Source organism: Gavia stellata, chromosome 1 (genome assembly GCF_030936135.1).
Source record: "Gavia stellata isolate bGavSte3 chromosome 1, bGavSte3.hap2, whole genome shotgun sequence".
NCBI lineage: Eukaryota > Metazoa > Chordata > Aves > Gaviiformes > Gaviidae > Gavia > Gavia stellata.
In genome coordinates this window covers 105,148,549-105,292,727 of record NC_082594.1, presented here as the reverse complement: position 1 = coordinate 105,292,727, position 144,179 = coordinate 105,148,549, and the positions used below count along the sequence as shown (strand labels likewise).

The 144,179-nt window shown below is 42.5% G+C and overlaps 1 protein-coding gene across 2 annotated transcripts; it reads right to left on the bottom strand.

Annotated features, from left to right (window-relative positions):
* Positions 1–42,819: 42,819 nt before the first annotated feature.
* On the bottom strand, positions 42,820–102,193 carry CYYR1 (cysteine and tyrosine rich 1). Of its 2 annotated transcripts, XR_009484053.1 has the most exons (5): positions 102,103–102,193; positions 99,836–99,941; positions 48,487–48,644; positions 44,371–45,437; positions 42,820–43,658 (listed from the first exon to the last, which is right to left on the bottom strand). XR_009484053.1 is itself a non-coding variant. In XM_059819362.1 (4 exons), exons 1-4 carry the CDS (start codon positions 102,191–102,193, stop codon positions 45,304–45,306), a joined length of 489 nt encoding a protein of 162 aa, XP_059675345.1. In that variant the 3' UTR covers positions 42,820–45,303. The 2 variants fall into 2 exon arrangements, 1 of the variants encoding a protein (XP_059675345.1); XM_059819362.1 differs by having other exon boundaries at positions 42,820–45,437.
* Positions 102,194–144,179: the final 41,986 nt, after the last annotated feature.

The following is a 144,179-nucleotide window of genomic DNA, read 5'->3' as shown; positions in this document are numbered from 1 at the left end:
TAAAGCCTTTCTAGCAACATATCTCTCTTCTGTTTGGTCCATAACATAGACGTGCAAAAGCTAGGTTTATTTTCAGTTGGACAGTGAGAGAAGCAGAAAGTTGCACGCACATATGATTTGGAAAAAATTTAAGATCTTTAGATCTTTGCTTTTACAGGAATGAAAATCTTCCGCAGTACATTTAATTTCATACAAAACATGACTGTTTGAATCCCCAGACGGCCAGGGAAGGTACCACTGACTCCGTATTACCCAGAAGCACAGGGTTAGAGCATTCAGAGGGAAATTTGATGCACTGGAGGGAAAGGAAACACTACTATTCCCCTCAGGCCTGTGAATTTAGTTCCTCAGTTCCTGCCTCCTCCTGCCTGCCCCAAGCAAAATATTTTCATGTGGCCGTAATGCACAGCTCATTTGGGATGACAAAACCCAGGTATTTCACCAGATTTATTCTTCACTGGAAGATACTCAGCATCTCCTGGAGAGCAGTGTGCCAGGAGGGGCCTCCTTGTCAAACCTGGCACGGTTTGCTCGGATACAGAAGTAAAAATACTAAATGCATTGGTTTTATGGCTACAGATCAGCTTAAGGATCAGGAGACAGCAGATGCAGCATATGCCTCAGTTTATGTTCCCAACACTGGCTAAAAAAAATAACGGGCATGGCAGCTGTGTGGCAGCCAGCCTGCCAGCCAGCGCAGAGGGGCTGACTGATCCAGGCCGAGACTCTCGCTGGGGGAAAGAAACAGCACAAATTCATGCACTTGGGAAGAACGGCAATTCCCTGCTGGGGGTGGGGTGGGGGGAGAGTAAGGGCTCAGGTAGCAAGACTTGTCCTAACAATAACCGTACTTTTTAAGGAGGTTTGTGACATTTTTGCTGTGGGACTCCGATTCAGGCAGGAGTTTCCCCCAGGAGCTCAGCACAGGCTTTCTGGAAACAGTCTGCATAGGGTATGGGAACGCTGCCTGCAGGGCTGTTGGGTGGCTCCACCAGCGCCATTCCCGAACATGCCTCTCTGGGCCACTCCTGCCTGTGCCACCTGGTTCCTACTGGCCATCTGGGCCCAGTGGAGGGCAGATGTGGCAGCTCTAGGCTTCTCTCTGGCAGCCTGGGTGTCCTTTCCACCCCACAGCATGGCACTGGCAGAGGTGGCCGTCCTGCTTGGATGGAGATATGGGACCTCAACACTCTCACGGGCAGCGTGGCCCAGTGACCCCAGGGCTGTGCCACGCCGGAGCGGGGACCACACTTACTTCAGGCATAGCCTCAGGAGAGGTTTTCCTGGTCCTGCCTGGTATCCTTTCTGACACCCATCCTGGTGGGATAGGAGGCTTTAAGTGGTCCATGAGCTGGCACTTGGGGACCACATCCTGGGCAAAGGCAGGAGCAGGCTGTCCTCAGGCCCCGTGTCTCTGCCCGGAGGCCAGAGTGCCTCAGCTTTGAAGGACTGAGTATCTGCTTTTTTGTGGGGATCCGAGCCATGTAGGACAGGTGGCCACCAGCACAGGTGACATACCACAGCATGGTCCTGGGCACCCCCAGGACCCCGCCTTCCACTGCTCAGAGGTGAGGAGGGAGGGCAGGAAAGGTTTGCAGTGGGGTACGGTCCGGTCCCAGGGGGGCCCTCACTGTGGGGCTGCAAGGCTGGCAGGGAAAGGAAAACCCAAGAGCAGTAGCTCAAGGCAGGGGGAGCCTCCCTGAAGGTAACTGTGGGGGCTTTGAGGTAGGGGTGGTGGCCTGAGAGCACTTTGCTGGGGTGCACCTGGTGCTTCCCAGAGGCTATGCGATAGACAGCCAGAGTGCTGAAGCCGAGGCAGCCCTTAGTAATTTAATAGAACAGCAAAGATGTTATCAAAACTATCTTTCTAAAGTCATCATTCACTGCTTGCCGCTCTTTGGGTGTGTATCTAAGCATACATCACGCTACCAGTAATTGCAAAGCGATTAGTATCTGCCCATCAATATTAGCAACACACCTGTATGTAACAGTACTTATCTCTTGTTTATGAGACATCTGACACGATTACCTGCCTAGAATGCTTTGCTGAGTATGTCTATGAAATAAATGTCCTGGCTAAGGTTTTCTAAGCAAAAGAGACTAATCTTCCATTATTTTTCATGGAAAATGTATGGCATACCTAGTCTGAAAACCCAAACCACTGTGTCTATGCTACAAGGCAGCAGTTTTGAACTTTGGTGGGGTACTGACAGTAAATAGAAAGTTACTTACAAGACCTGTGCAGCAGCCACAACATTGTAAAGGAAGGAGGAAGGCTTCAATTCATTAAAACAAAATTTTAAGTAGGAAGGTAAATTTTGCAGCTACTAACTATCCCAGAATTTTCCAAAAGTTTTTCTTAGGTTAAGAATTAAAAAGTACATAAGAACAAAAGTCAACAGTCACATTTTCCTTAATTTCATGTATCAGTGCATTTATATAAATGACTGAGTCATTCCTTTCTCTTGTAGGCAGTATGAAATTCAGTCATTTACTCTTTTCACAGAATCTTAGAATGGTTTGGGTTGGAAAGGACCTTTAAAGGTCATCTAGTCCAATCCCCCTGCCACGGGCAGAGACATCTTCCACTAGATCAGCTTGCTCAAAGCCCCATCTAACCTGACCTTGAACACTTCCAGGAATGGGGCATCCATAACTTGGGACAACCTGTTCCAGTGTCTCACCACCCTCATAGTAAAGAATTTCTTCCTTCTGTCTCATCTGAAACTATCGTCTACAGGCCCTGGTACAAAGTCTCTCTCCATCTTTCTTACAAGTCCCCTTTGTGACAGGCCACAATAAGGTCTCCCTGGAGCCTTCTCTTCACCAGGCTGAACAACCCCAAACCTCTCAGCCTTTCTTCACAGGAGAGGTGCTCCAGTCCTCTGATCATTTTCAGGGCCCTCCTCTGGAACCCTCCAACAGGTCCATATCTTTCCTGTGCTGGGGACCCCAGAGCCATAGTACTGCAGGTGGGAGTCTCACAAGACCAGAGTAGAGAGGGACAATCAACTCCCTCAACCTACTGTCCATGCTTCTTTTTATGCAGCTTTTTTCAGCTCCTCACTGTTATGACAACAGCCCAAGAATGTCACTTTTCGCTTTATCATCTCACATGGTGCTGACCAATTGTCCACAGCAAAATAAGAACAAGAAAATTTTCAAGGCTTTTTTTCTTTTGCTAGCAAGCTAGAATCCTCCATTGTCTCTTTTAAGTAGATTTCTAAGTTTTAGAAAAACAAAAATAAGGATATTAAAACTTTACCAGACTACCTCTGGAAAAATACCAGTTATTTTTGTAGCATTCTTGACATAAATACTTGGGGCATCTCATCACACAGGTGCTTCTGCTGCAAGCACTCGCCTGCTTTCACTGAGAATATAAAAATGGGGACTATCAAATCCAAACTCTTATTTGGGCCCCTGGAAAGTATTTTCACAAAAGATGTTAAGGCAGTTTTGGGCTTTAATGGTTAAAACAGATTTAATCATGTCATATAAATCCCTAGAGACAAACTATACTGGACACAGAGCAGGGACAATGACTACTAACAAGACAACACACAAAAGAAAGTAACATTTACTTTTTTTCTGAATAATATTGTGAAATTTAAGAAAATCCTTACTCAGAAGACTGAAGATAATGTACTGCCTATGGGTTATAATCAGGGCCTCATGATAATCAGGCTATTTATTAGGATGTGGTAAATAAACTGTCCTCAAGCCCATGAAGACAAATACCCATGTATTTATCATACAAAATAGGAATGTTACCACCAGTTGTAAGGAAAAAAAATAAAGAAACAAGTGAAACAAGAGAAAATAAGAAAAGTCTACCGCTTTAAAACTCACTGGATCAAATACATCACTGATATAACTTTATGAAGATCAGTTGAGTCATATCATGAATGGAGTGGTTAATTGAACAGAAATTACGAGGGAAAACTAGGTCTCTGGTTTTTTAACAAAAGGAAAAAGCAGACCATAAAGAATGACCAGAATAAAAATGTTAAGAATGGGAAAAGCTTTTTCCTTCTTTCTTATTGAATGAATAGGAAAACAGATTAATTCTGGGATCTGGTCATGGTACAATCTGCTTGCTTATGCTTCACAAAACCCTGCGTCCACGGGACCCTTGATGAGGTCTCATTAGGCGGCTTCTCCACTCCAGTGTATTCCATGTGCAAAGCAAAACAGAGGTGGTTGCTTGGAGTCTAGCTGCACTGAAGCTACTCAGCTAGAAAGCCACCATCCTATTGTCAAAGGTTATAATCCATAATGAATCATTTCAGTAATGTGATCATGAGTTACTGATGAGCTACATCATAATAATTCTATGCACAACACCTGAAGATTTGGGTCGTGAGAAAATTAAGTAAAAGTAAAGTAGAAGAGGCAGGAGCTGAGCAGCTACTCGGACTCTTCCCTTTCTTAAAGCAAAACCAAAGAGCTTCATGAATGTTGGAAAAATCTAGCATAAAAAAAGCTATTGTATGACTCATCATTGTAAGATGCTCATCACAAGTGTGAATAATTTCTTAATAAGCAGTGAGAAATCACAGCAATACCAGTAAGAATCCAACAGCTGCACTAACCATAAAATTTCTGTACCGTGTGCGCTATACAGTTCAGCAGAAGAAAGAGATTCTGACGTATACAGTCCTTAAATCCATTATGTCTCAACCCATCTGCTAGTGCAAGATGGGACATGAGGTATTTTTTTCTTCTTCCTTCAGTACACTGTTTACTCACATAGATGGTAGGACACACACTAGGTAGGAGGATCTTCTGAACTGTTTCATCCCTGTCCTGCACAGAGAGACTACACACAAGTCAGAGATTATCATGAGCCCTGTGCTGATCCAAATCTTGAGCAATGAGAGGGTAAGGGCAAGCTGGGAAAATCATGTTGCACAGGTGGTAGCATCATTCCAACAGACCTCCACTCTTCAATTTCTAAACTATTAATATTAAACATTTACAAGTGTGTAACAAATGGAATTGTTATTTGCAAAGTCTTTTTTCTAGTTAAGCAATTTAATAAATCAATGAAATAGCAAACAGAAGGAAACAGAAAATAAATTAGAACATCATACTTGTGTTTACATTAAATGGTCACTTGTATTAATGTTTATAGCTGGTTTATCTAAGGGCAACATCCTATGGTTCATTGTTCATCAATATTAATGAACATTTTGTCCTTTAATTTCTATAAAGAGTTTTGCCCACAATGTAACTTGAGCACAGTTTTTGAAGGATGTTTTGAGAACATCAAGGAGCTGAAGCAGGAGAAGACCATTGACAAGAAAGGAAGAGGATGTTATAGAGATGTGTCCCTATGTTTGTAAATAAAAAATACACAGCTAAATATCAATAGAAGTTATTTTATCTACTGCCATTAAATCAACCATAAAGTCAATCCTTACTTGCACCTCCTGAAACCCCTACTCCAGTAGACACTCTCAGAAGGCACCTGACAACCACTGGCAGATCTGGATGTGTTACGAGACCACAGTAGTGGCTGCAGGCTTAGTAGAAAAGGTGATGCTGCTATCACCCTTTGTTATATAAATATCAAACCTCCAATTCTGTTAGGACCTGTTCAGCCTGTTTACTTCAAGAGAATGGTCTGATCACCGGGATAACGGCCATCATCCATGGGAGAAGAAAGGAAAAGAAACCTCCTTCTATGGGGATTCTCAAGACTTGCCTGGAGAAAGCCTGGCCTGATCTGAGAGCTGGTCCTGCTTTGGGCAAGAGTTTGAATCAGAGACCTCCTGAAGGCCCTTCCCACCCAAGGGATTGCATGAAAAAGGAAGCATAGGAATAAGGAGCCATAATCCCTATCCCTTTTTTCCTGGAACTGTGAAAAATCTGAGAAAGTAAATAATACAAATAACTGTATGTCTAAAATACTCATCATGCAGAAAATGAGGACCACCCATGTTCATTGAATATACATTACCAAACACTTCTCATACTCAGCAGTTAAAACTTGCAAAAAAATACACAAAAACAGTCTTGAGCAATGTTTTTAAGGAGAAAACAACCCTTGATCTATTCTTGCAAGGAAACAAAGAAAACTACTAGTAAACACAGGTATTGGACTTGGGGTCATAACTGGAGGAAGACATGGAGCCACGAGTAAACTCACAGAATCACAGAATCACTACGGTTGGAAAAGACCTGTAAGATCATCAAGTCCAACCTGAAAAAAAACCCAAACAAACAACAACAAAAAAAAAAAAAAAAAAAAAAAAAAAAACAAAAAAAACCAAACCAACCCACTCAAGCCAACCACCACACAACAACAACAAGGCACAACACACCAAAAACCAACCCACCCAACACCACACAGCACCATGTCCATCAAGCTACATCCCACAATGCCACATCCACACGCATTCCATATTATTTCCTTTAAGATTACATTTAGACAGAATACAGACTGAGGAGTATAGTTTTTTGGACCCCTCCCGTGGTTCCCAGCTGTTCCTATTGCAGCATGTGAGACGCCAGCACATACCACTGCTCCACTGAGGCCAAGTGCCTAGAAATTCACTGGGGCAGTATCCAAGCTGTGGGGACACTGCAGTCTCAGTGCTTGACAACAAAACAAAGATCAATAAAAAAAGCTGTGTTCCTTCCTCTCACTTGCAAAACTCAGGTTTTGATGCAAAACAGCATTCATTTCTAGTCTGCACAGGTAAGTAGGAACAGGAGCTTTATAATCCTCATTTTAGATTGCATAGAATAGCTTTTAGGTAGCTAAATGACATTCTGAAGTGCTAAAAATCTCTATGTTTTCTTATACAGAGGCTGTTTAATTGGATTCCCTGTACTACAGTAGCCTAGCTCTGGAGTCAGAGGTGACTGCTGTTAGAACATCAGAAGGTAAAGCAGTTTTTCTATACAATATATAGTACCTCAGTGATCTTTTTGGTGGAATGAGATGTAAAAAGACCTATTTAACTGACTGATAGCTGAAGCTAGAGAAATTCAGGCAAAAAAGTGTATCTCACTAGATGAAGCGTATTTATTCTCCATCCAAGCAAATCTGTAAATCAACATTAAATGCTTAGAAGATGTGTTCAGGCAGAAAGTAAGGGTTTGATGCAAAAAACATTTGGTAAAGTTATGGACTGAGCTCTGCAAGATATAAAATTATTCCAGTAATGCCTTCCAGGGCATTAGTCATTTTGCTAGCAGCAGTGTTACCACCACCAGGCCACTACCATTAAAACCTGCATGAAACAGAACTTCAACTAGAAACCAATAATCAGCCCTTTTCTTCACAGGCTGATCTCTTTTTCAGAACCTAATCCGTGAAACAAATAGATCAAATCCCCTCTTGTTTGATCCTTTCTAAAGCCTCTTTTCCTCGTAAGGGGTCCATTGCCATTCACTCCATGAACATCTCCAAATAGATCTCCTAGCCAAGGAGTACAAATATCCCTCTGCTACTCTTTTTCTCTTTTTTTTTATGGGGCTGTGCGCTGGCTTTTTAATTGAGATCCAGGCTCCCTGCAGACTGCCACCTTGTTCCATAAACATTTGTCTGGGCAGCCTCTCATTCACAGCTTCAGGTAAATCCATCTCCCTTAGTGGACATTAAGCCACATACAGGAACTTTAACAACTGTTGTATGGATTCTGTGTCTCTAAAACAGTCTTTAAGCATATTTTCACACTTTTTTTGGTGCTCTGTGTGCTAAGATTAAATTCTGACTTTGAGACAGAATGCTGTTCTTGCCTGCCCTATTGCAGAGAATTTTGATTGTGTGTTGATATTTTTGTAAAATAATCACTGTGTAAGTACTGAAGATATTAAACCTATCAATCAGTCCTGTTTTGACTCAGGGTAAGACCATTGCTCTCTGCAAGCTCTTCTATGGTAGGACAAGACATTATGACAGTAAGAAGAATTCTTTAAAATTATCACAACATTGGGCCTCATCGATGTCATTCATTTGTACTTAATTCGGAAGAACTTAGTCTGTTTCCCTCTGTTTCCCAATATAAAAATTGGAGATACTTGATACAGACTTTCATATTCTGCTACAAAACGCAGTCTGCAATGTTTTATTTCATTCTTATGTTCCTGCTTTCTTCAAGAGTAGTTCTTGCTGCCCCATTTCTTTTGAATATAGAAGAGCTGTAATTCCAACTCAGTGGCTATGCTTTCCTAGTTTATATAGCATAAGGTAAAAGTTAGAGACCTCGTGGATGTGCTTTGGTTAAAACTCTTAACATCATAGGTCCTAGACGATATGCAATTTTAGGACAGAAGACCACAGTAAAGATTTCTCAGGATGTAGACATACACATACATTTTCTTCAGTAGTGTAGTGGACTGAGGTGGCCCCAAGTCTTCCCAACTCCGCTGTCAGTTCCTGTTCATGCATCATGGTTTATCACCATCTCAGATATACCTATGCAGTATGAGATCATGTTGTAATCCTGATAAGCACAGCAATCCACTTTTTTTGGCAAAAAAGCCCTCTCTGGTGCTGGTCTGCAACCAGTTGCAATGGCATACCTGAAAGGGCAGTCAACTACAAGAGGGCACACAGGGCAAGGAAAGGCTTAAGCCTCTTAAAACTGCTTTGTCTCTAGAGAAAACATAGTTTTAAAAGATATGTTTCAATCTGAATACCTCACATAAGGTGTCTCCAGTATTGTGATTCAGCTGGAAACATTTAAAGTAGGAAGGTAAAATTAGAGTTTAGAAATGTCCAGTTCAATAACAGTGGTTACAGTAGATGCAAGCCACCTCCTTTATCCCCATTTCTGTATACCAGTATAGCTGCTGATTTAGCAAAGTAATCAAACCCTGCCTAATTTTAAGCATGTGAGGAGTCCCATCGGGTTCAAAAAGATTATTCATACGCTTAAGTACATTGCTGAATCAGTGCTGAAATGAAAATAGTTACATAATTACAGGATTATATGAACATAGAGTTGCAAATGTGATGTTTAAAAGAGAAACGCTAATTTACAGCATCATAGGAACATTTAATTGCAGTTTAGAGATGGAAGGAAATCCACAAACATAAATGACGATACAAAACACAGCATGTCTTTTACAATCACTGTGACATCTTTAACTTGGAAAGCTTAAACTGAGAACCCAAGCAGGTGTACGAACAGCACAGTGCTGCAAACAAATTTTCACATACAGCCTTTGTATATTCCATTCTGTACCTGCACACTTCTATATAAGAATATCTCCTTTTCAACATTCTTGGGTTTTTACTCTAACCCAACACCAGTTTCACTGCACTGTAATAGTCAGGTTGTAACTCTGAATTATTTCACAAGCCATTCCATTATCCCAGCTGCAGGAGCAGAAATCTCTAATAGACTACTGGGCTATATTGCCTTTTTTAAAATTTTTTTTAAAAATCATCTATCACTGATTAAACCCAGCATCTATGTCCATACCCCCAGATTTTAGGGACTTACTATCCAGAGTAGGATCCAGAGCTAAGCACCAAACCTACCAATGGTAGAAGGCAGCCCTGCCTTGCAAGTAGGGACTATCTCATGTTGCAGTGGTGGGTGACATGGGTGCCCCCCACTGCCCACAACACCATTCCACTTTTTCTTCCTACAGGGAAGGGCAAGTTGCTGATGAGGCCTCTGAGCTTTCTCTACTGCAGATGGTAACATGATGTGTTCAAACAAAACCTTGCCAGGAACTGCTTAGGGCCGGTGCAGCCTCCATGCAGTGAGGGTAGATGCATCACCTGCTGACCCAATATAAGTTGCCCTGTTTGCAATTCAGAACCTTCAAAGGAGGTGCAAAGATCAGAACAGAAAAACTTTGCGTGCCCGAGTCCTGTCCCCCTCTGGATTTCACATCCCTGAATTGTGACTATAGAAAGGTTTCTCTCTCTCCTCTGTTTATAACTCGCAATCAGCTTCTGAAAGGAGAGGTCTACAATTACCCATTGAAAGAATGTGCCTGGCCTGTCTTCTGAGTCATCTAGCAGGCCACATGCTGTTCTCAGTCATACCCACTTAAGTCAGTGAGGTTGCAAGGATGTAAGCCTACAATTTAACCTCAGCTGTGCTGTTGTGCACGCCCAGCTTCCTCAGCTGAATAGCTGGTGACTACAGAGGAGGTCAGCAATGTCTACTAATATTAATGAAACTGGAAGTTATACCTATATATAACAAGTTTATAAGGCTTTGTTTGCATGGCTGTTTCCTTCCTCTTTAAATTTCTCACCACTGCATAATACTGATGCCATTCTACCAGATACAGCAATTTTTCAAGGAGTCACGGTTCAAATGTGGACAGGCCACTGCTCTGCTTCGCAAATCAATACAGCTTGGAATAAATCTGGGTAAACCATGTCTGTGTGAGGGTAGAATAAGACAGGCAAAGCCCACAGGAAAATCTACTGCATTAAGAGGAAGTAATTGAGACACTCCTTAGTTTGTTTGGTTAGCAGGCAGAACAAGTTTGGGGTGGTTTTATGAGAAAGCCTATGTGTGATACTTACTTTTATTTGCCTTTAATACCATTCAGTGCTTGTTCTAAAAGAACACAGGGCTATCGAGCGGCCCAAAACAGTAAACCAGTAACAACTTCACAATAAAGACTTAAACCCCACATCAACGTGAAATATACTTGCAGAAAATCTTGGTAGTGTTAAGCTATATTATGCCTCACAAAAATGGTTTCCCAAACATATAAACTTGCAGAAATACTACCAAAGATCACAAAAATCAACAAAAGTTGAGACAACTGTTCTCTGTGGTAAAATAGAAATAGTCAAAGCTTGCTGACAGTTGCAATATATTGTGCTTTACCTGTTAGAAGATCATATTGTCAATTTTCCACTTTTTTGAATCAAAGTTTTTGAAGGACAAAAGCGTATTTTTAGAAGACAGAAACAAGTTACTGAGTTTCAGAGCACAAATCTCTCACTGAAGGTTGCGCTTTTATAGTCCTTGCTATACTATTGTGACTTCAGTACTTGGTATCCTCGGTTCCTGAGGCGATGAAGGATCACATTCATGTCTGGGAGTTTCTGGAGTTCCAGACTCATGACTGCTGAAAGAGTAAGTGTCCTGTGCTTGACACTCTGTCTTCACCTCACTGCATTGTGTAAGGTAGATGATTAGGGGTGCATTTAGTCTAGTCCATGCAATCCCAGTATCAGGAATAGTTGTGGGCACTTTCCAGCATAAACTCTGCTGAAGAGTATTTTTGCTGAGGTGTGTGAGAAAAGGTTTGCCAGCTTTTCCTGGTAGACTTTAGCTCCTGAGAAATTAGGGAAGTCTGAGAATCTGTACATAGGTGACTTTTTGCTCTTTCTCTCCTGATTTACCTCCTCTAAACAGTGAAAAACGGTCAGTTTTGTTGTGAATAAATTGCCTATTATGCTTGCAAAAAAAATCAAAGCCAGACTCTAGCAGCAGGGTTTCTCAGCAGGGGAGGGCCATGGCTGGGGGGGGACACTCAGCCCAGGCCTCCTGCCAGCAGCCCACAGCAGCTCCCTGAAACAGCCAGGGATTTCTCCAGGCACCCATACCAAGATCTTTATCTGAATGTGATGAGACCCCTGCTTACATTTTAAACTTGCACCTGAACCAAGAAGTCTTAAAGCAGCCTAACCTGCACAGAAACAAGACCTGGGAGAGTTCAAAGGAAGTGATTTTTCAATTTTAAAGTAATTCCTCATCTTCTGATACTCTCCCCAACAGAAACTGAGCAGCAGCACCCTCATCGTGATTACAGGAATTACTACTGAAGCAGCTGGCAAAAGAAACAAAATGGCATTGTCTGGTCAGTCAGGAAACAAGGGGAAGTTTTGAGATCAGTTGCAGCTAACCTCCACAGCTCAAGTTTAAAGACCGAATAACAATCCCCTGCAGCCCAACGTCTCCAAGCACTGAATAGAATTAAAAAATGAAAAATAGTTCACTTGAATTCATTCAAGCAAGCGGTTTCTTTTGGAATATATATTGCTTTTCTTTCACAAAAAAGAGGAAAACCAGTTTAATTCACTTATGAAGTATCTGTGATTTTCACATCATGAAGCCAAGTGTCCTATGTCTTCATAGGTGGGCTTGGATGTCAAATATTCCCTTAGGCCAGTGTCACTTTTCTGCTGCCCCAGAAACATTTATCCCAATGAGAAGCTTAGCACCTTTGTGTTTTAAAGGTGAGTTGCAAAGGTTCGGGCTTTTTTTTTTTCCCTAATTATTGTCTAAAAGTTAAGAACATATGCTAGGTCTTTATGCAGTAGGAAAACATACTCTTTTAATCTTTCCATTTTTTTCTAGTGCTACTTTTTTTTTATTTGAAAATGATTAAAGCAGTGATTTTAATAAAAATTTGCAAATTACAAAATTTGCAAATTCCTCAAAGCTACATATGTTAAGCCAAGAATATGTACAAACATCATAACCTTGCAATTCTTTGGTTTATTTCAGTAAACTCTGACTAAAAGCTTCTCACATGGTTTAAATAATTGGCTAAAATAGTTATGGATCAGTCCTAGTTCCTTTCTGCAGTCAGATATACTGGAAGTCATTTCTATGACCAAAATGTTAGCTGAAGGAAGAAAAGGAAATTCACCACCTGAAACTTTCTTGCTCTAACTTGGAAACACCCTTGGTACATAATCCCGTCATCAAATATCAATGATCTGATTACTGAACATCAAAGGTTCAACATAAATTACCTTCCTTCTGCATAAGGGTTAGGTTTTCTACTCTGGGATTAGGATACATTGTTTTTAAAAACAAGATTAAGTTTTGCAAAAGTCTGGTATTTCCATTTTTAGTGAGCTTTCCTCAAGCGCATGAGAATGAGTCTGCAGAAGGCCAACTGACTGCAAAAGCATTTAACTCATTATCAGTGAAACCCTTCTAACTTTGCAATTACCTTTGATTAGCAAAGGACACTTAAGGAAACACAATCACCAACTTTGCCTAGAAATTTTGCTCTAGATTTTAACATGAGAAAGGTGAGCAGTGCACCAGGAGCTGAAGGGTAGCAAGGGAAAGGACTAACAAAAATTTTGGTCCTTTTAAAATTGTAGGCTGTGGACAGGCTGTTGTTCTCCATTGTTATGTATCTATTTTAAGAGAAGATTAAAATCTTCGTGAAATAAGACCTGATGAGACGTAAATAAAGCCCTTTATCATCTCTGGCTACATCCTGTCTGCTTAATCATACTTCCATTTCCAGTACACATCTGTCAAAGATCAGCTAGAATCTCAGCAGACAGAAAAAGAAACAGGCTCCCAAAGCCAACAGAGAGGCTGATCATGCAGGTTCTCTGTATTTGTGGGCTCCAGTAACTTCTCCTCCCCAGCTTCAAGCTATGGATTAACCACGGTTGCTGCAGGGCAGTGGCAGACCAGGCATCAACAGCCAGCAACACCCCAGAGTGATATCCCAGTGCAAGTGCAACCTGAGCATTTCCCAGGAATAACAGATGAAGCTTGTGACAAAGTTCCCCTCAGCAAGATGCATCTCAGCAGCCAGGAGCTCTCCCTCCAGCAATTCACATAGTCTGTCTTCCCCTGTTTTTGACAAGCTATCAGCATTCTTCTGGCCTCGTATTATATTTGGCTGCATGGCAACATCTTTGGGAGTTACAGTGAAGCTCTGAGCACATCTAGTCAGGAAATAAATGGTGCATAAAATGCCATAAAATCTCCCATGAACACACTGACAGACCATGCAGCAGGTCCCTTTGAGCAGGAGGTCCCTTTGAGCAGCAGGTGAGAGTTGTGAAGGGTTTTGGCAGTTTAGCTGGAGACTGACCAAAGTTATTCCCTTCAGTCTCCAGACAATGGGGTGTCAGAGGAAGCCAAGGCTCTGCAGGGGCAAGGAAAAGGCTGGAGTGTCTTCTAGCTGTCCCTGACTGCACTTCAGGGACACTGTTCACATCCCTGTCTTTCAGGACAAGTGATATAATTGATAGGTAAAAGAAGATAGTATATCAGCAGAGTAGAGATGACACACTGCTACAATACACTTCTGTTCCAGGTCAGCTCTATGATGTGCTTTGGGCTCTCCTCCCCAGCCCCAACCCCAAAGCCCAAACTAAAATTCCTTCTCTGAAGCTTTCAGGATTCTCTCCTCATTTCTTAATCCTATCAGGCCACATGCTGAAGCAGCTTTGCTTGCCAGCAGAAAGTAGCATTCCTCAATAATCTATTTTACCTTGTATTTCATTTAGGTAAGTCTTCCAACAGCTCCAAAGAACTCACTCTTGCAAGAGACAGCTCTGTCTCTCAAAATTTGAGTGAGGTCTGCTACTCCGTCAAGTTTTCTCACAAAATTGTAGAATGATTTGTAGTTAAGTTTTTTAATGACTACCCTTCCTTGGGCATGGGAGAAATTACAGAATTAGAGAGATGTAAGCAATGTTTCCTTGGCTATAAGGGTGACAGAAAAACTATGTAGGCTGAGAATTTATATATCACAGATATACCACAGAATATTGTGGATTCCATACTGATTTACAATATAGTAAATCAAGATTATCTAATCATTATTACTACTTAGAACACCTATGGATTTTGGAAGCCTTATGACCCTTGCACGATACACTGTTAATCTAGCTGTAGGGGAACTAGAGAATTTCTGTGTGAAACACCTGACTCCAGCAAAGTCAGTGGAATTTTTGGGAGGGAGCGGGAGGTTTTTTTGGACACCCAGGGTTTCACCCCACTTTGTACTCCCATTAGTATAGACTAGGACAGCATCAGAGCCAGCCTAACTCCATAGTCATATTAATACAGAGCTGTCCTATGAAAGCCGCACACAAATAGGAACATCCTGCAGAACTGGCCAGAAAGAAAAAAATATTTTACTGAAGTGCCACAAAGTCACTGAAGTAACATGCACAGAAGTTCAGTCAGGTTTCTCTTAAGGTACAGGATTACAAGTCTGGGGGTCTTCCTTTTGATGGCTGACTAGTACAGATCCCAGGAACATTAAGTAACATACCCTCCTGGTGCTTCAGCTTTCCTCAATACAAGCTGTCAAGAGTCCCCACCTCACAAGAGCACTGAGAAACTAAACTGATTTTTTCAGGCACACGCTGGTCATGGAACAGAAGGTATGCATGCGTGGGGAGTTAGTTCATGCAAGTTAAAAATGGGTAGCATGACTTTTTCCTCCCTCAAAAGTACCCAGCAACAGTACTCAGCTTGTGTCAACCCTAATTCCACACAGATCAGATTTTTCTTTGCTGCAGCTTGTCAAGAGTTAATAGTTAAGCCAAGGCAAACAAACACTAAGAAAGAATAACACTATTATGGCTACATTACATCCTTTAACATACTCTAAGAGGCTGAGTATACATATCTGAAGGAATAATTTTCAGACCATTAAGTACAATGCCTTCCTGAAGAAAACATTCTTGCCTGATCACTTCTAGAAATAGCTGATATCTGAGGCTATGAGAGCAAATTGCCATGGATCAAGTTAAAGTAGGATTTGAAACCAGTCCAGCTAGACTAGTGAAAAGACTATATATTCACCCTCCTTCTGAATTAAAGTGGATTTTTTTTAACAACATAATGGCTTGAGAAGTCTTTGCTCCTTAGCAAGGAGGTATCAACAAACCAGAAAGACTAAATGCAAAACAATTCCTTGAATTTATAAAGTAGGTTTTCTGTGCAACACATCAGGTATAAAGTGGTATATAAAATCACATCAACTTGTGCAAGACTGTTTAGCATTCTGAGCCCTTTTTACATTATAGTATTTGGGGAAAAAATCCAATAGATTAATTTTAAAAATGTGTAAGAAGGGTTAACACAGTAATTAAATACTTCTTTAAGGTGTTGTTTCATAGGCTTCCTCCTCTCTTCAGTTTTATGAGCACTGCTGGAAAAGCTGGATTATGATTTTGTTATTTTCCAGCCCCTCAGTGTTTCCCCTTTCCCCAGGATCATTTTATTTGCAACGAGATTTCATGAGAGAAAGCCCTCAGTAAAACTGACATTTTCAAAACATGCAGTTTTGGATCCTACAAAGCCTTCAGCAGGCATCCCACTTTCCTGCTGAGCTCAGGAGGAAAGCTGCCGACATGGTCAGTGGGAAGATTAATGTTCCAAGAGACTTTTTTTAAAAAGGCGGCAAGATATTGGCACACATTCTGTATCTGTTTGGTTTAACAATTAAGATAAACCAAATAAAAGTGTATTGCACCATATGCTTAAAATAAAGAATTTAGTGTTAAGAAAACTTGATATTATTTCAACTGAGAAAGCGTATCAATCTCTGTCACTGCATTCTATGAATGCACATGCAGGACACAAGTCTAATCAGTGGCTGAAGTTTTGCTGTCTCAAAAAGACTAAAATATTACATTTATTAGATTTCATGGATGTAGCAAAGCTTCGTTTTTCTGGGGAGCTATTTATAACATCTTATAATGAAGGTAAGAGGTTCCCTTCACTGCAATCATACAAGTATTCCTTCAGAAGAATTAAATCCTCTGAATTATAACTCAGAAACACTGAGCTCTGCTGTGAGTTAGATGGCAAGCGTGGCTCTGAATACAGTGTTTTTCTATCTCAATGGAATAGCTACATCAGTCACATTTGTAACTCCGGCTGCCTTCAGGGTTTCACAAAGTTGGCTTTGTGCTTCCATTAAACAGAAGCTGTGGGTCTCCAAGTGTCTGACAGCCACTTGAAAGTCAATTTGTAGTTGTTTATGCCTATTTCACTAGAGCTGCTCCTCATGGTGCTAGCCAAAGGGACAGCAGCAAACATGTAGGACAACATTTCAAGTGGCCCACGAAAGGGAGACAATTGGGAGCTTTACAGGCTGTTACCAGCAATCCTGCATTTCCACTTGGCAGGACTTGGACACACACAGAGGAATTCATTTGTATGTGGGGCAAAGATCACTAAGAGCTGGACTGGCTTAGGATTCCCCAGAAGATCCTAAAAATAAATTGGTGTCCTGGATTTGTTCCTAAGATTCAGTCTGTTTCCCCCCAATACTTACTGCATTTCAACACTTACGCATTATTCTCCTTACAGTTGTCTAGCCACCCCCATTTTACATTTACTACATTTTATCTTTTAGGGAGGAATTAAAACCAGCAGCTCAGCCTCTTCCTCTGCCTGTAAAATAGAACCCCAGACATAGTTATAACTACTTTTATCTTCTAAGTTTTACCTATCATATCCTTTTCATTCTCCAAGATGACACTCCTGTTGCCAAGTCTGGGGTCACGCTATATTCTGTTCCTGTTATCATGCGACTCATGTTTGTAAAATTCACCACAAAATCCATTTTGCTTCTTGCCAAAGGAAAACACTCTAGTACACAAGCTGGCTTTAGTTTTAAGTTATATTTCTTGTCTATATGACATGAAGTAAACTTAAAACGGAATAATATAAACAGATGTAATGATTCCTCTGAGCTTGTAGAATCCAAAAAACACGTAGGCTAAGAAGCAAGGAATGACCAATTCACTTTATAAAGTCAAACTGACAATTATGAACAAGTTATTCTAGCTGGAAGTTATCACTCAGTCTTTTTCCAGGCCATGTTTGGCTATTCGGTGTTTCTGACTTTCACAGAACACCGAGTGCATTATCTGCATTTTGTGCCTTTTAACGTCACCCACACAGTCTATGCGGAACACCATGTAACACCGACACAACAGTGGGGAGGAGATAATTCTGCATCTCGAGAGAATGTCTCAAAACAGTATTAAATACATTTACATGCACATGGACCCCCCAAACCCACCAGTCTACAGGCCCTACCAGCTGGAACTACGTCCAAATTGGAGGGACCAGGAGCATCTGCTGAGCTCTAGGTTTGGATGCACACCCCACCTGTGACCCATGTTCATCATGTGTGTTAGACTTCAGCGTAGATCACCGAGAAGAGTCTAGTGTGTTCATGAGGACAAGGAGAACAACCCCTCTGTGCTCCCTCACCTCCCCCCAACACCCCACTTTTCTTGGGGAGTAAGGCTTGAGGATGAACTGCAGAGCACAGCTGTACCACCATATCAACATAGTTTTAATCTGCCTCTAGTTAAAGATATATTAACACATCAAAGTCACAGAACCTCCTTCTACCATCAACTCCCAGAAAAAAAGGTTGATCAAAATAAGAAAAGGTCATAGTGGTGGAGAGACAGAAGCAAATTTTTTGCATACAATAAGAATATCCCAAGTGGATTAACATGAAATAGAAGTACATTCAATGTAGCACTGTGGTGCACATAATGAAAGACAGGCAAATCAGCCATTCATTAGCCATCTTTTATCATTCCTGAAGACAGCATCTAGCATCAAAGCCTGGGATAATGGCTCAACAGTATACCAAAATAAGCATCATATGCCATGCTCGATTTCTGCCCTGTTTGCTGAACGCTGTAACTCAGAATCCAGATGTTACAACAGCAAACCTCATCTCCTTTCCAGCAGCTGGAAGCTGGGCAGCAAATAAAACAGTAGCATTCATTCCCAAGTGAAGTTATACCAAGGTTAAGGGATACTATCACAATGTTGCCAAACCTTAATCTTGGGAGTATTCAAAGGCAAACTTTTATCTCTAGAAATAGATCTGTCCTCCAAGATGGACTCAGAATGTCTAAATTAAACTCCTGCTTTTAATGTGCTTCTAGAAGATCCAGCCTCTAAGATTATTTTGAGTAATTTCTTATCTTGGATGTAATGTGTAATTTTCTTTAATGACTACCCTACTAAAGGGTTGGTCTTTCCTCCAGGCACTTACAATTCAAAGTTTTCCTCCATGTTTAATGTTCCTTTCAGCTTAATCCAATATTTCCTTTTCCCAAAGCCTCATTTGCACTGGGTGCATAAACTTCAAGTTCAGATTCAAAATCTTCATGGTTGGAGGGAAAAAAATTAGGGAAACCTTTCACAGTGCCAGGTCAACATCTAAGCATGTACTTTGAGTAGATGCTTAAGTCTCATTAAGGTCTGTTTCTCTGTATACAGATAATGGCTCAGAATATTTCCTAGTTAAGTCTCTCAAACCAGCATACCAGCTGCTTCTCTTCTGCTTCCAAGACAACATGTGAGGAAATACATGCGATCAATATATCATACCAGCTTTACACCTAGAAAGTCTTCTTGAAACCACCCTTTGCATGCACTGTGAGAACTAAAGTCATATGACAAAACTTCTTTAACCAGTGTCTGGGAAAAGAACCACTCACACACTCACAAAATAAAAAAGTAATAAAAAATCCTGATGCTATACACTTATTCAACACAAAGATGTAAATTAGAAAAGAACAGATTTTTCCTCCAGCTATGCAGAAGAACCCTTAGTTTTTATTGTAGGATAGAACCGAAACTCGCAATACACATCTTTTTAAACCTAGCCATGATTATCAGCACTGTGTATAGGCAGTATTTGAAGAGTTTATTCCAATTTATTGAAGTACTCCATGGTTATTTGCATTGCACTAGTTTCTTTGCGCCACATAATATTTAGAAGTACAATTGTTAATTGTAACTGTAAAAAGTGACGTCTCTGACTTACATATTTTACTCTTATCTACAAGAAACAACCCACAGCAAGTAAGGGGCTACACCGGGCCTCATGGGATTAAAGCTGGTTAATGGTCCATGCACCAGATCCCACTTCAAGATGATTTCCAATTAGAAAGAAATACATTTGGACTAATCCAGTCTTTCACCGCCACTTTAGTACCCAGGCAAGTCATTATCAAGGACTGAAACACAGTGAAATGGTAAACATAGGAGGAACTGAAGTAAAGGCCACCTTTAACCAGAAAGCATCCCAAAATGTTGACCAGAAAGGAGCAGAGGCACCTCAGAGGGCATCCCCCAGCAGTTCAAGACAGCCAGGTAAGTGATCATTCACTTTGCTGGTCTCCTGCAGTCCTGGGGAGCGGCAGGCAGCCGGGGCTGGTGCCAGAGACCAGCAGCAGCCCTGACAGAGAGGCAGAGGAGGCACCCAAAGGAAAAACGCTGCACGACCCGAGTCACATTTCTTGCTGCTTCTCCAGCAAGCAGCAGGGATGACTTGTAACAGGGCTCCAGGGGGTCAGGGTGCCTCTGTACAGGCTGCTGCTACCTCCTTCTCCGTGGTCCGCAGGACTGTGACCCTGCACCTCCACACTTCATGGGGCTGGCAGCACTTTGACAGTAGTAAGATGGATCCTCTTGGCTGCTCTCACATTTTCCTGAATAGCCACTCATTCCTGACCAGTACAGAAAACTCTGTAAGTATGAACTTCATGTCTCTGGAAGATTTACTTTCTACCTTGTATTACTACAAGCTATATCCCAAACTCACGTATTCCAGTAGCCATTTAGAAGAACTCTCTGGACAAGCAGCTGTTTGTCAAGAATAAGAGGAAAAATACGGTCGTAAAGTACACTGTAGCAAGCACAGTCTGGTACTTTTGAGGTATTTTAGCAGTAAGAGGTTTGACTAGTTATAAGACACCTTATATTGAGAACATTTGGCATCTCTAATGAAATACTTGGTATTTCTCCTAACTGATCTTATAATTAGATCCCATTCTCACGTGAAATAAAATGGAAAACACTAACCAGTAAGCATTAATGAAATTGGCACTGCTGAATGCCAGTTAACACAAGGATACATCCTATTTGCCTTCCAGGCAATGCCCCAAAATACACTGACAGTTATTGTATTACCCTTTTCTTTGTTATTCATGGGTAAGCCTCACTGTGGAACAGCTGGGTTTCCTCCACTGAGCAGGTGAATAAAATTATCATCCACACTTTTTCTACTCAAATTAACATGCTATTGCCTCCAAAATTATAAGGTTGAAGGATTAAACCCAAGAAGTGGTTGTTCTGCTTAGTCTAATACATACCAGAAACACCAAAACAGCAGTCATCACTCAATAACTAGCTTCCAGAAACACGGCAGATCTGAAATCTTTACAACAGCTCCTGGCTGATCAAAAGAATAAATAGAAGATGTAAGGGTTCCCTCATTGCTACTGTTAATAAACATAATATTTAAAAATATATGTACCTTTGGAGACCCATTCATGTTTCATCCTTGAAACCTGAACAACAATTCTATTTACTAGGGGGAGAAATGTGAAATGCCAGGAAATGAATCCAGATTTTATTTTAATAGATTCATTGTTACCAGCAGACACAGACTAAGCAAACATTTCCTTCAGCAATAAAATCAACAGCAGCCTTTCCAGCTGCTGTAATGACTGCCTTTTTTGACATCTCAGTTGATAGTCATCTGCTCCATATTAGTTTGTTGAACTGACACCCACACAATAACAGAGAAAACTGAGACAGTTTTAATTTTCATCTCCACGCTTCAAACACATGAGCAGTTTCCCCACCTATTCATGGTATGATTAAGTTATATCAAAAAAGATTTGATTATCAGACAGGCAGCTGAATTACGCAGCACTTCAGAGATCCATACAGCAGAAGCTGGCAATGGCTGAGGACTACTCACCCTTATTTAGGCACACAGCTCCCTGCTGCAGCCCATGAGGCTGACTGAAACAGCACAGCACTGAAGCTCAGAAATTTGCCACAGGGTAGATATTTACTTGCAAACATGAACTGTATTAAGGGCATTCAGGGGCAATACTAGGCAGTTGAGGAATTAGGAAGGAGGAGGAGGAAGACTTTTCACAGCATACACCTTCCTGCCTTTTGTTTTGCGAGATACTTCTGGATTTGTTCCAGTTACCCCTCCCTCTGATTTTGTTGCTCTCTTTTTATCACTAGCATTGTTTACATCAGAAATGCAGAAGCATGAAAAAAGTTATAGAAAATGGTACTGACAACAAAAAGCTTCTATTCCTTGAACTTTTTCTTCCCCATGCATGCTGGGAAGAAAGTAGACTTCATATTACCTTCTGGGTCTTACAGGCTGAGGAGTGTGCTGGCAAGTGATTCACCTCCCAGATGTAGAGATTTTTCCTGTCCATTTAAATTAACGTGCTGCTGTGATGGGGAATCATCTATTCTCCTCCTTCCCCCCATTCTCCCTATAGGATTTTTACACACTCATACACAAAGGTACATACTTGCTTACATGCACATGTGTAAATACATGCTCACACACAAAGCAGGTCTTGTTTCTGTGGCACTACAGCAAAAAGATTCTGTTATATATCAGAAAACAAAATCTGGCAAGCAAGTATAGGTCTAAAGCTAGATGAATGCCTTCCTATACTAGTGCGTAAATAAGAACTATTAACGGATACAACAGCCAAAGTGTATATGGTCAAGGAACTCCAGCAACAAAAACATTGATCAGCAGGATACTACTAGTGTCACTGCTCCAGCAAAGGGTCAAATTTAAAAATCATTTCCTGCTTTCTTGAAACAGGAACTGGGAACTCAAGGACTTCACCAGTCTGGAGTTCTTGTAGTTACAGTGGTGCCAGAGAACCACCATAATTTACACACCCCCTGCCCCCCTCACCTTCAGCTGATTTCATTGCTGTCACAACACTACAGCACCATGGATGTTACCCAGAGCTACAGGGCACGCTAAGAATGATTCCTGAAGTTGCCATAGTTCTTTGTGGCTTAAAGCTTATTTTCTATTACATAGTTAGTGAAAGCCTTTTCTTTGCATTGAAACAGCCAAAAGAGATTTACATTGCTTTTCTTGTCTTTCACTTGAAATTTCAAGAGCTGCAGATCTCTTATGCCTTGATAAGATCTTGATAAGATATAGCTCCCAATAGCACACAGGGAGAAGCCAGGGGAATACTCCCCTCTGCTAACTGTGGCATTCTAGGTATAATTCAATAACAAAGCCACAAACATCCAATATCATTTAGGTACCCTCAGCCTAACCTACCTGCTACTTCAGAAGACGTATAGATCCACCAGCCCTAGGTCACCTCTGCTAGTCCCACACTGCCCTTCCAAGGAACCTGAAGAAGCTGAAACAACCTCAGGACTGATATTTAAGCAACTGAAGCCCACCGCAGGTGTTTAGACTGCACATTTTATCTAGGATCCATCTGCAGGCAATGAAGAAAACAAGGTGTCTTCAGCAGGTGATTCATCTAACTTAACAGCTGTTCTGTAATGGGTAGTTCTTTCCTCAGGAGCTCAGTCTCAGATAGCCTAAACAAGGCATATTTTAACAGAGATGTGTCAATACTTGATATTGCTATGAAGGTCAGTAAATTTCATATTTATCTACCTTAAAATAGTAGCAAGAAAAAAAAAGGGAAGAAAAAAGCCTAAAAGCCCAGATCCTCAAAAATCAGGGCATACTTCTGTTTCAGATAATCTTCTTTTTTATAGGCAGTATTGTCCTCTTTCTAGCAAAGTATTTAAGTCAGAGAACAATGACAGCATAGGCTGTCAGATATCTGATACACATAATCACTTCTATGGTCTGGTTTCCCTTCTCATCAATATGGTTTAGGCAACATGACAGATACAGCTTTTATTTGTTTTCTTGTTTACTTTAATGGCATCAGAGTGACTTGCTGCCTGCATGAAGGTCATTTCAATGGCCTTTTTAAAAAAACCAAGGTAGCAAATTGACGGTGGCCTGAAAAAAAGGCAGGAACCAATTATTCTGCTTCCAAGTATCAAATTATATTTTTGTTATTACACGTCCCTGGATACGTAAACCTCAAATCTTGTGGAGAATTTCAAACAAAGAAAAGAATCAAAAATGCCTGTTTGCTCAGTGTGCATATATATACCAGAGAAAGGATCTGCCACAGACCCAAAATCTATGGCAATTTTTGAAATCAAAACCAACATGCATAGTTTGGAGGCGTACTGGTAAATCACACCTATCCATGACTGTCCCCTGGCTCTGGGGCCAGCAGCCACGGGGCACCCTGAGCCCATGGGGCACCCTGAGCCCATGGAACACCCTGAGCCCCGGCTCCCCCACATAGCCTGGCTGTGGGCAGGCTGTCAATGGGCTCCCCGGTCCACGCTAACTCCCATAGTTGTACCCAGGAATTGTTTGGCAATGTACTAGTTCTCCCGGGCCAAAACTGTTAAAAACACCCTAGTATGCGACCGTGTCCCAGTGCCCAGGAGCCTTTAAACCAGTTGTGCAGATGCATCCTTCCTGACTGCAGCACTGGTGCCAGCCCTCTCTTTTCAGAGTGGCTTCAATAGCAGCCTCAGGGACAAAACCTTCGACCAGACATACTGTTCACTGGGGCTGGTGTGAAGCTCAGTGCCCCTCTGGCCACCACACTGAATGGAAGGCTGCGCAGGTGAAGAGGACCCAAACTGCCGGCATTGAGCCCTGCTGCTGGCAGAGCTGCTCCCCATGAGAGACAGGCATCTGCAGCAGGAGCAAGGGAGCTGTTTCAGGAGCATCTGGAAATAGAGCAGGGAGAATTTCCCGAGGAAGAGGAAGATCCAGTTGTGCAAATGGTAGAGAGCTGTATGCTGGGGAAACAGGAGGTTCTTCACACCCTGAGACTCAGCTGGGTGCTACCCAAAATCTGCATCAGTATTCAGACATTCAGCGTTGGCTATAACTGAAGCAAAAAGACCACAGATACTGCCTGTGCTCAGAGATGACAAATGAGATAAAGTAAATGAAGTTCTGAATGAAATCTGTGACTGGGTTGAAGAAAGACCCACGTTTCTCTTCAACATTTTCTAGAAGTGCTAGTATCTCAAGAACACCTTGGGTTGTTTTAAGCCTTTTCATGAGTCTTTCTATAGCTGCTTCTCCTGTTCAACATGAATAATCCCAAGGATGTTCAGCTCTTGCTATATGTGAACATGAGGATACTAACCAAAGCCCACAGAAGATTTTAGCATGTGTGAGCCGTACGGACCGATCTTTTTCTCACTGAGACTCAGATTTGGGGGCAAATGCTGACTACAGACTAAAGAAGTGCTGTAATTGTTTAGCACAGATGAAGTTTTATTTAACCAAGAAACAGCTAAGAAAGAGCCAATGTTATTTTACAATACTTCATCCTAGCATTCACAGAAACTGTCTTCTTTACTTCCAAAACATCAATGAATTCCACAGTGTCCCATGAAAAGGATGCCTTCTTCTGCTACAAATGTGAAATCTGATTCAGAAAAGAGGCACAGTTATTTATTTTAGAGAGACAACACGAAGTAAAGGCTCACCAGAAGAGCTCTTGGTTCCTTGGGCTGCTTATTTAAAACAAGGCTTAGAGTATAAAGCAAGAATATAAAAATACCTATGTTTGGACTACAACGTCAGGGAGGACAGAGAACAGCAGGATCATTTCTAATAGTGTTCTCTCTTTATATGTGCCTTTGAAAATGTAGTAAAGATATCCTGTGTACTCTCTGTTTCTGGAGCAGCTGAGGTAAACATTTTGGGTCACAGCTTCTCAGATTTTCAAAATCCCTTATTAAGCAAGTTGAGACGCGGAGAGATATTTACAACGATACCACTCTTTTAGGTTCCAAATGATTTGTTTATCACATAATCATTTATGGCTAAAAAAAAATTAGACGTTGAAATGAAATAATTTTGTATATAGCATTGTGAATATAAATAGACACTTTGATCGCTAGCTGACACAATGGATTGTCTCCCTGAGAATAATTTGGATATTAGACTTATGTGTGCTTGCCTGCCACCATGCCTGTAATAAGTTAAGCTACTTAATATGATTAGCTTCCAAAATGGAATTTACTGAATCAGAGAAGACGGGCTGAGTACTACAAATACTCTGTGTCATTTTGGCTATGGGAATCTGAGTTTTGTCTTGTTTTAATTTATGGCACAGAATAGAAGTCACACAAACACTGTCTTCTCTTCAGATGACAGTTTAAGTGATAGAGGATAAGAAGCTCAAGTTTAGATTTGGTTTATGAGAAAATAATTCACACAGTACATCAGTTCTACCAGAGGCATCGTACAGAGATCGAAGACTGTCATAGTCAAGGTTACTGAGTTGTTCTAACGAGGTCCATGAGTTCTGGATCCACAGAGATAAACCTGAGACCTGGCTTTTGTCTCTGGTTAGTGTGAACTAGGATCGCGTTGTCTGCCTTTCTTTCTGCAGAGAGGTCAAAAGCCATGGCTGTCCCTGTTTCCCCAACGAAGCAACCTTATCTTAATGAAAAGACGAACAAGTTATAGTGCAGGGGTCAGCTTGATGGAATTTCAGAGAGTCCAGACATGAAATTTCTGTAATGTAAAAACAAAATAAAAGACTTCCATGTTTGATAATCAGAAAAAACCAGGGGGAACATTATTAACTATAGCCACTTCTGTTGGCAGCAGTGGTATTAATTAATGTAAGAAATCAATCTTACAGTCATTAAAAAGTTGCAAAAGTAGCTTCAGTGTAAGCAATGTCCTGTTCAGCTGAGTTTTTAGTGGTATAACTTTCATGCAGCATATAGTAAACATACAAATAAGCCATTAAATGATGTTCAGGGTAGTGAGGATCTAAAAGAGGAGGAAGAAGTTGGCTTCTTCCCTAGTGTTACCTGGAAGGTAGCCTTTAGCATGAAAAGGATGGGACAGATCTGTACCGGGAAGGCATTTGGCTGTACAGATGCCAGCTGCGCTGTGCGTGGTTGTGCAGATCTGACTCCCGTTCCTGCAGTAAGGAACAAGGAAGCACGATTTTTTTCTTTTGAAGGAAACCAGATCTGAGAAAAGCCATAAAACTAGAAGGAATGTAAACTTTTTGAATCCCAGGGAAGAAAGTTTTATGCAAATATAAGTCATGTTTTACTTAGAATTAAGCTTCTGGAGTTATTCACTCCCTGATTAAGCTGTGTGAAGAATTAGGCCAATTAAATGGAATAGATCGTAGAGCGAACTTTCCTGTCACAGTGTTTTATCTGGGAGCTGCTTGTGGCGGGAGCATTTCAAATAGTTGCAAAGTTTTTAAAAAATTATGTTTACTTATTCATTTTTTCAGTCTCGGCAATCTTCAGTTGAAGGCAAAAGGGAGGTCAGGGATACATGGATGCGTAATAATCAAAAACTTCTAGGAAAGCACTGAGTTTAGCTCTTCTTCTGGGAGAGGCAGACAGCAACCCTTTATTTTTACCAAGACAGATATAATTCTTGCAGTTCTTTTTGTACAGTTTTATTGGAGATTCTTTTGAAAATCATAATAGGAGGGAGAAGAAAAGATGGCCTTTCACCAAAAGCTAGGAGAACCTGAAAAAACCTCTTACTTACCACCGCGTACTCTGTTCAAGCGATGTCTGCAAGCTGGCCTCCCACTGCTTTGAGCCCAATTTGGTTGGAGAGAAACAGAAAAATAGTGGCCCTTGAGAATTCAACATTGAATGCAAAAATCTGGTCTAATGTTAACACGGACCTTCAGCTGCCATTGCCACAGCCAGATGTTTTAGAAGTGTTGATTTTCTTGTACTGATGATAAAATGTTATGAGAGTATTTGTCCAGTGAGTGCTCAGTGGCTTTTTTTTTTCCAAGTTAAGTACATTATCTCATCTGTTTCAGAACATTCTTCTTTCAGAGAAACCGTATGACATTAGACTGCTGTGAGTATGACTGCCTGCCAAGTCTCCTTTGTCTCGTCAATATTTAATTACAAGTCCAAAGAATAACACAAATGTAGGAAACTATAGTCTGAAAAGCTGTGCCTGCTGCAACCCATTTTTCTCAACAAGGAGAACAACAAAGTCAGAGCAAGGTTTTTGGCCGAGTCGAACAATGAAAACATTTTTGCATGAATATTCATTCATATTTTCTAAGACTTCAGCTGGTTACAACAGTTCTGCCCGCCTTCCATGAATTTCAGATTTCTTGTTGAGAGTATTCATCTTGGAAACGAGACCCCATAGGAGTTAGGAGTTACGCCAACCTGCACAGCCAAGTGGTCCTGGTCTTCCCTACAAGAATCCATGTATGGTGTCGTATAACTCAAAGAATTGTTTTGAAAAGTAGGGTCGACCCATTTTGGTACACAAAAAGATTTGGGAACAAACCATCCCTATGAATTGGTCTCTCACTTTTAAAAACTCATCCCCAGGTGCTGCACCAGCCTGTTCCTTTAACTGATCACCTTCCTTGAGAGAAGATGAATTCTTAGCATGTCGGATCCCTCATATTCTTCCCTGCTTCTGTTCTCTGGACCATCAAGGAATGAGTTCCTGCAGGTTCAAAGGGAGCCTGAACCTGAATCTAGGGGCCTTTTTACACCCTTCCTGCCTGTCTCTTCAGACTCTTTGGGTGATTTAAGCCAACACAGTCATGTGGCAAACCATTTTACAGTGCTAATACACACTTACAGAGCAATCCCCAGCTCATTAGGGTGTGTGTCCCACAAAACAATTATTTGCCCTGACATCATTTATGTAGAATGCTTTGGTTCTGAAGGAAAATTAGGGACAATAGGAAAATCAAAACAATGACATAGAACTAAAGAAAGGAGGAAACTATTTGCCCCAGTAGAACTCTTAAGGTCAAGCAAAACAAGGATATCTCTGGCTACCCTCCAAGTGATTCGCCCAAGAGGCCCACAGAGCTGTACCATCTTTTGTTAAACCACCTGTGTTGGTCCTTTTTATGAACAGTAATTTATTCCTGGATTGACTGAAATACTAAGTCACTGGTGTTGCCACTACGATGCTTAGGCAGAACATACTGCAAATGTAGAAGGACAACTGCTTGCGTGTGTAGTTATGTGTGTCAGAAGTGTTGAGGAGAAGGGCATTTTGAGGAAGCACATGACCATATCGATCTGAAGTGAAGCAGGGGACAACTCACCATGACAGGGACTTACCTGGCCCAGGGAACTGACCCATGAATCAGCCTTGCTGGTGATGGGTTTTCTTAGGCTACGAGCTCAATGCAGTTATTCATGGGGGGGAGTCTCAGTTATTTCTTCCAACACATACTCAGGTCTTTCATTTTACTCTCGACATGGGCAGCCTAGGCAAGCCTTTTTAGACCCAGGCCCTCCTGGCCTTTGGGTGAGAAATGTCCATCCTAGAGGGAATGCCTTGAGGCAAGACAGGGCTTCGAGGGGTCTTCAAGGGAGCTTGCAGACTGTTCAGTTTTCGCTGAGGAACATTATTTCCTCTGCAAAACTCCTCCACCACCCATAAGCCAGGGCTGGGGAATTCACAATTATTTTTTTGTCAAAAGCAATTTTTAAAAAATTGTCAGAATCATTCTGTTTTCATCTGTACCCACAGACAGATTTCTACAGAGGGCTATCCACTGTTGTGGTTAAAGACACAGGTCTTTTCTACTTTGCAAAGACCTCTGTATGGTCTGTCTTTCATGAATACACACACACATACAAACGTCCACAGCCCCATTTCCCTGTTTGTTACAGGTAGTACAGATGATGTGAGCGGCAGTCTCCTAAAAGGTTTTTGGCTATCAGACAGGGGCACACCACTCCATTAATCTATTCAAGTTCTTTAATGGCCTCACCAGAACCATACCTGAACCACTTGCTGTCTTTAAATGGTTCTGTTTTACAATGCCCCTGTGTTATAGAGAAATGCCATCCCTACCTTACAGATGAGGAACTGAAGCACAGCAAAGATTAGATGTTGAAAATCACAGCTGCAGCAGAGTTATGAGCAAAAGCAAAGTACATCCTAGGTGAGTGTCCTATTCATTCAACTATCCTATTAACGGTTATATATTTGGAGAGGAAAATGAGGGTAAAATAATGAGGGAAGGAGACATTAATAGAAAGAAAGGAACCATGGGAAAGAAAGATTTATCATCAGCTGATATTACTGCATAATCAGGAAATCGTTCTCCATTTTGACTGCTTGAGAGTGTCCCCTGTCGCATAACTAAAATGGCATTTGGGGCAAGTTTTCATATTTCATCTACTGCTGCTGCGAGTGTGGGACGTATGGCAACGAGAAGGGCCAATGGCTGAGGGAGCAGTATCTGCTTTGAGCCAGGACCCCAGGGGAAAGCAGAGAAGAGAAAAGCAGGGCAGCGAGAAGAAAAACTCTGGCCAGTGGTTTGAGAACGCGTCCTGTAAATAGGTTAAATGCTGATCACTGGCCAGCTGCTTCTAAACACTGCAAGCATATGCAGCTCCGGGTACTGCTTACTCAAACTGAGGCACCTGGAGTCAGATTTTTGTCCTGAGGAAATGGCTCAGAGCTTCAGGCACTCAGGTTTTAGAAACTCAGGCCAAACTCAATTTGAACAGAAAAAAAAAAGAACAGAAAAATAAGAAAAGGAAAGCCAGTAATTCTGCAAAGTGAGTTAGAACCACTGTCCCTTGGGTATCGCATAGGGTTATGAGCAGATACTCACCTTTAGGAAACTGTTTGAAACTCAAACAAAGGCTGTATTTAAATAATTATATAAACTATGCTTTTCTAGCCTATTCCTGCTCCCATTTTAATCAAGTTTTCTTTTGCAATAAACCGAAAAATCTAGCCATTTGACTACCATCTCCCGAGACAACGTTATTATCATAAAAGAAAAGCAGATGTAGACAGTTAATAATAAAGTATATTTTATGTTTTCTTGAGCAAAAAGAATCACTTCATAATATATTGCTCACAATAAGGAGTAAGCCTCAGATTTCGTGAAGCAATATTAATTACTAAGGAGAGAGAATGAAAGAAATCACGTCAGATTAAGATTCTTCTGAATCACAGCAGAGAAGATAAGAGTGCATCTTCTGAATAAACAGATTATGTTACAGGGAGTAAAATTAGCAGGCAATCTTCAGCGATGCCTGCCTCTAACAGTTCTCCATATGACTTCTTGTGGGCAGGCCCAGGGGAGAACAACTGATGGTAGAATGATTATTTCAGCTTCCCGTGTTATTATTTTGCAGCCTTTCTCAGAGCGAGGGGATATTAACTATTCCACCTCTTCTCTGCGCTGCGGAGAAATTAGGCTTCACATCAGCATGTAATGTGTGTGTAACAAATAATTGCTTATCACAAAAGGTTTTTGATCTGGAAGTATGAGAAATGGCACGCAGAAGAGAAAGGAATTCCTGTATTACTGCTGGAGGGATGATAAATTTCAAATAATTGATGGAAAATAAGATTGCCATCAAGAAAGCAATGTCATAACCACAGGTTCTCATACATGAAAAACGGAGGTGTGCGCTTTACATGTTGCGGTGAGAGTGCTTCCACTGATTGTGGTGGACTCAGCCATTCTCCCATGCAGACCAGGATACTGCCCTTGGCAGCGCAGCCCCCCGGGGCAGCACAAGCCAGTGTTACCAGGGCTGGGCCGTTCTCCGGCTCTTTGGCTAATGCTGCCTTGTAGGAGCCGTTTCTTTAATTAACGTAATTAATATACGTAGTTCATCCCTCAGGGAAACAAGGTTTGTGAAGGCCCTGGGCTCTAGAGCAATTCATTGCGGCTGTCTCTGAAGAAAGCTCTGTTTCCTGCTGAGGTGACAAGAAAACTACTAATGTCCACGGTGCCGGAGCCTGCCAGTCTGCAGGAGTCTTGCCAAGCCCCTCCTGAAGTCATCAGCAACCCAGTAGTTACCCCAGCTTCATGCCTTTGAATGCCTCAACCTTGACTTAATACTCTTCTCCAGCCTGCCGAGGAGAGCAAGGAACGGACCAGAAATCCTCAGAAGGGTCCACATTGCAGAGATGTGCCATACATAGGCTGGAGCCCCTGAAGGACTGCTGGTGTTGGGGCAACGGCCCAGCACCGGGGCGGTGGGATGCGGGAGGGATGAAGGACCCCTCCGCAGGAGCACGAGCAGTCAGGCAGCCCCAGCCGTAATGCCAGCTCAGCATCAGGGAGCAGAAACATTTGCCCCAGAGCTATGGTGTGTCAGGGTTGGGGAGATGAGTACCACACCGCCAGCCTACCCTGGATGCCAAAAACTCTTGCCCACGTGTGCTGAGCCAAGGAAACCTGTCATTAACAGTTTACTTGTAAGAATCTCTCCTATCCTAGAAACCCTGTGGGGAATCCATATTAAAAAAAAAAAAATATTAAAAAAAATGGTCTGAAATACTAACTTTCTCCTTAAAATGCAGTGAGGTTACACCACCTCATGCCTATGTGGCATTCATGGAAGTGTCTCTCCTTTTGGTCAGCTGAAAAACTCTTTGCTTTGCCGAGCTCTGCAGAGATCCTAAAATGCACTGTTGTTATTTGGTGACAAGGACGGGGACAGGCATGAGAGAAGTTCTTCGTCCTCTAAACATGAGAGGTGCTTTTTTAAAGGCATGGAGTTAACTGTCTCTCCTAGAAAGATGACTAAAATAAATGTAATAGGTTTTTATTCAGAGCTGGTGGGTAGACTATGCTGTACACCGTTCTCTGCCCTGCAAAAGGCACACCTTCTGTGCCCTTGTGGTGGGCAAGGCTTGCCCATGCCCATTTATGACACAGTGTGTCTGTTAAGAACTCCTATTTAGCCTAGGTGTTGCTCCAAAGTTTCACACAACAGACAAACTGCTGCTGCCTAGAGATAATGACATAACGTCTTGACCTTTGGGAAACACCACCTCATAAGAGTTTACCCACTCTTTGAAAAATGGGTAAGAGAACATTTTTTTTTTTTAAAAAAACCCACATTTATGTTTAAATCCCTACCTTGTATTTGGGGGCAAGATCTCATCTGGTGTGTATCAACCCAAAGCCACTGGAAGCTGACCTGGCTCTGGAAGAAGAAATAACCATGTGAATTTGAACTCCAAACAAGGCAAGCACCTCTCTGGAGGAACAGAGGGATTCTGCCTACTCCACTACTTGCCTTGTCCCCCAGCACCCCCATGCCTCACCAAACTCCTCTCACAGCACTCTCTGGGAATGGAGAGCTTACAGAAAAAAAACCCACAATAAATTGCTATTAGTGATAACAAATACAGTCCTTTACTTCTGAAATTCTGTGATAAGTCCTAGTTACTTCTTCACTGTTTTCACTAGAAGAGGCAAACAACATTTAAGGTAATGAGATGGCTTTTGTGCTAGCTTGGGTTTTTTTTAGGTTTGTGTCTGCAAGGTCCTCAAAAGGGGAAAGGGCTCTGCCCTGGAGAGTAACTTAGGAGGGATGTGCAGAATTTCCTTGCCTTTCTGAGAAGCATTTACAGCTTAATGGTAGACAGTACATGTGAAGCAGTACAACCTTCCTTTGTTGTAACTATGGTACAAGGCACTTAATTCCCATACAGTTACTCCTACCCAGGAAGAACAGTGCGATGTAGCCAAATGAGGCATCCTCATGCCAACAGAAACCCTAATTATATGTTGGGGAGTGGAGAAAAGGGGAAAAAAAATCTCAGTTACTAAAGTGATTACTAAAACAAAATAGGAATGTTTCAGCTCAAGATGAAGCATTAAGTCAGTAAGAAGATATTTGATGGCATGGAGAACTGAATGCTGGATGATGGGTAGCCCCCAAATCCCAGACCAGTGGTCCCTGCTCTGTGGGAGAGGAGGGCTCTCTGCCAGAGCAAATGTGTTGGCTGTCGTTTCTGCTGAGAATTGCCATGATTTGGGCTTGGGCATCCATGAGCAGACTGCCCAAGGACAGCAAATGAGCACAGGTCTCGCTGTATAATATTTCAACCTGCAAGGCTTTTTTTTGGTATTTTCTTGTGCTTGCTTTGATGTGACACAATGAAGCACCGTATCTGTGGATGATCCAGTCATCTTGTGGGTTTTCACCTGTCAGCGCATTCAACATCCTCTCTCAAAAAAGAGAAACAAAGGGCTCAAAGCTGCTGCTCACCCTACTGAGAGGAGGAATTACACTCAGATCAGAGTGCCAAGGGACTTTTACTCATGTACTCATACTTTTGCTCAACAGGCAGCTTTCAGAGGAAAGGGAGAGGAATCTGATGTGTGAAAATCAGCTATGGACATAAAAAGATAATTTGCCAAAATACCTGCTGACTTCAGTCTCATTAAACTCACATTTCCGGCAACGTTTCATGAAGAAGCTGGCATATCCCAGCTGGATACGAGGTGCCAGCCACTAGGCATGGAGGCAGTCCAAGGAAAGGGGCTGGCGAGGGCACCCAGCCCACCCCACGGCTGTGCGATGGCAGTGCAGACCAGCTCCGCCATCTCCCCCTGCCCCAGAGTCCCCACCACACAGGGTCACCACCAAACGAAGAAGCCGATGGCACTGTCACAGAGAGCAAGGCACTGTGGTGCTGTGCCTTGTTGCAACCGAGCAGCCATCAGGATCCATCCTGTTTGGTGCATGAAAATTGAACTTACAGTTTTGCTGCAGGTTGTAATGGGAAGTGAGCTATATTTTAACGGACTGTACCTTCCCTATGTGAAAGATGGGTATTTGCCTATTTTTTTGAAGCCAGCTAATCACCTCACTGAAAAATTTCATGGGGAGGAGCGACTCCTGTTTGCAGAGTATGGTTGAGGAAAGGAAAGTTGCTGTCAATACTAAAACAAACAACCCTGACTTTATTTTCCACTTGATTTTGCAATAACCTTTATTTAAGCCTGGAGATTTCCTGGACAGAATATGAATGCACGCACAATAAATCTGCATTTTCTGGAAAGCTCTGTAAAGATGCAGTAAATCTCTTTCAAAGATAAAATTAATTTACCAGAAGGAGCAGGCAATCAGCAGGATCTGAGCTGAAGACCTGTCTGCCTCCTCCCAGACCCATCAGGCCTGTGGGGTGGCAGGCAGCCCCGGGGCAGGCGGCAGCCTTCCTGCCTGTGACTCTTGGCGTGGTGGCCTTAATGGGTCTGCTGCGTATTGCCGGCAAAACTCTGGAAAATCCTCAATATCTGCCAAGAAAAACCCTCTGCGTGGATAAGGAAGACACTGAAAAACCCATGAAAACTTGGAGACGAGGTCATCTTAGCCCAAGCGGGCTACAAACCCAGAGCAGGCGGAAAGCTTTCCTATATTACAGTGATTTCATTACTTTTGCCTCCAGGTCATGAAAGTTTATTCAGCATTCAACAATCATGGAAAATAAAGGGGGGAAAAAAACCCTTCTTCCCAAAACCACAAGCCATCTGCTCATTTCAGGGTAAACAAACCAAATTAAAGAAAACTGTCCTATCCAATTCATATTCACCCTTCAATCATCAAAAGACAACCTTCTTGTAGGCTGTTTGTTGTAAGGCAAATTATAACCTACAACATCAGGTACAAAGTTTAAAAAAGAGGTGCCTCCCAACCCACTTAGATGGTTTTAAATTCCTTCTGGTCTTGGCGACACCCCTGCAGCATGCACAAGGGTAACGATGCTTCCTTCCGCTAAGGGGCTTTGGGCAGGCTTGGTGGCCTGCAGTCATCACAAGAGCTGATGTCAGTGGCACCATCTCAGCCAAAGGTTTAGATCATTAAGTCTCTGTATCACACTCCAGCCCAGGAAAAATTAAATTTCAAGATCAGTAAGGAAAGCCAATGATGAGCCTTAGTCAAGCTCAGCAATACCACACAGGTAATAGAAAATGTATTAATCACCAGCGAAGCCAAATACACCATGGGAGCATCATCTTCCACATAAATGGATGCTTAGACCCAAAGTTCTCTTTAAAAGGCATTACCTCTCCTACCATACTCTGTTCTCATGCTGCCTTTGCAGGCTATCAGATCTCACTCAACTCAACTCAACACACCCAACTCAAATTTATTAGTAACGACATGAGTAATGGCAGCAGCAAAGATGCAGGGGCAAGGGGCTTACAGCAGTGGTCTTGGAGTACAGTGCAGCCTCTCCAGAGCCCCTGCGTACTTCCCCGTTGTGGGTCTGCATGTTGTGTCCTCTCTGTTGCTCTCCCAGGTGTGCCACAACATGTGACAACCACAATTCCACGTCACCACGCAGATCTGACCTTTAGTCTTGCTGGCACATTTCAATGAACGACACCGTAAGACACTTCAACTGTCGACCTTGTATTCAATATTTCTGTAGGCAAAACTGACTATTTTATTACGCCCGATTACATTTCTAAGTTCAAGTTTTCACTCAGACCCTAACTAGATGCTGAGTAATTTTCTTCCTGAATTACACAGAGACTAGCAAATCATATGTAAAGGAAACAATAATTTAAAAAAAAAGCTATTTTGTGATTGCATTGTCTCTAATAGAGACTGTGAAAAGGTATTATGTTCACTATCAATTATTCATATTTCCAACAAGGAACTGACACATCCTCAAGTTATGACTTCCATCCACACTGGCTATAAAATACCGTTTTCACTGGGATTGGAATGGCTGTTACTGGCTGTCAATTAAAATATATGTCATGTAGAAGGCAATAGAAGCTGACAACACCAGGAAGAAATAACACTTGACAGTCACTTGGGAAATAAATAGGCAAGAGAAGATTGAAATTTGCTGAAGATCTTTATCTATAGCTTCTTACCTTTAAACACTGACCTCCAAGATATGAAGAACAGAAAGATGTATCTGCACTTGAAAATTTCCCTTACCTCTTGTTGTTCTGTTTCTTTTTCACAACCAGGATAAATGAAATATTTCTAAATTACAGTTTGCATTACGCAAATTTTAAAGAAGCAGCACCAAAGTCATTCCCACTGCCCAGCATGAGAAATTCCCCTTAGCAGAAATCCTTGGCTGTCATTTTCCAGCCCCTGTACCCAGGGTGGACTGGAGCTAATTACCTGAAGTGAGGAAGTCTTCAGGTGAAGCCCAGGGAAGATTTATGATTTTGTTTGTTTAGCCCTTAGATCCACTGGAATTGGCCTTTCATAGCAATATATCATTCGTACAGGAAGGAGGATTTTTTTTTCCAAAGCTGGAAATTCAAATAAAATATTCTCAATCCTTGGGTAGCAGTCAGATATGAAGACAACTTACACAAAAAAACCCTATACTGTCTGAAAACTTAGCAGTCTGGAGATTGCAGAGTTGGCCATATAACTGCTCAACAGTTCCCAAGTCTGGATGCAGATGTTTGGAGCTCTGCCCGTTCCCTCTGTCTGCGCTGTCAGCAGGCTCTGCAGGAGGGCAAGGATAGGCAGAGCTACTGCCACAGGTCAGTCTGTACTCCGCTTTCTTACTCCTGGGGCATGGAAGAAGCAAATGGCAAAGACTTAATTGCCCTTTTCAATTGGAAAGGTCGAAAATACCAGCTCATCAAATTGATACAAAATGAGTATGTGTATTTCTGGATGTAGATCCCACTTTGCTTAATCCAACTTCATCATGCAAGTCTTATGTGAGGGTCATGGTGAACAGGGCACCCAGTGAACCAGACACTTTGCTCTGTCTAGACCAGAATTATTCTTCTGTCATAGACAGAACTGATTACTGTTGTCCTATATCATTCATGAAAACTCTCATCAGATACCTTGACTATCATGATCAAATATTATCCATGGATGGAGAAGTGCTTTAAAACTTCAGTGAATCTTGAGCTCCAACTAGTGGGATGCTTTGTTTTCCCTCACTTCCCACAAGCCAAGATCTATGATCTGAATCAATCCTTTTTATTATCCTTACTAGTGTCAAAAGGATCACTGTCCGAGCTTATCAGTGAGCAGATCAGGCTTAAAAAGAAAATTCTCTGCACTCATCAGCTAGAGAAAGAACATATGTTGGGCTCCTGATCTTTTTTTTAAATGTATATGACAAGTGTGAAAGGGATAGGAACACCAGGATGCTACTCTTCTGGCTTTAAAGACAAGCATCAATAAACCTACATGTTTATGCTGTGCCTGTTCCCAGGCTTCTTGATTATCAAGTCAATCTTTCTTACCTTTCTGCAGGACTTCAATCCTTGAGACATACAGCATCCCTTCTCTGCACCACATCACCAGTCACAGCTTGTCCTCAATTTCACTCACTGAGGCTGACCAGAAATTAGAATCAGCAATAAACACCAGCAGCCAAAAGATTTTAATGATAGATGTTTCAATGAAACATTGGCTCTTGCCAAGCTGACTTACTGCCGTGTCCCCCGTTCGTTTTGCCACCCTGCGGGTGCCGCACACCAGCCCCTGCAGAACCAGGGTGCAGACACTCGTACAGCGGGGCGTGAGGACTCACGGCTGGGGAGAGGGAGCCCTCCCCGGTAGGGAAGGATTACTAAACTGCCCCAGTTTGATTGTATCACATAGTGAGAGCTGGTGCAAACTTTGTTTTACTCTACCAGTCTCTCCGATGTGTGAGGGACCATTTATACCTCGCTATAGTCTCTTGTAGATTATGAAGATGGATACACAGCGATAGCATAGCGAGGACTGTGGCAGACCTCTTAAACAGGTTCACAGTTTGTCGGTAAGGAGCCCAAATTATCACCCAGCTGGGACGGTTTATCTCCAAGTTCATCACTACGTGCACACACGTCCCAGCTGATTTCCCAATCCTGAATCAGATCACTGATCCCCCATGCTCCACCTCAGAGGAAGAGCACCACCAAATGAGGAACAGTAATGCAGCACATATGTATTTATTTTCTTTCCTAAATCTTAAGAATTTACCTGATGAGGTCTCAGCTGAGGCACAGTATTGGAGTCTGCTCTACCACAGCACTTCTTTGATGAATGCCCACAAGAACTCTGTCTTGTTTTTTAAACACAGAAATAATGATGATGGTAATTGTCAAGGGCAGACTCAGATGATTTCATAAATTCTTGTTATGTGAGGTAGCAGGTACAGAAACAACCTTGTCTCTCAGTTGTCAATAAACGGCAGGTACCCTGGTATCCCTTCATGCCTTGGCAAGTAATCAACCACCCCAAGCCCATTACCATAACAAAGCTCACTGCTGATACTCAGCCTCAAACAAGGACCAGTTACAAGTATACAGATCTATTCCATGTGTATCTTTCTGCCGTACAATCTATATAATCTGTAGTTGTCGAGTTATTGCCCAAGCTTCAGTATAATGAAAGAGTTTGAGTCCCACTACATGGGTTCACCGAATTCCCTGCCACAGATGAACATTTCGTTTAATTAAGCACAGCCTAGTCACCAACAAGTTGCCTCCTGTATAACACCAAGGCATATTAGGTATCTAAAAATTAAGCCAGGGAGTGTATTATACTTCAACAAAAAGGGTAAAAATTTCCCAGTTGAGCAATTGTTCATAAAGGTCCAGGCGCAAAGCAGGGGGCTATAGGTACTGAAATCACGAGGCAGCCCCAGGGAATGTTTGGGCTTTGCAGTTGCACAGGTGCCCATAGCACACCCTCCCCTCCTGTTAAAGATGCTCTACAGCGAAGGAAAACAATGACATGCTATCAACTTGATAGCTGGCAATACACAGGGCAAAAGACACCCCTCAGAGCTGAGCTAAACCAGAAAGCAGATGCGGGCATGACTTCTTTTTCCATTTCCCTTTCCTCTTCCTAAACTTACTGATGACATTTGGATTTTTGGAAACAGAGAAAGCGGAGTTTCATCACAAGCAGAGCCTGGGCTGGAGGCGATCTCAGGATAGCTGCTGAACAGCTGGTCTCCCTCCCCTGCAGAGGAGGTGATGTTTAAAACCAGGGTATGGAAGACTCTTGCAGAGCCCAGCCTCCCCAGGCACCCCCTGCCAGTGGTGATGCAGGGGGGCAGGGGAAGGGTCTGCTTGGAAAATGTTCTCCTCTGATCGGCGCTCTTCGGAAAAGCTCTTTGGCAAGCAGCAGTAAACTAAGGACACAGCCCTGAGGGATCGCGAGGGAGCATGTAAAATAAGGGCAATGAGATGAGTCACTGGTAAATATGCTGTAATATAAAAAAGACCAGGCAATTTGGATAAACTGGCAAAAGGCCGTACCAGCGTCCAGATTAGTTCCTGTAATGGAGGACTTCCCGTCAATACAACGTGGGATCTATCGAGAGAAAGTTGTGGATAGCTTACGGGCCATGAAAAAATGGTTTTGCCTGTGTTCCTGAAGATGAACATATCACAGATGTGTTGCAAAGGGCTAAGATGTGTTGTGTGATGGGCTAAGACAGCCAGCTTGGCATTAATGCAAGAAAGGAGAACTGCCTTGAAGCTTCCCCCCCAAGAATTTTTCCTGCGAGTGAGAAGAGGGCTCAGGTGAAGACTCAGGCCTGGGGAAAACCAGCATTACACAGTTCCCACCCACTTCAGCCTCCCTCCTGCAGGCTTCAGCTGTTTAAAATCAGCTGCCTTCCCTGGCAGCAGGCCAGCTCGCCTCCATGAAGGAACAGGCTCCATATGCTAGGCTGACAAAAAACCCTCACTTTCTTCAGAAACACCTAAGTCCTTGGCTTTCCTTTTGTTTCTGTTGGCTTTAGTCCATTCTTAGTCATCACTGTGATAGCAATGGCATCCCAAGGCTACCTTTTCCTAGTCTCCACCAAGGATGCGAAATACTCACGGTGCATAGCATAGCAAAAATAATTAACATCTTCCATTTTCAGTGCTGTGTAAATACTGACCATCTAATCTTCACAGCAAACCGGACAAACGTTACTGCTCTAGTTATTGCCTCCAGCACCTCGAGTTACGTGATGCCCGAGCCAGAGCTCCCTGGATCCTTCTCTGGGCTGTTCTCCCGATTGCGTGGCAGCTCTTCAGCACACTCCGTGCTCATTGCTTTCACTCTTCCTACAGTGACAGTCCCCGGCAACAGCACCAGCCAGCCGTCCTCTGTAGGTCATACAAAATAAAAAGTCTTACCCATTTTGTTTTTCCCCATCTCTCTTTCCTTTTTTAAAGTGAGGGACCATCACCCCTCCTTTCTTCAGTCCTCTCTTTGTTCATCTCTTTTGGCTGCACACCAAGATCATGACGGAGCGGGAAGGCTCTTTTTACAATGGGTGCGTTACAATCCAGGCTTGGACCAGGGCTCTGCTTTTTGGACCTCAGAAATAGCTGCAATATAAAAAACACCACTAGCCTGGGTGTACCTATTGGAAAGTAGTAATAGGGACCACTTGATAAAAGCTCTTAGTCGTTATTTTCTCAGGGTGTTTTGTCCAAGCCCTGTTGTTTTAGTGAAACTGAGGAAATATATTCAATTTCCCTTAATTCTTTTGTGCAATTTCTGCCTCGGGGTGTAACATACTGTTTCTGTGTGCTGTTAAATACCTGTTGCATTTTATTCAAAGGTGACTAAGATAATTATTTTTCTAGTTACCAAAGCATTTGGAGAGCATCCAGGATAAGAGTGAATACAGAAATGCCAAACATTCTAATAGATAGCCATCAGTGCTTTATGAACTATCCCATTACATCCAAAAAATATCATTGTGGTTCCACAAAGGGTCTTGAGAACATTTGCTTTAAAATGAAAGACTCTATTTCTACTATATCAAGAACAGTGTTAATATCGATCCAGGTGCTCTATGGAGCAATCTAATCTTTTCATTGTGGCACTATTGAAAATCTGGTCTAGTACACTGGTAAAACTGCATCTTTCAAAGTTACCAACATTAAAGAAGCAAATCGTTACATTTTTCATTAATTAAAAAAGGCTTATACTAGCATTAATGATCCTTTCATCAGAGTGTGTCATTTAGGTAATGGCAGTCTAGCACATTAACTTCCCTTGGCTTTGCCTTGGCCTTTTAACTCCTCCAACTGATTATTACCTAATTTCTAAAGTCTCCCAAATGGGCCATTAGCTCTTAAATACATTTCTCCTGCTGTTTGGTATATACCCGAGAAACAGTCGGCTGCCAGAGAGATAACTGGTTTGGAAGTAGCTCTTTCTGGGAAAAAAAAGGTTAAAGAAATGCCAGATTAAATTAAGTTTGCAAAATGAATCATGGCTTGAAATATGCCCGATACATGAGTAACTAAGACATCACACATAATTTATTTTTTTTCTATAAAAGAGGACTGGCACCAGCGCGTATGCAAGCATATGTGCCCTTGTAAGCACCTGCAACTCCTGCTGCTTCCAATCCATAACAGCACTCATGCAACCAGGCAGTCATCTAATGTGCTAAACTAGGAAACCAAGGAGAAAGGCTCATGGGATCAGGTCCTGTACTCCTGGCACAGTGACCTTCCCACTCTGCCTCCACAGCTAAGCCTAGAAATCATGAGCCAAAGGCAGAGCAACCTCAGACCACAAGAAAATCAGTAGCATTTGGTCCAAGTATATGAACTGCCCTGGGCAACGCTACATTCACTGACCAAACTAGCGGTATCGTCCACTGCCAAGCGAGAAAAGCAAAAGATCATTTGGCCTTTCTCAGCCATAGAGTACATTTTCCTATTTTCTTCTTACTTTACAAAATGATGTAGGGCATGAGACTGAAATAAGTCAGTGTGCCTAAGTAAAAACTCTTTGTACTAACCCACTCATCTGCAAGCTATTCATGTGAGACAGAATAAATGACTACTGGCCAGCAGTATCTGCACTGCAGGAACTTTGAATATGGAGGTGTTGAATAAATTACATGTTTCTACACAAAGAAAATAATACTTAAGGTATAACAACACTTCAAATTTTTCAGCTAAATTCAACTAATAAAACTTTAGTATAGGCAAACGCTCCCATTTGTTTATGCAGCAACTTCTTTGTTCTATTCCTTTACTTTTATAAATCTTTCTGACTCCCTCCTCCTCTTTGGCTGTCTCAGTTTGCTTGCTTCTTTTCAATGCAATCATCACCTCTTTCTGAAAAGAGGCTACCCTGTACTAGTTTTACCTGGTTTGCTGGAAGGGCAACACCTTTATGTTTTCTGCCCTTAGGAAGGACAAGAGATGTGGTGTCCTTTGAGATAAAAATCATTGTCTGGTATGGCCCAGTATAAGTAGATCTGCAGAACTTTAATTAACATACTAAAATCAACATCCTCACTAGTGTTTTCACAGCAAACAAATAGCTATCTATCACTAAGAAATTATCAATTTCCTATTTCCATAATTTTCCCCTGGAATAAGCCGCATATACATTGTAGGTACTTCGGCCACTATGACCTTTATCATCAGAGGCAACACGAAATCGCAAAGCTGAAAAACAGAGGACTCTGTGATCAAAGACTTTTAGTTATTTTCCAGAAATGCCTTTTTATTTAAGAAATCTGCTTTATAACTTGTTCTGACAAATGTCACGGCTGGAGAAATTCTTTCTCTAAGGGAAGATATACTATCTATAGGATAGTTTTCTTTCTCTGTATTTTTCAGGCAACTAGATTCATCAAATACAAACTCCTCTTTGATTTGTATGTCTGCATGTTCAGCACAAAGAAATGAAATACAAGAATGGGAAAAATTACAATACGCTTTATCTATAGGTAACTTTTTGGCATATAAGTATCATCTGGTGTGATCAGCTGGAAAGTGCTGAGGTACTAGCGTAGAACGATGTGGCAGAAACAGGATTTCCCACCGATAAAACTGTGCTTATTCTATTCTTCATGCTGGCCACCACATTGGCAGGCACATCAATACCCCAGCAGATGGTTTTGAGTAGGGACTGCCAAAACACCGCATGCAGAAGGTTGCCCTTCATGGGAGGATTTCAACTGAGGAACACCTGCCTCTTGAGAGGTCATGGTACCAGCTGAAATGTTGCAGGACATCACCCAAAGCAGAAGTAATTGTAAAAATAACATGTGCTGGACAGAACTGAGAATACAACTTCCCTTCCTTAGAGAAGACTCCAAGGAACCAGCAGCAACCAAACCCTGTGACACAGCTCAGTTTTCCTCTGACTGGGTTACAAATGCCTAGGTAGCTAATGGGCCTGTGACTCAAGGCTCAGTTTGGCGAAGGGCCACAACACAGATCTTCTGAACTTACAGTGGCGAGGACTGAGGCCATTTGCAATTTCAAGTGGGGTTTCAAGAGGATAAGCTTAGTCAGCCTGGAAAGGACAAATACAATTACAAAATCTGAGCAAGAACAGTCAATAAGGTCTTGTTTACAAGAAAGCCTCTGAATAACTTTTGTGCTCAAAGTTAAAAGGTTGTTTGAGTTCTTCCCTGAATCAGGACTGAATGCCAAAAATATCATACTTAGGGGGTGATGCGAGGTTGCCAGTTGACCTCACTTGGATATGGTACCACCTTTTGCAAGTTGGTTATTTATTCATTAATACACTGATAAACCTGAAAAGAAGATGAGGGCTATACTGGAAAACATTTAAATGCATTTTAATCTGCAGGAATCAGTAGTAAGCTGTAGTCTCTCCCTCTGAAATGGACCTGATGCCACGTTCTGAACTCTAGGTGCCGTATTTTTGTCACCTTCCGCTATTTTGGCTGTAGCATTCTCAAACTGCCCAGCCACCCAACTCAAACTAAGGGCGTTCAGCACTTTTAAATCCTCAAAGAGAACCACTGTCTTTGTGGTTCTCATATAAATCTGAGAAAAATATTAGTCTTACCATTGAAGGATGATGCTTTAGGTAACCGTATGCTTTATTCTGAAGTCAAATAGCTGCTGCTGAATTACAGTTAGCCCCACAAGTATATGGAACATTTTAAACCATAAAGGTCTGTACTTGATGTAGTAGAGATTAAGTAATTTTGAACAATATGTGTGAGAAATGCAAAAAGCGTTATTTGGTGACTTACCATTTTAAAAGGCCCAAGACAACATTCAAAAGTAATCTGACGTTCACAGACTCCATGCTCATCTCTTTGGTTAGGCTACATACCATTATTACTGGTAAACAGTAAGATTTTTTTTTAAATAGTCTTTACTATTGAAGACAAATCTATGATGTTTTAATATTTGGTTTGTATTTCTTCTCCCACTTGTGAGTTTTCCCAATCCAGTATTTTTTAAAAAAATCAAAGTATCATTTGCTGATAAAAAAGGCATGGTAGCATATTTCCAATATATACAGTATTGAAGTCCAGGTCAAAGTAAATCAGCTATAAATTAGTGTATTTCACATATAAAAATGCTCTTTTGTGTTTACATTTTAGGCCACAAACTAGTCTCAAACTGTTTAAAAGTAGGCACTTCAAACAACCTACACTTGGCCAAAAATAATATCCATCATTTTTTGGTTACTGACTAACTCCGACAGCACTTCTCTTTGTAATATGCTTATCAGACCAATATGCACAGCCGATCATTGGGTATTATCAGCCTGAAGGAGAAACTGAAAATAGCTTCAGTCTTCCTTGTTCTTCCTTATTCCCCTCGTTTCAAGCAAAGACATGACATGTACTTGAAGACAACAGTTGGAGTTTTCCTCCTGAATAAGCCCCAGCAGCTGCCTCTTGTGCTTTTGAAACAGCTTGTTGAACCATTTGCACCACTTTAACTTACAGGAACTGTTTCTTTGGTCACACATTGTTTAACCATGAAACACGATGGTCTGGGAGTGGACAGTATTCTTCTTCATCCTGAGCTATGGCAACCCTCACAGGTTATTTCAACACCTGGCCATATGTGTTGATGCAGACCCCATCCTATTTGTCCCTGAGCTGATAATATTTGTCCCAACGGTGCTGGCTATTTCAACAGGCAGTTAATATCTGCACGAAGCCATGTAATTATTTCCCTGAATATCCAGGATAAGGAGGGGGTGGGGGATACTGCATCGAAGTCTGTGGAGTTGGAGTATAAGGTGGAGGTAGGTCAGCTGGGTACTCCATTTCGTATTCGTAACTGTATGGTGGTGGAGCCACTGAAATGGGAGAAAAAAGAAGACATAGTTAAAAATCTTTTTTTCAGATGCAGGCCCCGAAGTATTTTCTAGCTGACATTCAGGCTTCCATGCAACAGATGTAAAGTTTCCTGGCAATGCGCTCACTTTTTTTTCAGACTGTCATTATACAGTGACTTCATGTCAATGCAAGTCCTTGCTTATTGCCCTTTCCTTCACTGCTTAGCTGTGTGCCCATTGACATGTTGGGCTGGTAACAGTGTTTGAATGGCCATATGGCAGATGATACCAAGGTGATGTGGCAGAGCTAAACTTTTTCAGGGAAGGAAGGTTGGGTTTTTGTCAGATCCATTCCCTTCTACACCCTTCAGCAGCAACATGGATTCATGTCATCTCAAAATGGTGGGGTAGCCAGGGCTTTTGCTGATCTCCACAGATCTCTCAAACACCCTCTGGATCCCGACGAGATGTGTGACATGCCATGCCATGCCAAACACAGCAGCATCACACCTCCCAGGACAAACACCAGACATCTTCCCAGGACATTCCCATGTCTCGGGCTGAGGAATAATGGAGCTTTCACTTGTTCACCCCAATGGAGACATATGAGGAGAGCCCAGTGTTTAAAATCTGGGTCAGGCATTTAGGAAATAACAAAAATATTCACAAATAGCTGAAAACATTTTCTCAACTACTTCTACTAACCTTAGAGAAGAAGGATTAATTCAGTGATCAAAAAGACAGTAAATGCTGCAGAATGATAGCATGGTAGGAACTGAAGGCTCCATATCCAGATCCCATTAGAGTAGTCTCTACAAACTTTAAGGTCCAGAGTCTGCTCATGTCTCTGTTTATGTCACTACGGATGCTTTCCTAACCCCTCCCTAGATGTCTCAAGCAGACTGGCAGTGAAACAGCACTTGAATAGAGAGGAAACAGAAACCTAGGATGTTTCTGATGGGGGGAAGAGACTCAAATCCCCCAGTGTGCCATGAAAAGCACTCCCTGCTTTCTGAAAACCTGGCTGCTGCTGTGGCTGAGGCCAAATGAAGGGCATTGCCTCGCTTGCCGTTCCTGTCCAAAACAGGTAATGGCAGCAGGGAGGGTTGGTCACAAAACCTGCAGCTGAAGGCAGGTCAACCAGAAGCAGTAACTTCATGACAGCAGAGAACACAGAAATCATTTCAGAGCTTCCCCATCCTCCCAAAACTGCTGCTGCTGAGAGGAAGAACTGCTCGAACTAATGTTTGCACCAGGAACTGGGAGCGTGCAGAGTCAAACTGCCTGGAGGTGGAGAGATAGGGGTGAGTCATTGCAGGAGCATGATTGGGGAGGAAAAGGCTACAGCCCTGGCATCTTTATTTTGCTCTTGCTTTTACAGCTTGCAGTGACTATTAGATTCTGAAGTAGCTCTTCAGCAATTCATAGTTGAGAATATTGCAGTTTTCTTTCATTACTCATCTCTCTATGCAAAACAATGTTGCAATGGTAAGGATGATTATAGATGGTTTTAGTTTAACTGGAAAGTAAGAGCATGAGGGAGAAAACAGACACTGAGAGCAGTGAATGTGATAAAGGAACACATAATAAATATAGCATAGCTTTCCTGTAAGTATATATAATGCACCTGGGGTTTGCTGCAACCTTTGCAATAGGAGGGAATATAAAGGCAGGGGATGTCTAAGAGTGGGTTGAGGGGACTTCATCCATGAAACACCATTGCCTTTTATTACAGTGAACTCTCAAGTTATCCCAAGGCAATCACTCCTGGATTTGTAATTAACAATATCACTGAAGCAGAGACATAGCTGCATTGCATAAACACCGTTATGCTGCTTCCAGGGTCAGCTTTGCTCTTCAACAATGTGGCCACTTTCACATGATGGGGAGTCCAGACAAATGAGCCTTGCAGATCCCAGCTGGCTCGGTGCAGATCCACCTTTGGTGCTCCTGTACCCCAATCCTAGACTGCCACGAGTTGACAATTGTGGTGCACAGAGAGTGGCTCTGCACAGAGCTAGCACAGGTACAGCCTGATGTACCAGTACCCATGCACTATGGTCACAACTGCACTGGAGCAGACCCATGAGGGGTCTCTGCTGTCCCTTGGGGTGCCCCAGAGCCTGTGACAGCTTATTAGCTTAGTGCCTGATCTGACTTAGGATTATTAGCGTATTAGCACCTCCCCTGGTGCTGCCCTGCACCTAAAAAACCATTACACCAAAACAATGTTAACCCACAGACAAGCCTGCACTGAGCACGTCCAACACTCAGCTAACTTTGACCAAGGCACAACGGGCATCTCTGCACCATGCTCCAAGTTCCTATCAGTTCAGGCATGGTGCCGGGCAGATGCAGATAGCTAGCTTGGATCCAGCACCGCATGCCAGCTAGCAGTCCCTCCTGGGACACACAGGAGAGAACACCCTGCAAAGACACCCGTGTGTCTTTGCAGAAGTCATCTGGGATCCTGCAGCACCCAGCAGGGCTTGTGGGCTCTGGCCAAGTACCAGCCAGATTGGGCTGCGTTAGACTTTACATGGCACCACCTGAAGCCTTTGCGCTATGGTCCACAGACCTTATTGCCCAGGTTTTCCTCTCTCTGTGGTATGCATGACACCCATTATATCAGGCACTGAAAGGGAGCTGACTGCACGTGAACAAGAGCAAATACAAGAATGAGAACACAAAAGAAGAACAACTGATTCGTTGCCAGAGAGCCTCTGCCACAGGGAGAAGGTCTATCTTGCACAATGCAGCACCGCCCTGAGCAAGGTCTCAACATGCTACTGCGGGCACCGCAAGCCATACAGCTGTGTGAGTATGGCACCTGGCCAGATCTCATTAGCCCACTAAGTAGCTGAATAAATTAGCCCAGGCAGAGTGCTGCACTGACGAACACTGCACGCGCTGAGCTGTCTCAGCAGGGAGTCGTGCTGTTCCCCTCCAGACTGAGAAGAGCCTCCTGCTGTATTCACAACCCCCATTTACTGCGGAGCTGTAACTATCCAAAGATACACTCCTATCATAACACAGGCACTCTTGCAGGGGTGTCATTTCGCTTCCTTACCTGGGTACGTGCTGATAGTGTTGATGTGTGTAGTTCGGATGACCCCTACTCGAGTCCCACGGTTGTTCTTCATGCACATGCAGATACAGATGGCAATCCCGGCAATCACTCCCATTATAAATACTATACCGAAAACAATTCCAGCTATCGCCGTGCCTCTGCAAGGGGAATGGAAACATGCAGTCAGTCTCAGCCAAATAATGTTTACAAACCAAAATTCTTTTCTCAGGAGCAATCCCCATTTGAGAAAAAAAGTGCATATTGATTACTGAAAATGCTGCAGATTTTGATCCGTCAGGGCATCTGAATAAAAGAAATGAAAGATCTCTGAGACCAAAATGAGAAACTCTTTCAAAGTCGCCTTTGCAATTGTGCCAGGTCACTCTGCTGATTCACCGTATATTAAATCCTCCCATTCCAGGGCCATCTGAATTTAACAACTTTTAAATATTACCAAGAATAATTTCTTCCCTTTCCCCTCATCACACAAGACTTTTTTTTCCTAAAGGCATTGGTATGATTTTCTTTTGAAAAGGAAGAGTAAGTTATCCCCAGTAATATATTCCAGAAGCATCCTGAAGTGCCTGCATGCTGTGCTTCCACAGGAATGGTTTTGTCATTGTTTTATCTTAGGTCAAAAAGTCCTTCTGCTGTGCTTCTGAGCCCACAGATTAAGGAGAGCCTCCTCTTCTTGAGGATGAGCAGCAAGAAGCAAAACGAATGCCCACTCTTTCACACATCTGCTGCTGCAGCCAGCACAAGTATTTGAAGCTTAAACGATTTCGTTTAAAACTGTCCAGAGGAAAGAATTTAGCTCAGCCCCTGAAGTAATGAATCAGGCTTTCCTTGAAATTATATAGAGAAAGGAAAGGAAGCCTTATTGCACTGACACACAGGAGAAAAACTTCACCAAGAGGCACTGAAGAGCTCCCAATAACATTGGAGGGCAAAATCAGCCTTTCTGATCAACCCTAGTTCACTCAGGTTTGTTGTCAGGCAGAGGCAGTGAAGCATATGTTATATGAAAGATGGTATTTATAGCCTACCCTTTTATGAAAAAAACCAGTGACTTGTCAGAACTATTCTTACAATGTGCATCTCTTCATCTTCCAGCAAAGGTTTCAAATAGCAACCTTGCTGACAACTTTTTTGCTGGACATTTTAATCAATCCAAACTAATAGTTTGTCAACATGAATAAGCTCCACTAGGAATTATTGCAAAGTAGAGAATAAAACAGGCACTGCAATACTACAAAGACAAATGTTAAAAGGATTCTAAACCATAGTTTAGCTTCCCCATACAAACGTGGGAACACATAGAAGGCCTGATTTTCAAAATGCCAATAGCGTATTGGCTTCCAAAAAGTCAACGAGAGTCAGGATGGACTTAGTATTCAAAAAATCAGACTTTCTATTTAGGAACCTAAATATGAATTTAAGAGCCTCGTTTTAGGCCCCAACTATTCAGGAACGTGGCCAAGATTTGCAGTACAATTACTGAATTGTATACCATAAGTAAACACAGACAATTTGCTGTCTCACTAAAATACACTGCCAGGGAGCTAAATTGCTCTCTGCTGTTATGTAGCAATGAAGGAAGAGTGTGCAGGGAGAGTAAACCATTTAATATTTTGCAGAATACATAAAGGCCTAATTTACAAAACCCTAGCTCATGGCAGCAAGCACCTGGCCATAAAACCAGTAGCTCACAACACTGATGTGATCAAGTCCTTTGGTATTAACCACCACGAGTAACTGAGAAACACCTCCCCACCCCCTTCACATCCCTGATAGTTTGCATCTAACAAAAAGAAAGTCTGATGCTCTTGGGAGATGTGACCAAGACACCTCCAGTTTTCCCATCCTGCTGTCCCCGGGAACATCATCACTATCTTGAGAAATACTGCTGTATGAGAAAACAGTTTGATTCAGGAGACACTGTAACACAATACTGTCTTCATTCCAGAAAGTTTTCTTATAATATCACAATTAAAAAATCAGGCATAATGCACAGTACCCCCATTATAAACAACAGTGAATCACTACTGCTTTTGCTACGTCCTTTTAGTGGATGAATTGCTGTGCCCGTTGCTGGGAGCACAGCATCGCAGAGTCGCAGGCAACTCTGTTAACGCTGAAATAATCCCTCTCCCAGGTGGAAGAAGCAGACCTGCTGCTGACCACTGCTGACCACTGGCCTCAGGTCCTGCATTGCATTTCTGCTTTGTACACAGTTCACTGCTGCCCAGCTCCTCCATCCCAGGTATGGTCTGCCTGGCTGATCTGCTCAAATCCCAGAAACCACAACAGTTTCTTCTACTTCTAACCGGCTGCACCCTGAGGAAAACACAACCTCCATCCTAAAGGCTGAGAGAAATGGGTAACACACAGCACAAGTTACCTTCCCAGTGCTGAACTGAAAGTTCTATATTAATAAAGCCTATTTTAAACATGATTTAAAAAGAGTTTGTCTTAGCTGTCTCCAAAGGCAAAGGTGTCCCATTTGTTCCGAAGTGGTCAGCCAGATGCCATTTGGTCACCTGCCCTGAGCAATGGGTTGCACTCTCATGCACCAGTGCTGACCGGACACCCCAGCCTCACACCTGAAGCCCACTTTTGCCTTCTGCATGAACAGCAACTGCTCCAAAGAAATATCGCTCCACTAATTTAAATGATGATGACGTGGCACTTTACATAAAAAGTATCCATAAGGAAAGGAGAAAAGATGACAAAAGGTCTGATACCATCTTGAAAACGAGTTTTCACCTTTCCTGAGACATTAAGCAGATACTTATATACCTGCCAGCTTGCTTTGGGTGACAGAGCTGAGATCCAAGGACTCACTTGCAGTCCTACAGCTTTTCCTAGTGACCCTTTGTCAGTGTTGGCTGACTGGCACTATCTTGCCTCTGCAAAGAAACAGCAGCAGGGCAAGACACAGCTGTAGAAAGCCCCTCTGTATCTGCCTGCACCTGAAATTCAAAAAAGGTTAAAGTCCACTGGCAAAACTTCCAAGTTGGAAAAGGCCTTTCAGCACAACTATACTGGAAAGCAAAAACCACTTCTGCCAGGCTAGCAAACCCAGGTCAGTAAGCAAAATAAGGAATATCCGCTAAAGCATTCTTTTGCTGGTCCCCACCGTAGCTCCTGCTGGTATAGCCATGAACCAGAAACAAAAACGGTCACCAAAGAAAATATTCACCAGCTTAGCTTTGCTGAAAAAACAGGTAAGTGCAAGTCTTGCTCACCATTCTGAAATCAGGACAAAAAGCGGTTTAAATAGCTAGACCCACCGCTGCTTGTGGATTCAGATTTTCACACTGCAGTGGTAAATTTAGACCACCTACGGATGGTTACGCAAAGACAGCCTGAGGTACAGAGCAAAAGATGTAGGTCACTTTTTCAATCCAGTTACAGCCTGACTGAGTACCAGCAGAAAGACACTCGTTGGTCTTGGTGGGCTTCAGATCAGACCCAGTGCCACGCATGCACAACTGTTCCAGGAGTCAAATTTGTGTTGAAAAGAATCTGTTTGAGAGGATTTCAGGAGATGTACTTTCCCAAATATATATGAGAGAATATATATAATGCTGTACCACTCTCTGACTGTGAGTCAAACCGTAAACCCATCCTGATTCAGAGACCTGCAGCCCCTGCCACTCACAACAGACCCCAGTAAAACTAGGAGCGCTCTGCCCCTGAACATCAGGCTGCACCTTCTCAGCACCAAATCCTGGCAGGACAACAGTCATGCAGTAGCTGTTCTGGGCACACAGCACAAAAATAAATGCTTGCTCTTTTTGTGGAAAGCCTATGGTATGACTAGAACGTACGAAGAAAAATAAGCAAGTATTTTTTATAAAATGGTGAGGTTTGTCTTCGTGCTATTAGGGAATTTTTGAAAATAAATATCCTGTAAGTAAATATCCCTTATTTTATATTTAAAAAGTGCTTGCTTTGTCTTTCTTTCTCTCACTGATATTTTAGACTTCTGTATAGAGCCACAGAGGGATACAGCGATTTTTCGTGCTATCAACACTGTAGAGCTGTTCAAGGGAAAGTGCCTAGGAGGAAAAGGACACTGTAAAGCAAAAGAAGACCTAGAAACCACACATCAGAGTCACATAGCAACTAGGAAGTTTGAAATAAAGAGAAAACTTTGAAATGGAACAATCTGAAGGAAAACATTATGCAGAGTCCTTTAGAGAAGCAAAGCCAATGAAGAGAAAAAGACTGCCACAGAAAAACAATACACAGAAAAGTAAAGATGGAGAGGGGGGAAAAGTTATTTTAAAGCTGTGGAAATGTCAAGAGACATTGTTGTGTTAAAATTCAGATATTCAAAGCAGCAGCTTTCCACCTGCTTTTAGCAATATCCCGCTGGAAAGAATATAAATCTCAGTCACAGCTTAACATTTTCGGCCCAGGAGAACCCTGTGCAGGGGATCAGGCCTTTTGCTGGGTGGCACCGAGGCCTTGGCAATGCTGGAGCCAGGCAGGGCTCCCACTGCAGCTGAGTGCAGCTGAGGTGCCCTGCATCAGAGAACCCACCCCTCAGGGGAATCGGTAACTTGGGTGTTTTACACAAGTGGCAGAAGCGTCACCAGCGGTTGTTCCAGCCTGCGACGGCTAGGGTTGAGATGACTGGAGAAAAGGAGAGAGACTGAAGAGCAGCCCTGCTCCTTCGGTTCTTAATGAGTGGGAATGGAGTTCATTTAGTGCCCCTTCCCCCTCCAGAAGTCTACTACTTTCAGAGTTAGGCAAACAAAGTGGATGTCAAACTTGCTCAAGATGAATACTGCGTCCGCGGTCATCTCCACTTTGGGGACAGTGCATCTTGGAGGCCTAAAAATCTTATGGCTCAACAGGTTAGTGTTTCATGAAGGAAGAATGATTACTAAATAGGCATCAATTTTTAAATGCATTGCTAAAATTTGGGAGCCAGGTATACATGGCCTGCGCTGCTGTATGGCAGGGACTTTGTAGTCCATTGGCCTCTGTTCTTCCTTCTTGGCTTCTGCCCTAATTTCACACATAGTATGGCGTGGAGCATAAAACTTTGCTGGGGAGCCTGGTTTATTAGTACAAAACTGCAAAGAAAAAACCCTTCAGTCAGCTTTTCCAGAAAGCCCACAGACTGTAATGCAAAATGTTTTAATCCCACCACCACCAAGACAGTCCCTCCTGAGTCTGTCCCCTCCTCCCCTGCTTCCCACCCAGGGACCCCCAGCAAAGTGCATGTCCCAAAAACTCCCCGCATCACTGCTGCCGAGGGATGCTGTGCAGCATGTCCCCCTGGCCTCCTCCTGCCTCTGAGGTGGCCTCAACATGGGGGCACACACAGGTCTGGCTCCAGTTATGCATCAGGGCAAGTCAGGCAAGGCACAGGGGGACAGATGCCTGCCAGCCCGGCCTCACTGCACCAGAGATCTCTAGCCACATCCTTGCATCCCAATGCTGCTTCAGCCTCCCCCTAAAACCCTCCTGCTGAGGCTTGGGTTGCCCTCCTTGCCTCACGTTAGCACTCATGCGTCCACACCTGCACCTCCTCAGTGTGCCAGGACAGCCTCAGCTGCTGGCACCATTCGGATGGTTTCCATTTTCATGTCCTCCCATGTCCCAGCTGGGCAGCACCCCTTGTCCCCTGCGTGCCTCAGAGGGAGCGGGTGCTGCCCGATGCTCTGCTGGCTGTCCCTGCGCCCACGACTCTTCAGCTTTGGGTTGTGCGACCCTCACACCCCTGCCCTTCTTGCATTTGTTGTCCTTCACAAGCAGATGGTTTCTCTCAGTTCCTGTTTTCCTTTAGCCCTTCCCCTCCCTGGAACACCTTTAAAGGCTTTCTTAAACTGGACAAGCCACCAGGGGAAAGTAGCCAAAAAGACACCTCAAAAGGAGCATAAGAAAAGGGAGAAAACTTTCTCTCCTGACCTCCTTCAATGATTTCGCAGCTCAACAACTTTCTGACCCGGACAGGTTGGTTTGTTTTTCTAACTGTATCACTCCATGGATTTCTCCTCTGCAAACCTGCCCAGCCTCATCCTGAGCTCATGTAAATTTTAGCATCCACAGCCTCATGTGGCAAAGAGCTTCCCAGCTTAATTACGTATCTGAAGAACTGTCTCCTCTGATCTATTCTGAACTGAACACCCAGTAATTTCACCCGAGCCTCCTAGCTCTCAGCTTGTCAGCACCAGCTACCCCTTCTGCACTGCCCATGATTTTACAGACCTTTAGCATCACGACCAGCAGCCAACTCTTCCCCATCCTGCAGAAGCCCCGTCCTGCTTGGCTGTTCTGTGTACAGGGACCGCTTCATGCCTCCGATCACCCCGGCCACCCCTCCTTGCACTTTTTCTCATCCTCTTCTGTTGTTTTCTGAGAGCTGCAGCAAAAGCACGTATGACACAGAGGCACAGTAATGTTTGCTGTTTTCTTCTCTATTTTCCTCTTAAATAATCCATGGTATTAGATCTGTTTTTTCCTGACAGTTGGGAACTGAGGTTTTATGGCACTATTTACCATAATACCAAGTCTCATTTCTGAGAGGTAATGTCAGCCCAGAGTCCATCAATTCATGTGGGAGAGGTTTTTTTTCCCTATATACATTACATAGTGTTTATGGGCCATGCATTTCCCGCCATGGCACCTGGACTCATGTTGTCTACCGGAGGGGACAGGCTAAAGCCAGCACAGGTGAACTTAAGCAACCAAAGCCCAGCTCGCTCCGTAATACTGTATCAATTTAGAAACTATTATTGCAGAAATGACAGAGCTCCACAGCAGAGATGCATTTATATTGGCATAAAGGTCTTTTCATCCTGCAATAGCTCACGTTAGCAATTTTACAGCAATTTGACCGAGTATGGCAAGGAGTTGTTAGAAGCATGTGAAGATCAGTATTCCCGCTCTGCCTTCACTACATTTCATTACCATATTAGTGCAAGAAAGATGTACCATTCTCAGTCTTCACTTTGCTCAGCTGATCTCTTCCATCTCATCATCTTTCCTAATTTCCAGTACTTTTTTAGTTCTCCAATTAATTTATTGCCAACTCTCTGTATCTATGATTTGCTGGCACTGCATCTCTAGAATAATATTAACAACAATGCCATGCAATACATTTTGGAATACTACAGCTAATACTAATAAATACCCTTTAATTTTTTCCCCTTTCAGGCATTCAAACAGAAGCTGATACGGGATTTTTTAAAACTCATTCTCTGAGATAAAATAATATTTAAAAAATCAATGATCTTTGATTTTCTGATTCAGCCATTGACCTTTTGAAAAAAGTACTCTTTGGACTCTTCATCAGACTTGCTGTTACTTGGAGGGAGGAGGTGTTGGGCTATTTAATTTGGTTGGCAAACCCTGGTTTACTTGGACCGACAGCAGAAGTGTAGCAGGGTCACGCGCTGTTTTCTCCTGCCTCTGCCGGAGCAGGCAGACCCCCATTCCGGGGGGGTTTGCCCCTCTCCACGGTTGTCCCTTTATTTTCATAAGGACAAAACCCTGTGGTGCGTGATCCTCTAAGAGACTGGCTTTGCTGTCCAGGGCATTTTGGCTTTACGGACGGGGTATCTTGAGAACCCCGTGGCAAAAGCTGATGGAGGAGCGACTGAATCAGCCGGGGTACCCCATGGCTGAGCCAGCAGCCTTCTCACCACAGTTTTACAGCCCTGGAATGCAGACACCAGGGTAGTGTGGACTGAAAAGCCATCCAACTTGGGAATCAGTTAAATAGTCAGCTAGCTGCTGCCTCCTGTTTTAAATTAAATAATTAGTTTACAGAGTAGCAACTCAAATGGACCAGGTTTGTCTTTGAGGCTTTACTTTGCAAGTTGTACTTAGACAAAATTCCTACTAGTACTTCCTTTAAATACATGTTTTACCGTAGGGAGGAAGGAGATGATTGTCGGCTTCCGTAAACAAATCCTGCCTGCCTGTTAAAACTGGGCACAGACTGTACTTGAACAGTATTTCCCTTCTTTTGGTCCTACTTGGTTGTATTTAAGGTGTGTTGTTAACGATTAATTCCATCCAAATAGTTTCCTCTGTGCCATTCCCTCTCTACCTTGTTATATTTGCAAGATTATTAACTCAAGCACCAAAATATCCTGAGTAGCAGCTGTATAATGAAAAGGTCATCATCCCAATTCTGGACCTCCCTTCTCCCAGCTCCTTGTGGACAGGTCATCACTTTGAGACTGCTCCATATTGTTAAGCTACATAATCTTGCAAAGGGTTAAAGGATAGTACGTTCTGTCTTTTAGTATTGCCAGTGCCTGAGCAATAGGGTACCTTCTACAGCTTGTTGAAAGGCTGCTGAGCCACTGAAGCGTAACTGTGGCACACATGCAAAAGCAGAGAGAAAATCATATAAACTGCAAACCAAAAGGATGTAGATGTTTTATGCTTACTTCTTTTATGCCAAACCATACATTCTTCTCCCCAGCACACTGCCGGGGGTGCTGCTTGGCCAGTAGTGCCGCAAAATGCTTCAAATAAGCGATCCTGGAAAGGCCAACATAGCTGCTACAGTAAAGGGAGAGTAGAGAAAGCAGGCTCTTCCTCTAGCTGGTTCCCAAATTGCTTCCCCTGCCTGTGTAGGACAGGCCTGAGACCCTCCCACTGCCCTAGACAGCGGGCGGGAGGGATGGATGGCATCGCTTCCACCCTGCTTAAGACTCAGTACAGGGCTGGCTCAGAAATAATTTTACGGACAGAGGGAATGATGTATAGAAATATAGCTGGGAGGTACATGCCACAATATAGCAAGCACAATACTTAATACACAGTGGTGTTATTAACACATCATGGCTAAGCAAATACATTTTGATCAGTCCCAGCCTGTCCAGCATTTTCATCACATGCACACATACAGATGCTGGTTTTGAAACACTGAGTTTATCTGTCTGGCAGTTCAAAAATTTCAGAACATTGCCAGCATGTGAAAAAAACCCCAACAATGCATATTTAAATTAAAACAAGAGATTAAAAAAAGTCAGAAATACAGAAGTAATTGGGAGGGGAAGGAGAAGCGCTCTTTTTGACCTTTTATGTGAAAGAATTCTGATTAAGATATTGCAAGGTTTCCAGTTACCACTTTTCACCCTCATGCTCTCCTGCTGCTTCTCTGTCCTTGTTTTGCAGCAGCTCCTCTCGCCCCACCTTTCCCTCTCAGACATCCTGTGCTGTTCCCTGCAGTCATGACCTTCCCTCGCTCTGTAATGGGCTTCACATGCTTCCCTGGAAAGGAAACAGAAGCCATAATGCAATTTCCACTTTTCAAAATGTTCCTCATTGTGCTCAAGAATCCAAGGCCCAACCTGACATTGACTTAAATAGAAAATTATGGCACAATTGTACCTAATGCAGCCTTTGCTTTAATTTAGGGATTTTTATACTTTTTATGCCTGCAGTTTGCATTGCTGCCTGAGCCTGCCACTTAAAACACTTTTGGAATCAACAGCAAAGGGAGGGGCTGAAATTGCTGTCCAACTTCCAGCCCTTTAAGCATCAAAGCGTGCTAGGTCAGGACCATGTGGTGGGCTTCCAAGAAGACCACAGAGTTAGTAAGCCCCACTCATGGTTCACTTTTGGCAGCTGGGTTACTGGGTATAAACACTTTGGAGAATCCCAGGAATATTATCTTTCTGATAATTCTTAACATACTCTTTCTGACTGATTTTATTTATACCAGCTTCTGCAAACGCTTGACTTTGCACGCTCCATGAGCTCAGTGCAGGAGAATCCCGCAGCTCCCCTCCTGGGAAGCTCTTGCTGTAGGAGGCTGACTTACTATTCTGACTTCTGGACCTCTTGCCTGTCAGATCCCGAAATCTCTGAAAGATCGACAGTAAAACCTGCCTAGTTTTACCCAGGCATACATCTAGAGTGTATTTCTACCCAGCCTGAAGCCAAGCCTGTAGAGTCATGGTTGCCAGGAAGGTTGATAGTCCAGCACCTTTCAGCATGCCTGCTGCCTGCTTTGAGCCTGTAACAAACCCCGAAGGCAGCCACGCGTGATGTGATTTTGATGTGCCAGGGAACATCCTGCACAGGGCTGTTCTTTGGTCAGTGAAACAAGTGAGCAGGAACTAAGGTAAAGGGTCAAAAGACAGGACTCTTAACTCTTGCTCCTTGAGGCAGAGAAGCACCAAGGCAGGATGGAGGTGACCCACAGACTAATGAATTTTAAAAGAGAGAATTGTGATGGTTGTAGTTAAAAAGAGCAGTTCCTCACAACTGCCATGGCAATTGGCTAAACAGAGAAGTAAATGCTAGATGTGGAAACCAAAGGAGAGCTCTGCCACACTCCAGGATGTCTTCTGTGTCCTCCCTTCATTTTCTTGCTGTTGGCCTTGATGTCTGTCTTCATAGTTTCACACCACTCTTCCTGTTCCAATCAACTTCACTTGCAAAGTTGTGCACAGTGAAGGCTGGTCCTTACTGTATTTAATTTTCTCCACATAAGACTCTCCTTCTCAACAGCCTTGTGTGTGCCATCTAGCCACTACCCCAAGCACTGCAGCACAAGGTGTAGCTGCTGGCAGAGCTACGAGCTAACCATCCTCTGCTACCACATTTCCTTTGGCTGAAACAAACAAAGCAATGGAAGAGAATGAACTGGTTGTTGGCAGAAAACGCTCTACCCCTTAACATGACAATCACACCTTTTTATTGAAGTTTCTTAAAATAACAACAAAAACAACAATAACAAAAAAAAAAAAGTAGTAGCACTGTCCTGTCTATGTTTCATTTGGGTGGCAGGGTCAAAGAGGATAGGCATCAGGGTCTTTCCTCAGCTGTTAAGACCTGGGACCTGATTCGTGGACAAGGCATCCTGCAGGCATTTTCCACAAGCGCTTACGCTGGCACAGCAGAGACCAGGACCAGTTGGCTCAGGAGGGCAGCGCTGGAAAAGACTTAGACTTTCCCTCCCCATTCCTGGTGGCAGCACAAACTCATACCAAATGCAACTGACCATGTATCTCTGGCTGAAATTCAATGACTGAGTAAACTGAGGCAACAACACGTTATTTCCCTGACAGTTAAACCCTTTTCACGAGAGGGTTGTCTTTGAGAAGCAAAATGCCATTGAATATAACTTCAAGACGAGGTTAATATTTGGTTTGCTAAAGAGAAACCTGTTTGTATTGTGTATATGTGGCTCTTCTAGGTTGCGGCCCTGGACTTTCTAGGTTCCCCTCAGGGGTTTCCCAAATAGGCCAAGCTTCAAGCACTCAGTCTCAAAATACTCTAACAGAGGCAAAAGCCCAAACTTGGTATCTCACATTCAGTCCATGCTTCATATAAAACTGCATGCTGCTGACTCAAGATCTCCTTCCCAATTATGGAAAAGTTGAGGCCAACAGAAACATTTTTTCCTTCTTGGTGGTCAGCTCTGAAGACAAAAGTAACTGAGATGCCAATCTAGTAGTGTATGTAAATTGCTACGTAAGATATATATTTAATATTGAAAGATTTCTGCCTAGATGCAATGTAGCCCCTAAATAAACACTTAGTGAATCATTGCAAAGAAGTGCACTACCAGCTCCCAACAGAGACAGCACAAGCCAGATATGAGCTTTCAGAGGAATGAAGACCACAGAGTGCAGAGGGAGAAGTCACCAAGCAAATGCCACAGACCAGGTATTACAAAACTGATTGCAGCTCTTTCTTGTGCGAACTGAACTGGAAAAGCATCATAGAGACCCTCATCTCTGAAATGCTCCCTGCTCACTCAGCCCATTTTTCAGGAGTCCATCATTTTCCCTCAAGGGGGATCACAGATCTTCCTCTGGCATCCTAGGATATATCCTCATCACCGGTTTAAAAGTTGCATGGGACCTCAGATCATCCAGAGTAACTTCTTTTCAGGAACACACTGTTTCTTCACAAATTACCTCCCTCTGAAAAAAGTACTGTCTTGGGAGAGATCAGTAGACACCTGAACGCAGCAACGCCGGGAGTATTTATCCACAACATCACTGGAAAAGCATCCGAAAAGTATAAACAAATTGGAGGCTCTAGCTCCCGCCTGCACCTTCTGGGAAGACCAGCAACGCTCCTGCTCCTTTTAATGGAATGTCACGTGGACACCAGCACCATAAGGGAGGGAGCATCGGGACCCACTTCCTGAAGCGGTGTCAGGGCTGGTGCCAGTTACCTGGTGACTACATCTGCAACTAGAAAACAGATTTGATGGCGAAAAGCAAAGCCCCTTCTGGTTTCTGCAGAGCTCAATGCACATGACATGGAATTCATGGTCCTTTCCTAACTAACAGTATTGTTTCATTTGTACTCTTTCACTGACATTAATGAGCTATAAATTACTGCCAGAGCAGAAGCTTATTAACTCTTCTTTTCTTTTTTTTTCCCCTCTTGGAGATTGAGGGAGGAAGAAGGAGATAATTTTGCCTTTTTATGCAACAAAGAGGAGGAAGATTGTAACCAAAAATCCTTTTTCACAACAACAACAAAGTGAAAATAACAGAGTAAGACAAAAAAATAAAATATATGAAAATGAAAAGATGCCTGCAAACAACACTACTTTATGGACCTGAAAAAAAGGTTTTTGACATTTTCAGAAATATGATTCTCAGAACATAAACTGTGGCCCCAAAATGCATTTATTATGATTTATTAAATTTCAACTCAAATGGAAAGATTTTACTGCCTTTAGCATTCTGTCTGTTAGACAAACAAATGAAAAATATGTAGGATTTTTTTGAACATTAAATAATCTGAAGTGGTTCCTGGAAGATCTGGGAGAAAAAGTCTGGATTAAGAGATTAAAAAGCCAGCATCATAAATTTTTTGATTCCTTTTTAAAAAGAAAATCATAAATTATGTCCATTGTCTGAGTAACAGTGCAATAGCTTTTTTAAAAGGCAGTGTTAGCTAGCACTGTATATTTTGAGTCTAAATAAATCTATCTGGGCTTTGAATTATCCAGCATAGGGATTTTTCCCTCAAATCTTCCAATAAAAACAATAAGACACTGAGAGTTTAATTTTAGAAATTCTGGAGCAGAGTGAAAGCAAAAAAAATGTTTTTCATCTTCTCTTTCCATCTCCTTTTTCTAATATACTTTAATATTCAACTCTTACCCCTGTGAAAGCAATAAAAGAGCCTCTTCTGCATTCTTCTCTGCATCAGATTTATAGCACCAATTCCATTTTTCTTTCTTATTCTCTCTTCCCAGGTGCTGTGTCAGAGCTTATGAGGACGACAAAGACCCACTGAGACTAAGCCAGTGGACGTTCTGGCTCTAAGTCACCATTTGCAAAAACCTACCATGAACTTGAAAGTATTTACGTAAGTCTTTGCAGGATTCAAACCTTATTATGTAGCATAAGCAAATTATGGTTTTAGTGGTTTGGAATACCCTTGTTAAGCATGTATGAAGTGCCATTTACAAATGTAAAAGGAGTTAAGTGCTTGGGTATATGAATCATTTTATGTTTCTGGAGAAAAGGACTATGAGTCAGAAAACTAAAAAACCCTGAAAATTAAACTGTAGTTACAAAAACATTCTGTGGCTCTTACAGATTCCATATAATGATGAAAGTGGCTTTATCTGAAGGCAGATATGCTGAGGATGCAGAAGTCACCACACAATAAAAACGTGTGTACATGCTACATTAAGTAATGTTGAGCTAGATTTGACCTCTTCCACCTCAGGAGCTGTTTGGGGCTGGAGAAGAGCCAGTTACTGATGAATCAGCAATAACTTCCCTTGCAAGTGCATGAAATCTTTGCCGATCTTCCTGCATGGCCCGGATGAAGGCCAGGGAAGCCCCACCAAGCAGTGAGGGAGAGCAGACCGAGGACCCAGTCCCTTTCTCCCCTTTCCCAGGAGATGGGACATTGCTTATTCCTGTAGGGAAGTGCAGAAGAGACACCCCTTTGCCCTGGTCCCTTTCTCATAGTTTCAGTGTCGCTTTATCTTGCTTTTTATGCTAATAAGATGTAGCAAATAAAGTGCCCTGATTTCTTTAGGCACAGAGCCCAATGCCTTTTCCCCTCCCATGCAGGCAAGGTAAGAAGCGCTCTCTCCAGGGGCCTCACTTTGAAACCTCAGGAATGAACTTAAACATATGGTTAGGTTTAAATATCACACTCCCAATGAAGTCAACAGACTCCATGTGCTTTGCTGAATAAAAGCCTAAATCCGCTGTCTCTCAGACAATTAAAATGTTATCCTTCCATTTTAGTTTTGCCTAAGGTAACAGCTTTGACGTTCGCTCGACTATTTGAAAAGAAACGCTCTGCTCCCTCCTCTTGGAAACGCGAGGAAGCCTGGCAGAAGGCTCTCCCATGCTGTGATTATCACATTTGACAGTAGTTAAACACAACCAGGAACACCAACGCGCAGCCAACCTTCAGGTGTCCTTTGCCATACTGCACGCTCTAGTAAGTTCGTGCTCTTTCACAGGGCTGAGTGTTCGTCACGGCTCTGTGAAACAACAACGGCATCCGCAAGCCAGCAGAGCTCATATCCATGCAAATATCTCTGGCAGCAAAAATAGAGATGTAGCGACAATCTGAGCTATTTTGACAGAACCATCTGTAAACATAACATTTTGCGAAGTTTTCCTTGAGGCTTTAAGTACTGCTGTTATGTCACGACCTGTTACTAATCTAAACTTTACACCATTTTGCAACAGTGTAAAGGAAGTGACTGAATGCCGGTATATGGCTTGCAAAATATTCAACATCAAAAGCATCCACAACCACTAAACCACATATTAATACAGTTTTCATTAAGATATATGCTCACGGGATCAATTTTTTTTCAGGTGTCACAGCCCATTACAATCATTTCAGACATATGTGCAACTGTTGGAAAGAGCAGACAGGTCGGTCAAGAGCACAGTGAAGTAACAGAAAAATGTTTCCCCAGGAAAATGGACTGAATTCTGTCCCTTGGCGTAAGCGAACCATGTACCCCACCGATTAAACAAGAGTTACACTCTTGAATCAAGAAATGCACTTTAGCCTACACAGTTGACAGGAACGCTGTGATACATGCAAGGACGTATACTCTGCCACACAGCAGCTCCCCAAAACAACTCCAGTCTGGAAACACAATCACTTAAGAAGGGATCAAAAAAGCTATTTCACAGTTTTATATCAAAATGGCATATGCAGGGTCAATTTAGAAATGCATCATTAGAATTAGCATACTTGTAGAGGAAGCTTGCAAAAGAAAAGATTTTCAATGATCACAAGAGTATGGCTCTGAAACAGCTTTCCCGGAGATGCAGCTGGGTTAGCTGCTTGAAAGGTGTGACTATTGGGCTTGGCACATTAATAAAAGCAATCATGTGATGGGTTGCCTGTGATAGCGGGAGCCCAGTCGCAGTGACCCAGGAGTGCAACGCAAGCAAAAGTTCTGAATTCAAAGCTAAGCTGCAGTAGGTTTTAAAAAAAATATGCAAAGACATCAAAAGGCCTCACATCTCTCTGAGTCAGTGCTAAAGTCACCAAAGCTCTGGGAAAGCTCTGGGCTCAGAGACTGAGAGAGTGATCTAATTAGTAGCCTGAATTCCAAACGTCTCCAAGTTCTCAATTCTTTTCCTTCTGAAGCAGCTGCATGCATCAACTGTTTCCATACAAAACACAGGAATACTCTTGTATTAAGCAAACCTTTAGTCCAGCACAGATATTTTTATCCTGTCAGGACAAATGGAGGTGAGACAGTACCCTCGGACAGGTCTCATCATGGCATAGGAGTGGCATTCTTGGTCACCTGCCCGATGGTACTAGAAACATGTCATGGACCGGCCAATCTGAACTGCCAACTCAATTAAACTAATTGTACTGTACAGCAAATTTTCTGCGGTACAAAGTAGAATTACGCTTCCCAACTCTGGGGAAGACAAATGGTAAATGAAAGAGTGATGTGAAGCAAAAAGGCAGATGATACAATAAGGCAGAGAAAATAAAAAATGGGAATCTAAGAGCAACTATATTGAAGAACCAAAGAGACTAATAAAAGAAAGAATTAATTGATCCTCTCTATGCCACTGAGGATCTCTCCTTGTGCCTTTCAAACTTCAAAGGCTACTCACACTCGAACAGGCCGAGTTGAATGCAAAGGTCCTGACTCAAGAAAACACTTCATCACGTAGAGCTGAACATATGCTTAAATGCTTTGTTGCACTGGGACTCCAGCGCTTAAGGGGAACGAGGAAAGCAGAACAGAAAAGTAAGCAGCAGTATGTTGGACTTGGCAGAAGCAGCAGAACGCACTGCATCTAATACGTGACATGAGCTGAAACGGAAGGAGGCTGGGAACAGAGTTAAGAATTAACAGGGTTTTAAGTACCGACAGCCTAGATGACATAATGGCTGAGAAGGTCTAATCCTTAAGTTAAGCTAATGAGGCACACTGATTTCACTAAAACGGATCAGAGTTTTACGAGCAGTGGTGCTGTACCTTTGGATTGCGCCTCACTTTTCAAACCATGGCCTTGCCGCTTCTCACCCTTCACGTGAATAGTGAACGTTTCAACTGGATTGAAGGTTTGGCACAGGCACGCTTTAGGAATGGGACAGTAATGGTGCACACAGATTGTGGGAGTGAGCAAGGCTGGGGGCGATGGGAGTGTCCAAATTCTGGTTGCCTGACATGAAAGCATCCAGAAGTATACGAAATGCACAAGAAACCTGCAGCTGCATCACCTGGCACACATGCACTCTCATCACAGAATGAGATCCTGTCATGGGAAGTCACTACATTTTGGCCACACGATGAAGATACATTTCAGGCACAAATTGCAGAAAGGGCCATGGAGAATGAGAACAGCGGTTGAGTAAGGCGTCAACTGCATTAATTAGCAAATTAGCCACTCGCGTATTTGAGGAAATTTAATCACTGCACAAAAACAAAGCACCACCAGGAACACTAAAGAAGAATTTTAAGACTTCAAAAAAAGGAGGAAAGCAAAACACTACTGGGTATAATGAAGGATGTGGAATAAACAGGGGAAAATATGAAGGTGTTTTATCACACAGTTCTCATTTTCATGCTTTTGCAATGGACAGGTTACACTGAGTGCTTTTTTTGCAGTTCCATTATTTCCAACTTCAGCTATTTATGTTTGCCTGAACAAAAAACATGACTTAACAATCAGTTAAATGCATTTTTATCTGCCTCTCTCGAATGCTACCCTCTTGTCTACAGAATAGAAGGTAAAGTTGATATGAAACCCATAAAGCACGAGAATACAATGACTGGTGTATATGGCTTAATGGTGCAATTTAATAGACTTATTTCCTGCCATAAAAATGCACTTGTGCCTTTCTTATGACCTGCCAGCTTGTGAATAATGAAGTATGTGATTTTCCAGCTACTTAATTATTGCAATGTTTCTGTAGTTTGGTTTTGCTTTGGAATTATTCAATAAACCTTTTTTTCACATTGTGTTTCTACCCTGTGTTATCACATAGATAATTACAAAGAAAGAGTTTTACAGCTTCTTTTTTTCTGATCAGAGAACTCACATGGATAAAGTAACATACATGCTTCCATGTTTCATAAGACCTTAATTTCAAACATCAGGATATAACTTGGTTTTCAGCCTTCATGTCCTGCTCTCACCAAAGACGACACAGCTTCTAACAGGACTGCATCAATGACAAACCACCATTATTTTTAAGAAGCAATTTGCATTTTTTAAAGTGAATATAAGAAAGTTAAACAAAAAGTAGTCTCTCTGTATTTCTAACATCTAAGGTATTTATTTCAGAACTACTGTTCAGTACATGCCTCATAGTACAGTCACCACAGTAAGATACAAATATTGCAGCTGCCACAGAAGTAGCACAAAGTATCCAAGGAATCATTTCAGTCCCACTGTGCTTTTGCTTTCCTTTATCAGCAACTTATCTTGAAAAGTGTTTCATCTATTTCAAAATGTTTTTACAACCCCCTCATTTCTTTAATGGGTTTGGAGATTATGAACAGACCCTCCCACCACAAGGGAATCTGATAATGCTCAGATAAACATCTGTTTAGAGACTCAAGGTTATGTGAGACCCATTACCAGATTACGAGTGGTCTGGAGACCCTGTTGTAAACACTAACTTTTAGGAAGCAGAGAAACAGATAAATTAAATCCTTCCATTTCAAAACAGCAATTTGACAAAGTGCTTTTCCCTGTTTCTGTCCACCCCCCCACCCCCCCCCAAACAGGGTTCAGGACATTCCGGAGAAAAAGGTTTTCACTGCTAATGAGAGGCTTAGCTGAAAGCTCATACAATTTAAAACATGGTGTTCCTTTCTTTCGATTTAATTGTCAAAGGGAACAGCCATGTTTTAATTTTGCCTTTTCCTCATTTACTAATTGCACAGAAAGCTGTTTCATTTAGCTTATTTAGTTCCTTACAGAATTAAACTCTACAAAAACAAAATGTAAACCATGCTCAATCATTGACAGTTTAGACAACTGGCAAACAGTTACGTCTGATTTGAAGTAAAAGAGAGTTTAAATGCATATCTGATAGAGCAGTCATGATCAAATACTCTGCTTTTCCTAGACTTACTAGCTGTTCTGGATTTCCAGAGGTGCACACCAAGACAGGGGTTTTGACTGCCTTTGAGTGGCATTTTGCACTGTGCACAGCTGGCTTGAGGGGATGTAGGTCTATGAAAGCTGACAAATATTAATGTGGATATTCACCAGCCAAGGACCTAGCTCAGAGGGTTTTAGAAGAATCTCTCCTGAATAGCATTCAAATGACCCTTACTGTACTTCCTCCGTGTAAAACTATGGTCAATGACAGAAGAAATAGTTTCTCCAACCCCTACAGCACTACACCAAGCAGGTATCCACACTGCAGGCCATTGAGGAGCACACAGTGGAGCACAAGAAAAGTGTGAGGAGGAAGGAGCAGCGGAGATGAGCTGTTATGGACACACAACACCCCCCACTCCCCATCCGCCCTGTGCCACTCAGGAAAGGGAGGCAGAAGAGTTGGGGATGAAGGAGTGAAGTTGAGCCTGGGATGAAGCCTGGGGTGGGGGGTGAAGTAAGGGGAAGGTGTTTTTGTCTTTGTTTCTCACCATTCAACGCTATACTTTTGGCAAAAAATTAAATTAATTTTCCCCTGGTTGAGTCTGTTTTGCCCATGACAATAATTGATAAGTGATCTCCCTGTCCTTATCTCAACCCACAAGCTTTTTCATCTTGTTTTCTTCCACCTGTCCTGTTGAAGAGAGGGAGTGAGAGAGCAGCTGGGTAGGCATCTGGTAGCCATCCAAGGTCAGACCACCACAAGCAGATAAATGACCTAAAAATCTGAATCTGATTTGCTTCAATGATTCCATCTCTCAGAGAGAGATGTTCCAAGATATCCAAGTACCCAGCACCTATGCCAGAAGGAATCAGATTTTTAGCTGATTAGAAGGGAGGATCTATCTTAGAAACCCCCAGGACTGGCCCTTAGGTGCCCACTCCACCTCCTCCCCAGAGATTCCCATCCACACTGCAGGGACCATTCAGGTTTCTGCTAATTACTTCCTCAACTGCCACAAATTACAGTCTGATGTATTAAGAAAACACAAATGGAGCGAGTTTACCTTAAATGCATAAAGCTTGACTGCCATTTTAGGGCCGGGGACATAGTTTTTCACTGAATGTCTGGGCTTTTTTTTTGTTTTGGTAATGTTAATGTGACCTCCGAATCAGGGCAGTAGAAAGTTCTGCCTCTTCCAAAATTTTCTGCTTGGTGAGAGCAAATACAAAGCAATTCACTATAGAGATATCAGAACTGGCACAGACTGGCAAAGAATACATTTTATGTTAAAATGTAACACAGGTGCTCAGAGGTTAAGCTCACCTATTCTGGTCTCAAGCTGACATGACATAAAATCAGAGGTAGAACAGCTTTTGTGAACTGAGCTGAGGGAACAGGCCATTCATTAAAATGTCATACTGAAAAACTGGAGATAAGTGACAACAGTTTAAATAGAAAGCAAAGATAGAATGAGGAGCAAAAAATTTCCCTATTTAGCAGTCCCATAACATTTAAAAAGACTTGATAGCAGCTGGTTAACCATAATTTCAGAAAAACAAAATTCTCCATGATTTAATGTGGAAGGAGAAAAATAAAAGTGTATCATCTAAATTTATGAAGATAAAGCTAGATCACACCTCTCACAAATAGCTGTGGCCACCCTACTAACCTTCCACAGAGAAACCTTAGGTGCTTCTTTGAGGATGTGTCCAGCATCCTATTATGTGGAGCTGTAAATAAATTAGTGCTAGAAGGGCAAAGCTGGGAAATGCAGCCAAGAAAATCATAGCCTACAAGTTACAGTGGTGACAGAAAGAAGATTTGCTGCTGTCCTGGGGCTAACAGAAGTCTCCACTCCTGGGGACAGCATCTGAGTAAGTCTGACTGAAGCAATCAAATAAAATGGAGATGTCATGCTGGAAGCAATAGCATGGCTGGGCAAACTAGAGGTCACAGGCTGGATTTTGCCTTCAGTGCCTTCTTCTCTTCACTATCATTCGCTCCTATGTAGCAGGTTTGCTTTGCCAAGATAAACACTAGAAATCACATTTTTTAAGTTGTGGAAGTTGATGCTAGTGTCCCTAACTGGGTTTTACAAGTCTTGTTTAGGACAGCAAATTAGATTTATAAAAGCACTTCTGTAAGGTAAGTAAACAACAGTCCCATTTTCAAAAGGAAAAAAGGAGGCACAAGAGGTTGAACTGCAGCAGTTCCTGAAAAAGAACCCAGGATTTCCAATCCTCATACATATTAGCTGCTTCCCACAGGCATCCATCTCCCCTATTGCAAAATAAAGCTTTATTAATTTCCAAGAGTTTTACTGCACTTGATACTGAAATGTGGAGATACTGAAAAGCAGTGACAGAGGCTTCCTCAACTGTCAGAGCACGAAGATCTGTACAGAAATACAGAGGTTGATGCAGGCTGTAGGATCCTTTCCTTTCCCTTAGCATATGCATTCAAAGGGTCTAACAGATAAAGAACGTGCTCCAGAAATTGGTGCCCAGCTGAAGAGCCCTCCAGTGATTCAGTCTGACTCCAGGCTTGAACTTCCTTCACTGTTCGCAAGGAGTTCTCACCCAAAGAGGCTGGCAGTCATAAATAAATGTACAGCAGTTTGTGAATACCAGCAAATTTCCATGATCCATTAGTTTGGATCTGGGCTAAATGTGAACTGAAGATGAAGAAGTTACAGGTCAGGGCACTGATGTATAAGCAAGGCCAGCAATAAATGGAAAAGTGCAGTCCCAGAACGTACTACAGGTTGTTTCAATTTCATCCAGGCATCTCTATTCAGAAACGTACTTTGGGTTTATTGGGTTCTTTTCCTGCCTCAGATGCTGTGGCAAACAGGACTGTTACTGAAACACTAATCCTTGATGTGCTCAATACAAGCATTGAGGGCTGCAGATAAACTGAGCACAGCTGATGGAAGTACTAAATTTCAGGCATCTCCCCCCTTTTGTACAGTAACCCTTAGACTTTTTCTCCCCCTTTGACTGGAGGATGAATGAATGAGTGAATCCAAGGCAAAGAGTTTTGTAGGTTTGCTTGTTGTGTAGAAGGGGAGGAAAGGCCTCTAGCTTTCCTAAGGTCCACGTAAATACAGAATACTTCTTTTACTTGGCACTAAGTCATGGGGCAAGAAACTGGGTGGAATGGACTCAATCCCTGGGAGCAAAGACATAGGTCTTCTCACCTATCTGTTAATAAAAAGGAAAAAATCTGTTAGCACATCCCATTACTCATAGTGTTTTACAGTTTAGTGTGGCCATTTACATTCACGTGAAATGACAGTAAAAAGTCTGCAAATTAGAAGGGTAGGAGTTTACACCCACTTTGCTCCTGTATAAACATGCAAGATGAAAAGCAGTGGAGGCAGGGAAAAAAGTAAATCGGGTGTTATTGATGGTAGAAGTGGTAGGAAAAAGGAGATTGAAATGCTTCCATGAAATGCTCATGGCAGATTGTAGAAGAGCCTTTTAAGCACAACGCTCAGACCTTGCTATGCTGGGACCCCGTCATGCCCTACGGGCTATGCATGGCTCTGAGCCCCTGTCAATCTCTGTGGTGCTCCTTCTTTTTCTCAACTGCTGCTGTAGCAGAGGGTGTTATTTGACAAGCAACATGCATTTCTCAGATCATTATTACATGCTCAGACCTTAAAAAACAGGAGTGAAATGGTGGCACAAATGTAATACAGGAAGACAGTATGTGCTCCCCTGGGAATCTTAATGGCACTGCTGTGCATTTTTGAACCAGGCAGAAAAGTCAAGAAGGTATGTAATAAAATATAAGTGAGCTTTTGTAGAACAAGTCTGATCAAAATCCCTACCAATGTGTTTCCCCCCTTCAACATTTCAATTCTTTTAATCTTTGTGTCAACTTCCCCATGTTTCAAATAAACCAGGAATTATTAATGCATTTTCCTTCATTTCAGGAACCAGGCAGGCTCTTGGCTCAGGACGGGGTGATTGGAAACAGCTATTTTGCCTCAGCATTGAGTCTGCACGAACATAAAATGCTTTGGAAGCCTGTTATCTATGCAATGTAAATCCAACCTTTTTTGAAATTCATTGCCTGCCAGGCAAAACTACTCATGCATAACACGTATCTTGGAGTTGGACACAAGATTATTGACATTATGTTACTCCCTATTTCCTTTGCCATGGAAGCTCTGCATTCCTGGCCAACAGGAAAAAACTAAAGCTTACATCTCTCATAAAGAAAGACCTCTCAACTATATTTACCATTTCTGAGCACTGACTCAAATTTTGGCATCAGTATAAGAGTTACTCCTGTTCTTCCTTTTCTTCAAGTTTTCAGTTTGTTTGCATTGTTCATAAACTACCTTCAAAACGACATTAAGAGAGAGTATGCTTTACAACAAGCACAACCACAGTACAAGTAACAGCATGTGTTATAAAAAAGGTATGTATCAGTCATTCTTGAAGTAATTCCAGCTGTAACAAAATAAAAAATGAAGCAACTCTGAGGTAAGCCTGAAATTTTCCTCTGAAAGCTGTAAGTCTACATTCTGCTAATATTCTTCACGCTTTTGTAAGGCAACAACACAGTGTCACATTTAAGCTTTCCTTTGTCATCTTTTTAAACCTAAGCTTCTCATTAACCACCTTGAAAACAACCATTGGTTCCTAAGAAGAAGTATGTGCATGTGCACTGTGTTGCATACATGTAGTAAGGGCAGTGCATGCTGGACACAACTGGGTTGCAGATATTCAGGAAAAAAAACTTCAAACCATTCCAGGCTAACTGTCTCTGTGTCAATGGTATAATGCCTGCTCATGAGGTTTGCAGACTATGGAAATTTTGGCCTTACTGTGTGCAGTTCTTACCTCTGGGCACACACTATCAGAGTCTGACCCATGGGGTGTTTGCAATGGAAATCCTCCTGGTTATGGGTTATGGGTCCAGGACCTGGCATCAGGTCTGCACTAAGACAGCCCAGCCCTACTGCTCATCTCCCTAAGCATGACAGAAGAATGGCCAAAGATGGCTTTGACATATCATAGAATCATAGAATCATAGAATGGTTTGGGTTGGAAGGGACCTTTAAAGGTCATCTAGTCCAACCCCCCTGCAATGAGCAGGGACATCTTCAACTACATCAGGTTGCTCAGAGCCCTGTCCAGCCTGATCTTGAATGTTTCAAGGGATGAGGCATCTACAACCTCTCTGGCATCTACAACCTCATCGTAAAAAATGTCTTCCTAATATGTAGTCTGAATATACCCTCTTTTAATTTAAAATCATTCAAATAATTTCTAGGGGCTAGCAGTGGGTCAAATGTAAAAGAAATTCAGCCTTTGAGATAAGTAAAGACAGTCTGTAACCATGTTCTTCTAAGTTGTTCCACTGGCCACTTGGGAGAGTGACTGTTCACCTGATAAAAGTTATTTTTAAGGTGTTTCCAAGAAGGTGTTTTTGTGGAAGTCAGTATGATTTAAACTCTTGGCTTTGTGCTAGATAATAGTACAGTGAGCACGATAAATACGCAGAATTAAATTGTGGAGCAGAAGTCAAGCTGGCAACGGCTGCTGGCATGAATCTACCAAACATTCAAGCCTCTGACCCAAGTGTATCGGGTTCTCCCCCACTGTTAATCACATCTGAGTCAGTATTTCTTTCAAGGTTTATATGGAACATGGTGATAGTACAAGGAGTACAATGACAACATTTGCACTAGCAAATTATGCAAAATAGCACACAACAATTTCTTTGTTGTTTCAAAATAACAAAACAGAGCTAAGAGGTCTTTAGGGTAGCTTTCCATTAGTGACAATACGTCCACTGATGGAGGGAAGTATTTGGTTTTCCCATCTCACCAATGTGATTTTTTAGATAGAGTAATTGTTAAAACCCAGTCTGCTTTCACTTCAGAATCTCAAATGACAGGGTTCAAAGATTTCCTTGTTGCTTTAAGTTCTCCTTTCTTTTGCTACCCCTTCTTCCTCTTGGTTTATGACCCCATGCATAGGTATTTGCTCAGGTAAAGCCTAAAACAGAAAGATGATATGGCTAATTCATGGGAGCTACTCATTGAGGGCAATCTTGGGCCTGTGTATCACAGCTGTGGAGGGCTGCGTCCACACCAGAACAACCACATGTAAGGTGAGTTCACAGGCTGCAACAGTGCTGCGTGCCCTGGAAGCTCCTGTGCTCAGTTTTGTGAGGGTGCTGGGGTAGTGGTGTTAAACAGGACAGGAAGGTAGTCAGCGTCTGAAAGCATCTGTTCCCGTACAGGTGTGGGCTGCAATAAAAGCCACTGCTGACTGAGGCGCCTGCCACCTCTGCAATGCCTCTGAAAATGCAGTTTCATGCAGAGAGCCTCTGGAGCTGTTCCAGAAAGTTACTCAGTTTTTCAAAGTGCGAAGCAACAAAGCAAGCGCTGCTGCTGCCGAGCCAGTACGCCCCAGTCGAGTTACCCAAGCAGTGGCTGTGCCCTTGGCTGCGGGGAGCAAACTTTTCAAAGGAAAACAGTCAAGTGCGATGGACGCATGGAGAAGGCTGGCCATGCAACCCTGAGCAACAGCTTGCATCAGTGCAGAGTGAAGACACAGTTGTGGCTATCTGGCAGTTATGTTTTCTTCCCTCTTTGTCAGGACCTGAACAACCTGCCTTGGGGAGCGAGGATGAAGGAGAAGACGGAGACCACGGCAGTCTGCAGGAAGACACAAACATGATTTCCAGAAGAGGAGAAAAGAACTTCTCTTACATGCAGAAGTTATTTTCCATCCTATTCAGAAGTAAATTTAGTCTTTTATCAGAAACCACTTTTAATACTGACAGTCTCCCCTACTGTTTTGGCAAAAGTGACTTTTCCTTCTGAGTGGCCTTTCAGGATTATTTTCGTCCTGCTGGTTTCCACATTTGGCCAGGCTGATGTCTTGCCAAGGGCTGCTGCTGAGCTCCCCACGCCTCTGATCCTCACAGGACCTCTATGACTCTTGCCTCTCATCTCAGGATCAGGAGCAAGAAGGTGGCCTGCACAGTCAGCCCTGGGAGAAGCCGATCACTAAATGCACCAGCCAAAGGGAGCCAGGCCGCTGCCAAGAAGGGCCAGCAAGAAATCACACTCCACTGTCTCTCACATGTAACCGTTTGAAGTCTCCAGAGAAATAAAAACCCTCTCCTTCCTGCCATGTCCACTAGGCTGTTTCTTACTGCTGACCCAGGCTTAAATAAAACACCAGGACCTATGCCAGTGCATGCAGAAGTAGAAGCAGATGCAAATAAATGCACTTTTCTTCCAGGGATAAAGTGACACAAAACCCAGAAATTCAAGACCAGAATTTTCCATTCAAAAATTATGCCAGGATTTGTAAACCTGATACAACCTCAGAATTTTTACTGTTCTGATTCATTAGTCAGTGATTTCCATCCCAAGGGTAAAGAAAGGATTTATATTTGAAAGCGTATTTAGGATTTATTGGCAGGATTTGTACTGTAAAGGCATAGAAGGATTTGTAAATCTAATTTCTCACTTATAAAAGCTTTTGAGGATTTTTGTTCAGTAAATCCAATTAATGTAATTTTAACGTCATGATTAAAAATCAGGCAACCCCGCACCCCAAATTTTGAACCATGTCACATCCTCATCCGTGAGAGCCACTGGTATAGTTGAGTGCCCTGCCATTGAGCGAGGTTGTCTGGAAAAGCCTCAGCTGCCTACCATGGAGACAGGGGAGACAAGGAGCACAGCTTCCAGCCAGATGGGTGCTGGAGAAGGAACACTGATGGCACAGAGGTCTTCAACTTTTTTATCAGTACCTTTGCTTGCTCATCACCACCTCTCCTGAGTCACAGCAGGGAAACAGCCAGGGCTCTTAGCCCCAGAGAGGCTGATGGGAGACCAGCTCCTCCTTCAGACCCAGCTGCATCCCCTCCCTCAGCTCATCCAGAGCAGCAGATAGGAGGGAAGGAAAGGATCTGGTGGGTGATCAAGCCACAGTTTGGGACAGCTGTCTGCAGAGTATGGCCATCTCCAGGCTGATGAACCTGATGATACCTCCTGACACTTTGACTCTGATGGTCCTCCCTTCTGAATCTATCCCTGTCTGGGTCAGGGCATCCCCAAAGACGCAGGTGACAGCTCAGCTCGCAGTGAAAACAGCACGGCTTTCCACCAGCACATCCTCACACCAGAGAGGCTCGTGCTTCAGTAAAGACACTACCATCAAGCGTATTGCTACCCGAGAGACCAAGATCCGAACACTGCTAGTCCTTGACACGCCAGCCTTCCCAAGCTGGAGAAGGTACGCTGCATTATCTCTGCAGGGTTTATTTTGAGGACCTAAACTAACTTAGATCCTAAATAGATTTAGGTTTTAGAGATTTAGGAACTCTGCTGTGCGCAGGTGCCCCGGCGCTGGCAGGGGCTGCAGGGCGGCCTCTGTGAGGAGAGGCCGGGGCTGCCCCGTGCCGGACACAGCCGGTTCCAGCCGGCTCCGACCCACCCACCGCAGGGCACGGCTGAGCCCCGCAGCCACGATGGCGGCGCCTCAGGGAAAGCCTGGGTAAGGAAGGGCAAAACGCTGCCCGGCAGTGAGGGGAAAAGTGTGAGAAACAGCCCTGTGAGCACTGAGGGGAGAGGGGGAGGCGGGGGAGGAGGTGCTCCAGGCACCGGAGCAGGGACCCACTGCAGCCCCTGGAGAGAACACGCTGGAGCAGATATCCACACTGCAGCCTGTGGGCAACCCCACACTGGAGCAGAATATGCCTTGAAGGAAGCTGCAGCCCCACGCTGGAGCAGGCTTATCCTGAAGGACTGCAGCCCATGCAGAGCCCACATTGGAGCAGGGGAAGTGTGTGGAAGAAGGAGCGGCAGAGAGGAGCTGTTATGGACCGACTGCAACAGCCCCATTCCCCCACATCCCCCTGCGCTGCTTGGAGGAAGGGGGAGGCAGAGGAGTTGGGGATGAAGTAGTGAAGTTGAGCCTGGGAAAGGAGGGGCTGGCAGGGATAAGGTGTTTTATTTTTTGTCCTTGTTTCCCACCATCCAACTCTATTCTAACTGGCAATAAATTCAATTTATTTTCCCCAGGTCAAGTCTGTTTTGCCCATGATGGTAATTGGTAAGTGATCTCCCTGTCCTCATGTCGACTCACGAGCTTTTTCATCTTATTTTCTTCCACCTGTCCACCTGTTGAAGACAGGGAGTGCGAGAGCAGCTCGTGGGCATCTGGCAACCGGCCAAAGTCAACCCACCACAGAAACACAGGAGATGTTATACAGTTCAGGCTGCTGAGGTAGCAGCACCTGTGCTATCCTTTTTCCATGACTGAAGTTTCACATTTTGCAATTCTTCCTTGCCAGTCTGTCAGTATTTTTACTTGTTAACCTAATTATTAGTTTACATTTTAGAGAAAAACAACCACCACCCCATTCCTGATGTTTGAAACAGCTAATGCAAGACAAAAGAATTCCAAGTACTTGATTATCCACAAGAAATGAATTCATTATGGTAATGTTAGAAACAACCGGTATCACATATGCACTTGGATTTTAACCAGAGTCGGTTTTCTGCATTCAAATTTGCCAATCAGTTTCTAAGTCTCCCATGTCAGCAGCTAGTATGGCCTGCTTCTTTTCAAACAATGAAAATGACTTTTAAAGAAACCAAATTCCAATATTAGGGCCAACTGTTTGCAGGGTAAGATCAGGGACTGAGCCTGTTAGCTATGCCAGACCCTGACAATCTGCATCTGGTAAAGATTTGCATAGAGATGCAGTTAGTGGAGCAAGGGACGAGATATCAGGAGAAATGGGTTTTTGAGTGGTGATATAATTCCATCCCTTGCTCATTTAAAATGTTTAGAAGACTCACTGCATCTCATGGTGCCTCACTGCAAACACGGGGTGGGGAAAGAAATTATTTTCTGCTACGTCCAAAAGGACCTGTAAAGCAGTATCTGGTTCCTAGCAGCTTTGGGATTGTGGGCAGTATAAAATGTGGAGGTAATTCTGATTTAAGTTCACTCTTAAATTCTGTCAAAGTGCATCCAGTAAACAGGGAATATTCTTTATTATGATTAACAGTACCACAGGGTTTCAAGCAAGACTATGAACCTACTCAGCCAGGAAAAAAAGAAAATAAAAAAGACTGTACACGCAAGCTCACAGATTTGGGAACACTTGATTCCTTCAATGCAATTATAGGCCGAGCTGATGACAGCTTGTCCAAGGCTGCCCAGAACATCAGTGCCAGAGCCAAGAATTTACCTGTGACTTTCACTGGTCCTAATCTAGCACATCAACCTGAATTCTCTCCTTGGTACTTTCACAAAATGAACGAAGAGGGAGGAAATCCCAGTATTAGCTGAGATAATTCTGATGAACCACAAAAACTATAGCATGGCTGGAACATGTGTTTCTCTCTCACGCGTCTGAAACAGGGCTGGTGCAGATAATCCCCAACAAATCACTGGCTTCGTAAAACAATTAATTACTGACCTTATAAAGGTTTAACAGGATAAAAAATCCTGCTAACAGAACAGCACAATGTACAATTAAGTTTTATCTTTTGATGAAGAAACCTCATTTGTACTAAAATATTGGGTGATTTTTTTTTCTCTTTCAACAGATCATTTACGACTTAATAGATTGCTGAATAAATTGTTTAAATATGCAAATCATCTGGGCATTTTGTAATATTCCTCCAAGGCCTTTTTCCCAGTAGTCCTCACCAGATCATGCAAATGACTAGTGATTCAAAAAAGTAAGCAGGTAATATTTTAATTGACAGAGTGTTTATTTCGGCTCCAGTTCTTTTACATCTTCCCTCTCAGATAACTAGAAACATATGACCTCCAGGAATCCCTATATTCTGTGGGGCTCATGACAAAATCAAGTATTAGGAGAGACGGAGCACAGGAAATTAAGTGGTTTATGTAGATAAAATGAGCTGACTTGGGGAATACAAATAGTACTAAATTACACTATATAGTCTGCCCTGTACACCTAATTTCCATGATAAATGACGAGCTGTAATGGGCATTCATGCATTCCTTGCACGGCATCCCCAGAACTTAATTTCGCCTCTCCCCACATCCTGCTTAGAGGCCAGCAGCCGCCACTTCCCAGGGGTCCGGGGGAGCTCTGAGAAGGGAGCGCCAACCTCAGGCTCGCCATCACCTCAGGCTCACCACCACCTCTATGTTTGGGGTGGGGGCAGCTCAGCCGCTCGTGGTTTCCACCACCACAAGCTGCTGCAGCCAAACCCCATTTCCATGAAGCACTCCTGACTTGATGCTCTGGGAATCTACCTTTCCACCCCAAAGCCACAAAAAGGAAGTTTCTCTTTCTTTCCCGTAACTGTCTCCTGAGACTAACTCTTTAATTACCCTACTTAACCACCAGCAGCCTCAAATCTGAACCTCTGGGCAAGAAAAGGATAAAAAAATAAAAAGAAGGGAAAGAAAAGGCAGCTTTTTTCTTAATGAGTCATGCACTGATTTCACTTACCCGCTACCTGCTGAAAAGAGCAATGCATTTGTAATTGCATTACAGAATAAAATTAGACATAATACTACTTTTTTTTCTGGTTTTCTTAAAGCTCAAGCTCTGTACCAACCTAAAGAGCAAGCAACACAGATCGCACTCAGTCCTTACTAGCCAAATTGTCCCCCTCATACGCTTCTGCTGAGAAGCAAACCTTACTGTGGCAGATTTGGGTATGCTGGCTTCAGCATACGTGCAGTTCCCCAGTGATCCACTTCAATCAGAATCCGAAAAGAGTGATTCCAGCCCTGCAGTATGGTGTGAGCTCTGCTACCTCATGCATTATTTCAGCATGAAATATTTACAAACTGGAGAACAGGGGCAGGCTCCTGCTTTAAAAAGTGTAATGAATTTTTTTTAAATGTATGAGCGCAAGTTGTAAGAATCTGGAACTTGTTTGACATCCTCGGTTTAATAGCCCAGTCCCCACTCCTCATCCATACAAAAGGAGACGAGATTTCACCTCGCAACCAATTTCTCTTCAAAAGTCACACTATTTTTATATCTGAGGACTAATTTTGTTTTTCTTTATATCAGATCTCAACACCACACCTGCACCTTTTTTTTGTAGGAAAGAAAAAATAACACTATTTGTATCATAATTATCTTTCCCCTGGCAGCAGTTTGTATTCTGAAATTAGAACGGTGGTCACAGTCTACAGTGACACACTGTCACAAAACTGGTCCTTGGAAAGCCATAGGGGACTGATGGCGGCAAATCTGACAACTCAAGGGCCAAACCAGTATTCCCATAATACACAGCAGTTGGTGGAAAAAGCCACTGACAGGTAGATCCCCTCACTCTACCAGATTACACCTGTAAAATATAACTCCTGTTTTAGTTGGAAACCAGAAGGTGGGACTTCAAAAAAGGTGCGGGTAAATTGGTCCCCTGTGGGCACCGGAGTCCTCAAGAGAGAGCAGCAGTCTTATAGCTTGGAGGACCTGGGGCTGAAGATCACAAATCTCTGCAAATTAACCTTCTGCTTGGATGTGTTACTCTGCTAACGAATTCTGCAGAAGCAGTTACACAGCTGACCTGTTCTCTGTAGCACTGATGAAGCTTTACTCTTTCTTTACCTACAGATTTAGAAATATTTACCAGCAGAGAACTAATTGACTCTCAGGAGAGCAAACCCAATTTTACTTCCTTTGAAACATCAGGAAAATAATTCCAGATGCGAAGCACCTCGCAAGCAGGAATATAGCAGTTGTTACTACCTACCATTTCTGGAGTCATTTGATTACAGAATAACTAAATACTTTTATTTTTCATGAAACACAGAGTGATTTCATATATATTGTTTATATTTCCTATTTGGCAAAACAAAGGTTAACTGACCTGCCTTCCACTCAGCCCTAAAACATGTCCTATCTCTGTCACCCACTAGTGTACGCCTTAATTTATATTTCCTTCAAGCCTGCACTATAAATAGACTTCTACGGATGTACTGCGTATGCAGAGATACTTATAAATGCCAGGACCACTGTGAATCCATCCCAGGGAGCCAAGAGACGTGCATGGAGCTGAACAACCAAGCATGCCACGCAGCCTCTGCTGGCTAAGGGGAGCACAGCTTTGAGGGAACAGGCAATTCCTAGGCATCCTGCTTTAAACAGACCACAAAAAAACCTTAAGTCTGGTAACAGAACACTAAAAATTACTTACAACTTGGATTATCTATAGAATTTTAAATTCCTGGTTTGGAAACTGCACTCATCAGGACAGATGCACCACAGCTAAGTTAGCAGATGCAAATCCTCTGAAGACAAGACATTTACATCCCCTTACTAAAGTGACAATAGGAGAGTACTAAAGTGAGTTGCTAAAAAATTACACTTTTACTTTATTAAGGGTAGCTGGTCTGGCTTTAACCACTTATCTCAGTACAAGGAATCTTCCAGGAAATCAACCATTTGCTCAAGTTGATAACTTTTTTCCCACCTGGGGTCACCACTCCCCTTTAGTCATTCATTCCTACAGGGCATCATCTGCTTGACTGACAGATACTGCAGTGAAAGATAGTATGTGGGGAACAAAACTCTGTACTTAATCTATTTCTATCTTGCTGGACATCTCCTTACCACCACGTTGTGGTTTAGTCCCAGCCGGACTAATCGCCACACAGCCGCTCGCTCACTCCCCAACAAAAAAGGCTCCGTTTCACTCAGTGCAGCACAGGCTGTGCTAAACCTATGCCATCTGGTGCAGATGCATGCAGTAAGTACCTTTTAAATTTCGAGAGCAGTTACAGCATGACCTACAGACCACAGCAGTAGATATTCATGTCTGAGCAACATTATGTGCTTCCATTATCACCCTGCCTTTTAAGTGGAGCCCTAAAGCCAGCAGCATATTAACTATTTTTGCAGGCATTGTCTCTGTTACACACTGCCTTCTTTGTGGCAATATAACTAATTCACTGGACACTGCCAGTCATGGACTATGCATTGCAATATTCACTGTCCTGCTTCCTGGCTGGTTAAGCGAATAGATTGAAAATGTATCAGCTTTACATCAAAGCACCTCTCTTGGAGTCAAACTCTGAAGTCTTGTTTTTAGTATACAACTTTGCTTCAGGTTCTAAATGGAGATTACACTGATTTTTAAATGCGCTGCTTGAGAGCTTGAGACATCCAGGGAAGCTGTAATGAAATTTATATCCGTGTGATCATTTCAGAAATACTGCTGCAAGATCAGCAGCAAAATGATTTGATAGCTTCAGTCTGTTTTTGAACTGAAAGGGATCCAGCTCCCAATAATCACAACTGGCCATTAAGCCACCATAACTGGTGCCAGTCATGATGTTGTTGACTGGTCGACCCAGCAGTAGGACTGAAAAGCAAATGCCGTTTCTGCTCAGGTGAAGGAGGAGACAACAGGATTACCACTAGGAAGATGATAGTCCTCCAATCTCCTTCACCACAGCCCATGAAATACAGTGTGAAACTTTCTGCTGATTCTGTGGGAGCTGAACTGGGACCCAGGTTACAAACCAAGCAGATTTTAAAAGAAGTTCAAACAGAACAAAAAAAACCCTACCTACATGGGTTACAGCAAATCCATACACTCTCAGCACAATCACTTGTATTTACAAAATAAACAGTATTTTAAACAACACTTTGGCCCCTGTAAAATTATTCAAGAAATGTTACAACACACCTTAGCAAAAAAACTACTCTAGTTCCCACTAAACATGAAGGCTTTCAGAAACTTGTACCAGTGTTAGAACCACTTAGGTTCAGACATCACCATGTATTTCGCAGTAGATGTTTCTTATGCCCCGTTCCCTGTGAGAACCAGCCCAGCGAGCCATCTGAAAGCACATTCCCTCCTGCCTTGCTGACCCACTAGAGTAAAATGCCTTCTTCTCCTCATCTCCCTCCTCACTGCCCTGGTGAGGTGTGGTGGGAGACCTTGGGGATGCGTGGTCACCTCCAAATGGGCATGGACGAGTTAGGCATGTGGAGGAGCGGGCTGCCTTTCCATGTGCTGCTCATGCCAGCAACCTGGCAGAAAGAGGTGACTCATGAAATGGCTTCAGCCGGTTTCTCATATCCTGAAAACAGGCCAGGCTTCTGGAAAGAGAGGGATTAGGTGGATGGTGTTCCTCCACAATCCCTTTCAGCTCCCACACTCTGCAGGTCGCTCTGCAAGACAGAAGAAACAACCCTGGAAACTGGCGCTTATATCTGGAGGTGACAACCTCTGCTACCCCCTTTCCTGCCTCTCCTCAAACAAGAAGCACCCCTGGAGGGGGCAGATACACTCCACCATCACCCCTCATTTCTCATACCTGACCGCTGAGCCCTGCTGCCACCTTTGTGAGCTCCTCCGGACAGACAGCTTACCATGAACTAATACAATTACATAAAGTAAACCAAACTGATCACTTGACAGAGCTATTAAATGGCAAGATGCAGGCAATAACTGATTTGCCAGGGAATAATCAAACACTTTGAGAACTTAAAAAGAAGCAAAATAGTAAATTCTCCCTGACTTTGGGTGGGAGAGGCTTTAAACCGAGGCAATGTCTTCTTAAAGTTGCTAGATCCGTGCAGTAAACCACAGGGAAGGTAGTCCCCTTCAGCAGACAGTCTATGGACAAATTTCTAGAGCCCATTTACTGCGCAAAGTTGGATGATACAACATCCTGGTTCACAAAGAGATGGAAGAATGCCACAAAGATACTACACTGATAATGCACTGCTATGATGATCGGGCTCCAACCATCATTTCCATCTCTTTTATTTCAGAGATTAAAATGTCACACATGAACCATGCATCAACCATTGCTCTGTATGTGGACCAGAGGCATTTGTTACCAGTCCAGCTCTACAGCCTCAACAAGACTCCTATTGACTTCAAGATAAATCAAGTTGGCATTTTCATGACCATTGGAAATCTGTTTTCAGACTGCAGAAATTAAGCCTGAGACAGATGTACAAAAGCAGATTTTTAATTTTTTTAAAAAAGACAGTTTTGAAAATATCTTGCTAAAAATACAACTACAAAAATCTTGTTTCATAGCTTAAATATAACACTGCTATGAAAAATATGCTAAGTAGCTTAAGAGAATGAATATATTGGTACTGAAATCTATTTCAAACAGGATAGAGTTTATTTTCATTCTCTTCTTGACCTTTATTTGAGAAGATGCCCTGAAAATCTAGGTATTTTGTATTACATCTGATGGCATTAATTCAAAGGAGTTTTCAACCTATATTCAACTATCAGAGATCACAACGCAGTCCAAACCCTCCCTCCTTCCCTCATTTAATTCACCATCTTGGACAGCTTTCAGAAATAGGAAGGCTGTCACATCTGCTTAAGAGTTTATTTATTGTATTTCATGGTTTAGCAGAAATAATGTAACAATGTTAGTGGTAAGTATGGAAGGATCAAGAATCAGAGTAATTGAGCAAGCAGAGAAGTCAGCGTACACAAAGACATGCAGTTTTCCCATACAGGGGTAAAATTTTAGTCATGGAAAGCAAGTATCCCAAAAGCCAGGGGTGACTCCACAGGAGACCACCTGCAAAAAGTCTGAGTCTTTTGAGGCCTCCCAGAGGCTCTCCTCTAGAAGCAAGCCTCTTGCTGGATACATGAAAACAGGGTCTGGGATCCTTAAACACTTTTGAACATAGGGGCTGGAAAGCACTTTGTTATGTTTATAATTAGGCTGGATAGATCATTTCTCATTGTATTGTCACTGAATTCCTGAAACACCACAATAAAAATGACACTTAATTAGAACGCTGAAATTTTTATTGCCTTTTCTTAACGTGCTAACATCACAGGAGAACACATCTCATTTGTGTTCAGAAAAGTTATGCCACAGAAAAAAAGAAAAAAGGCATCCCTGCACTGCCTTGCTAGTTGTTGTTCACCCTGGCCAGGAGGTACTGCCTCTGCAAGGAGAGGGCACACTCAATTATGTGGCCCCTGTGCTTCTGGTTTGAGCTATTCAATTAATATTTTGCCTGCCATCAGCTATGATGAATTTTGGTTGTAATCAGTAGCAGATGGAATGAGGCCAGCAACATATTTCATATGAGCTGGTAAAGAACTTTGGCTATCAAAGGCCAAAGCCACTTATAGGTCTGAAACCTCCCATATCAAGATCAGAGAAGGGATCTTTTGCACTACTGCATGCAATATTCATTAAGGGGCTGAGTTTAAATCTGTATAGAGATGTACATGCCCTTACACATTGAAAACATCTCCACGGAAGACATACACGAATATTACAATCCCGCTGCTCTGTGAAAACCATGTAATTGAAGGCTGCACCACAACGTATACAAAAAGGGAACAAATTAAGGTCACAGAAACACCCTTAAATCTGTCATCTGAGAACTTCGAAAGTGCATTCATTTAAAACGTATCTTTCTCACACACACACATTTACAACTAGGCGTTTTGCATTTACAACTAAGGATTTTGCATTTATATCCTAGGTCCTGACTGGCATTGGAAAATTTTCAGTGCTAGTACTAATCCCTGAAGAACCTCACTGCAAACAACCCTCATTACACGATAATTCTTTGCTGCCTCCACTTTTTGACATGTCAGCCAGTTCTTAATCCTTTTAACTTCTTAATGAAAGAGTAGTAACACAATGGCGGCATCCCGTGGAAGGTCACCAATCTGTCCCTTCAGAGTGCTACCCTGGCACATGGCATGGAGAATAGGGCTGGGATCCTGCTCACAGGGTGTCGTGGTATAACCCCAGCCGGCAACTAAGCACCACACAGCTCCTCACTCACTCCCCCCAGGTGGGATGGGGGAGAGAATCGGAAGGGTAAAAGGGAGAAAACTCATGGGTTGAGATAAAGATGGTTTAATAGGTAAAGCAAAAGCCGCGCAGGCAAGCAAAGCAAAACAAGGAATTCGTTCACTACTTCCCACGGGCAGGCAGGTGTTCAGCCATCCCCAGGAAAGCAGGGCTCCATCACACGCAACGGTTACTTGGGAAGACAAACGCCATCACTCTGAATGTCCCCCCTTCCTTCTTCTTCCCCCAGCTCTACATGCTGAGCATGACATCATATGGTATGGAATATCCCTTTGGCCAGTTGGGGTCAGCTGTCCCGGCTGTGTCCCCTCCCAACTTCTTCTTGTGCACCCCCAGCCTACTCACTGGCGGGGCGATGCGAGAAGCAGAAAAGGCCTTGACTCTGTGTAAGCACTGCTCAGCAGTAATGAAAATATCCCTGCTTTATCAACACTGTTTCCAGCACAAATCCAAAACACAGCCCCATACTAGCTACTATGAAGAAAATTTACTCTATCCCATCCAAAACCAGCACACGGGGACAGACAGCTCTGGGACACACACCTTCTGGGAGGATGGGGCTCCCAGCCTGGGAGAAGCAGCAGCAGGCGTTTAGGGCTGAAGAGTAACACTGCTGCAATGCACAATTTCATCTGAAGAAACGTCCCGCCTGCAGCTCAGCTCCCAGGGTGGAGGAATAGACAGCTTCCAGAGGCTGCAGCCTGACCCTCCTCGGGATGGCTGATCCGTGCCCATGTGCATCCCTACAGCGTGAGAGGCACAGCATTGTCCCCCTGGGGAACAGCAGTGATGATGGTGAGCCTATGCAAAGAAGAGAAAGGAGACCTTTTTCCTCTGAACCATTACGGTCCTGCAATGGGTAAGCTGCACTTTCTAGCCCAAATTGATTTTATTTTGGCTTCTGGGCCTGTTTGGAGCTGCTACAGGGGAAAAGCAAACAAATGCCTGATGAGGGGAGCTCTTCCAAGCGACGTGCTCGCAGCCGGGGCTTTTGTGTTGCTGCAGCCATCATGAGGGCTTTCCAAGTCCAACGACACGCCAGGCGGGTGGGACAGAGACAACAAGTAAAATCAGCTGGCTATTTTCTGGAGAAGCGGCAGCTAAAAAACACAAGAATAAAACAGGACTGGAAACACTTGGCTACAAAACGGACCAGTTTGAAGTTCAGCCTCAAGCAACTTCTTAAGTAGGTCAGAACACAAAACCCAAAGCTGAAGATTTGAATTCACAGGGGGAGGAACCTCCACAGGCACCTGGACAGAAAGGTTTGTGTGGCTCTTGTGAAGCCAGTATGAGGATTTTGTTGACAATACCAAGGAAAAAGGTGCTTCTCACACCTGAGTGTGGCCAGTGGAGTACAGGGAATCCTTATGGTGGTGGAGCTGCTACAATGCTCTTCTGGATGGGCCAGAGACAGCCCAAAAGATTTTGTTTGCCAGTTTTGGAGGAAAATCTCATAGCTCTTCTCATGCTGGACCATATTTTCAGCCAGTGTATGTCAGTATAAATCAAATGACTTGAGGATTTTGCCCAGTTAATTGACAGTTTGTATCTCCTGACACAAGTTGGAAAAAAAATGAGAGTGATAAAAATATAGCAACAGCTTTAGCAGTGCTACTGGCGGTTATGAAGGAGCTGTTAGCTCTGGCAGTTATTAAAACCATTCAACGCAAGTGACAGATAACAGTAATAAATCAGCTGACTTGTTTCACATATCCACACATCCAGTGTTTTCTGTGAGCACAGCAAGTATTCACCCTGGAAAAACAATGGCATCTCATCACAAAGCCCTATCAGCAACGGCAACATACGTTAAATTATTGACAAATAACGAAGCCAAAGTGCAAACCCTGATTTGAGCCGTAGCTCCTTCAGATTTAAATAATGGCTGCCAGCTGGTAAGTTGCTTTCCAGTTACCAGTCTCACAGAGCAGTAATTGCTTTTGTATTAGCTAAAAGGTACCACATTCTCCCTCAACGTGAGAGCCATATCCTTATGGGGTGGCCTTGGGAGCCTACCGGGAAGGTGCAAGAGGGCACCCATGCAGCAAGAGCACATCCTCACCACCCGCAAGGCCTCCATGTCCTCTCTGCAAGGTCCCAGCCTCTCCCGGGGGCCCCTGCAGCTGCCCCGACCCACCAAGCAAAGGCTGAGCGCCAGGCTGGACCCATGCACCCAAAGCCATGCCCTCCCAGAGCACAGCACCACGGGCAGGTCAGCAAGGACAAAACACAGGTGTCCACCAGAGTTGGGCAATGGGGTCAGGCCCCCACTGAGTGAGCAGGCTCAGGGGAAGAGCTCGTACTACCAAGGTACAACCTGCCCTTTCCCTTCAACTATGGAGCACGAATGCCATGAGCAATTCTCCTTTAAGCCCCAGTATGCGACGAGGCATAGCAAAAGAGTACCAAGCAGCAGTTTTCCATATTCCACACAGCCCTGCTGTCCAGGCAGCTGGAAGCTCCTCAGGAGTCCTGGTGATTTTCTGGATAAGCCAGCAAGCCTCCCCGCCATGGAGTAACCTCCCCACCTTGTAAGCAATAAGAACTTTCAAGTACTGCAACTTCTTCATGGAAGAGATGAGTCAGCCTTTAATGAGAGCATAACCTAGCCATTGCAAGTTCCTCAGGTAATTTGGGATTGCAAGTAGCTCTGCAATGACAACAAATCTCTGGAAGGAAAATAAACCAGAAGTATACAAAAACTTAACTGATGCTGCCTCAAAGCTACCCGATTGTACCTGTACCTGACAGATTTCAAATGACATGGAGGAAAACTACAGGTGTTATTTTTCCGAACTCCTAAAAATATCCGACAATCTGGTGGGCACTCAGCACAGAGTGGTCATCACAACAGCCTCCCTGCAGCCTCCCACCGCCCACCTGCCTGAGTGGGATTCCCTGGCATGGCTTCCCAGCCCTTCTGAGGGGATCGCAGGGTTCTTCAGGTGGCTACTGGGGCATCTTTCTGGGGAACCACTCACAGACACGCAGAACAAAACCTCCCTCATACAAGGTAAAAAAAAGACCCTCCCTCCTTTAAACAAGGATGCACAGCTCAAAAACCCAAACAAAGTTGCTTCCTAACTCGCCAAATTGGAGTGATGTAAACCAGGGCTGTTTCCCTAGCACTGCACGGGCCAGTTGACTCGCAGGGGTGATTGTCCCCGCTGGATAAACAATACTGATCACCCACCGTTTGCTGTGCAGATACCAGCCTGGAGGTCAGCTTGTAAGTAGCTGCTGTCAGCCTGTGACTGCAGAGGAATATGGGAGAGAGACTCTGTACCTACCAGCTTGCCTACAGCTTCAAAATGTTTGATCAGCCGAGGCCCAAAATGGAACAAATTCTTACTTCTGTGGCTAATGTGGAAGGACCTTCCTAGGTCATCAAATCCATCCCCTGCTAGCACGGGCAGCAGCACCATAGAGGCCATTTCACGAGCTGATTGCACTTCCTCGCACACCTACTTCAGAAGGAAGGATGACTGGGGAGGGGCATGAGGAGCAAGCAGGAAAAATTTCCTCTCCTGAAGGAGAATATGGAATTTTAATGCAAAATAAATTACGTTAGAAGATAGTGACAATGTAAGCTTACCAAATACAGATGTTAAATACCATAGCTGCCCCCTAACCTCAGGGCATTATCTTAATGTAGCATATTATTCGAAACATACAGCAGACATTGACACTATGTTTACAGCATCCCTGTCATACAGCAATTTTGAAAGCATTATTGTCAAGCTGACATTTTATTACATTTCTGGAAATATGCTAATTCAATCATTAAGTTTCATTCAACAACTGTGAAGGCTCAGGAACAAAGACATATTGTGCTTTACTTGAGACAATTTTAAATGTTGTGGAACATGGAGAATGAGGGACATAACTTTTCATCCATCCCCATCCCCTTGAAGCTCTATCCTTTCACTCTCCACTGGAATTTAATATCAAATTATCCCTGCAAGGAGCCACCAGAGGAAAGCAATGCGCGGTAAGCAGACTGGCGATCCTGTCATCCATTTTCATAATTTCAGTTTATGTAAATAGGCCATCTATTTCCAAGCCAAACACAGGGTAACCGCCGTGGACTGAACAAACAATATTAGCTTTCAGCCGTGTAAATGTATTAGCTATCATGGGACACAGCCTCACTGAGGTCTTTGGGGACTAGGACCACGCAGCATAGAAAGTGGTCAGCATGCTGCAGTGCGGAAGAAGCTGTGCCCCAGAGCAGAGATGTTGGCAAACAGAAAGGCAGACAAAAATAACTGCTGCCTTAAAAGAATGCAACGTTTGCACATGAGATGCTCTGACAAAAGAGTTTTGTGGGAAGGTTACTAATTACTTAGATCAGATTAACACCAAGGCATCTCACTCACAACTGAGAGAGCTTTTGTGCTGGACGTGGCACACAAGGAGTCCTCACATGCAAGGCCATTCTCCATCCCAAGAGATCTTCATCTGAATATGCTTATACATGGTATATTTAATGTCTATATTCAGACATCAAACTTTGGCTCCAAGTAATCAAAATTCTGCCCATAACCCAAACAGTTCATCTTTATTTGTGGCAGTTTTTACTGCTTTTAGAACTGAGGAGCCCATCACCAGCAGGAGCACACTTTGTGTGGATGGCAGACAGGCAATGATGCCCGGACACTGGAGCCTTGCTGACAGGACAGTGTGAGCATAAGACTGAAACAACTGACAATCCTAAGTGTTCTGAAATCCCCAGAAGATAATATGCTACACAAGTGGAAAGCAAAGATGATTACAAAGAAGCTGTATTCTTTATACAAAATACTGCACTAACAAAAGTTAGTTACTCTTCCAGGAAAATCTCAAAGATTTCAAGAGATGTGTTTCAACAAGGTCTTGCACAAAATACTATTAAGAGTTGTTTTAGTCCCAACAATGGAAAGTTAAGTGTTAAATTTATGCTGGCTGCTTATTTTCTCTCCTCTTGGTTTACAATTCCAAAGCAGCAGAAGAGGAGAGACCCAAAAGCTCAGGGACTTGAAGGATTTGATCCAAACCAAAGAATTAAGAGCCGCTGTCATTTATCATTTAAACACCATCATATTATAAGTGCTACTTATATGTACGTAATTAATTTTGCATCTCTCCAATGCTTGTCTTCCATTTCTGAATTCTCCCCGGTCTGCTATTAGAATATTTCTGTTTCTCTGTTTCTCCATGCTTAGGGGTCTATTGCAGAGGCATTACAATACGGGAATAAGTGCTTTGCAATGCTCCTCCATCCTCCCCGTTCACCACCCCAGCCAAAGTTGCAGAGGTCAGCCAGCCTGGAGCACTCCTGGCAAGGGGGTCTCACAGGCTCCACGGAGCCTTAAACCCTGAACGCCGAATGCTGCCGACGGGCACCACCGATGTGCTGCTTCAACAATAAAGATACCAGAACAGCATCGTCATGCCAGCTGGTACTCTAGATGGTTTTAGTGTTGTAGGAAAATGGGAAAGTAGAATTTCAGAAGAAAATTGATTATAAGATAATAATTCTATGTATGTACACACACACATACATATATACACATGGATATACATACACACATCATGTAGAAAAGATAATAGGCAGCAGTTGCAATCCCCTGCCCTCTCCTTGACACCCTTCCTGTTCTCCCCAGTTCATGTGACCTTACCCAGAGAGCTGTAAACTGCTCCTGGGGGTCTCCGTCCTCTGAAGTGCAAGGCATCCACTGGTGAAGCTGATGGCTCTCCCTCCATGGTGGGACATTCCACTCTCCAAGGCTAACTGCTTCCCCTCCTGTGCCAAAGGATTATTTCTATTCTATTCCTTTTACTGAGGGGGAGGAGGGAGTACCAGTGGTGAGGGGAGGGAAAGGAAGGAAGGAAGGGGCACTACTTACATTCAGGCCCTCTCTTACCCTGCTGTTGGAAGGAAAAAGTGAAATGCATGGGCACAACAGGAATAAGCAGTACATGGTATCAGAGACCAAAACTGCAGTTAATGTGATAGCATAAGCACACACATTTGGGACTGCATATTATATGTTATTCCTAGTTTACTAACGCTGGTCACAGATCAGCAGCTGGAAATAGCTACAGGGCAGCAGTACCCTGATTATACCTTCATTAGATCACCTTGACCATGGACTGTATGAAGGACTGGAGTAGAGACAGTTTGCACAGTCCCTTTACACTTCAGTAGCAGTGTAGCAAGTCCACAAGGCACCTAAAAATCAGGTTCGCTGTGTCTTGGCTGATGAACGAGCGTTTCAACAATAGCTGTAGATCCTTAGTACCTCTCGTGCTTGTGACAAACTGTACCATGGGCCTCAATAAAGAGAGAGAAGCTGGAACATTCAGCATTAAACCAAGGCTCCCTTGTGAGCAAAAGGAATAACTACATTTAATGATAGCAGTAAAAATCTCTTATCTGTGTGGATGAGCCAACAGAAGGACTCACGACGATGAAACGTGCCTGCCCAGTTTGTGGTTTTAGTGCCTCTCCATCCCATACTAAATATTTACATATGGAGTAAGTCCCAAGACAAATCTTGTATTTTACGTATATATATACACGTAATATTTCATTACAGAAAAGAAAATGTTTTTATGACAGCAGAAGTGATTCTGAAAGTAAACATCACAACTATTTTCTTTTTTAAATAGAGAACAATCATTGAGAAAACTTCATCGAATTCCTAAAGATTATATTAACTGTGCAATTTCTATCTAGCTGTACTTACAAATCTCGAAGGAGCTTGTGGCTGCCCTGGGAATTAATAGTTCATTTCTTTTAATAACTCACTTATGTACGCCAAACTTTGTTTCTGTCCCTTAAAGAGGCGCATTAAGATTAAAAAGAGAGTTTATCTTTCTAGGACAATAGCGTTCAAATACTGAATTAGTGCTACAGGTTTTATTTGGAATGGCTGCAATTACACTGTGCGCAGCATCAAATGCCCCTCTTGCACAGCTTTTGACCCAGAAATATCTTCATTAATAACCCTGCCCTGAGTTGGTGTGATATTACTACACAGCAACCAGTACAAAATGCAACAGACTAATCCTCTGAGAATCCCGTGAGCTCAGTGAAATCTCAGAATTAGCCAATAAAACAGAAATTGTCCAGCTGGGTGTAGGGGAGGCATGTATGCATTGGATATGCAGGGAGTGGGTGAGTCAGCTGAGGTGGGATTTGTCCTGTGTATCTCCTGACCTTCCAGGAGTGATATACCTTGTTAAGCAGTGCTTGAACTGGGAGCAAGGGAGCATGAAGTGGCCGTGAATGTGGAAGGTACGACAGTGATTTAAAAAAAAAAAAAGAAAGAAAAAAATGGTTTTTTTCTAACACTTGGATTCAACAGGTACTTCAGCTTACAACTTGTCCCATTAGAGCCAAGTGGATGAAATCCCCACTGAAGTAATTAGCTTACTGATTTCAACAGGATGAGGACTGTATCTGTTGCATCTACTCACCGACTTGAAGTTACAAATGCATTTAACTACTTTGCTGAACTGGTGCCTAGCAGACTATCTGAATTCTCTCAAAAGCTTTGCATGTACAGATGACTGAACAAAGCTACAGATTCTTATCAAATTCAGAGGTGGACCCTTCCCCCACTTGAAAAAGGGAAAGGGGGGGGGTTATAAAATAACAGACAGAAGGTAAAATTATTACAAAGAAAGGACAGTCCTCTTGTGATCAACATAATCCCCAGGTTCAGTCTTCACATCAGTCTTACTAAGTGTTAGGAAAACATTTATCTTTTACATGACCAAACCTTATGGGAAAACCCTACAGGCTTCCAAAACAGACCACTGCAAGTGATAAATACAAAATTATCTCTCCTTTTCACTGAAAAATCTTTTCAAAATAAACAGTGTAGTATAAGCAAGCTTATTTCACTGAATTCCTCATGAATGTTTATTTTTCCCCCTTAGAGTTTTCTGTAAGCCACAGAGAGCATTTCAGTGATTTATACCTTAATGCTTCCATTTTCAGGCCAAATTCTAGCAATCTTCCAAATGATGAAAAACAGATGATCCACAGGGATGTCAACAACTCAAGTTTTAGCACCAAACCATGCTAACCTTTTTCTTATGAACAACTGAACTTGCATGTTTACAAAGACTTCCAGTTTTCACTAGAAAAAGTGTTCTAGTTCTTATGGCTACCTATTAAAATAAAAACACCTAAACTTCCAAAAATGATCAAACAAACAAAAGAACCTGGTCCCATTAGTCCCAAACATTTCAAAACAGTTAGTCAGACACCCAAACAAAAGAGGTGGCAGACCTGAAGCAGCAGCCATCTTTTGAGAGCTGCTGTTTGGCAAGCAAAACAGTTTTTTCCCATTTTGAGCTGCTTGTCACAACACAGGGTCAGGAATGAAAACACAAAGGAGCTAAAGAAGAGGCACTCTGTGTTTTAATTCTGGTGCTGACAAGGGTTTCCTCTGCAGCCGTCCTCAAGAGCAGATACAGCTCTGGTTGTAAATCTGATCGCACATTCTCCGCTGACGGACGTGAACTGGGACAATAGGCACGGAACAAAAAACAACTGGAAGTTCAAACCCTTCGCAAAGGTCACATTTTGAATACCAGTTCTCTCTCCAGCAGATCTTACAATGAAAACGTGGTCCTAGAGCCTTCTCTAAGCTGTGGTTAATCAACCCCCTGCACCAAGAGAGGTGGGTACCTCTCTTGGAGAGGTTTTCCCAGGCTGAAGCACGGATAGCATGCTTCCACAGGTACTCCAGATGTTGAAGACCAAGGATTAAAAGGCTGAACTGCTGTTCACCTCTTAGACAGAATGAAACGGAAATGGTTTTAATTTAATTATCAGTCTTGCCCTTGCCGATGACATGTTTATAGCCAACCTCCAGCACTCAGCACAACCATCCTCAGGCTCTGCTCCATGTGCTCACTCAGGGAGACTCTCCTGATCAGAAGCCACAACTCAAGCCAAATGGACAAAATAATTATTGAACCAGCCCTTTGGCGCACCTCTGGTATCATATCGGAAGTCACAGAGCCAGAGACATAAAATGGCAACTGCCAGGTAAATTGCAGTTTTACGTATTGTCCCAAAGTGCTTCAATCACGGGAAATTATGAACATTACGTTGATGAAGAGGAACACAATCTTATTTTAAGCAGAGTACCATACAACTGCAGTGCAGACGTAGAACCATCCCCAACCCATATGCTGTTTCACATATTTACTGTGGGATGTCTGAAGTGTCTAATTTTAATTATTTGGAATCTACAGCGAATGCGAAGCCTCCCGATTTTTTTTTTTTTATTCACTATGAACTCCTGAGGCTACATCTCTACATTCCTAACTCTTAAAATGTTAATACTGTCCTTTGGTGCTCTCCTCTTCCATATCCACCCTCCATCCCATATTCTCGTATCAAGTGAATCAGCTTAAGGGACATTCTTCCTTTCATGAACAAAAATGGCATTCTCTGAGGTCAGCTGCTTTTCTCAAAAGTACTACTGGATATAAAGTATTTCACGTCAAATGCCACACTTAGATACACTACATACAGCTTTTTCTTCAGTTTTGCAGGCTGAGGCATGCAAATGACTTTTATGCTAAATGTATTCTCTGCCTCTTTTCCTCCCATTCTGTCTGTCTTCCTTCCTTCCTGGCCACATTGTGCATCCTCTAGACTTAAAACAAAAAACCCACCCAAAAACCTTGCCCCCTCCAACATACCTTAAGTTCATGTAAATAACACCTGATATTTCAGCGGTCACTGAACAGGCTGTTGCTTCCTCATTATCTCTGTTAAGATTTTTCCACCTACTGTCTTGCAAATCACCATCCACTACCTGTAATGAGATCACAGTTCTCTGAAGTTTTTATTTACTTTTTCCTTGAGTTACTTTTTAAGTCCTTGGAATCACGTGTTCTGTTTTATTTTGTTTTGTTTTTCTAAATAAAAATTGCCTTACAGTAAGTAATTCTGAAGACATTTACCAAGAAACTTCATACATTTTGCAATGCAATGTAGCACCACTGCATCTTAGCTGTCTTCTTCTGCTTAAGCCAATATTCCAGTTTACTACCCTTAAAGACTTACCCAGGAAAATACGGATAAATCACCAGGACTGAGTATTTTATCAGTGAGTCTTCTTAAATACTGTGGGCCAAATCTGCATTTAAGTCCCTTCATTTCCACTGAATATTCAACTGGCCTAACAGTATTCAACTGGCCCAGCACTATTCATTTGAAAGAACAGCTGGACTATTTGTCCTCTTTGCTCCATTATTTACCTGGAATCTGGGATTATTTCACATCAAGTCACAGCTGCTGGCTGTGAAGTGCTGTGAAAGAGCAAGGGCAGCATCCAGAACCACCCCCGACAGCATGCAACTACTGACATCTCTGTCCAGAGAGCTCCCTGTGGCTCAAAAGTTACCTGTGGGCAATGATAAACACAAGGCACAACGTGGTGGAAAATACTAAACTGGAAATTAGCCCACAGAAAATCCACCAGAATAAGCATGAGGGCCAGACAATTTGGGGCCTCTCAGAAGCAAACCCAAAGAGCATTGTCAGAAACACTCACACATACAAATTTGGGTTCTGCAGAGGAAACCCCTTTCGTACTGACTGCCACCTCTGAGGAGCTCTGGGGTTTGAGGCTGGAGCTGAGGGCAATAACCAGATGTCTCCAATTCCTCTGGGTGACGGCAGGCAAAATGCTGCCGGTTGGTTAGTTAGGGAGATACTGTTGTTGTGGGCAAACCTGGAGCATCTGTCATGGAGAAAACACGCTGCAGTCCTCACAGTCCCTAGCCTGGTAGCAAGCTGCAGATGCAGCACAGGGAAACTGATAAAAGGTCAGTCAGAAATGATTCAATAGCTTAGAAACTAGCTTCTGAGGAGGAGGGCAGTTTGAGTTTCTTGACTCAAAGGGCTGGGATGATGCTGAAGGCTGGGAAGCTTTCTTCTAGTGGGGAGTGAAAAGGTGGGCAGGAGAAACAGCTTGAGCACTCAAGCATCCCTGCACCTTCTCCTTCATCCCACAGACACAGCTCCGTTATGTTGCACAAGTCTAAACATAAATTTGTAATTTGTCCAAGAAAAAAAACATTTTTAGAAGGGCTAACTATTAAGCACTAGATACTGAGCAAATAAACAGGAGGAAATGCATATTCATCACAGGAAATAATGACAGGCTGTAGCTGCTGAAAACTAGTAGAGGAAATATAGCTGGAACGTTAATGGTATAACAACTTGCTCTGAAAGAATATCGGGGGTGGGGGGGAGCAAGGATGTGTTACTTTACATTAGAGATGCTCATGGGATAAGAGATGACTCAGTCATAGACCCTGAATGCTTACAGATTATACGTGTAGTCCAACTAGAGGTGGAGTTACTGGAACATCTCTTACAAGCCCTGAAATCCTAATACTAGAGTGAGCCAATAACTCTGCATCTGTTCTTCATGTGTGGAAAGAAAAACAAGCTAATCACAGATGCACACAGCCTGGAGGATGTTTGCTGAAAACCTCATCTGACTAAAGAAAAAAAATTCCCTGGTGTCCTAAAAAGATGATGATTTCTTAAAATAGAAAATTCTAAAACCCTACATGGAATATCTCAATGTTGAATCTCATTTTAATGAGTGAAGAGAGTGAATTAATCACCTAAAATCTACAAGCAACTCATGATCTAGTCACACTAACTTTGTTTTAAAATCAGTATATACATTATTGCCTGATGTTTATAGACTGTTTGCACAATTGCTGGCATATGGGACTAGAAAGAGAAGAGTGAGAGGCGTGAAACAAAACAGAGAATTGTTTAAAAAGAACCTACTGCACGCCAAAAGGCTTCTCCAAAACTGCAAGAGAGTGTTATGCTTGTGAAAAAAAACATTCCAGAGAAGATAAAAGAGCAGAAACTTCAGAAAGACATGCAGATAGATGAAGAATGGAGGGAGCAGAGAAATTAGTGGCAAACAAATTAAGAAGCATAGGCAACCTCTAAAGAAGCTGAGGAGCCAATACAACACTGAGAACTATTAACGGTGTTTAAGACAGTAAAAAGGCACTTCTGAAAGCACCCACACAGATCAAGTCCATTGTTTGGTGCAGACAGTAGGATCAAAAATGATGACACGGGAAAAGAAGGATATTTAAAGAACAGCATTATGTGGAATTACCAGGACACATAGTTAGTTGGATTAAAAATGGTTCTTTAAATACACATTTGTTAACAGAAAGACCTAAGTAGATAAGTCACTAGTAGCCATTTCCAAATTCCAGGGATTTTGTCTTCTTCTAATGCAATTTCATCGGTTTGTCATTTGGGGGTGAGGCAACATGAAATACCTGCGGGAAAAGCTTGCACATAAAAAAAAAGACCCATATAGTGCCAAATAATGAAAAGACCCATATAGTGCCAAATAATGAACATATAGTGCCAAATAATGAAAAGGGAAGGTTATTCTTATGGAGCATCATTAAAGTCACAATAACATCTTTTGCAATGCAACTAAATGCAAGGCAGTAACCCTAGCAAAGAACAGGTTGCAGGTTTAAAGCAGAAGACATGCTTTGAAGACCATGACTTAAGAACTTAGAGCTGTAACAAACTGCTAAGTTCATTTATGTCTTCTGCGATCATCACAGATAGCTGCTTCAAAACAGGTACTCAAAGAAAGATACAGGAAAAAATAATCCTAGCAAGGCTTCTGTCTAAACCCTATGCTCAGCCCTGCTAGCCACATTTCAAGAAGGAAGTGAAAATACTAGAGGGAGCTCAAAGGAAGGCCAAAGAATTGACCCCTGGGCAGGGCAAAACAAAACAAAGCAAATCTTACATGTGAGGCTGATAGAGTTCAGCCAGTTCAGCGATAAGGGTGAGAGCTGTCATGATGACTATTTAGGGCCACATTTCAAACTCGCAGATAAGTTAAGAGCTGACAGTAGGAATTTCTACCTTCGTTTCCCAGCAATGTTAGTAAATGAACTATAGAAGAGTTTACCAGGACAGATGTTCAATTCATTAACGCCTCAAGTTTTCAAAATGAGATTACAAATGTTTAAAGAAGACATGCTCAAAACAGCTTTTAGGAAAAAAAACCCCACCCTGTGGCTCAATCACGCAAAATGTCAGGTCAGAGGAGTATAATGACTCCTGACTGGTCTTCGAGTCTATGAATTGAAGTACCTAACCATAAAAAATTAGAAGAATCAAGTGTCTCTTTCGAGACATGTTGTGGCAAACAGCACTTGTAAGAGCCCCCTCCAGTATTCAAAACCATCCAGATGCACACAAACCCTTCCAATGTGTCAGAGCCACTCCAATTCAATAGCTGTTTACATTTGTTAAATAAACATACAAAAGACTAGGTGTCAACCTGGTGCTGGAAGGCATGTTTTGAACATTTCAGCAGTCGCTCTAAAGAATCCCCTGGTCGATCCTCTCCAAAGCAGAGCTCTGAGATCAGGCTAGACAAATACCAGTGATGTTCACATGGAAGTGGGACATGAAATCCACTTGCTTTGTTGCTCTATGGGAAGCCTCCTTCTTATAATGTGATATCCTATGCTATTGTGTCCATCATTCCTAACCACATGTGAGCTGGAATAAGGAATTCAAAAACTGCATCTCCTTCCACGCATGTAAATGGGAAAGCAATTTTGGAATGAGAAAAGAAAAAAAAAAAAATCAAAGCAGATATTCCCTAGGTGAGCGGGGAAAAAAATCCCTTGTCATTCTCCCACAGTAATCAATCTTAAGTACATGCTTTTTTATTTCCAGAGGAATGAAGGATTCTGGTGCTCTATCATAATTTTATTTACTTTAGCCCAGGAAGTGTCTGATCTGCTTTAAAAACTGTGGATCAATTCTGTATTAAAATACCATCACTCTGCCTACTCCTTCAAAGTGCTATAAAATATGCTGAAGGGAACACGGGCATGTTCTGCAGGTACCATGGCTAAAACAAAACCTGCAACAGAGAAGTCTTTTTAGAAAAAGCAGCTACCACCTTCCCACTCACTCCTCCCCAAGCACTGAGCAGTCTGTATGATGTACCTCCTTTTCCTCCTTTTCCTTTTCTAGTTTTAGTCAAGAATACAAACCAGAAATACGTCACAGACTGCATGCTAAAGGTTAAGAAAATTACCAGTGGGGCTGATGAAACAGAAGGTAAGATGCCCTATCTTGAAGAACAACATTGTATGTTTTGTTTAGGTTTGTCCTCACACTTGAATGTAATACTTACAGGTTGTCACTTAAATTAAGCCCAGAGCCTAGAGTCAAGTCCACTAGCACTCAGGCTTCTCTTCTTCCTCACCAATGCAGAGCTAACAGCTGCACTGAAGCCTATGTTTTTAATCAACCGTTTACTCCTCTATTTTTCTCTAGATAGGAAATATTCACACCCACCCCATTTCACCTGCTGTGTTTTTTTTAAGCACTGTGAAACACACTATTCATACTGAAGTGTTAAAGGGTCAGATTACCCTCACCTACAATCTATTCAATAAATACCACCAAAAGCCAAAACACTATTTGACAAAAACAAACAAGTCAATAAAAAGGAAAAAACAAAAAGTAGTCAAAGCAAAAAGAATCTCAAATCCAAGTCATGTGGATAGTGGTTTGACTCAGGTATTGTAACAAAGCATTTCAACAAAACCCACAAGATTTCTATGCACAGTCCTTTTCATCTGAACAGCTTGAAACGAAGTTCTCACTGTCTCTAAAGCTTACGTCCACAAATTATATAATTGTACATGAGCTAAGGACATAACCCTCAATTTTAGCAAGCTTTCTGGTATGCTTCAAAAATATATGCAACATAAGACTTCAGAAGAACACTGATGTTTCTTACCAGCAAGCAAAAACCTAAACCAAACCCCAAACCCCCAAACCCTGACACTGTTTATTGCCAAAACACAGTTTCCCGCAAACCAATTTTACATCAAGTCCATGAACACAGTACATCAGTTTTTTTCTGAAGCGCAAATATACTTACGAAAGGACATTCCCAATGTAGGCATAATATGAACAGCAGTAGGGAGTAGTCCCATCACAGCAGTAAGCTTTGCAGTCATTATCACACTGAGCCAGACAATCTTCTGCTGAATAAAAATAACATTCATGCGGTCAAATGGCAGTAACAACAAAATGCTGTACAGCACAGCTTTAAAGAAAACGCAATCTAACAGTTTTATACAATCACAGGACTTCACTTAAGGCACGACCTGACCCCGTAACCCAAATGGCAGCCCATTCCCACTCATTCTGCATTTCCGTAGGAAGTTCAGAGTTAGGTGGTTTGTGTATGGGTATTTTGTAGTTAGTCATATCAGTTACTTCTCATATTTAATAATTTAAAAGAAAAAAAGAGCATTTTGAAACGTCAAGACTCCATGGATCACCTTTTTCCATTCCAGCAAGGAGTCCAAAGGGAAACCTGAGGCTGGGCTGCCTGTCTCGTTGAGCTGCAGGAAAGAAGGAGGCTGTCTGGGAACTGGCTACCTCCCCCCCTCCCTGCCCAGCCCCAGCCTGGGGTGTAAATTAGAGCTGCCTGGGGCTCCCTCATCCCCCACCAGATGCCAGTGGCTCCCCTCTCTCCGCTCCAGCTCCAGGGCCGTGGCCAGCGTGGCATGGCAGTGCCCAGCACGGGGGCCAGCGGCACCCTCTCTGCCCCGCTGCCCAGCCAGGGCCACAAACGTTTCCAGCAGCAATACTCTGCCGGACTGAGAAACAAAGCAAACTGCGAAACAACAGCAAGAGCGCTCTGTACAATTAAAAAACATGGAAGAACACGCATTGTTTTATTGCCGTGAGAAGCTATTTTAAAGCTATTGACCTCTTGTCTCTGGGTACTGCCAATGCCCTGTAAAAGCGTCTTCTTCCCGAATCTCATCCCAGTCTCCCTTTCCCCACTGCCAGGACCTCAGTTGCAGGCTGGATGAACCCAAACGGACCCCCTGCCCCACACACCATCACCCTTGGTCACCTCTTCGGTCATGCAAATGCACGCTGCCACAGTGGAGAACTGAAAGCAAAGGTGACAAACTATGCTTCTGCCTTCCCAATACGCTTTGGCTCCCGTTCTCCAGGCAGCAGATCACGCTAAGGGGTTCCCACTCTCTCGGTCCCGTTACCGCCTTAAATCTGTGCTGGCCCAACTTTCTGAGTGCGGGGATATGGGCACCCCTACCTCATCTCAGCTGCTGCCACGCTCCCATTCCCATCCCACCTCTGGCTGCCAGTTCCCACTTGGCACCGAGGCTCCTTTGCACGTTGAGTGCGCAGTGAACGGCTCATGCTGCTGATCCATCCCACAACCTTAATCTTGCTCATTAGATTTTAGCAGGTCAGCTCTCTGAACCTGCTCATGCTTGGGCTCTGCTTGAAAACAAGCACCAAGCGAGGGTGAGGGCCAGAGAAGGCTGTGCAGCGCAGCACACGGGTCAGCTCGTGCAGCTGCTCCCTAACCCTGTGCCATTACCCCGTCTTAAAGAAACGCACATGCACAAAAAAGCGGAACAACTGACCCATCAGTCTGAAGACCAGCCCCCCCCCAAGTGAACTGGGACAGCTGGAGGGACGGCAGTCTTCAGAAGGAGAGGGGAGGCCCACAGCCGGCGTGGGCCCTGCTGCGAAGAGGCAGCAATGGGGGCCGACCGCCGTGCCCGGGTGCGGGACTCCCCATGCCAAGGCTTTAGCGCTGTTACCCGTGCAGGACTCCCCGCACCAGCGGCTTCAGGCTTTTGCACCGTTACCCATTTCTGGCACCAGCGCTTCTGCCGGCTCTGCCCCTAAGGCGCCCAGCAAACACGGCTACGCGAGAAGAGGTGAGCGCAGCAGCCGCCTGTGGCTCGCACTCCCGCTGGCTGCCGAAACCCGGCGGTACCGGGCGGTGCCCTCGCCCTGCCCAGGGGCGCGGGGCCGGGACACCTCACGGCACCTCTCCCGAAGGGCGCGGCTGTAACCTCCCTGCAGCCCGAGAGGGACTCTCACACAGCACACCCTGCCCGAGAGAGGTCTGCCGAGACACCCCGGAGAGCCTCCTCCAACTCCGGCTGCCAGTCCGATCACCGACAACGAGGAAAAGCCCCTGCGTTTGCCTTAAACCGCCTGGCCCCGCTACCGGCGGCGGCGGCCGGCGGGGGGCAGCGCGGGGGCCGGCGCCGGGCCCCGGCCCTCGCCGCCCTCCCGGCCCCGCTCGCACCCGCTGCCTGCGGCTTCGCGCCTCCCCCCTGCCCCACGCACCCTCCCGGCCCCGCTGACCTGCCAGGAGGAGGAAGAGGAGGAAAGGAGGCAGCAGCACCCCCCAGGCGGGGCGCCCCTCGGCCCGGCCGCGCCGCCCCGCTGCCTCCATGCCGGCGGCGGGCGCGGAGCCGCCGACCGCCCCGTCGCGGCGCGGCGCGGAGGCGGGCCGGGGGCGGCGGCGGGCCGGGGTGGGGAGGGTGGCGACGGCGGGCGGCGCCGTCGGGGCCGGGCCGGGCCCACTGCCCCCCGCCGCGCCGGGGCCGCCCCCGGGCTGGCCCGGCGGCGCCGTGGGTGGCGGCGGCGGGGCCGCCCCGTCGCGGCACGGCCCTTCACGCTTCCCCGCCTCCCGGCGCCTTTGTCCGCCCCGGCCCCTGCTCGGCCGGGCCCGGGCCCGGGCCCGCGGGGGTGTGAAGGGCTGCGCCCGTCTTCCGCCCGCTGCCTCGGTCAGACGCTGCACTCGCGGGGGTTTCTGCTGGGATTAAAGTGGTGGGTGTTGTAAACTGGCACTGAAGTCGTGATTTGTTTGCAAGCGCAAGAGCAGAATGGCTGCGTGGGACGCGGTGCCTCCGGTAAAGGTGGGATGCCAGCCATGGTGGCGGCTGTAGTGACGGCAAAACCCGGCTTCTTCCAGCGTGGCTGCCTGTGCCCCTCGCTCTGCCTGAGCCTGCTGCCGTGGGGAGCCCCAGCCTGGCCGTGCCGTTGACAAAACCCCCCAAACACGCTAGTCCATGTTGTTCAGAATTAAAGACCTTCCATGACCAGGCCAGAACCGTACTCGCTCTGAAGTACTTTTCAAGTCATTTTTTGTAACTGTGTAAGTGCTGCCCTAACTAACCCTGTGCGAGAATTCCCACAGACGGAGCCCAGAGGTTAAAATATTTACCCTGTGGTCTCACAAAACAAAAGGTTATCCCTGACTTTGCATGACGAGCTGCAAGTCCAGGAATGCCCTTTGAAAGGTTGAAGTATGCACACAAAAATGAGAAACATCCACAGGTGTTTCTGCTCATAAAGGACTTCCTGCTGCTGGCAGCTTGGAGGGGAAGGCTGACACAGAAACACCTAACGACTGTTTTTGTAAGGATTTAGCTATTGCACACCAACGACAACAAAACCCCAAACCACCAAGCCGAATCACTTGAAAGCTGGTTGTTTTGTTTATTAACGCACAGCTGAGTGGTTTTTTAGATGTACGCCAGAACCTGACTGTCGACAAAGAAAAACAACTTTTCGCATTTTTAACTACCCTGCAATATGTATCCCTTAGTTTATGCAACAGCCCAAATGAACTGTGTAAAAGGAAATTTCAGTTACATGTTAGCTGCTGAGAGTAAAACTCAGACCAGGTGGGTAACTTAATTTCAAAGGAATTGCATCTGCTTCCCGTGTCTTCGTCTGGTCACAGGCCACAGTTTGTCACTGAACAAATCCCTGAAAAAATAATATGGTTTTGCCAATAGATAGCATTGGTAGTAAAGGAAAATAATTTGTCAGATAAAGGAGACTCAGATCTGGTAGGTAACTCCCAGAAACTCTGACATCTCCAGATTTTTAATTTTAATTAATTATCTTCTATCACCATGCCAGACGTGCCTTTTGTTAGTATTTATTTTCTGTTCTTCCATTTTTGTTGTTGATTTCTTCCCTTGCAGTCCCCTCCCCTTCATAGCTCTCTCAGCAAGTCACATTTCATTATTTCCCAAAAACGTTGGATAACATTGCCCAGTAGTTGTAAGCCAGCATAGCATGTTTGACTTCAGTACTGATTGGCACATAACAAGCTTATGGACCTGTAGATGTTACTTCTTTCTGTCAGCAGAAGACAAGTCCTTTGAACCTTTCTAACACTCCCCAGCCCTCATTATTACTTCCCAAGTACTGTCCTTTGGAGAAATGATTGAAAAGTCCATCTGACAAAGAGAGGTATCTCTTGTCATTTTTCCACTGCTCCCAGAATCATGGAGGGCATTTGTAGAAGGCTGAGAAGAGGGAGAACGATGTCAGGGCGGTATCGTCTGGTTGTGCTGGGGTGAGGTGAGGGCCTTCTGGGACCAAAAGCTGTTTCTTGTTCTCAGAAAGAGATTTTAAAGGAAGATTACTTCATTGCAAAGAACAACAAAAGACTAGAGCTAAGGTCCTAGCCACAACAATACACCTTAGAAAAACTCCCTATCAGCACCGCATGATGGCAAAATCGTATCTTATCAGAAATGTTTTTTGAAACATGGTTTTGAAAAGCATGCAGGATTGATAAAATTATGTTATGTGAACAAGCCCTGAAGTGCTAATCTTCAGGCACAGTTCAAGGAGAAAATCCTGCTACCAGTGCACTAGTGTTTTGAAACTCACTATAATCAGGCATCTCTGTCCCCAGAAAGCTTAATTAGCAGTTTAGAAACAGTAATTATCACACGTAGAGCACTAAAGGAAACTAAATAGAGAAAAAGGCACATGCTTAGGACAAGTATTTAAACTTCTTTACCTCTAGACTACCTCTAGAGAAATCACTTCAAAACAATTAACAGGATATCTTATATACATACTGAAGATGTCTCTTGTTAAACTCAGGCTGCTAACTGGCTGAACATGAGGAACGATAAATCTTCTACATGTTTTCCAGCATGTAACCAGCCAACCAACTTCAGAGCACCTCCAAAAGAGCCTGGACATCCTTTGTGGCAGCAGGGGAGCTTCTGAGTCGGGCAAAGCCCTGGTTGTGGAGAGAGGGGAGGCTGGGAAGATGTCTTTTCATCTCTGCCCCATGTTATCCTGTAATGGCATTGAGGGGTAGTCTCATCTTCTGAGCATTAGCCATGTCTGAGCACCACGTCCTCCTCCTGGCTCTGCAAGATTCAGGTGCGTGGTTCTCAGTCTGGAGTGGTGCTTGTATCTGCTCTGGTACCTGGGAGAAGTGTGACTCTTACCCTTATTTTCCTGTAGGTTCCTTGTGTCAATGTTCAGCGGTAGGGAGTAAAACAGATGATAGACTGTACTTCAGATGGCAAATACCATTTCATTGTACGTTTCATTTAGTACCTTCGCTTTTCCTCCACCATGAAAGAACAACCAACATTAGCTGACAGAGGGCATACTCCAACCTCTGCTGAAGTTAATGAAAGGCTTCCCAACAACTCCACTGTTAGCTGGACTGGGCTTTTAATTTCTGATTCCCTCCCGTCTCCCTTTACTTATCTCATCACTAGTCAAAGAATTAATCTTTTCTTCTCCTTTAAACAGAAATCTTTTTGCACTTCTAGTCAGTCTCATTGCCACTTTGGGATGCTCTTTTTGCTACATCTTTTTCTGAGGATGGCCTGAATACTAAATGCAGTATTTAAAATGGATTTTCAATATCAAACTCTGTCCTCCTTTGACAGAGTGCCATGTCTTTTCCTGACTGCTCCATTAGCACGCATTAGGTCTATTGTAGTATTTGCATATAGTTACACATACACTATTAATGACTATAACACAAAAAAGTACGTGCTTGCTTTCTTTTTCAAAAATGTTGTCTATGATTACATTGCTGGTTATCTCCACACAAGCCACTTTATTATCTCCTTCAGGGTTTCTGATTTCTGCCAGTATCTTTGACACTGCAGAATTTGTCACAGAGCTCCTAGAAGGCTACAAGACAGTCTTGTTCTTCTCTGGACAGACTGCCGGTCTCTGTCACATGAGGAATGTACTCAACACTCCTGCCTGTTACTGTCTAAAGCTCACAAAAAGCATAATGCAGGAATGCCATTATTCCTGGGCAGCAAACAACATACCTTATGGCCCCTCCAGTTACATCTACCGTGTTAAGATAGATGTAATCTCTGCAGTATAGTGGTTATATTCTACAGAATAGAATACTTCTACAGGTTAAACCACATTATTTTTGTAAACTTGCATAAAAGCTAGTGAAATCTTTACCTACATTTTGCCTGCAGAAAAGCTCAAGGCAGCAGAGAAGAAGATAGGTGGATGTTTTTTAATCATTTGCATGTCAGAAATTTCCCTGTTCATACCATCTTCATGCATTTGCCTACAGGAGGGGAAATAGTGGAACACATTGGGCATTATTTCTATTAAGAGTGTCTCAAAAACACTGTATCCTTTCTGGTAGAGGACCAGACAGTGATTTATAAACCTATGCTGACAGTAGGCATCTGCTGAAAGGCTGAATTTCATTCAGACTTGATAAAGACTTTTTAAGCATACAGGCACTTGTGTGCTTTATTGGTTTCCTTAATGGAACATTTATTTAATAAACTAATCAGTAGTGCTTGGTGAAGCTTAGTAAACAGTAACAACATCTGGGGAAAATTCACTAACCACAGCAGTCTTGGTCTTAGGCAATTAACATTGATGTTTTTTCTCTTGCAAACCCCCTCCCTCCCAAACAATCTTTTTTTTTTTTTTTCATAATTCAGTATGAGAATTCTGAATCTGAGTAATGAAATAGTCTTTCTTAAATATTTATATTGCTTTTGAGGATGTATGATTTGGCAGGATCAAAATCAGAAATATAAGAACTTAGTCCAAACTAGACTTTTATTTCTTTTTGAAACTTAAGCATTAGCCATTAAACACTCATATGTGACAAAATCTGTGGCTGAAGTGAGTTAACTAGCAAAGTAAAAGGTACTGGGAGAGCTAGCTTATCATCTGACTAATAATCCTCTTTTTTTTCTTTTAATTGAAGAAAAATTCAGGGGATTTATTTTGCAAATTTTATCCTGCACATGGTTTTAGGGGAGTGGTAAGTTTTTGTGAACAGCATCCTTTTTAGAATGACAGTCAGTGAGGAAGGTACGTAAGGGGATGAGCAACAAGCTGCAGATTACCAAGCTAAAATGTGGTATCAATGTCCTGGTCACTGTTATTTTTCACATTCCTTCTACAGAGCGTTTTTAAATGATCAGCCAAACCTTTAATTGCATTGGAAAGTATTGAAATAGTATGGAGAGCTCTGTACCAAATTATCTCAGTGCCAGGAAAAGTGATGTACCCCAGAAAGCAATAAATCCCCATAGTTCATCAGGGGCTATTACCAGCAGCCAAGATTTAGCATTATTCTAATACTTGGGTTTATGCCTTAGGAAAAATCCACCAGCCCAGGATTCAGGGAACCAGGAATATGACTTAAAGCTCTCTCTCATGTTGATTCAGGGATGCTACACCCAAGAATTTTGTCTGGAATTTTTAAGTTATATGAAATACTTGTAGAAAATATTTAGAAATTACTAAATATTATCTCCTCTTTAATAAAGTTGATCGTTTACAAATATGCATTACTGTGCTGTAAACTTCATAGGAAGTGTTGGCCTCTGTCACATTCAATGCAAGTAAAGCAAGACCTCTGAAGACATGGCAGAGGCTTACATTAAAGAGCTATTTACAAGAAGCAGATGAATATCCCCACTTAAGAAACAATGAACTCAATGAACTTCAAGTTTCTGCTCCAAACAGAACACTTTTTTCGTTTTAAACAGAATAATTCAGAGCAGAGTCATGATGCCTCCACCATTCAAGGCTGAGTGGGATTTTAAGAGCTTAAGTTGGGGATAGGTAGATGAAAGTTTCATTGGATCAACAGTTGCTGGTGAAGGATGCATTAGAGTCCAAAGAACAGCTCTGGCTGGTGTGGTACATTCTCTCTTACACAGTCTGCTCTATCTTGTGTTTTCCCACCACATCATATATTATCTCAGTTTGCCTTTGTTATTTAGCACCTATGGTAAGAGCAGAATGAAGGGGTAGTAGGAAGGTCTCTGGGTTTTGGGATTTCCCCCCCCCCCTCATATAATGAACCTACTGAAATTATTTTTCCTAAGAAATACACAGTGCAAACAGCTAAATGCCACCTTTTCCTGCAGCATCCAGCACATAGGGTGGGTAGCCTCAAGTTCCCTTATGAGTGTCCATTGTAATTACTGATGCTTGGCTGGTATTTGTGAGCTTCAGAGAACTTTGTGAAAAATATCGCTAAATTTACTCTTCTTTGCTAAACAGTTCTCTATAAGAAAATGTTTTATAGAAACAAACACCAGACTATAGATTATTCATTTCAGTCTGGTGGTAAACTGGATTACAAATTAATGCACTTACTTACTTGAATAAAGATGAAATAGCAAGTAACAGAAACCAGCTAAGACCAGTGGCAAATGAAGAGGAGCACACTGGGTAGGAATTGTAGCTTGTTGTATTTAGGAGGGAAAAAACAGTGATTCTATATTTAGGAGGGAAGAAATAGTTATTCTGCTGATCCTTTAGTCCCTGGGCTACAGTTACAAGGGTTGGAAAAGGTAGTCTTTCATAGTTCTTACATATTTATTTGGGCAAAGATAGCTATTTGCTGTTTTTAAAAGGCCGTCTTTTGTGTAACAACCTTTTAATCCTCATGGTTGCAACAAAATATACATGGATCCCTTGCGGTTGTCAACACTGCATGACTTGACAGGAACCATTACATTGGAGAAAGCTTAACTTTTCCTCTTGAAGCCTAAGGGAATATAGGCATTGTCGGGCTGAAAGGACAGCAGTCCAACATGCTGCTCATAGAAATGGTGGTGGAATGTCGCTAGCCCAGCAGACACCCTATGCTAATGGGCCCTGGTTTTTCCCTTCAGTATCCTATTCCATGGATTGAAACAGGACAGTGATATTTCATAACATTGTTTTATTTAGCTCTTGCACAAGAAAGAACCCAGTCCCTGTTAGCTGGACTCAGCACCCTGCCTTTCAAAATTCTTTTGACCTGTGTGTCTACACCTCAGATTCTTATATAAATTGATAAGGGGAACAGCAGTGGTAGATGAAGAGTTGGTGAGATAGGGAAGAGAAAGAAACCCAACTACCATAATCACAATTCTGTAGCTATGAAAGGGCTCAAAGTAACATGTCTGAAGGCAGCCCCTTTTTTAGCTTCAGTATTTGAATTGCTCTAGTTAAAATGAAGTTGCTCTTCCTTGAGGAGCTTCAGGATGTGGAAGGAAATCTTTGCCTATTTCTGTCTTACATAAGGATGCTTTCAGAAGTGGCAGTGTGCTTTTGTTGAAAAACAAAACAAAATGTTCTAAACTTTTCAGTTAAAGAAGATGACAAATGTTTTGGAGTAGGATAGAACTCATTCAAGTTGAAGGCAGAGAGAAGCGTCAAGACAGCACCATCTATATTCAGCAATGTTCCTAATCATCATGGCCAGTGGCATTGAAATTACTATTCAGGCTGCGTGCTCATTAGCACCTTGGCAGCTTGCTAGTTCACTAGAACTGGCAATAGAAACAAGTGATTTGTATTAATAAACTGCTGCGACAAAAAACACATCCTCACAATTGCTAGATGTTTTTCAGCTTCTCAAAAAAGCTCAGCTGAACAACTTGTCTCTCCTATTTTCAATGCTCTATGCAACCGTCTGTGTATTGATCCCCATGAAGTAGAGGACATTAAAATAAAAATATTGTCAGTGTTCTTACAGTGGTGTTCTGATCTCTGGTTTGTAAGGAAATGAGGTAGAGAGACTACATGGCTTTTCTAATCCACTATGAGAAGTCAGTGACAGAAGCAAGATTTGAATCTAAGTAATCCTGAGCTCTTCCTTCAAGTGCAGTCATGAATGATATCCCAAATACAGCACTAGAATTATTAGGTAGACAGGTTTCATCAACACGTTCTGGTACGAAAGTTAAGACAGAACTGGCCATAGCTTGCCATCACACTCTGGCCATACACGTAAATGAAAAAAGGCTGCTTATAGAACTATGACTCTGCTCAAAATGGCTCAAAGTGCAGAGATTGTGTAACCCCATATAAAAGCAATAAACATGTTGCTGTGTGTCCTAGTAATACACTAAATGCACTCATCTATGCATATATGTGTTTTTTATATATATGTGTGTATATATAAATATTTTTATATTCATACATACACACACACACATATATATTTGTATATGTAGATATACAAATAGTCAATGAGCCTGTGGTCAGATAAACAAGCATACAGAAAAACCCAGTGATTTGGAAGTTTAGTGAAGCTGGAGGAAGGAAACTGAAGTGCAGTGCAGAATTCATACATATCACCCATGTTATAACTGAAGGGTGGTTGGATGTTGCAGAAAGAGGACAATGGACATAGCCTAATGCTATCCTCTTAACATTATTGTCATTCTGTTAGATAGATGGTGGGTAACCCCAAGCCTTACCCCTCACTTCCAAGCCTCACAAGATGTTACAGCAGGATTTCAGAAGAGTGGGTAGTGGTAAATCTCCTCCGTAGCAGACAGTGTGGAAAAACAAAGCTGTTTGGTCTGGTTCTTGGCTGTCTGGCCTTTGGGTACACCAGCTGCACAAGATAGTCATTGTGGAGAACCAGTGCTTCTGGCTAAGACTAGGAGGCAATGTCCGTAGGAGGCTCTGGATTCAGAGGAGGAAACTGCAGTTGTCAAAGACTCTCCCCATGCTCTTCCGTGGTGGCACTGTGTTCTGGCCCTTACGCAAGGCAGCCACAGGCTTTCTCCTCAAACCCTGAGATCTGAGAGTCTCCAAGTCCTGGGGCTAGAGACAGAGGAAAAGAACAGGGATTCAGAAGTAAGTGCCGTGGAAGATTAACGCTCACCCTTCTGAGAAATGCCCCACAGACATCTCGCAATGACTTCTTGCCATAAGAAGGACTTACTGAAATCGAGGAACTGTTAACACAAATAAAAAATACCATTGATAACAACATGTCTAACGAGTGACAAATGCACCTTCTTTATTCTTCCCAGACACTCAGGTCTTTGGATGTCCTGCTCTCTCCTAAAGAGATCAAGGCTTGAATCTTTCGTTTAAGGAATAATTTTTGAAGAGGAAAACATTTTCCAGATACTTCATGGCCAGCTACCATAACAGTTCAGGTGATCCATTTTCAAGCAATGGCTCACTTTTCATAATATGCCTTAACTTTGGGGGTGGAAGGTTTTCAATCTCTTAACATTTTTTTAAGGTTTTCCTTTTGAATTGGGAGGCAGCTGCATGTGATGTCACCCTTGCCAGCAGCACAACAGCTATTAATTGTATTCTGCAGAGTTCGTCATGTGGTGACACAAGATGTGGAACTGAAAAGCAAAGGTCTGGAACAGCACAGGCATATAATCATAAGAGGGGGCTGTTATAATCAAGCCATATACATTCCATTTTGGAACTGAAAAAATTATCTTTTCAGAGTGATAAAAGACTTGGTAAAATGGATTGTAGGAGCTAAGCCAAGAGATTACTAACTTAATCAGAAGAGAAAGCACCTTCATATACATTTAGATTTAATTGCACCTATCCAGAATTATTCTGTTATAATGGATCACACAATGGACTACCCAGTATACAATTTGTAACTATTTTTTATAAAGGGTAGGGGAAAAAGTGAGCTCTTCCCTCCTGTATTGATCCACATGCACTGGATGCAGTAGGGACAACGTTTTATCAAGTATTTCAGCCCTCACCTATAGGAACATTCTTTCTGAAGATCCCATTTAGACACCAGAATGGGTCAGTTTGTGAAAACTATTGCAGCACAGGACTTTGTCCTCACCATGTCATGAAAACAACACTCTGTGTGCACTTATTTAGGGTCCCAGGAAGGTGGGAGATGGAGGAGGAAGGGGCACAGGGAAACCCTATATGCATGTGTTGATGCTGAGTGACTAAAAATCTGTTCTGTTGGAAAATCGTGTCTCTACAGCTCTTAGGCACCTAGCTTGTCCATGTGCCAAACGTGATAGGTATGGGATTTTACTAAGAGCATACCAATGCAGTCATGTAATTCACTTACAGGAGAGCTGCCTAGACTGTCCTACCAGCTCAGGGCAATTTCCGTGAAAAGCAATGGCATTATGTCAATACGGACAGCTGTAACTGAGCTCAGTCCTGCAAACACCTTACACCACATCTGCCTCCAAAAGAAGCCACCTCGTTATGCACCCATGCTCCCATTCTGCTCCTGGTATCCCCTTCTCTTGTTCTGGCTTGGGAATTGGTGGGATTGCCTGGTGAAGAGGACTGGGAAACTGCTCTGAGTTAACCACTGCTTTATTATTTTTTTTTTTAACTTTTCTGTTTGAGTGATTTTCTGAGAGCAAAATGGGGCCAGATGTCTATGCAAGGCACAACATATATAATGAGCATATCCTTATCCATTTCCTTTGTTCTATCTGGAGCCCCTGTCTCTCTAAGATACCAGCCTTTTACATTGTATTCATTATTTCTCTTCCTGTCAGACATTCCTGTGATAAAGCATGAGTTTAAAATTCCATTCGCCTGTTTATGGTGATCAGAGGTAATTATTGTAACTGGCTGATGACCAATGAGGGTCACTTTAGGGAAATCAGCTGGAAAACTGAAGCTATGAAAGGCCATTTTTAATCAATTCCTCTCCTGAAAATCTTCTCCAAAGGTCTCTTACTTTTGGTTGAATACTCAGCTAGTGATGCAACACTGATTTAAAAAAAAGTAGCAATGAATACAGGTAATCTCAAAGATGTTTCACAGCCTATGCATAATTTTAAATGTCATTAGTTACAATAAAGTGATTGTCAATGAAAATTAGGATTTGCAGGCAGTTATCACTCAATGATTGATATTTTCTCTATTCAGAACAGAAAATATTTCTACCTATAAAAAAAAGTTGACAACTTAATTATAACCACTGTATTACACCAGCTGGCCACATGCAGTTTTACTAAAACATTAAAAAAGAAGTTGGCACATATAATACATGTGTATTCATAACCATAACTCTCAAAAGAAATACTGTTTTGGCTTCCTAAAGGCAATACTGTTGGTGAATAATATCTGTGTCCACATGACAAGCAGTCAAGGAGTGACCTCTTCAGGAAACAGTGATATTCTAACTCCTGTTTGACAGAGATAACCTTACAGGGCATGATGGCACCTGGGATAATAATAAAAAAAGGAAATTCCCATAAAAAAGCAGTGTTCTTGAGGATTAGATAAATCCAGCTTTAGCATTCAGATTAAAAAACCCCACTAAATTAATGAAAGATATTTGAAACATGCCATTTATGTTTGGAATTCATGACTAGAGCCTCTGCTGTTCTAAACTGCCGTAGAGCCGCTGAAATCTGAGCAGTTACGTCAGTCTACAGCAAATAAGGATCTAGCTCATGATGCTTATGAACAAAACTTGTAGAAGGTGCAAACTGCAGGCAGACATAAATGCAAACTCATAAACTGCGAAGGTATTGAACCATGGGATCAAATCCCAATTACTTTTTGGAAGCCACAATGAGAAAGAGAAAGAATAACAGGAACAGAGTGCTGAAAGCAAAAAATGAGAGTTATTCTCAGAAGTGGCAAGGATTTCCTTTGTGGGCTCCCTAACCTTTGAATTTCTTGTTTATCAAACCATAAATTAAATTGGATATTAACAGGTACCCACAGAGTGCTTAGTTCACTATTGTTTTGCAAGATGCATTGAAAACCGTCAAGAGAATCTCCAATAGAAGGTAAGTTATATCTTATGGCTCAAATTCTACAGGTATAATAAATCAATAAGTAATAAATGTATAACACTTTTAGCATTGCCAGCATGAACGTAAAAGAAAGAAGGAGTTTTTGATAACACAAAGATTGCTGATGAACTTGTGCTATAGTAAGAAACATCATAACCAAAATTCAGAGAAGAAAAATCTTGGTTGCTTGCCAACAGAGAATGTAAAAACAAGGCTTTTTAAACTTTTCTTGTTGTTTGTTCCATTACTATACCAGGATAAAAGAAGTCTTTACTAATACGCTGTGCAAGTGAATACATAGTTCACGGTGGCATCCATGTCTGAAGGCTGGACTGTAGCTGAATATATCCAAGGCCATTTGTTATTTGGAGGAAGAAAGAGAATCAGCATCATCCACATTTTCCAGAACAGAGGTCATTTTACAGATTTTAATAGGCTTGGATTTTAAAGGTCTGTTTCCTACAAGAGCTGCTTTTTTACTGCCCTTCTTTCTGTTGAGTAAAGAAAAAAGAAACATTACTTTGAGCCTAGGGATTCCTGCTCAGTCTCTTCTTCAAATTCTACAACAAAGAACACCACCATCATCCTCCTAGTTTCAAAAATGCTTCTTGCCTAAATTCTGTGTTCCACAAAAAGCTTTAAAAAATCCCTGAAAAATGTAGTTGGTTATGCTGAGAGACAGCAATATTAAAAATCTGTAATGGTATTTCACTTGTTCATCAAAAATAACTGCTTTTCTTATTCCTGACAGTAAATGACTTGTTTAATTGTTGTAAGCCATTTACAGGTATCTAGGAATATGATGAATCTGGGCATTCATCAGTTTGGGCATACTCTTCTTCTGTACAAAAATAAAAGGATGAAAAAGCCTCTTTTTTTATATTTCTAGGAGTGGTCTCATTACTTCTACTAGTATGAGTGGGACTACTTGTTTGATAAAGTTAAGCTTATGCTCAAAAGCATTGCTGGATCCACACCTAAAAGTTGTAACTTTCACCAGATTTTTTACTTTTGCAGATCACTGCTTATGGACCAATCCGTTTACAATGGTGGTCCTGCATATTTTGTGGATAATTACACTATTTAAGTGGCATTTTAAGACTTTTAAAATTGCATACATAAAACATAAAAGTATAATAAAAACATTTTAGAACTCTCTAGAAATTATTTAAGAGAAATCACTTTTCAGTGTTGATGTTTTCAAAATTGATATAAACTGAGCACCTGCTTAATCAAGGCACTCAAACCTATCCTTAATGTTGGTTTACTTCAAGGGAAGAAAACATGTGTGTAAGTATTTGCTAAATCAGGATGAGCTTAATTCATAAAAGCTTCCATGAAATGGTCCTGAAAAACAAATGGAAAAGCTGGGATGTTCCTTTTCCTATAGAGTAAAGTTTTTGCATCCAGTTCCTATTAGCTGTATTGCATGTTTATCCTGTTGTTAGTCAGAACAGAAATACCATAGATTTATATATCATTCTCTTGTTAAGGCAAATTATTTTTGTGGCAGATATTAGTAACTCTCAGAATCCCAATATATGCTTTATAGTAGGGATTTGGGAAGCTTGGAGAAGCCCCAAGAGAGACAGCAACAAGCAGAAGGTAAGCAATGCACCCTAGATACAGTATTTTGTATGTCTAAGACTTTCATGACGTGTTGGATAACATATATTTCTTCATGCACACCCCACTAACAACTCAAAATATATGTTCAATTCAGTTGAATAAATGAAACTTTGTTACATACGAAGATGAACAAGAGTACTGTCTGTAGAAAATTTAATGGACTTGAATGACTCTTTTAAATGGTAAATAAAAATTTGAATAACAGGTATAATTGCCTATTTACCAGATAGACTAGAGTAACTTCTGTATTGTCATTCTGGTCTGCTGAGTACCTAATATGCTTTAAAAAAGCTTAATTACATACTTAGCTGATAGACTAATAGCTCCGGTGGGAGTAATTTTGCTCTATTAAGTATGAACAAATATGTATTTACCCAAGATGAAGCCTTCCTAGTCTCTGAAAGGAAAGGTAAGAATTGTTGGTTTCTACCCAAACATGAAAGAATAATAATTAAAAGAAACCCAAAACCAGAAAATGGGCAAAATAAGGTATTTTTACCTACTAGAATAACTACAGAAATATCAATACATGGAAAAGATTTCACAGACAATAAAGCATTAAAGTAACACTTTTCCAATCTCTCCCCAGGTAGTGTACCAGCTATAAATATCCACAGGTGAGAAGGAAACTCCCCTTACATCTTTAAAATGCCATATAGTAATTTCCCTCCTTGCAAGACAAACTGTGCTACAGAGAATATATGGGCCTGCCATCTGGGAGGTATTTATGTTCTGTGGGGCTTGGTAGACATCAGGAGAGACCTTGAGGAGACAGTCCTTCCAGATGCTCTGAGCAGCTGCATAAGCAGCTCCACACCAACCCGTTCAGCACACACAAAGAGGTGCACCCAATTCTCTTTGAATACACTGGAGAAATGTCCAGCACCCCTTGGCATCCCAGGACAACTAGGTACTGTAAGTCTAATTCAACACCCTGCTCCAAGCAGGGCTAACTTCAAAGTCAGATCAGGTTGGTCAGGCTTTGTACAGTCACGTTATGAATATTTCCAAGGATGGAGGTTCTGAAAATTCACTGGGCAACCTGAGCCAGTGTGTAAACACCGTAATTGTGATCTTTTTACCTTACAGTTAGAATTTCCCTTGTTGTGACTTGTGAACATTGCCTCCTATTCTTTTGCTGTGCACCTCCAACCATTCTGAGTCTGTCTCTTCTATAAACCCCAGAAGATAGCTGAAGAAGGTGATTGGTCCCCTGGCCACCCTGAAGCCACCTCTTCTCCGGCCTGAACAAACCAAGGTCCCTCAGCCTCTCCTTGCACATCATGTGCCCCTTAGTGTTCTAGAAATCTGTCCCCGGACTTGCTCCAGTGTGTTGGCGCTTCTCTTGCCAGTCCCCCAGCTGGGGTCTTAAAAGAGGTACGTATAGGAGAAGCATCACTTCCCTCAACCTGCTGGTTACACTCTTTCTAGCTCGGCCCAGTATGTGGTGAGCCTGCATTGCTGCAAGGGTGCACTGCTGCTCATGTTCGACCTGTCAGCCACCAGCACCCTCAGCTCCTTCTCTGTGAAGCTGCCTCCTGACCAGTCAGTTCTCAGCCCATGCTGCTTCACAGGATTGTTCAGTCCCAGGTGAAAGACTGCATTTGTCTTTGTTGAACTTCAGGAGGATTTTTTCAGCCCATTTCTCCAGTCTGTTGAGGTCTCTCTGCATGCAGCTCTCCCCTCTGCCTTGTCAACTGCTTACCCTTGGTTTGCTGTTATCCACAAAGTCGAATTCTGTCACATCACCAAGGTTACAGGTGGAGATGTCAAACAGTTGGGCTCAGTACTCGACTCTGAGGAACGCTGACAGTAATCAGCTGCTAGCTAGATTTTGAACCACTGAGTACTATTATTTGAGCTCAATGCACTTGTCAGCTTTTCACCCATTTTACAGCCCACCCACCCAGTCCATACTCTTCAAATTGGCTATAAGGATGAGAAATAATAAATGGTTTTTTGCACTTTATCACTCTGAGTCCATACCGTGACTTCATGCAGGTGCTGAATGGGAAGAGAGAGAAAGAAATGATCCTTGTAGCAATCCATAATTGCAGAATGCAGCTTGCCATCCTCCCTACGCATTCAGTACATTACTCTATTTAAGTGCACACACTTGGACATATGTCATTTTTCTGATGAAAAACTACAGTACTGCATGACCATGAGTGTGAGTTCCTGCACAGAAGCTCAGCGATGAAAATGGCCCTCCATCAACCTCAGGAAGGCATACATTGAGATTTTAAAATTCCTCTTCTGGTCCAAATCTAGATTGTGCCAAGTCTAAGATACATTTAGACAATACAAGGAGTATATTTGCAGCTGGCTTTTGACTATTTTTTCCCAAGAGTTTGCTATGGAACAGCTTGTACAACACTGACAGTAGTTGGTTAGAGGCAACAGAGGGGGGATTGGCTTCTCCACTCGCAACTGACCTGTTGAGAATTTGAAGTTGAAAGGGAAGGTGAAGTTGCTTTGATCAAGAATTGCACCAGGAGCTCAGGAATATCCTTCATCAGTCAGAACCGGAATAGGCTAGATTTGTAGCTCGAGGATCAAGACTCTTTAGGGAAGGCTTATATCTCTTAAGAGCAAGCATATACAAAACTGAGATAGAGATGGCCTGTCTGTAGAGGAAGCACAGATCCATGCTACAGAGGAAAACTTGACGAATGTGTGTATTATCCCACTTCTAATGTGGTGGAATAATAGTTTAACATAAGAATGCCTGGTCCAGGCCAGGGTGGATGTCTGCTTTATTCAGTACTATGTCTCTGATGGTGAGTGAGAAGGGATGCATGAGATGGAGCATAAGGAATAGAGAAAACCACACTGCAATGCTTCTTCAGTCTGAGACTCAGACTTGTTTTGTTTGATAATCCTTGAAGGACCATTTCTTGGCTGAATGTACCTGAATTTCTTTTTCAGCCCCTGAGAAAACTTATGGCACTCACAGCCTCCATCGGTAAGGGATTCCACACCTGAGCTATGCATCGTAAAAGAAAGTGACTCCTCTTGTTTGCTTTGAGCCTGTTGCTTTTATGATTCATTTGGTGCCCCTTTGTCCTTATGGTGGGAAGCAGTGAATAATCATCCTTTATTTACCTCTGCATTATCATGACTTTATAGATATCATAAAGGTCATTTATCTTCCAGGCTGAAGGGTTCTAGTCTGCTTAATCTCTTCTTGTATGGAAGCCCCACACCTTAACCATCCATGTTACCTTTTGCTGCACCTTTTCTAATAGTACTGTATTCTCTTGAGATGGGGGGGATGAAGGTTATGCATCCTACTGAGGATACGGCTACCATCTAGATCTATACAGCAGCCTAGTGATGTTTGTTCTTTTGTTCTCTGTTCTATTTGCTTTTTTGACCGCTGCCAAGCTTTGAGCTGACATTTTCATGGAACTATTTATTACAATTCCAGGATCTCTTTTCTGAATGGTAATTGCTAGTTCGGAGCCCATCATTCTGTATGCAAAGTGAGGGTTGTTTTTCCTCTTGTGAATCACCTCACAAACAGTGAAATTCATATGCTATTTTATTCACCCATCATTCTTCTACAAATCTTCTGCAGCCTGTCACAGTTGACTTTTTTGTTTTCTTTTGACCTTTGCCCTGAAAAATTTAGTATCATCTGCAGATTGACACTGCACTCTCATTTTTAGATCATTTAGGGATATGTTAGACAGCATAGGTCCTAGCACCAATTTCTGCAATCTTTCCCCTTTTGCAAAAATGTCATTTGTTCCTACCTTCTGTTTAGAATCATAAAATCATAGAATGGTTTGGGTTGGAAGGGACCTTAAAGATCATCTAGTTCCAACCCCCCTGCCATGGCCAGGGACACCTTCCACTAGACCAGGTTGCTCAAAGCCCCGTCCAACCTGGCCTTGAACACTTCCAGGGTTGGGGCATCCACAACTTCTCTGGGCAACCTGTTCCAGTGCCTCACCACCCTCATGGTGAAGAATTTCTTGGTAATAACTATTCTAAATCTACCCTCTTTTGGTTTAAAGCCATTACCCCTTGTCCTGTCACTACATGCTCTTGTAAAAAGTCCCTCTCCAGCTTTCTTGTAGGTCCCTTTCAGGTACTGGAAGGCTGCTGTAAGGTCTCCCTGGAGCCTTCTCTTCTCCAGGTTGAACAACCCCAACTCTCTCACCCTCTCTTCAGAGGGGAGGTGCTCCAACCCTCTGATCATCTTTGTGGCCCTCCTCTGGACTCGCTCCAACAGATTCATGTCCTTCTTATGTTGGGGGCCCCAGAGCTGAATGCTCTCACGAGAGCAGAGTAGAGCGGGAGAATCACCTCCCTGGACCTGCTGGTCACGCTTCTTTTGATGCAGCCCAGGATACGGTTGGCTTTCTGGGCTGCAAGCACGCATTGCTGGCTCATGTTGAGCTTCTCGTCAACCAACACCCCTGCCTTTTAGTAAAGTCCTAATCCATGAGAGGACTTTCTCCTTTTAGTCTGTAGCAACTGAGTCTCTTGAAGAGCTTTCGGCATGGGGAGGAGGAGGAAATCTTGCCGAAAGCGTTCTGGAGATGAAGCAGACCATGAGCCTGTGATGCTTGTCTGTGTGCTCAGTCCACTCAATCCACTTCAGAGGACTCATGCAGATGTGTGAGACATAACTTGTCTCTACAAAAAAATAATGTGATCTTCCCTGATGTCATATTTAGCTGTGCATTTATGAACTTGGTTCTTTAGTGCAGCTTCTGTCAGGTTTCTGCCCTACACTGATATCAGGCCTACAGGTCTTCATTTGCTAGTACAAAAAGAAGCAACAACAAAAAAGATGCTGCTAAAAGCTGTTGGGTAAAAGAAGTCACCATGTTTTGTTTTCTGCTCTGACTCACCTCTGGTGAGTTCTCTGTCCCAGCAGATATACTCCCTGCTATAATGTATGGTAGGGTCCTACAATAGCTATTCTCCCTTCACAATGATAATCTGAGATGCAGTTAATGAGAAGAATGAGGAAGCTCCTCATGCAAGGACATGACTGACCTTGGAGTCCTAAACAGCACTGTCTTGAATAAAAGTTTTGCACATGCAAAGATTGATTAAAAAAATCCCACCAGTAAAGACATCAGATTTGTTATGGATATTTATGGACACAGCTATGTATTGATGTTTACTGAAGCACACCTTAATATGTCTTTTCCCCTGTCCTTCAGTATTTTAAAAAGGTAAATAGTAGTTTCATACTTGAAGCTTTACGCATACCATATGACAATAAGGTTACCATGGAGACTTCTCATCCTTGAATACTGGTGTAATTAATGTAGAAGAATTCAGCTCCTGAATTCAACTCCTGAGAGTTACAAGACAGTCTCTTCTTTTTTGTCGACTTTTTTTTCTAGTGAATATGCATGCTTTGTGTAACAGAGCAAGGCGTGCAAATCTGCAAACAGTCTCCTGACCTCTGAAACAATGCAGAAAATATAGAAATACAATGTTCACTGCTGCAAGCAAAGACCGAGATTACAGCCTGTGTGAAAAACGCATCAGTAACGACACAATAGCAGGTACTTGCAGTAGGATGCATACAAAGCAGGAGGAAAGCCAGAAACATGATGAATCACAAAATGGCAGAGCCCCTCCGACACTTCTCTTCCTTGTAGTATCAGTAACAATTTGTCACGTATGATACGGAAATCTGTCTTTAATTAATTCATTGATAGCTTAGTAGTCACCGAACATACAAAAATCTGACCTGGAAAATTTCCTTTACCTGACACCGCAGAAGTAAATGTGGTGTTGTTTGGAGATTATCACCAAAAGCAACATGTTGCATTGACAACACCATGCTTTGAAAAAAAAAAAAAAAGGTGCATATTTAAAAGCTATTGGATGAAGAAAGGGATATTGGCTTTAAGTCAGGGGAAAGATTCTCTTGCAATTCTGTATAATTTTTTATTTACATTTGGGATGCTCTCCAAGGCTGGGCTGAGGTTAGGCTGCTTATGTATTAAGGCCACTTAGTTTTTTCCTTCCATCCTGTCTATCATTAGGGATTCAGATCCTGCCTGGACTGGATAATTCTTTTCACTGAAGAACTATTGAAACCATGACTGCATGAGAGACAAGAAAATGAGCTATTACAACAAAATAGGGTTTCAACACAATTGTTTAAAAGTAATTTTTGTTTTGCTTTTGTTAGCACCTATTTCATTTCAGCACCTCATGTTCTGTATAAATCAGCAAGGTTCTGTTAAAATTTCTACACTCTGAGCGTTTCACTTAAGAATTTGAAATAAACAACCATTAGACTGTCTCCCAATAAAAAAACCACATTATTTCTGGTTTTATGTATTCCAGGGTATGCTGTCAGTAAAAAGTAATATATGGTCTTAATTCATGTTGATTAACTGAGCTCAAATGCTGAAAGATAATCTCTCATGCTGAACTTACTTAATGGTCTTTTTTTCCTCATGGAGACATTAACTAAGGTACAAATCAGGCAGAATTTAAGGACAACTGTAAAAATCAGAAAACATCACCTTTCAAACTCTTTGATATTCTATCTGATATTCAGTAGAGCTTCCAGCAGTTACAACATTTCTTTTTTCACTTGTATACTTCCATCCTCTCTGCTGTTTTTGAAGTGGAAATACAGGAGAAATAGCTACTGATAAAAGCCATGCAACTTGTGCCTTGTAACTTTATGAGACTAATTGAGGTAAGCAAACCTCAGCTTTCCCTTCAACACATGGTCCAGTTTTACATCTGCAATGAAGTTGTCAGGTAGACTTAAAAGGAAACAGACTTCAGGAGCAGCAATCACTTCTCGCATACAGCTAAGAGAGGCCAGACCAAGCTGCAGCACTGCAGGGGGCTGAGCACAATGAGCAGGCTATTGGTAAAAACATACCTTCAGAGGACATACCACTTCTGCTCCCTGCAACAGCTGGCCCTTAACCAGAAGTCTTTTGAGCAGGGCCTGGACTGGAAAACAGAGGATGTGATCTCAATTTCTGTTTCCCTCGCAAGTTTCTTGGGGCCCATGTACTCAAAGGGTTTTCAAGGATCTGACACCCAGTGAACAGAGTTGCCTGAAGACCTTGAGGGTGCTGGGCTGGAGTTCTCTGTCCATCAGTGAATCTGTTCTCATCCTCCGCCCTTCAACCTTTTATTCATCCTGTCTGTTAAGACTGAAAGAGTAATCTTTTATTCCGCTCCTTATTTAACTGAAAACCTGCTCTCATGTTATGGGTAAATTAGTAGATGAGATGATACGCCCACAGATGACATGGCTGGCATTACTGGTCCTTGTCTTCATAGCCGTTCTTGCCAGCCAGATGGCCTCAGAGGGGTGTCTCGTGCGATCTGAGTGGGACCCCTACGTCGGCTGCATCAGTGGAAAGGGAAGAGCACAGAAAGGCTGGAAACAAATCTTTCTAGGAGATGGGAGCTGTCAGCCCTCTCCACACAGGGCTGCATTAGGTGTGTTGGTCCCTAATATTATAGCTACATTCTCTGTGGAAACATTTGGTGGTAAGCAAGAAAAAGACAGAGAGAGAAAGGGAGAGGAGGAGTGTCTCTGCATCCATGACTGCGTCTCTGTGACTGGAGTGTTGTTGAGGTAACCATAATTTGACACCAGACATACAGCTTGTGTCTGCTCTTGATGCTCTTCTGATGTAGCCATTAAGAAACTTAAAACGCCAGATTCACTTTTCTGGAACCTGTCCACAGCTTGTCATATACCAGCTTCTCATATAAAATGTGCATACCTGTATTTTCATTTCACCTTTGGGTTAATTTCTAAGGGTCCAGGGTCCTTCTGTCTTCATTTGCAGAATTCTCTTGAAAGGGAGGTACGAAATGATCCGATAAACAACCAGAGCCAGCCACAGAGTGCCTGGCACCTCTACTGAGACTAATTACAATGACCTGTATGGAATAAGAGATAGGACAGACTTTCCTATCTGAGGGTATTTTACTGACAAGAGTTTTAAGATTTCTTTTTCGCTTACAGAAAAACGTTGTCAATGGAAGCAGATCTTCTTGTCATACGTTTAGACAGAAAGGTTATTAACAGCATTTGTTGCCCAAACATTGCAGGCGGTGAGCTCAATTTGGGGCACAGGGATTATTATATGGTATAATTAATTCTGTGGTGTTGTTGGCTCACAGAAATTGAATGGAAAGGAGGAGCAAGAGTTTGTGCCTACCACTGCTGCGTGGAAAGCATATTACTGTGCCAGTGCCCAAGTAGCCTGCTGGCAATTACACCACAAATGCCCAGGTAATGCTACTGCACTTTAAAAGGAAGCTCATGTCAGCAGCCAAATTTTATTTAGTGAGAAAGAAACCAGAACTGCCATACAGGCTGCTGTGAGAAGTCAGGATCCAATGGGACTGCAGAAAAAACATGGCTTGCCTGAAGCGCTGTTTTGTTCCTTATGTGGTTTATGTTATGCCTGTGATGCCCCTAACTCCATTCTGCTATCGGTCTGATCCTGAGCAAGGTTCTCCTGCACAATTTCCAATGTCAGGGCACCATATGTTTTAAAAAGAAAGTCGGGAATGTTGCTAGCCATTGCAAATACCCCACAGTGGAAAATATCCGTCTGTGTGCTGTCAGCATTTGTCAGTTCTGCCCTTGGGGACACGGGTGTTCCAGCCAGGCTGGGCTTGCCCTGATGGGGCCTGTGGGACAGGACCTGGCTGGAGAAGGAGGGCATTGCACTGCCCTGATGACCCTGCATCCCCACTTCTTCCCCATGCAGGAATTGACTGAGGGTCTTTAAGTTACCCATTGCTTTTTCTTTTTTAAATCTGAAAAAACCCCATGGTATTTGTTCTCTCTGACTGTCAAGACTGGCTTTTTTATTACTAATCAGGAAGAAGCACGTCAGATTTGCAGACATCATTGATAGCAAAACTGGGCATTAAAGCAAAACCCAAATATCAGGTGTATCATCTCCTGCTCTTCTCTACCCGCAATGATACAATCAAAGATTGCATTGGCTACATCAGTCGTGTGATTGCACATTCGGCTGACCATCTGCTACCATGGCCTCCTACTGGAGTGTGAACTCCAGTCCCCACTCCCAGATGTGTGGCTGCACTATGCCATATCGAGAGGAAGGTGGTTTGCTAGTTTGTCTCCTGCTTACCCAGATGACTCTGAATCAGTGACTTTGTCCTTTCCGCTGTTGGCTGCTGTCCTAGCACTCGTGTTCACTGCAAACTTCATTAGCAATGTTTTTATAGAGACTTACAGGTCACACTTCAAATGTTAAATAGCACAAAACCAAGGCCAGTGATAGAGAGATCTTCAGAGCGAGACATCAACCCCATGGCTTGTCCTTTTTTTACAATTATACTTTGAGATAATGTCACTTAAGCCAGTTTAGATCCCTTTAGTGAATACCAAGTTGATTTTGAATCATTCTAATTTCTTGACCAAAATACAGAGTAGTGTCCACTCAGGCAAACTGCACAAGCCTAAATACTTTACCTCCATATGTTCAATTTATTAACAATATAATATCCTAAAAAGTTTTTTTAAGAAATAGGTGTGTGTAGGCTGGCATCCTATGTCACAATTTCAAAGAGACGTAACAGATATACCACACTTTTCTGGTATGGGTTAAAGACAGTGTTCCTACTGAGGAATTTGTGTTTGTGTTTTGTCCAGTATCACCTTGTGGTATATACATATAATAAGCTCCCAAGCAAAGGGTAGTTATCTGAAAGATTTGGGATATTTTGGTTTTGCTTTTCAAAAAGTATCATCCCAATTCTGCTACCTTCAGTCACACTCAGACTTTATTCTTCCAGCATTTACTTGAATTCATGGGGAATTCACAGATTAAGAGCACACTCAATGCAAGAAAAAGTATCAGGATCTGGTTCTAAATAGTAGAAGTGTGTGAATGCATATGGTATTTGAACTATTGTTTTGAAAGTATATGACAGTGATAACTCATAACCTGCTCAACAACAAGTAGAAGTGACCAGTATTATCAGAGGTATAACATTTTTTCCTTCTCAATGGGTCAATTCTCACGAAACCATCAAACTTCCCTCTGAGTTTGTCTGTCCCTGCTCCCACCCCTAAATTTAAATAACTGAGGAACACTTCTGAAATGATCTGCTGAAGCTTATACACCATGTGCTTTAAAATCAATGAGTGCAAATTTCCTAATGCTGCTTGATTCCTTTTACAGCATCAAAATATTTTCAAAAGGCAGGAGTAAAGCACTCACTGTGGCAGAACAACTATTATGAGAAAAAAAAAAGATAAAATCAGTTTCTAATAGCTGACAGGAAGAAACAAATGCAATATGAACCTTATGTTTTCCCAAAGCTATGCACCACATTTTATGGTTTTAAAATGAGGACCTTCCACAAAGAAAAATGAGATGAGTTTCCATCTGATATTTGCTCTTCTCACCATGAATTTCCCCATTAACTGCTGCTTTCTTTGGCAATCAGATATTTTATTTTCTAGGAAGTAAGTTGTCATTTTAGTAGAATGAAATGAACTGTTCACAGAGTAAACAGCTTAGAAGTATGTTCAGAAAGGTGTCTGCCCCAACAGGGTCCTGTTCTTCAGCTCCCTGCTCTGGTAAATACTCTCACTGAAATAAACAGGATTGCTTTCATTGCAGGGATTTTCAGAAATATGTCTAATTAATCCCATTGCTTGGATCCAGTTGTGCAGTCTCTGATGCTGAGGATGAATGAGAGTGCTGGATCCTACAAATAGCAGAGTCAAGTCCCTGTGGCATGGGAAGGTCTTATTCCAAGCTTCAAGGAAGAATTTTTTTTGAGCAGCCACTGGGTAGTGCAAAACACTGACAATGACAAAGCAATAACAGAATAATGTTGCTAATTGAGTTTCAGTATATTTTATTTTATTGGCTTAAAACCAGTGAAAACACATAGTGCTAAATACACTTTTGGCTGTTCCAAATCATCCACAGAGTCCAGAAGGATTAAAGCTGAGTTTCTAATGTTCCCAGAGAAGTCTTTTTTAAGCTCTTTTCTCCCCTTATTTCTATTAATCACAAAGATTGTACAATGCTTATTTCAAAATTACTTTTAACAGCCAGTTCAATTCCGACAGCATGCTGTTATCCTCTTCTAATGCATTATATTTTTGTATTTTATGGGTCACAGACTAGGATATATGAAAACTTTCCCTCATGCTGACAGCACAGGACAGCCAGACACAAATCCCTGTATCTATCTAAATCAGGCTATCAGGCCACAAAGTTTCTGGTTTGTTTTATTACAGCTGCTCAGCACCCTGGCATTATTCAGAAGCCATCCCAATAATTTTCTTCACTTGATTCTCCCATAATTATGAAAAAGAGGGTTGGGAAGAAGAAAACACAGTTCTCATTGTAACAACATGCTGTTCTCTTGCCCCTGGGAGCTTGAAACACTAGTCTTGGATGCAGATTTGGATTTTCTATCATCTGGGTTTCCCCAGCTCTGGAGGCTTTGGGGACCTCACTGAATCTTCCTGTGCCTTGGTTTCCCAGCTGTGCAAGATAAAAATATTGCTTCTCTCTTGTTGGCAGAGTGCTAAACAGAGAGCGCTCCAGTTGTAGTACCAACAACCAAATTAAGAAAACCCATCGAAGGTATCTTATTTGTAACACCTCCAAATAGGTCTGAAAGCCTTTCAACACCTTTCTTTAATAGTAAGATGGATAGGCAGCCCATTCATAAAAGACCGTAAGTCAGTACCAGCAGAGACGAACAGGGCATTAGCGTTTCTACAGAGGAAGAGAGCTGATGGACTTTTTTTCTCATTTTTTCTGAAACTTGAGAATCGAGTTTTCAGTTTGAGTTAATTGCTAGTCAGAGGAGCTGTGACAATTTCCTCCAGCTGAGAGATCTGCCCGCTACAGCTTTAGCGTGGTCCCTGAGCTGTGCGATACACTGCTGAAGAAATGCAATTTTAGGGATAATATTAAGTTCTTTTATCACAAAGCTGTTGTCATATCAAATACAGTATCAGCATGTGTTAAAAGGAGAATCGTGAGAATAACAACACTGAGAAAAGCCCCGTAATTCTATTTTTAGTGGGAGTAAAATCTCTTCGAAACGATTCCAAAGGACATGAAATGCAGAAAACTGAGTCATACTGCAATGATTAGAAAGAGATTGCTCCTTCTGATGAAAGTTTAGGAGCAACTGGGATTGCTGTGATCATATCTGTTCATTGAATACAGGTTGGTTACAACAGTCTTTTGGACTAGTTTACCTAATGATTCAAAGTCTTGCCTGCTGCAGGTAGAAGCCATTCACCATCCCACTCACAATTCTGTCATTTAAAACCACTCCAACTCAAATCCAGGAGAGGTACTGGATGAGCCATGTTGGTGGTCACCATCTTCAGGCCCTGAGGGCGCTAGCAGGCCTGACTGTCCCTGCCCAGCCCCGCTGAGGCTCCGCCACCTGCCCATGGCCCAGGACCCCGTGTCAGCCCCCCGCAGCCGTCAGCCCCTGCCCCAGCGATGCTGCAGCGGGGCCGGTCGACAGCTCCCCACAACCCTGCCCTGCTCGGCCATGGGTCCCCAGGCCGGGCCCACCCGCAGGCCCGTGCCTTGGCCCAGCCTCGGCCCATCCCCAGGGAGGTGCCTGATGCCCGGGGCTGGGGCTGCCCCCTGCCCCCCGGCTGCCCTGGTCCTGGCTGGGGCAGTGGGATGGGCCCTGCCACCCCAGGGAAAGCCCCGCCATTCCGAGTTCCCTGTTCCCCAGAGAGCCAACGACTCAGGCAGAGCCCTGACCATGTAGGCCCAGGGTCGACTTTATGAATAGAAGTTCTATATGAAAAGCAATTTTTGGTCAGAGTCTCAGATGTCAAAGTTAAGGAGGATTTGCAAAAATTTTTCATTGCCACCGGACTGTTGAAACCATAAATATGGAAAAAATAGTCTCTCTAAGTCTTACTTCAAACTGCCTAGGAAAATTCCAACTAGGCTGGTTTTTGATGTCTTCATCAGCGTGCTTACTCTGGATAGATCATGCAAACACTGCATATGTTAGGAGAAATCTAACTGCTCAGCTATGACACATGTAAACAGAAGTTTGTGTCTCATCACTGGGATGTGCAGGCTCAGGTGCGCCTGTGGTGACAGCAGAGCAGGGACTGGAATCGCTGTTGCAGAGCAACGCGAGAGGGATCCCGTTTCCCCCAGCCGAAACCAACAATAAAAAGTATTCCTCAATAAAATTCTTTGACAGAAGGCAGAGACACATAAAGAAAGGAAAATCTCCTGCAGAGCAGTTGTGATTATACAGACAGCAACCTCCTATTAGAATATTAAACTTCATAAGGGCTAAACCCTGTTTGGAATAACTTCTTCCTTCCCCGCAGATTTATAGTTCCTTGGAGAGAAGGAAAAGATTTTCATAGGGCACGTTTCAATAGCTCAGCAATTTCTAACTTTAGGTATTAATCTTTCCATGAATCAAATAAGTGTATAACGGTTTAAAGTGAAGTCTTTGCATGGGCAGAATATTGTCTGGAAGCTGATACTGCAATGGGTTTGTTAATGAAGTGACAAGCATCCATGTAGTAAAAGACCTACTAGCAAACTTGCGGTCAATGATGTGTAACTTCGGCTGGATGGAAAACACAGTGGAGCATAGATGTCTGAGTGACAGAAGCAACCACAGATGTTATAATCAAGAATATCATTAAGCAAAGCCTAAACATGTAAACAGAAAGGGAACATTTGCTACACTGCACTACATTTCTCCATACAGGTCATTCCTATAACACAGGGAAATCCGCTTCAGAGAACATCGCATGATTTTAGTGCAGAGTTACACTCATGCTTTGTTTGTTTACTCATTGTGTGCTTGGCATGGAACATGCTACTTTGGAGAGGGAAATGCCTAACAGAGCTTCCACACTACAAACACATATGCTGCCCTATTATTTTGAGAGCTCAGCATGGTGCCCTATAGACAGGAAACACCCACATATTGCCAGTCATCATCACCCCCTGCATCTTTCAGGGTGGTTCCAGGGGGGAAATAGATAGCAACTTTTCCACTCCACGTATTACTAAGTTTCTTATTCTCTTTCTAATATACTGTGTTTCAGGGAACAAGGAATCAATTCCTCACTGATTAAAGGAAAAAAATATGAAGCCATTAACTAAATTCCTATAGCTATAATAAGGAATCAGACTCTATTATGCCTGCAAAAGGCTGTTATGAAGAACATCAACACGGATGGCCAAGGATGGAAGAAGATCTGTAGGAAAAGAGAGAAAAAACACAAGCATGGAGGGCTATTCAGGTATGAAAGGGAAGCTGGTGTTAAACTGTCAGTGGGAAGAAATTGTTATGTTTGAACAGGGAGGTGGAGGCACAAGCTGGCTTGGAGGCAGTTGGGATAAGGACAGGCAGTCTGCCTCATGAGCAAAAGAGAAAAACAAAAGAAACCTCACAACAATCTCATCAGAAACTTTGTGGACAAACGTGTAAACCCATTTCTTCATTTAAACTTCTGTATATAACGATGGTCTTTATTCAGACAGAATTTTCAACCAGCAAGCTAGTGCATGGCACCAGGAGCCATTGATGTATTGCAAATGACCAACATGCAGAACATATTTTATCCTAAGTGCCACCATAATATTGAATTGCAGTATTGAATTATGATTTTTTGAATCCTTTTAAGATCTTTAAATTTTTTTCAGCCTTAAATGAAGTTAACTAGCTTTTATTATGCGTATTGCAAGCGAGCATCAGAAGTTGCTGTGTTAGCTTGTCTTTTATACAGCTCTTGTCACTGGGAGGCTTTGCATAGACATCAGAGGTCGTGAGGTAGTGGCACACAATAATTCTGAAAGAAGTTTTCGCAGGAGACATAGACAAGGAGAAGATACTGAAATGCACATGACAGAAGCTGCCTGATGGGCTGCACTGGTGGAAACCAAGCACTAGCCTGGTATTTTGGATCCAAATAACTCCTCCCTAGGAGGCCAGCGAGGCTTGTTTGCCTTTGAATCTGGGCACATGGACGGTAGTGTATGGACCACAGGTAGAAAATAGTGTAGATTCTTTTCCTCCTTTTCCTTGTTAATTACTCAGAGACTGAAACAGCAACTACACAATGGTAAATACATCCCTACAGATTCAAAAGCATTATTATGGATCTCCACCTTAACAACAGATTGTTAGACCACAAAAGAACAGATGGGAATTTCATAGCACTTAGGTAGTGAAGCAGGAATAGGCCGGTGGGCCTTAATAATAGCTACAAGTTTTTCAGCACCTTCTGGGCAGGGATCTCAAAAGTGCTCTAACCTTATACTACCTTTCTGAGTTATGCTTTAATATCTCAAGTAAGTATGCAGAAAATGTAAGCACCAAGTATTACATTACTGAGATAATAAGCAAAATCAGTAACAGATCGAGAAACAGAACCCAGAGTCTGTGACTTCCAACCTTGTTTTCTCCACACACTCTCTATAATGGAATTGTTTGTTCAGCACTCTTTCAAAATTTGGAGCAAAAAGCAATCTGAAAGGGAACATCACCCCACATTAGGTCCTGATGGGTGTTTTGTACAAAAGTCACCTGTTCTGGCTTTCTATCCATACTAGAGTAATGTAAGTCTGCGTTGGCAGCCTGCCAAATGAGGTAGGAAGAGTAATCAGTGTCTCAAAAACATCCTCCACAACACTGGGGCTAAAGAAATTTCGGTAGGAAAGAAGGGAAGCTTATGTTCTTTCCTGTGCTATTATTTTTGCATGTGTTGGATTGAGAGTTCAGAATCTGTTACAAATTTTTTCCATACCTAGAACGGCATATTTCACAGATTTAGAACCATGCAAACCTCAGTCCTGCCAAAACACCCATACATGTGCTGTCATGGGGAAATCTGATGATGTCCACTGACTCGTTATGAATATAGCGCTTGTTGCTGCTGCAGGTTAAGATATTCTGAATGGTTTTGATTAATGCTCCTTAACTGGTTGAAAACAAGAAAAGAGTCACTATACATTTGGATGATTGAATTACCTAATGGAATATAAATCAAAATATAATAAATTTATTAATTGTCGTAAGAAGGGAGATGAAGAGTCCAAAAGATTACTTGCATACTTATTGTCCCAAATCCCTTGACATCTAGCAAATTGCAAAAGATTCCAGGCTTTCAGCAAAATGCAAGTCAGATTAAAATGAAACCTTACAGTTTACTGGATATAAAATTTCATAATCCATTTTTAATAATTTGAGATTAATTTCACTTCTATATTTCCTATTAATCTGCTGAAGTATAGAGCGGTAATCTAGAGAGAAAATAATGATAGTTTGAATTAATTATATTAAATTGTCTTGTCTGGACTCGCTGCTCTCAGCTTCAGTTCTGAAACTCCAGGAATTCCATGTAAGACATATAGTTCGAGACTAATTATTTTTAACACTCTTTTTCCCTGTAATTCTTCTTTTAAAGCCAACCTAGAAAAAATAGTTTCTTACCTCACAACTTCCAAAATTCAACTGAGAAGCAAAAAACCCACCAAACAACCAAAACTATTCCAACTTGTATAACAAAGCATGCTATTGACTGCTTTGTTAATACATCCTATATCTTGTATTAAGATGGCAACCTTTTCTTGATTTTATAGATTAAAAATAAATTCTAAAAGCTATAAGGAAACATATCTGATTTTGAGATACAGAAGTCTAGCAAGGAGTTCAGATGTCAAAGGAAGTGTCTGTACAACAAGTTGCAGCATAACGTTGAGACACACTAGGTATTTTTAAACAAGAAGCAACCAAACTGAAACACTTGGACCTCTATGCTACCACAGTTGCCTGCTTCCAGAACCTGAAAACTACCTGTCAATATTACTTGATTAATGCTGTGAATGTAGGATGTTGTAAATCTTCTCTTCCATTGAAAACTGCAGGGAGAGTCACACAACTTGCCTTCAAAATTGTGTATTTTCTTGCAAAATGGTAAAATAAATGACAAAAGAAAGTGTTAAGTGCATATACTTTAAATGTAATGATGTTCAAAATTCAAAAGAATCCATTCAGACATTGTCTGCACTAATGCAGCAGAGAAAAGATGAACCAGTCTGGTAAAATAAAGTAAAGCAGAATTTGGGAATTTAGAAGAACTTGGCATGTATATTAAAAAAACACCAGAAAAAATATAACCTACCCATACCCAGGCAGTGACGCACACCCAGAGGAAAGGAGCTAACTACTACCGACTACTATTTCTTTCCTTCTTAGGCAAGAATGATCTGCTTGAATGCAGGGGAGATTCTCGGGAAGGACAACAGCCCTCTACTTTTCAACATATTCCTCAGAGATCCTCAAGAGAACAGGAGAAAAATCGTTAGAGCTGTGAGGAACTTCCTCTCTGTTGTACTCCCAGAACATGGCCAATATTATACTCCTTTAGAGATTACCCCCCCAGGGGCAGTGGAGGATAGTGTACATCTCCCATACTCCAGTCATTCCCTCTACCTTACTTAATATCATTACTGCAGTAAGGGCATAATTTATACTGGCTTTATAGCCACCTATATACAAGGCACAGTAGAGAATATACCCAAAGCACTTAGCTTCTCACCTTAAAAAAAAATAAAATCTCAGGATGGTAATGCTGGCTTTTTCTGACCCAAACCCTAGGATCCCTATGAAACAGTTTATTAAACCTCTAGGAAAGATTATTAGTGATAATTGACCCTGCCCTAGTGAAAACTGTGTGCCCTTGATTCTAGCTTGCAATGCTTAAGTGCTCAGCTCAGTCAACTGTATCACAGTAATGTTGATGTCATCATGTTTTACTGTTTGAAGATACTGTCTGCCACTGAACATCAGCAAGACATTCAGCCTGTCGCACATAAGCAGTCAATGGCTGATGGCCTGTAATTCTAAATTATAATAAATCTAAAGGAAAGAATTTTTCTGCTAAATGTTAGCTGAGTCACTGCTCATTACAATACAAGGCATAAATGTGGGGCTGAATTTTCTGAAGGGTCCAACACAAACCTTGATAGATCCATTATGCTTACAGTTCAATCTCTTTTGAAATTTGAATAAAGAAAGCTAGAAGGCATGAATACACCTCATAGTCTTTGGGAGTGTTCAAATACTCAAAAAATATTACATATTAAAACAATTTTAATCTAAACTGTCCAAAAAGCTTGGAATAAGATGATATTCCCTGCACTACATTTGAGACCACTTGATCTTTGGTCATAGTGAGACTGAGCTTCTCTTAGCTGGAAATAAACATGACTCATATATCCTCCTGCAGAGATTAAGTATTCTGGACTCAATTAATGTTCTTTCATAATGCCTTGAACTTCAGAAATAGATCAAAATCCAAAATACAAAAACTACTCTTTTGAGAACTAGGACATTATCGTTCACCCAGAATATGTGCCAACCTACTGGCTCTTTTTCATCTTAGCATCCTGATCATGCCTGAACCCTGGAGTCCTACAGACCAGCACTTTTTCTACAGTGACAATTGTGTGGGAAGGGTGGTGACTATCTTCTTGGAGCTAATCCTAAACTTCTTTTCTTGCTTTCTCACTTGCTTGAGGAAAGGTAATTTGCTTTGGCCCTATACCAGGAGAAAGCTGTAACCATCTCCTGTTGGTTCAGCCACACTAGCCTGTTTAGTGGAAGAGTGAAAAACAGGCCTCTCTGTCCTCTCCACACTTTCCCCTGCCAAACCATCAGGACTGATACAGATCTTGGCTTGGGTTTATCATCACACAAGATGGTATCAGGCTTCTGCTACAGAAAAGCTGCCTCCCCCACTCTCCTCTTAAAATCTGCTTTGGGTTTTAATGCGGTTAGTTACGAGACTGAGATTCAAAGTGTTATAAGCTTAGATGAAAAGCCAGAATGTATTATACAGTGCCAGTTCCAACTCCGATTTGTTAATAGAAAGCTTCCTCTGCCAGGATTTATCTCACCTCACTTCAGATACATACACATTAGATGTCTAACTGTACCCACTGCCTACATGCCTACTGTGGTCAGTTGATAGAGACAGGCAGCGCTTAAGGATGATTTACTCCATGTGACTGAGATGCTGGCTGTGGAGATATAACGTACTGCCAGAGGATGCCTGTCTCCATGTTACTCCCTTGACTAACTGAGATTCAATGCCTAACTCCTAGACAGTCGAACAGATGGATCCCACCCCAGAGAACACCAAGGGAGTGGATCAGCTTCCTAAACATTAATACTTCTTATCTGCAGAAGGGCTCTGTAGATAAAGTTTGTTATTAAGTAAAGAACTTGAATTCAGTAGTCCAGGTGTTGGAGGTATGTAGATTTTAAAGTATAAGGTAATATTGCATCACAGTATTGGCATATTGGCACATTTAAACCTCCTGGGCTGAAACATGCTGTGCTGTCTACCTGTCCCCTACACCTGGCCATTTAGAATCACTCAGTTATTTCTAATGAGATTAAGAACAAACATGTTGCCTGTCTTATACTGAAAATTTCCTGTAGAATACTGCACGTGACAGTTCTAGTATTTTTGGAGCTACAAGTTCAAATGTGGCGAGAAGGATTCTTACATTGTGGGTTGTCCCCTGAAAAGTCTTATTCAAATTTGGCCAAATTATGTGTATTTGGAAACTTCAGTTCATATTGCTCATCAGAGCATCTAGCAGCTGTTAATCTCTGTTCATTCCGTCTGCTGTGGATTATGTCCTAGCATAGTTCCTTCAAGGGCTACACAAAAATCCCCACTGCAACTTGGAGGCTACACGAGTGTTTGCCTGGTGCTCTCAGCAATCCCCACCCTGGTCCCAGCAACACTCACCTGGCTAACAACCCACAAAGAACTAGGTTAGAACTGAGGGAAGGGAAAGACTGGTACGGAAGGAGCTTGAGACTAAAACTGAGGAAGGGCTGGGGAGGAGAGGAGAAAGGAAGAACTTGTTGAAGAGGCCAGAAGTGGGGGGTGCAGTATTCACTAGAGCAGACTCAGTGTCTGGATGGGGCACTAGGATTCATATGGGTCAGCATTAGCCACTTCTCAGGAGGTCAATAACCAGAAAATGAAGGCTGGCACCTCCTTTGGTGTCAGCCATGAGAGTGGAGGGGATGGCTCATGCCTGGAGAGTCCACGTTGTTCAGCCTGGCTTTTAATTACTACCTTATATAGGACTGACAGAGAAAAAGCCTCCCAAAGAATCCTGCTCCCTCCACAACTCCCCTGCATACATTTCTGTTTGAAATTAACAGGTCATACCACACATGTCAGGTCATGATTCAGTCCTGCAATCTTTTGTCATACAGATTGTACCTGGAAAGTAGACAGTACTTGGGAAGTCAGGCTAGAGGCAATAGACTAGAATTCAAAATCTGTGGAGTTTTCTTGCTTTTGCCTACCCAATTATTCAGGCATCATAAACATACCTCCACAAGAACGTAAGAGTCTAAAAATAAAATAAATATAGCATTATTTATATTCACCTTCTGGTTTTCTGTTTCCACTACCCAGGCATCAAATATCACTCTGAAAAAAGCTCTTGTTTATAAAATTAAGAAAAAAATAAAGCCATACATTTCATGCAGTCACATGAATTAAGGAACATAAAGGCCTTGGTGAAAAGGGAGGACTAGCTAATACTGAGCATGGATCTGGGAAGGAATGGCAGTACAGCAGAGGCCTTCTCATTGCTTGTCACAGGTGCATTTATTCCTGTCACATGAATTATGACAGAAATTGTGTGTAGTACATTCTGCTTGAAAACCAGGGAGCAAATATAGCAAAGCATAGAAAGTATGTACTCTTCTATCTGGTTCCAAGAGCAATAAAAAAAAAAGTTATTCTCCTTTCTCTGCCTCTTCCTATTTTCTTCATTATTTTTCTCTGAAAGAAGAAGGCGGCGAAGGAAGGTTAAAAGGTGAAATTGTTTTGTGCTTCCTCTTAGAAATGGACTAATCCTCCCAGCTCCCTTCTCATAACTCCAGCTGCCAGGTTCAGTCGTCTTTTCAGTTGCTACTTCCAATACAGGATACTTCTGAAGCAACATGTTGCTCTGTGGCACTTTCTGGATTCTTATTGTTAAAATTTACTATAAGAAAACAAAATACAGCTTTTGATATCCCCTGCTTGCCTTGAGCTCTGCATTAAAGAATAAAAAACCCCATAGAATGAAAGAAATCTAATCCTTCTCGGCAACCCCCACCTGCTTTTTAACCCAAACTCATTGCCTACTACCACGCCTGAGCTTTTTTTCTCCCTTGTCTTTTGTTTGTGAGTGCAAATCCAAATCTGCCAAGCTGAACAGTTTATGTTTTATGGAGTGAAAGAAACAAACTGTCCAAAAAAAGTGCCACTCTCCTGCTGAAACTGTTGACACATCGTTTGTTGTTCACAGTTGAGGACCTTGTGCATTACTCACAGGCCTTGTGCTTGCAAGGTCAGTGAGCGACACAAAAGCATGGGGAACAGTGAGTCAAAAATGTCGACCTGGGTGTAAAGAGGCCCTGTCACCCTCCTGTATATGATCTGATAAAGTGCTTATAATATTCCACTAAATGTTAATGGTGCAAGTCCATCAAAGTTAAAACTATACTTAATATTACAAACCCACGCTAATAAGATACACTCAAGGAGGCCCTTGATAACATTATGCACTGCTACCCTTAAGACATGAAGAGAAGGGCATACATTAGTCATTTAATGTGTCTTTTAGGTGCCCAATGAACCTTTTGCTGAAGCAAAATGTTTAAAGCCCTGATCCATCACTGGGGCTACTGGGATGAGTAAAGAGTGTAGAACCCAGCCATCAAAGAAGAAGAGTGCCAGAGCCCTGCTAGTTTGTCCCTACAAAATGTGCCTCTGGGTGCATTCAAAGGGAAGTGATCTGCAGCTAATGCCTTGGGAGAAGAGCTCATGCGTCTGCCCATCCTAGGATCAAACTTGGGGTTGTTTGTAACGTGACCATCTAGGACTGACTAGTTAAAAAATAAAAATACTGCCTCATTCATTTTGCTTCTCTGTGTTCAGCCTATTTGCATTATGTTTTTAATACCCCCATCAACATAACTTTTGAGAATGACTTTTTTCAGTGAGTCTGGGAAGGCTTTGTGATATCCATGGCAGAAAGAGTGCCCTTCATGGTCTTTTCTACATTATGAGTGCATAAAGCTGTACCAGGCCTCCAAGCTTTACCTATAAATTGTTAAATCAACTAGCTTAGCCGAATAAGGACAGACAGGAATAAAGTATTCTGACATTTCTTTATTGCAATGCACCCTGTGGGAATCATTCTACTGCTTCCATTGCAGACACTTCTTCAGTTTAACTTTTTCCTACACCTCAAAGTCGTATGCCACCTAATGAACCTAAAAAACATCATAATCTATCTTTTTTAAAAAATCGCTTCATTGTACACACCCCACACAGCCTTACTGAGTGGCTGTTGTAACTGGGCAAGCAGCAGGACACTGGGGACAGTACAGTGTTGTTGCTTGTATGTTTATGCTTCGTGACTAAAATAACATAAACATTGTAAAATATTTGCTTCCTTTACTTTGCAAGGCTACTTCAGCATCATCTCCAGGCTATTTCTTCTCATAGGCAAGCATTGCCCTTTAAAACACAGCTAATTTTAAGAACAGTTAGCAGCTCGTGTAAGCTATAAAGATATTATACCAGTGTGTTGTGAAGGAGTGATAATTAAGACACAATGTGGCACCTTAACTGAGCCAAGCGGCAAATAGCCTTGAACTGGATTGATTTAGTAACGTCAGGCATCGCAGCCTTTTGCTCCCCTGGATGCCCAGCTCCATGGTTAGCATGGGCAGAGCCAGATCAAGTGCACTGAGAAATATGACAAAGCGCTACCGTCAAGGGTTTGAACAGAAATAGAACTAACCCTTTCCTTACTGTGCATTGAACCAGATGCTAGTGTGTGTGCAGGAGTTGATTTTCAGTATCTCAAAACGAAGAACAGGATGGGGACAGAGCATAGGCCAGAAGCGTTAGTGGCACTCTAGCCATTTTGTGTAGGGTGTTTCACAATTTTCATTCTAGGATCACAGGAAGTTTTATAAAGAAGGTCAGAATCATCATTTTGTTAGAGTCGACTATATTCATAACATTTGCTTTCTTTGTTCTGCTGCAGCGTTCCTGCAGAATCAGAATTAGAAGTGAGAACCTTTCTTTTGCCATATCAGTCATGGCAGGCCAGGCGGGACTCTGGGACTGGAGTACAGCTGGCAGAAGAGACAGGGGCAGCTATATTTAGCAGCTGGCCTTTTTTCTCTTCCTTCAGTCTGGGAGTGCATCCCTTATGCATTGGACTCTTGAGTAGGACTGGAAAACATGGCTCAGGTGTGATCACATCAGGATGCTAGAAAGACTTCCAAACTGGTAGTTCAGAGTGGGTCATATACTTGTTATACATTTCCATGATACCCTTTTTTCTTGATCAGTTTGCATGCATGGCTACACCTAACCAAAAAAACCCCTGACACTTCTTTGTTGCTGAAGGAAGCAATACAATGGCAAATGATCGAATACAGCATTAATTTGTTGCATTTTTGCAACTGAACAGCCAGATAATACACTTTTCACAGAGTTATGACACCAGAAGCCTGCAGCATCTTTGGGCGTCATATTGGTATGAAATAACAGGTATCTTTCTTCTAGTGTAGACAAGGCTATGAATCATGCATATGTTCTAAAATTTCAGGTTCTAGTATTTCAGATTTAACAGCTTGGTAATCATACTGTTAAATGCATTTACTTAAGTTCAAAATTACTTGCAACTTTCAACCTGTGAGGGTAATTACGTAAAGGGCAAATGAACGTATTCATTTCTAAGAGCACAGATTAAACCCTAAGTAATAAAAGCCAAATGTGGAGGATCTCACTGAGACTCGCACTGAAATCAATGACAATTTTGCTGGAGTTACAATAGGGGAGACAATGGGGAAGGTTACAAAAACATGATAAAGGAAAGAGCCCTCATATTATTTTAAAAACACGGATGTCTGTAAAATAATAAAAGCTATTCATAATGAACTGTAAAAATAACATGGAGTAATTTAACTAATTAACGTCTATGGCCAGCTCCTTCTGTCTTTTTTTTTTCTCTGCAGAGCCAATGGAAAGCAACATTGGCCACAAGGATACCTTAGCTAGGAGGCAATGGTTCATTTTCCTAAGAGCAGCATGCTATTTGCTTGGATCTGTTCATTATTCAGCTTTCCCTCGGACAGTTTATAAGCAGTCTCTTGTGACTCTCCTGCAATGAGAATTCAATCAGTTGTGCTGGATCTCACTACTGATACCACTTGGGTGAACTTTTGTGGCCACAGAGACTTGAACGCAGGATCAAGGCATACACTGCTTGGTCCAGGCTGGGTGCGTATCCTCAGGGACTCTTTGCTCTTCATGTGCTTGATAAGTGTAATTCTTTGACTTTTTAATGATATTTATGAATTCAAACATCATTTTTGTGGATATCTTCTATAACTGCATATAATTGTAATGCTGCAGTGACTGTTCCCACTTGTAAACCCATTTGCCAGAATATTCATGGCTGCAAGCGTCTGAATGCAGGTTAAGCCACTTCATTTTTAAAAGGCGTTTTCCCAGGTCTTCAATTCAGTAATTTGTCAATGAGTAAGCTGAAGTGTTTGATAGCCCACAGATGGGAAAACTAAGTGATCAGTCAGTAACTGGCTTTGTGCTGTTAATCTACACGAGAGTTTTGCACCCCTCATTTGATTTTGAACTTCCCAGCTGAGAGTGGTGAGTAAATGCCTCCTGCCCCTTCTTTTCCTTACATCCCTCTGCTGGGCAAGGCTCCAGGCCTGCACCACACTCAGGTGAATGCACTATGGTTATGCAAGGAAGGGCCGCAGCTGTTAGAGAAAAGCCGATTTCTACGGATGTGGGGGATGCGAGGGAAGGAAGGAAGACAGGGGCCATATCTCCAAAGGTGCCACCTCATTAAAAACATCTAAAAGCTATATTAACCAATTCAGGAGCTATGAACTTCAGTCTTACCTCCATTTTCAATATGTTGTTTCTGTTCTCTCACTTCAAAAATGACCAAATTAGACTGTTAAAATAGTAAATCTTCAAAATTATCTCTTTCTCCTGTTTGATTAATGAAAGTTCCTTCCTCTTGCTAGGAATCCTGATTGTCTTTTGAAGGAACAGAGCAGAATATGTTATATGAAGATTTTTATTCTTCCAAATAAATAGATTATAGAAAACATCATATAATTTTTATATCACTGATATTATTGCTTTGTGTTTCACAGTTGAATTGGCAAGAAGCAGCAACTTATAGGTTTAATAGTGTAAGGTGCTATGTACATTTCCAGACATATAAAAGCATAATAATAATGACAATAAATTGTAATGGTGGATGTAGAAACATCACATAGGCAGGACTGGGTAAAGCGCACTCCTCTAACTAGGGACAAGTTATTATCTCTTGACATTCAGATTAGTCATACCTGATTTCATCTCTTCTCCCGCAGGATCACTACGTTTACTGAAATTAATCTGAGTATCAGTCAAGCAGTCAGTGCTAGGATGACTTTTGCTTTCAAACCTATTCTCACATCCCTGGCCCCCAAATTAAAGAACTGAATGTATCCTATGGTATTTCTGACTGACGAAAGTTGTAAAATTGACTAAATTTATTCTCTTTTTAATTGTCTGTCTTTGTAAACTTTGTAGGTGAGTTCTAGTTTGGCACGAACTTTACCACAGACTTTGTAACACAACAGTGTTGAATATTGATACCTTTTCCAAAATAAGACGTAATTTACAAATACATTTTTCTTTCTTTTACATCACTGGCTTCCATGGCATTACTGATGAATCTGATAAAATCATTAAGGGCCATATCTACTTTTTAAGAATTGTGTCATGCATCTCTCACAATGTTTTATTTTGATCTTATCATTCATCCTAGAAGGTCCCAGACCATTGCCATTGGCTAATCTCTCCCTATCACTGGAAAGTAGCCCTCTCTACAAAGTAAACTGTGCCAATCACTGCACTGTGCAGCATTAGGAGAGGTGGGATGCAAGTCAGCATTTTGTACCCAAACATTAAAGTTGTTGACCCCCTCTTCTCCTTAACTCTCTTACAGGAACTTTAATAACTATCTAGGAAGCACAAGAGCTAAAGCATTAAAATCTCTTAGAAGATCCTACTTAGTATCTTGGAATGGAATGTCTCTAACCTTAGAGAAAGGCAGGCATGAGCTGGTCCTGAAGCAGTGTGAAAGCATGGCTTCAAGGAGATCTTCCCTTGGGCATGGTGGGAGGAGAGTCACTTTCTGCCCATACCTGTTCTGGCTGATTAACACATTTGTATTATTGCCATGTCGTCTTCTCCTCCATCCCTACTCCTTCATTTTGTTCACTTGCTGTGTCTCAGCTTTATGGTGGTCAAATTTCTTTGGTTCTGTGTGATGTTTTATGCAAGTTATTTTGAAGTTAGTTTCATTATTTGGAAAACAAGCAAATCTGAAACGGTCAGCATCTCAGATGCACGCACAGCTGAGGAGGGAGGGCAAGAAGTTCTACAGAAGCTAACAGCCCTGGCCAAGGGGGCATTTGTGTGGGTGGGCAGATGCCTTAGCATAACGGTGTCTGTCTGATCTCCTGTGGCAAGAAGGTCATTCAGGTAGAAGGGGCTGGTTATAATATATCTATATATAGTTTCCCTTTGGTAAAGGGAACCAAAAGTTAGTGTTAATTAAGAACACTCTCATCTGCTTCTGCTGTGATCCCAGCCTAAGAGGAGTCCTGGCCATTCCCGGCCAAAGGTGAGGCTGCCTCATGGCAAGCTCAGCCAGGAGCTTTGACAAATGTCCCAGCTGAGCTGAGCCCAGCCAGCAGAAAGTGGTCCCAAAATACCCCTGCTGTGTGAGAGACCTAACCAGAGCATCTCCAGAAAATTGTCCATGGCTACCAGGTCAATGGTGTTACAAATGCCAGCGGGAGTCGTTCGGGGTGTATCTGTGGGTCCTGGTACTTTGCCACATAGTAGTCCAGAACCAGCCACAATGGGAATCCTGTTCTTTCAGCTGGGGCATCAGGCACAACTAGAAGTAATGTCAATAATTTTATTTCTATTTGCTTTCTTAACTATTGGCTCAGTGAGATCCTTGTGCTGCTTTATGCATCTGAGATACCATAGGCTGAGTGCAGAGAGATACAGACGAGGGCACTTCCCCTCTGTGAGCTTCCCTTTGAGAGGAGTGGTTTTCTCCTCTGACTGACTTCTAGATTGTAGAGTAGCAGAATGAAGAAATTATTCTTTTGGCCACGCCTGCCTTCCACACGTATTTACCAATGCCTGAATACATATTTAAAAACCACACTGTGCAAAATCTGTTGTTAACTGGTTTTTTCCTTTGGTTGCTGTGAAAATCATCAAGCTAGCTCTTTTTGACCATGGATGATGCCATGAACTTTATTACTAGCAAGTATCTGTTCCATGCTACATAAGCAAAGCATCTCACACAGCCCCCTACGCAATCATGCTAACCACGCCTTGAAAGTTTACAGCTGTATCAGACAGAAAGAAAAATGGGGAAGACAGCCTAGAAAAGGTGATGTGTATGAGAGAAGATGCAGAAGATAATTTATTATTATGATTATTTCCTATAAAATGAAGGCTGCTCAAAAAGGCTACTTCTACTCTTGTGTTCTTAGGATAGTCCCAGCAGCACATTAGAAATTTCCAAAATCTCTTACAGCTGATATGGAGCCGAACTCATCTCACATATCCTTAACAGCCTATCAATCACTTTTAAACAAGTGAATGAAGTCAGGGAGAGAAATAGAGAACACATAGTTCTACACATTGGAAGTTTTTCAGTGCAGGGACTAACTTGTTAGTGCTCTTCACCTGTATTCGTGTTGTGCCCAGCACGGTAGGTCCTAGTACCAATTAGAGCCCATGGGTGGCTCCTGTAAGAGAAAGGCAGAACAACAGAAAATGAAAATAGCACAGGGGTAAGGAAGAGCAGTAGGAGAAAGAAAGGAAAGTGAAAGAAATTACCTCTGAGGAGACAGTAAAGGAACAGCAGGAGGGTGCTTAGCACTGCTTGTGTGCCATTAGCACACTCCTGTGTGCCATTTTTGGTGCAGGAAATAAAATGGTAATGCCTATTTATCAGTTTCTCTTTCTTGCTAAGCAGACTAAATCTCTAAACAGCCAAATTATTTCTTTAGGAAGGAGTTAGAGATTTGCACAGACTTGACATTAAGCAACCTATCTTTATTTCTCATTATGACCGTATGCAAAATTTTGTCTAGCCTACAGTTTGGCCTTGCATAGGCTAGATAGCAGCGTGAGTATCTGCTGGTGCTATAACTTCTGCCACAGTGATTCAGAAAGCAAAAGGAATAAAGAAGAAAAACTGTAATGCTGCAGCCTCAGATCTGAGTCTTGTCTTCCCTGCTTACACTCATTATCCTTCTGTTGTATTCACGTTAAGTCGTAAAAGAACACGGTGCCTGATACTCACTTATGCCACTGTCGTGCAGACAACTAAACCTTAAAACACATTCATTTGTTGAACATGGCATGATACCACAAATAATAATTATGGTGCTAATTTCAGAAAAGATCACACAGCAAGCACTAGCCTACAGCAACAAAGCATTTAATTTCCTAGTATCTTTTTTTTCGGTACAAGCTATACGAAATGACTTAAATTAAAAGCTCTTGATGAAAGAAAAAGTAAAACAAGAACCCTAGACAATTCAAACACAACATGTAAGCTATTTAAAGGCTGGAAAAACAAAATCCAAAGCAAATGGCACCATGTTGAGCAATGTGAAACCAGGTTGTTTTACTTCAAATGGGACTCATCTGTTCCTTCTGTTTGCTTGTTCTGGGTTTGCAAATTGCCTTAGCTGTATGTGGTTTCACATTAGGGTCATCAATCCCTCTTCATAAATTCTTTTTTATCATTTATGGCA

Excerpts from the sequence above, each read along its gene's own strand:
- CYYR1 (XM_059819362.1), bottom strand. The coding sequence starts at position 102,193 with ATGGAGGCAGCGGGGCGGCGCGGCCGGGCCGAGGGGCGCCCCGCCTGG. Across the intron at positions 48,645-99,835 it reads TACATTGGGAATGTCCTTTC|AGGCACGGCGATAGCTGGAA; the intron begins GTAAGTATATTT and ends TTCCCCTTGCAG. Across the intron at positions 45,438-48,486 it reads CACTATCAGCACGTACCCAG|TGGCTCCACCACCATACAGT; the intron begins GTAAGGAAGCGA and ends CTCCCATTTCAG.